Source organism: Staurois parvus, unplaced genomic scaffold (genome assembly GCF_062004578.1).
Source record: "Staurois parvus isolate SC_StPar_1 unplaced genomic scaffold, SC_StPar_1.0 ptg000287l, whole genome shotgun sequence".
NCBI classification, from domain to species: Eukaryota; Metazoa; Chordata; class Amphibia; order Anura; family Ranidae; genus Staurois; species Staurois parvus.
In genome coordinates, this window is record NW_028318083.1 from 3,299,532 (window position 1) to 3,443,710 (window position 144,179).

The window sequence follows — 144,179 nt, forward strand, 5'->3', positions numbered from 1 at the left end:
CTAAGCACGCCCTTCTGCCTGCAAGCCTGAGCTAGGGGCAGATGGATTCCAGGAAGTAAATTAATCACTACATTAATCATCTGCTCTTACTCAAGATGGCCATGGTTAGAATTGCTAGGGGGTGTTTTTCAAAGTGATTGCTTAGCAAAATAAATCATGGAGACATGGATGGGTGAGTTTGCGTTGAATTTTAATAATTAAATGGCATTTTTGATTTGTGGTTCTCGGATGCAGTGAAGTTCCGTTTTAATACAACAGACTGTACTAAGGAGGTGGCAAATTACATACGGTGCAAATTCACTAAAAGTGATCTTGATGTTTTTCTTTTTATCTGCCTGTAGTTCAGCTTAAAAAGTCAAAACAAGATGCATTCTGTTACTTTATTTTTACTGTAAAACCCCTTATCAGTACGTCCTTTTGAAACTGCATATTTTTTTAGGGCTTGATGTCCCTAATTTTAGGAGAAAATAATTGCCCACGTGCCACCGTCTTGCTTTAACCACTTGCTGACCGCAGATAGCCGAATGACGGCTTCACTGCAGCCTGCCAGTTCTGGGAGGGTGTCTTATGAAGTCCTCCCAGAACGCGCTCTTCTGCGCTCCCCCGGGGATCTCCGTGATCGCTGTGTCCTATGGACACAGCTGATCACGTGATGTGGTACAAGGCTAATCACAGCGGCCTTTTACCACGTGATCAGCCGTGTCCAATGACACACTGATCACCGGTAAATGCAATTGCTGGTTATCGGCTGCAGTTTTCTCACGCTGTCACGGCAATTGTCAGGAGGGATCGGCATCGATCATCAGGACACTGACTGACTGACTATCAGTGCCACCCCATCAGTGCTGCCTATCAGTGCAGCCTCATCAACGCGCATCAGTGAAGGAGAAAAATTATCTTCTTACAAAATTTTTATAATAGAAACAGAGAAACTTTGCTCTTTTTTTTTTTTTTTTGTTTATAGCTCAAAAAATTAAACACCCAGTGGCGATTAAATACCGCCAAAAGAAAGCTCCATTTATGTGAAAAAAATAAAAATTTCATATGGGTACAGTGTTGCATGACCGCACAATTGTCGTCCAAACTGTGACAGTGCTGAAAATTGGCCTGGGCAGGAAGGGAGTAAAAGTGCCCGGTAGGCAAGTGGTTATTAGTGCCTTAAAGACTAATTACATGTTTACTGTGACTTTTTTAAATTATTTCCTGCACTACATGATGTGCTTGATGGGCGCGCTGTAAAAACTGTATATTGCATCAGCTACATACAGTACACAGCACTATGTTGCAGCAGTGGGATTTAAACTTCTCATCCCCATCTTGAAGCAAAATTGAGTCGGGCTGATCACTTCTCAGTTGTTCACAGGAAGCTTTTTATTCTATCGATGAATACGAAGCTTCCTATGATTGGTTGAGGCGAAGATGGTTACATTTTCTGCCTTAGCCAATCAGAGGAAGCTTTGTATTTATTCGTAGGATACAAAACTTCCTGTGACTGGCTGAGCAGCGCTCAGCCCAACCCCATTTTGTTCCGGGAGCAGGATGGGAAACTCCCATCCTGCTGCCAGAAGAGAATGCCGTGGACTGTATGTTGCTGATGCTACATACAGTTTATACAGTGTGCCTAGCAGGAAATAGTTCATTTGGGCAAGCTTGACCCAAACTAACTATTTAAAGTCACAGTAAACATGCAGTTGGGCATTAATGAGAAGTAAGGATGCACCCATTGGACTTGGATGGGTTTACTTAATGTGAACTCTCGGTATGAATTTTATTGCATGGTTGCAGTGGTCCAGCTTGGACCACACAGTAAGTATGCCATATGCATTAATAGCCAACTCTTTAAATGCCTTTACCACGAATGATGACTCAAAGATTATTCCTCTCATTCTTCCATGTGTGGTGATGCCCAACATGTTTTTTTAAATGGTTAATCACATGTGTTGGATCTGGTTTGTTAGAGCCATAATATCTCTCCTGCCCTCTGCTGAAGGTGATTGCACCGCATCTGCTTTTTACCTGGCTTTGCAGCAGGGATTTTGAACCCAGAAATGTTTAGAACTGTGCACTTATCTGGTTCACGCTCTGCAGTGGAAATCGGGAAATGGATTTTCCTTGATGTTCCCCTCATCAGGCAGCTCTACAACCTCCCAGATCACTTTTACTAAATAGCCAGGAGCCTGTTGCACAAAATAGAAACCCATACACCATGTTTTAACCCTTTAGGAAATGTCACTAGTGGTGAAAGGGTTAAAAATCAAAGCAGTGGAAGCTCCCAGATGTTTATCTTTTTGGGTTTGTTTTAAACGCTGCATTACTAAAAGGGAAACAGAGTCTAAATATATAAGCAATTATGACTGCTTCCACTTATATATAAATATCAAGCTATACATGGAGATGCTGTATTTCAAGCAATAACATTCCTATATATGATTTATTTATGTGTATATTTCTAACACATCTGTAAGACTGTATAGATTTCATTTATTGCATATGTTTAATATTTAACACTTTTTTTTTTTTTCTTTTTTTCTTTCTTGTAGCTTGCTAATGCTGGGTAGACTGGGATTTAAAATGTTGCAGAAACCACATGATCCTTGATGGAAACAGCCTAAGCACTTTAATATATATAAAGATATATATCGGACAAACCATTCACTCTTCATGTTCTTGTTTAATATGTCTCATTCTTAGTAAAACAATTACGTTTTTACTTAAAGTGTTATGTCATATTTTTTTAAAACCAGTCACAAATTACTTTAGGTATTCGAGGGAACAATGACACAACTAATGTTGCATTGTCATTGGGCTTGGTTGACCTGCTGTGTAATCATCAGTGGGGTGCGTTTAACTTATTGGTGTGTCATGTCTTCACCAGAGCTGCTGATATGAAGCTACAGCTACACTGATTATTTTAATATCTTGCTACTAAGAGATTTAATTATTTGTTACAGTCCTCTTAGTGTTCTAGAGCAAGGGTCTCCAAAATCTCTAAACAATGGGCCAGCTCACTGTCCTTTAAACTTTAGGTGGGACTGACTGTGGCCAGTGAGAAAAGAAAATGTCCTGGCGTCAGTGGGAGTAAACCTTACCCCATCATTGGTGTCAGTGGGGAGTAATGGTGCCCCATCATTGGTATCAATGGGAGGAATAATGCCCCATCATTGGTGTCCGTCCGAGTAATAGTGTCCCAGCACTGGTATGAATGGAAGGAATAGTGCTTATCATTGGTTTCAGTGGGAGGAATAGTGCCCCATTGTTGGTGTCAGTGGCAGGAACTATGCCACACTGTTGCCAACAATGGGAGGAATAATGCCCCCAGGGCTGGATAAAAGTAAGTACAGGGCCGCAGTTTGGAGTCCACTGTTCTAGAGCTACACAGGAGATTTTAAAAGTTTTCAGTTCTGCTACTAAAAAGTGCTAGCAATTTGATTGTTAGTTGTAGCAAATGATCACTAAACAAATGTCTCCATGTGGCGCATGTAGCAGTATTAGTCTCTCGTATACCATTCTAGACCATGCTGGGGGGGGGGGGGGGGGGGAAGGGGGGCTGGGTAGGGCTTTCACACGATTTTCTTAAAGTGGAACTACACTGCATCTGAGCACCACAAACCAAAACACTAGTTAATTGTGATATTCAAAGCAAGCTCACCCATCCATCCATGTCTTCATGGTTTTATATTTGCTGAGAAATCCCCTCTAGCATTTCTGGCTGTGACCATAAAAATAATATACCTTCCTATCTATTTACTAAGGCTAGCAGCTTAGGGATTAAAATAGTCAATGTTCTTTGAGAGAATGAAATTCCACTATAAGCCCCTGCAAATAGAGCAATGTCCTGTCAATTTAAAGGGCTGTGGGTAGAGCTAGATGTTGCTATCCACTGATATGGCTCTCAAGACTGTCAATATTTAACCACCTCCAGCCCGCCATATAGTCCAATGACGGGTGCAAGGTGCTTCTCTTGTTCTGAGAGGACGTCCTATGACGTCCTCCCATTCTCACCGCACATGCGCGGCTCAGGGAGCGCGCGGCGATCGGCGGTGCGCTGTGTCCCTCGGACACAGCGGATCACCGATCACGGAAAGAGCCGAAGATGTCGGCTCGGTCATGTGATCAGCTTTGTCCAATCACAGCTGATCACATGTAAACATGAAAATGCCGGTTATCGGCATTTCTCTCCTCTCGAGCTGTCACGCTGACAGCTCGAGAGGAGAGGAGAGCCGGTAATCTGCTTTCCGCGGAGGGGACATGTACACTGATGATCAGTGTAGCCCTAGCATTGCCACCTGTCAAAGTCCGTCAGTGCCAGCTCATACCAGTGCACATCAATGCCACATATCAGTGCCTATCTGAGCTGCCTTTCAGTGCCACCTATCAGTGCCAGTCAGTACCGCCTATCAGTGTCATATATCGGTGCCATGTATCAGTGCCACCTGTCAGTGTCCATCAGTGCAGCCTATCAGTGCCCATCACTACAGCCTCATTAGCGCACATCAGTGAAGGAGAAAAATCACTTATTTACAAAATTTTATAACAAAAACTAAAACTTTCAGTGGTTTTTGGTTTAAGAAAAAAACAAAAAAACCCAGAGGTGATTAAATACCACCAAAATAAAGCTCTATCTGTCACAAAAAAAAAAAAAGAATTTCATATGGGTACAGTGTTGCATGACCACGCAATTTTCATTCAAAGTGCGATAGAGCTGAAAGCTAAAAATTGGCCCGGGCAAGAAGGGGGTATAAGTGCCCAGTATGCTAGTGGTTAAGCAGCTACAGTGGCTGGCAAGCCATACAAGAAAATGCCAATCCAGTGGTTTTACTGACCTGATCAGATTTTTACGAAATGTTTCAGGGGGTATAATGAGGCCAGGTGTGGTATTGCAGCATGAGCACACTGCAGTGATAAGTTTAACAGATGGCAGTGATGAGCATGCACAATATAGCATGTCTATCCTTCCTATGCACTCCAGACGGGGGCAGGGAACTAGCCTGTGAACACAGTGAAGCTACAGATGGTTTGTTAGAACCATTTTTTATTTTCCCCAAATGAAAACTTGCCTGTAACACCCAACTATATTTCAGTTCTATTTTAAGATAAGTTCAAAAATGGTAAATAAATGCACTTTTTTTTTTTTTTTTTTGGGGGACCTGTAAAGCATTTCACCCACGAACAGCAGATTGTGGGTGTAATGGCATGGTCTGGCAGACTGTTCGTGTATTGGTCTGCCCCTACCTCCAATACAGGCAAGCAGTTGCACTCTGTCAGGAAGCTCAATGAACTGCCTAGAGTGATCGACAGCACCCACAAAGGCTGTGGGGACTTTTTTTTTTTTTTTCCCCAGTCACAGAACACTGTAAATGAATGATGCAGTCAGATAGCGGAAGATATCTTGCTAGACAGCAAAACAGAGATTCGGGGGGGGTGCACACAAGAGGTGAACTTATCCTTTAAGATAATGTGCTGAAGGTGGTTATCCTAACTTGGAATAAAATATACATAATTGTGTAACTTCATTCCATAGGCCTGCTTCTGTTCACGTGGGGCGATCAGAAAATGAATTGTCAGAGATTGATACACTGCAGCCAAAAATAATCAAAATCATTTTTATATCGACATTCTGGCAGTTGCAAAACACAGCATAATGTACTCGCCCGTGTGTATAAAGACCATCAACACATTTGACAGCTTAGTTGCAGTACAGTTTCATGATGGTGATGGCTTATTAGACCACAGCATCTTCCCTAAAATAAAAGGAAAGCTGGACTGAAAAGGATAAGTTCACCTTTTTTAAAAAAATAAATAAAAATACCTATCTTTTTGCAGGTAAAAACATGTACGTTTTTATTATGAATTTCTTTTTTATTAGTAGCCTGCAGAGCATTGCACCCACGATCAGCAGGGCTTCTGCCGACTGTCACTGTAAGCTGTTTACTTCTACCTCATACAGGCAGGCGGTTACATGACAGGAAGAATCAAATGAACTACCTATAGCACTCACCAGTGCCTTTTTAGTTTGAGAACTACAAGCCGTCAGCCACAAAGGCTGATGTTAGCTGTAGTTCTCCCATTCACAGAACTCTGTGAATCAATGATGCCGCCAGGTGAGCAAACCTGCATTTTTTTTTTTTCTTCTAATTTTGAATGTATGTTTGGTGAGAAGATCCCCAGCTTGCTGTCACAAGGAGGGGGGATCAGGGTTGAGAGCTGCATGAGCGGGCACATGTTGCATGTTCCCTAAGAAGAACTTATAATTGAAGAAATACGTAGGCTGCTGTTGCTGATTGCAAGAGTATGCAGATCAGGTTTAGTTTTACTTGTATGCATGTTCAAGTAAGTAACTAAAATGTATTAAGTCACTGGTGACTAGTAGAGATGAGGTTTGGTGTGCTGTAGGATTCAGTCCAAACTGGATGTTTGGTGAAATAAATTGGGTGTTTGCCCACCTGCTGAACCTCCAGCTGCAGTGGGAAGTCATACATTTAGCAGAGGTAATACTGTTGCTGCTAAATGTGGCAAATTCCTTCTTGGGGTTCCTTGTTACTTGGAAGTCGGCATCCTAGCAACCAGTGATACATAAAAAAAAACTACATGTCGTGCTCCCAATATCAATCAAATCAAAATAAACAAAAAAAATATCAAAAATAACTAAATAACACCTTGATTAAGTTATAACAATATTATAAAAAACGTGAATCTCAAAATAATCCCCAGAAAAAATGTTATAAAACAAAAACATCCCTTTTGATCATTCAAAAAATAGAAAATAAAAATTTTATATATATATATATATATATATATATATATATATATATATATATATATATAAAAAAAGTCCCAAAAAAAGTGATTGCGTGATCCAAAATGCAATAATTGTGACTTTTTGTGAATCCTTGTAATGGTAAAGTTGTACGCTCACCTCCTTACAAGCCTAACAGATGGGCTTATTGTGCTTTTTGTTCACATAAATGGAACCTGCTATGATTTGCTGCAGCATAACATAGATGTTGGGTGTCTCCTAAGTGCTCTGCAGCACTTGCCTCCTTGTCTGCTCGTTATCCCTGCAGGGATCTCTCACTCCTTCAGCTGCTATGGATCTCCTCCTTAATCCTCTCCTAGATATTCCTCGATGTCTAGAGCAAAGAAATATGGACGTAGTGCTTTATCGTTTATAAGTAAACCTTTATTAAGGTGCCCAAATATTGCACTCACATAGTATAAAAACAAACGGCACTTTGTAAAATCAATGTCTTTGTCTGTGTGAGCCTCACAGCGTGTGTACTTGCCGTTATCCTCTGGTGTCGTGACGTTTCAGCCCCTCCCCTACGTGTTGCTCCACAGGACACATGGCTTCATCAGGGGTATATAATTGGACAGTCACTTTATATATCCCTTCCATTTACCATTACAAGGATTCACAAAAAGTCACAGTAATTGCATTTTGGATCACGTGATCACTTTTTTTGTGACTTTTTATATATATAAAATTCTTTTATTTTTTGAATGATTAAAGGGATGTTTTTGCTTTATAACATATTTCTTTCTGGGGATTATTTTGAGATTCGCGTTTTTTATAATATTGTTATAATTTAATCAAGGTGTTATTATTTTGTTATTTTTGATATATTTGTTTATTTTGATTTGATTGATATTGGGAGTGTGACATGTAGAGTTTTTTTTATGTTTTATATACACAGTATGAGAATGTGATATTGTCAGTGATCCTTTTTCAACTCTTATTAGTGGCGCGCAAGTAATTAACATATTTTATTGGGTAACCAGTGATACATATCATCCCCATTCAGCTGCTGGCAGGGAGATTCCCAGTCAGCAGATGAATGTAAACTAAGGGGTGGGGATGCTGGATGACATCATTGATCAAATATGGCCATCCTGGAATTTTGAGCCAAGATGTCTAATTTTATACTGGCTGACCAGATAGAGGTCTCAGCAGGGAAGGCAAGCAAGCTAAGATCTCAAACATGGCTTGGGACCCTGAGTTGGGTCCATGTGTCCTCCATCTGCAATGTAGCACTGAAACTTCACTACATACAGTAGATACAATATGTTTGTGCCCATCCAAAATAAAGGCATGGGAACTTGACACCATCAGCAGTTCCTGAGGAAAGACAAGATCTTGGGTGAATCCCTGAAAAGCAAATAGAGGGCACAAGCCAATTCAAGTGTAAGAAGCAGTAAGTATAGAGCATGTTAGTCAAGAGGCTTGAGAATGGGGTACTGATGCCCTGAAACGTTACCATTCCCCCTTAAGTGATGTTACCTTACTCTGACCCTCTTCCTGTTCCACTGTCATACACACTGGATTCATGTTGTACCTGAGAGTTGCCAGAGGATTTGGGAATCGACTGACATGCTCTATACTTACCTTCACAATGTGATTGCAATTATTGCCTTTTTAATTCTTTGAGTAGTAAACTTTTACACTTGAATCGGCTTGTGCCCTCTTGTTCATTCTCATTCTGGATCTGAAGATTCTCAAGTTCCTTCAGAAAAAAAAATCCCATATAGAATCTGCCAAGTCAGCCAATGCTTTTATTTAGCTGGGGCCATTCTGGCCTCTGTGGACATCAAGGATGCATATTACAAATTCCCATCTCCCCCCCCCCCCCAATACTACATGTGTTTTGCTATGGGCATGCAAAATTGCACCAGTTTGTTGTCCTTCCCTCTGGACTATCAACAACAATTTTCACTAAGCTCCTGTTCTAGCTCTCAGCAACCTCCTCCTGATGGAACAGTCAGTCTGGGCCTTGTCAGGCAATGTTCATTGAAGAGTGCAGACCCTACAGAAGTTCGGATGGATCCCAAAACGCCAGACGTTATTCTGGATATGGCCCGGTCCAGGGTTTTCTCACTGGACAAGTTCCTGTGTCTCTGCTCAAATGTTCGGACCCTAAGGTCCAGGATATGCCCCACCATTCTCTTTTGCTGATGGTAGCCACCTTCGAGGCAGTACTGTAAGCCCAGTTTCACTCCAGACCATTGTAACTCAATATTCTGGTTGTGAGGGAGAAACAGACTCAATCTTTAGATTGTCTTATTTCTCTGGCCAGCAAAACCAGGCTTACCCTAGCATGGTGGATTTCCAGTTCAGCACTCAAAACGGCAAAATCCTTTCTACTGATGACTTGGAAGGTGCTCATGATGGAAGACAGCCTGTAGGGCTGGGGTATAGTCCTGGGTACCCCTCAGTACAGGGGACTTGGTTGTTGGCAGAAACGTGGCTTCCCATCAACATCCTAGAGTTCTCATCATTGACATCTGTCCCAGGGGCTGTTCCATCATCCTGCTTGCGGCTCACTGGTTTTATTAACATGGCTGTTGAAGCCCAGGTTCTGAGGGATAGGGACATACCATATTCCGTAATCTCTACACTCCTAAAAGCTAGGAAATTGAATTTTGTGTGGTCTGGATCAGCATTCGGCCCTAAGTACGAACAAAGTTCAAAGTTTGGCTTAAGACAATTTTTCTGATGCCAGTTTTGGGCTTAAGGTGCTTCAGGTGGAGTTTTTAAGCCCTGTATTTGCCCATTTGTTACACAGGCCTTTTGGCATTTGTTTTCTGTGAGCCCAACCTTTGGTTGCATTGCTTTTAGACACCCTATGGTCTAAGACAGGAGTGGGCAACTGTGGCCCTTCAGCTCTTGGTGAACTACAAGTCCCATCATGCATCTGCCTTTGGGAGTCATGCTTGTAACTGTCAGTTTTGCAATGCCTCATGGGACTTGTAGTTCTACAACAGCTGGAGGGCCACAGTTGCCCACCCCTGATCTAAGACTAAGATATTGTGCCCTGTAATGCACAATTAAAGGATATGATTTTTGACTTGCCTGTAAAATCCTTTACTTAGAGTACATTACAGAACACTGGTTCCCCCTTGTGTTTTTTATGAGTCACTCATTTGCTACTAAATTTAGGCTTGCTGGGAGTGGGATGGGTTATGCTAGGGCGGTCCTTACAGCTTTTTTTGCCAGTGTCCAATCACCTGAAGGTAGCTGCATAACTGATGGTCTAAAACCAAGATGCTGCGTCCTGTAATACAGTCCAAAAAAAGGATTTTACAGGCAAGTCAAAAATCCTGGAAATAACATATCAGATGCATTCCAGGATAGGTATTAAGAAACAATTTTATTAGTCTTCTGTGTACAATGCTGTTATGTACAAAATAAAATATACTATATGTGTTCATTAAACAATTTAAAGCCATTTGAATTCTAGGCTGGTAAGTACAATAAATACAGTTACATTTAAAAATATGCCTATGTGTATTTATTTTTACATTACATTAAACACACTATTGCCTGTTAAAATAGAACAAAAGTTAGATCGTGGTTTTGAGGTGATATTTATTTACCTTTTCATCAAGCAGGTCTATTCATGTAGACAATGCTCTGCTGAACCTGGACACTGGTCACTGCAACATTATGACACTTTCAACATCTGTTTCTGCTTATGGCTAGTTGTGACACAATAGCATATTTTAGACTATTATTTTTAGATGATCACATCAGGGTCCAGATGCTTATTATGTCATTTAGGCCACACAGCCCATGTCTTGCTTTTAATGCAAAAAGAGAAATGTCATAACCATTAAATAGCCTTTTATCCGTCAAGATAAATTCATCATATCATTTTTTTTTTCCCACTTGAAGTATCTTTGTCTTGAATCTGTTCTCTAGTAGCTGACACCTTGTATAGAATATAAAAGCTGCAACATTGATAAGTTTGCTATTTGCCTTTAGTTCTCAGTTGACCTATTCACATCTGTCAATTCCTGCAATTTGCAAAGTCTCCACTAGAGTGCGGTATTGTGTAACAGTAAACTGTACACTTTCTATCATCAGGCAGCTCTATGTTACTTTTCAAAAAAAAAAAAAAAAAAAGCTATGACCTTCTCCAGCAAAAGAATATACATTTCTCATGTGTTGTACTATTATCGTCCTAAGAACCTGCAAATTGCTTCTGAAGGTCTTCTATACTACAGCTATGTAGAAAAGTAAACAGAAATAAATGGCAGGCTTTATTTTCACAGTACTCCTATGTCTACATATAAATATGTAATTAGTAATTGTCGCTCTAGTAACTTCCACCTGCTGGCACTCCTAAAAACATATATTTGTTTAAAATGCGTCTGTCATGGAGACCTACTAGGAAGAGCCAGGGCTCCCATCTAATGCTAGATGTTGCCACTGACTACCAGTAGTGCTAGTTCTGGGACATCACTGTGTGCGATGATACAGAGGTTTGCTCAGCCCCAGAACTAGCACGGCCTCTGGGAAATAGTCAGTGGTAGCCATTAGCACTAAAAGGAAGCCTCGGTGATGCCAGGGAGGTGCTGATCTTAAAAATATAAAATGAGACCCAGTAAAGAAAACGAACATAAATGCTAAATCTCAAACCTTATTTACAGAATCCAGTATGTTGACTAAGAAAATTACATACAAAAAAAGTACTATAACACTTGGGAGGATATGGCTTGGTTTCAAATCATGATGTACAGTTGTAGACTACATACAACAGGTCAGGAAAATGCATGGAAAATGAGTTTAATGGTATCTCCATAAAATAAGTCCAATTGACCAGTTATCAAAGTTACCTATTAGAGCACTGACTGCTTGTTTTTTTAACATCAGTGACACGTAAACCAAAGTTACCTTTGGATCAGTACAAAAACCAGGCAAAGGGATATGAAGCCGTGGTGTGACCTGTGCCCAACAGGTAAGCCTACACGAAAATGAGTTTTCCTATGCAGGTAGACTATATGCCCTGTATACATTTCATGGGTTCATTTTCAATTATGACTGGTATGTGCCTTTTAAATCCATTTACATATCTATATTTAAAACTCCTTACCACATGTTTTCTATTTTTTTTTTTATCTATCACGTTAATAGATGTATTATCCAGCATGTTATATAGAGCAGTCTTTCTCAACCAGGGTGCCTTGGCAAAATGTCTAAAAATTGCCCAAAGCCAGCAGGTGGAACAAGCCTGCCTTTTAGTTACACAAAGCCACAAGTGTTTATTGTGCACCATTATGACCTTCTAGCTGCCAGCATCCTGACAACCAATGACATCATCAGTTGATAAGGAGGATGTTGGTTGCCTGCACAGCATCCTAGTTTGATCCTCCCCTGCCCCTCTCCATCAGTGCTGGGGTCACATTAGTGATGAGTGATGGCTAAAACTGAGGGAGAAGAGAAACACTGGAATACTAGTCAGTACCAGTGTGCATTGCTTTGGAAGAATAAATCACCTATAATGTTGGGTGTCCTACCTGTGTGGATGTTGCTGCATAATGTAAAACTATTAGAATAGTTTTTCACATTTTAGAATGGGGTGCCCTTATAAAACTATGGACAGTCTAGAGGCACTCCATTTTAGAATAGGGTGCCTCAAGGCTGTCCATAATGTTAAAGGGTGCCTTGGGACTGTTCATAACTTTAGAGGGTGCCTTGAATGAAAAAAGGTTGCGAAACACTGATATAGAAGACAGTTAAAGTTGAGTTAGGTTGGAATGGGGAAGGATTAGAATTTCCTACTAAATCTAACCAAATTATTGAAAAATGGACAGAGATTTTAACCCACCCCCACTTCAAACTTAATAAAAACAGTGCGGGTTTAACTGTACCATCAGATACAACATTTAAAGTAGAACTTTACCCAACAACTAATGCTAAAAAGCTCAAAATTACTCAGTAACTCATGTCATCTTTAAAGTGTTATTGAAAAAAGTAAGTTGTATTCATTCAAATGTCTTTTTGAGATTAGAATACATGATAAAGCATTGCAGTGTCATTAAATATGGCACCATAACTCTTCTGTGTTGAAGCTTGCTGCAATGCACAATCATGCTTTCTGTTCCTAAAAGAGGGTCAGATGCAGTGTCCTGTGTGTTGGCAGCCTATTCACAATGAATGGGCTACCTTAACACAATATATATTAGAACACCACACAGGCCTTACTGTTTGTAGGCTCTTTTGCTCCCCATCACTAGCACACAATCCAAGTATCAGGACGCAGAGAAGGGCTGCTGCTGATCTCTACTGTTTAAGAGCAGCAGCAATCCCCCCCAATTCCCCTTCCCACTGAGTCCACCACTACAGTGCTGCAATCAGGAATCAATCACTGCATCTCTCCTTCGTGCTGTAGTGGTGACGCAGCAGAGGGTGTGTTGGACCACTACACAGAGATTCTGCTTTTGCATTAATTAAGCTTTTTGTCTCTACTAACATTATTTTAACTTTGATAGGGCTTTAAATATATTTAATAAAATACCTTTAAAATGGACAGACCACATCCCTGGTATCTATGTGAATGTAAACTGCCACAATGACATAAATAGCAACTTCATAACTTGCAATAACGGGATTTTAGGAACATTTTGGGAGCAAAAGAAGTTTTCTGGTGCTTTAAACCTACATTTGTGATGCTGATCTGAGTACCTTCACATGTGACCTGCAGTTCACCACCTAAGTTGCCACAGGATGCTTTTGCATTCCCATTGATTTGTTTGAGAGAAACACAGTCCTAAATAAGAAAAAATATCCATGTACAAGGGTTCTAAACAGAACTTGGACAGGTTCATCCAATGCCCAGGCAAGGATGCAGAATTTCGCCCCCTCCTCCACTGTTAATGTATGCCATAGAATGGGTTTACTGTCCTGTTTCCATTCTCTGCTTTCTTGCTCTCCTGTACCCAGGGAAGCTGTCCTGCCCACCCCATATCCCAGCCCTGGTTCTAAAGCAGGGCACTCAGAGACAGGCAAAGCTGTTCAGCTTAGAAGTTGTGAAGAGGCAAAAAGGTAGTGGTCTGAAGGAAGATTGAGCAAAGCTACAGCAATGTATCAGTATGACAAGAGCAGGACACTGAGAACCTGATGAAAATAACCAATGAGTAGGCAAACAAAAGGTAAGGGTACACTGTTAGGGTCTGAAAATGGAAAGCAATCTACACATTGAATGGAGGACAGCGATGGCCGACACCACTATGACTGCACTTATAGGGCCATTTGACTTTTGGGTATAGGTTTTCATGGTAGTGAAGAAGCAGTATATGGTAACTTCATAGCTACCATTGCATCCTTTAAATAAATGCATGGAAATGCTACTAGGTTTTTATATGTTAGAGATCTGGCTTGTGTCATCTTTGAGTGTCCAATCAGGAAAAGGCTACTGGCCATAGATAGTGCTGACATTAATAGAGGGGGGAGTGAGGTTGGAAAGCATAAGCCAAGGAGGAGGTTTGTTTTATTTGCAAGTGGAATAATACTAATTAATATTTAACAAATCCCTTTTTTTTAAAATAATTTCTTTATGAGATTTTTTTTTTATTTGCTTCTCTCCAGCACTCTCCTCCTGGCAGCCATTAACTACCATAACCAGTACCACCAGAATCCAGTCACAGCTTCTGTTTTTTGGAAATACTAAAGTAAACTTATGTTGCTTATGCTCTGATAGTTTCAGTTATTAGGTGAGTGTTTATAAGTGTTTATAGGCATGAATTCTTTATAATACAAATATTAGCCATGATTCTTTACAAAATCAACTGCCTCAGTCTGTCAGTAGTTGAGTGTCAATGTCCATTGAAATATGGTAGAACTGTACAAATATATAGCGTATAGATGACACATTTCTCTATATATCATTTAAATGAATGTATTTGGAAATATAGTGTGCACAATTGTTTCGCTAGTACATTTTGGCAGATGATGTTTCTGGAGAAATTCTTGAGCAACAACAGTTTAGCTGGGGTTGTAAACTAAATGATCTTTGCGCACATCAACGATGACCACCATACTTGGCAATCCAGTCTGTCCTTCCATGCACTGGCTGAAGTGGATGAGGTCGGTTTAGCACAGCAAGATTTTTATTTGCCGGCTTGAAGGGAGGGCCTGCTAGCTGAGGCCGCACAGCTTTTGTTTTCCACATGTCAAAATCTAGAACAGACAGGAGAGATCAGTCATTAGACAGTAAGCTATGCACTGCACTTCTCAACTACCATGGTCCCTGCATTGTGGTAAGAAAGGATCGTAAGAGATTGGAAAACAGGAATGCTTAGTTCTGGGACCATACAAGGTATTGAACGAAGATTTCCTGTACATCTCTTATCCTACACATTAGTTATCAATCTTTTCAGCTACAGTTATATTATTCACATTAAAGAAGACATCTGCTAAGAAATGTTCACTTCTAAATTGATGGAATTTTACAAAAACATAAACTAATAAATCCTGTATAAACTAATAAATCCTGTATAAACGTTTTGCCTATAACAAGTAACCCAACTCTTTAAATCATTTTATGTGTCATTAGAAGAATTAGATAAAGGACCTGAAAAGCTGATAGGAGCAATACAGATATACAATATCTCCTTACATACATATGAGATTTAAAGGGGCAGCACAATGGCTAAATGGTTAGCACTTCTGCCTGGCAGTACTAGGGTTGTTGGTTCGAATCCCAACCACGGCACCACCTGCCTGGAGCTTGCATGTTCTCCCTGTACCTGCGTGGGTTTCCTTCCACACTCCAAAGACATGATGGTAGGTTAATTGGCTCCTGTCTAAATTGGCCCTAGTATGTGTATGTAAGAATGTAAGTTAGGGACCTTAGATTGTATGCCCCTTGAGGGTTAGGGACTGATGTAAATGTACAATATATGTAAAGCGCTGTGTAAATTGACGGCGCTATACAAGTACCTGAAATAAATAAATAAAAGCTGAATACTCTGTGCTGATGCTTGCTTCCCCCTGTGCGTACATACTCTTTATTTACGACTAGATGGCAAAGAAGGTGCAGAACCCACCCAACTTCAAGCCTGAGTGACTTACAATAAAACAAACTTCTCTAGTGATTGTCTATCAGACTGCACTTCACTGAAGTATAAGGATTGTGATATACAGTAAGAGAGGGATGGAAAACAAAATTCAGTTTGGACCTCTGTTGGAAGAAAAGTTTACTGGTCGGACCTCCGTGAAGTGTATGTCCAGCCAAAACTGTATGTCCATCTGTCATGTTTTACAACTCTCTGGAGTTCTGTTATGTAGAGTTCAGCTCACTTACTGTCCTGATTGCAGTGGTTTGACGAGACAAGCAGTGATGGTAAATCTGCAAAAGGGCCAGCATTAACAATCTGGTAGTGGTTCTAGCCTTTCTCTGTGTTGTTGGAGATTGTCTCTCACTTCCTCTATGGGGAAATTATTGCCAGAACACTAGGCAAGATAATAAATCTCTCTAATGGTGTTCCATAACGCAATAAAAATGTGATGGGGGGTTCTAATCCTTCCCTACTCCATCCAAAACTAAAAAAAAAAAGGTTTGGCTGGACATGCACATTTTAGGAGGTCGACATGCCTCCAGCAGTCAGGCATTTTGAAACAATTCTAAAACGAGGACCCGCTTGTGCATGTCACAGCTGAGCAGGTGTGAACCTGGAACCTGCTCGCATAATGCAATGGAAGTAGTGCCTTTTACAATGTATGTAAGCTGTGCTGTAATCACCATAATGGCTATATGCTCTCCTACTGCTAAAAAGAGAGGTTACATTTTTTTGTTATGTTAAGTGCTTTTAACAAGTCCTCATTATAATATAAAATCCAACTTTTTCACTAAACTTGTTTTTTTTTTTTAAGGAATTTTCCATATTAAGTGATAATGAAGAAAAAAACAGTCCTGTTTCTGAATCATTCCCGACGGGTGAACGTCTTTGAGTGTTTATAGGTATGAATTCTTTATAATACAAATATTAGCCATGATTCTTTACAAAATCAACTGCCTCAGTCTGTCAGTAGTTGAGTGTAGTTGGATTTTATAGACATCTATAGACGTCCTTGGCTTTCCCTGCTTATACCAGGATGATGCCTGCAGCTACAGTATCTTTTTTTTTTTTTCAGCCAGCGATTCCCTCTTTTGTAAAAGCCATCCTAGTGGCTGATAGGCGCTGGATTACTTTTACAGACAGCGGGAGGGGACATCCTCCCCCTCCCACTGCCCACCAGCGCCTCTCTGGGCTCTTGCATGTTATCAGAGAGCCTGGTATCTGATCCGGCGGTGCTGCCAGGTTACCAGATGGTCCTGGGAGGCCGGAAGCGACATCCTGATGTCACTTCCAGTTCTGGTAGATGTAAACACTGCCATTCTGGTTTTTTTTTATTGCTCTCATGCTTTCCAGGGTAGAGGAGATATCTGGGGTCTAATTAACCCCAGATGTCTCCATAAAGAGGATCTGTCATGCCTTCATTCTATAACAAGGGATCTTTAGATTTCTTGTGATAGGAATAAAAGTGATAAAAAAAAAAAACCCTAAAAAAGGTACAGTGTAAAAAAAAAAAAATCTTAAAGCTCCCCCGCCCCCCGTGTTCGCGCACAGAAGCTAATGCATATGTAGGTTGCGCCTACATATGTAAACAGAGTTCGCACAATCCATGAGGTATCACTACAAAGGTTATAGCGAGAGCAATAATTCTAGCGCTAGACCACCTCTGTAACTCTAAACTGGTAACCTGTAAAATGTTTAACGTGCCATACCACGAGTGTGCGCAGGTTTAAAGTGTGACATGTTAGGTATCCATTTACTTGGCGTAACATCATCTTTTACATTTTACAAAAAATTGGGTTATAGTTTGTGTTTCTTTGCATTAAAAACCATTAAAGTGTATCTTTTCCCAAAAAATGTGTTTGAAAAATTGCTGCGTAAATACTGTGTAGCATAAAAAATGTCAACACCCACCATTTTATTCTCTATGGCAGGCATCAGTAAATGGCGGACAGCGGTCCAGATGCGGACCTAGCCACTGTTTCACCCGGACGCAATCACGCCATTTAGGAGCTGCTTCTTTCCCCCCATCCTCCAACTCTTGTTATAACAGCAGAGTGGACAGCAGGAGAAAGAACATTTCTGGAGCGAGTGTGGAATGACAGTATAGTACTGTACAGAGTGTGGGAGCGGGAGCTGTCACAACATTTCTGGATCAGATGATGGAAGCATAGCACAGCATTGAACAGAGCGCGAGAGCTTCCAGGGTTAACTTTTTAATTTAACCAGCGGCTGATTGGAAGCAGGGAAGTGTTAGCAGCCAATCACCTGCTGGTTAATACAAAAAGTTAACCCCCACAGCTCCCGTGCTGTTTTCAATGCTGTGGTGTGCATCCTGCATCCGATCCAGAAATGTTATGACAGCTCCCACTCCAGCGCTCTGATCATTACTGTGCTGTTATTCCATACTCGCTCCAGAAATATTCTGTCTCCTGCTGTCTGCTCTGCTGTTATAACAGTGGCAGAGGATGGGGGGAAATAAGCAGCACTGTTCAATGATGTGCTGTGCTTCCCACACCCGATCCAGAAATGCTCCATCCCGCTCTCCGCTCTAAGGTAGGAGAGTGAAGGAGGGCCGGGTCACTACTCCGGCTGTGTGTGTGATATAAAGGGGGAAAATGTGAAGCGGTCAGTGCTGTGTGTCTATGGTGGTGGTGGTGGGGGGGGGTGATGTAAAGGGGGGCATTGCTGTGGAGGGGGAGATGTAAAGGGGAGGCAGTGTTGAGGTGGGGGGATGTGAAGGGGCAGAGGACAGTACTGTGGGGTAGGAATGTGAAGTGGGGGGTGGGGTTGATGTGAGGAGGGCAGAGTATACTATTGGGGTGAGGTGTGAAGGGGGTAGTGCTGTGTGTGGGGGAAGAGGGGGGGGGGGTTGATGTCAAAAGGGCAGGGAACACTATTGTTGGGGGGCGGGGGAATTTGTGATGTGAGGGGATGGGGCAGTGCTGTTGGGAGAGATGTAGGGGGGGCAATGCTACGGGAGGGAGATGTAAAGGGGGGCAGTGTTGTGGGGGGATGTGAAGGGGGCACAGTTCTGCTGGGGGTTATGTGAAGGGGAAGAGGACAGTAGTGCGGGGGAGAGATGTGAAGGGGGTTGAGGACAGTAGTGTGGGGCAGGGGTGATGATTTGAAGGGGGTCAAGGACTGTTGAAAATAATGGGGGTTTACTGTAAAGGGGTGGGTGGGGGTGATGTGCAGGGGGTCTGAGAACACTACTGTGAAGGTGTAACTGATGTGAAGTTGGGGACTGTGATGTATAGGGGGGGGGGGGGGACTGAGGACTCTGAAGTATAAGGATTGTGATATACAGTAAGAGAGGGCTGGAAAAAAAAATGCAATTTGGACCTCTGTTGGAAGAAAATTTTACTGGTTGGACCTCTGTGAGTTTAAATTTAGTACCCCTGCTCTAGGGCCGCTTCTAATAAGATCTCTTATAATATGTATATAATGTTCAGGGGTTCTGAGTAATTTTCTAACAAAATTATCATTTCTACATGTAGGGGAGAAATGTCAGAATAGCTTTTTTTTTTGGCTTTCATCAAGTAAAGACCCCAGTTGTACCCTTGTGTGTACCTCACCTTTGCCATGGAGTGAAAGTACTGTAAGTGCTAAGAGTTCTGGACCAGCTGCTCATCTACCGTGGAAAAGACAGAGTTTCCTTGCTGAAATGAAGGCCTTTAAATGGCAACAAATCTATTCACATTTGGATGGTACAGACAAATACCTCTCCATTCCAAGATGCTCCCCCCTGCTGCCACTCAAGCATCAGTTGCTGGAGGTGAAACCGAGCCATCCACGCTCATGAACTCAAAGGCAGGAATAAAAGACTACTGCACACAGATGGGATTACTGGAGTAATTCCTATAGGGTGAAACATGTTAGAGGGGGTTGTCCCAGGGCAGGGACTGTCACTGCTATGCTTGTGGTTGTTACATACAATAACATGGATTCCAATGACCAATTCCAATTCCATCAGTGTGCAGTAGTCTTTTATTCCTCCAACAAGTCTATTCTTTGATCGGGCATTCCTTCCAACAATGCTTGAATAATGGATTAAGCAAATAAAAAAATCTGGTCTATTCTGTAACTCTGTTATCTGTTGATGATGTCTATTATACAACAGGCAAGCCTAATCCATGTCCAGAATAGCAATCTAGCAATTCTGTCATTAGCCATAGGGTTTATTCAATTCTCTAGATTATTTGTAGACTCGCTTGAGTCCTTATAGGTTTCTCTGCCTAATTTCAGCATGGTTTTATAAGCATGAAAAAAAAAGTACATCTTACCTCAACTAGCAACAAGGTCAATACAAAGAGAATTCTTTTTCTTGACTTTAAAATATTTGATGTGGCACTTTGAGCCTGTCACCAGCCAATTCAAAAGAAGTATATGATGAAAAAATGCATAGGTGCTGTTCGATTCAGTTACATTTCAAACTAATGAATAAGAACAGTTGATGTTACTTGCAAACCTCAACTTTTTCCGTAATAAAAAAAAAAAAAAAAAAAAGAACTTGCCCTGCCCGTTGTGATTTTCTATTAGTCCATCTGTGTTATGGGCAGGCTCACTGTGCAAAAGGGAGCCCCTATTGGCAGGAGAGGGAAAGACAAAGCTTGACTTTACAGGAATAGTCAAGATTTGGATTCACGTTTCACTGCCTATGGATCACTGGATCTGCAGATCATTTTTCCATGCTGTTTTCACTGAAGGTAACCTTTGCTTAATAAGTTTTCATCTTTGTTTGAATTCCCCAGGTTTGCAATATTCTCACTCTAGCACTGACCGAATTGAAGCTCTTCTGTGTATTATTATTATTATACAGGATTTATATAGTGCCAACAGTTTACTCAGCACTTTACAATATAACAGGAGACAATACAACAACAATACAGTTCAATACAAGAGGGTTAGAAGGAGCTTACAATCTAAGAGTATGTACAGTATATTTATAATGTGACATCTCTGAAACTACAGGATGATTATCTAAACTAAAAAAAAGGTACATTTGTATAAAATCTTTCTGAAAATATCTAATGACAAGACCAGGACTGGGGAAAGAGGGGATTAGAATAGACAGAGTGCAGATTACCTGAGCTATTCTCAGTGACTGCCTTTGGGCAGCTGGGTTTAGGTTTGATAATTTTGGGTTTACCATTCACAGCATCATTGGGTAAAGCTAAAGATGAATTAAAAAGGACAGAAAAAAAACAAATAAAAGTTGAAGAAAGAACGAATAGTAGAAGTAGTAAGAAGACAAAGAAAAGTGCTGTGCAGTAAGTAGAACGATTTGAAAACATGTCTGAATATGCTGTCAATCAACAGTTTTCATACGTATAAAAACATAACCTAGAAATTGAAGTTTTTCTTAGCTTTTCCCACCATCAGCTGTACACACTTAAAAAGGTCCCCTAAAAGCAAGTAAACCAATGTACTTAAAATGCTGGAGACACCACATTCTATATTGCAGTAATGTACAATGGATTTTAAACTGTGCAAAGAAAATGCAAGACAATACAGCCTTGTGGCAGCACAGTGGCTAAATGGTTAGCACTTCCGCCTGGCAGTAATAGGGTCATTGGTTTGAATCCAAGCCACAGCACCTCCTGCCTGGAGTTTGCATGTTATCCCTGTGCCTGCGTGGGTTTCCTCCGGGTACTCCGGTTTCCTCCCACACTCCAAAGACATGCTGATAGGGGAATTGGCTCCGGTCTAAATTGGCCCTAGTATATGTATGTATGAATATAAGTTAGGGACCTTAGATTGTACGCCCCTTGAGGGTTAGGGACTGATGTGAATGTACAAAATATATGTAAAGCGCTGCGTAAATTGACAGCACTATATAAGTACCTGAAATAAATAAAATCCCAACAAACAGTTGTAGTACCATATATACTTAGGTTGCTTACACCATTCGATTACTTTTGACTTGTGCTGCACTTATGGCTCAGCAAGCACAACTAGGAGATAGGGTTACTACAAGGACCTCTGTTGATGGACTTTGGGTTGTGTCAATGATCTGGCTTTAGACAACAGTTTAAAGTGAAACTAAACGCTCCTATCATTTTTAGCCTAAGACGCTGCCACCTTAGCCTCTATTGGATCTTCAACTGCCATGATGCTATACATGTGATCAGTTATGACACCAGCCATTTGAAGATTTGACAGTTTGGTTGAGAGCCCAAGCAAATGTGACTGTTACATTCCGGGCACTGTTAAATTGATGGGTTACGTTCCGCTTTAATTTCTGATATCATTCAAAATTTGTTGACAGGTGCATTCAACCTGATATGACCTCATTTTAACCTGTTTCAAGCTGCTTTTGTTTTTCCATAGACTTCTATGGGGAATTAAACATTTATGACACAAACAAAACAACCTTCTTCTAGAATCTTTCAAAGGACTCTGTAGACACAGTGAAGTGTAATTTTATATCAGGATGTATCTCCTCCTACCACTTGTTTGGTACCTGACATGCTTTGAGAGCATGCGAGAGGAATAGTACTCCGAGGGCTGGATAGAGGCAAGCAAAGGGCCGCAGTTTGGAGACCACAGTACTACACCACTGCAACTATTTCTTTGCTGAATGTACAAGGACCCTTGATAAGTTGATGCAGCCTAAAGCACTTGTTTCCTAATAGGTTTTCCAGACAGCCGCACTGTCCAGAACAGGATCTGAGTGCGGCAAGATTGCTTTTCAAGACAGCTGGATTGGCTCTATTATCTGGAGCTCGCATGTACGAACCCTGACCCATACACCATACCTCCCTGTCCATTGCTTTCATGGAGATATTTTTCACATTCTTACTTGTAGTTGGTGCAATTGCTGCAAGCTGTATCCTCTGCCCTGCTGACCCAACCTCCTTCTTGTGAAAAGAAGGAATGTATCCTCCTGTGGTGTTGTATGTAGGACCAGCAAATCCTGCAAGTGTACCTGGAAAGAGGAATTAAACTGTCACATGGCAATACCTTCCAAGATATGTGTTTTAGTAACTACCATTTAATATATAGCAATGTGTTTGTTCACTTTTTCTTGACTAAATTGATATTATGAGAAAAGTAGGAAAAGCAAAATAATCAGCTTAAAATCCTTAGGTCAGCTAAGAACTTTGGGTCCTCATCAATCTCTAGCTGCTTTTTAAAATTAAATGTTCTATTGCCCAGTATTACCCTTTGTAATCTTCAGTATAGAGATCTATCACTTAGACAATTCCAGTTACACCTAAGCTGTCTTGGTGCTGACCTCCCACTGGTCTTGTTGCTACCCCTTGTTTTTGATGTCATCACATCTGCATTCTGCAATTACAGTTCAGGACCAATGTCCAAATTGTTGAATGGGATGTGGGCCCTGATAGAAGTACCTGACCACATTTTAGCCCTGAAGAGCAGAGGAAGTGTAAAATATATCTGTTGACCCTGCTAGTGAGCTGACAGCACAGTGCCTCTGTGTACTGAGATCCCAAACAAAGTTATCAGCCTTCATTTTCTGTGTGAATTACAGAAAACCAACCCTTCACCATAACAAAGTTACGGAGAGGAGTAGGTCTTCTGTAGTCCTGTCCTAGGGTGATAATGCGGTGTCTATTTTGTATACAGTACATTCAGATTCAGAATACTTTATTAATCCCAAAGGGAGCGTGCGTGAGCGTTGCCACCCTAGGACAGGAAGTGTGTGACTGACAGGATCGTCAGCTGAAAAAAAAAAGGGAAAAGGAAAGTAAAGCAGACACTACATCTATAGACCGGTAAGCTGCAATGTAATATACTGTTCTCTTTGGGGGTTTTTTTATATGCTTTAATCATAATTATTACCTGCATTGTTTCTGTTTAATGCAACTCCGCCATTAATTGGAGCAAGAGGTTTAGTGCTGCCCCAAGTGGAATGGTTAGCTTCCTTATTAGTAGATATCAGTGTCACATTTTTGGGATTCATACCTAAATTTAAAAAAAATAATACATTTATTTTATTTGTAAGCTGGTTTATTACAAATGTGCAAAGGACCCACACACACACAGCAGAAGAGTTCCGTTTCAGGAGAACCACAAAAAGGCCCAGATTATATTATGACACAGGCTGTATATAGTGCCTACAGTCTGCGCATTGCTTTACAATATAAAGAGAAACAGCACAGTTACAATACAATTCAAGTCAAAGTTGTTAGGAGGGCCCTGCTTGTAAGAGCTTACAATCTAAAAGAGAGAATCAAGTGATACAAAAGTCTCATTTTTAAAGGCTAATTTTTTTTTTATTAACATAATAACCATGTTATACTTACCTACTCTGTGCAATTATATTGCACAGAGCATCCCCGATCCTCCTCTTCTGGGATCCCTCTGCTGCCCCCATGGCAAGCTGTATGCTATGGCACGCCATGTGCATCCATAGACGCAAGAAGCGCAGCTCAGACCCGCCTCTCTGTTCCCTTTTCACAGGATTTGGCTGACAGCAACAGAAGCTAATGGCTCCCGCTACTTTCAGTGAAGCCTATGAATGCAGGAAGAGGGGAGTGAAGAGATGCAGCCAGGCACAGTGCTGGATCAATGCAGGACTCCGATAAGTGTTTAGGGAAGTGGAGGGAGGTGCACCAGCAAGTGGTAAAACATTTTTTATCTTAATGCAGGGAATGCATTAAGGTAAAAATGTTTTAGCTTGAGAACCACTTTAATATGTGTGTGGGAATGAGATGATGGAGAAAGTTAAAGTTCAGTTGTTAGTGAGAGGTGAGAAAGTTTCCCTAAAGTGATGCGTTTTCAGGGTTTGTCTAGAGGTGGACAAAGTAGGAGATGGCCAAACAGATTGAGGTACACAATTCCAGATAATGGAAGAAGCTTTGGAGAAGTCCTAAAAGTGAGCATGGGAGAAGGTGAGGAGGGGGATAGAGATCAGGAGGTCTTGGGTGAAGTGAAGACATATAAAGATCATAGCCTTCAATATTTAGAGATGGGAGGCAATGATTTAAATGAAAAGTGTACCTATACTCAGTACTTTTTCTTTCAAGTACACTTCTCCTCAGTTACCTTTCAGAGCTCCCTAGGTGCCCCCGAAGCAAGGGTGTGCTTACGTGCAAACAGCAAGTTCCATGAGGAGGTTGACACTTGGGCTTGGCCTCACCCTACCATGTCCTACAGGAATGGTCAGTAAAGCCACGTATTACACATGGGAGCATGGGAGAAGTGAAGGGGTAGGAAGATGTACTGTGGTTGTCTTCAGCACCAGATAATGTTTCTGGAGTATGACTCGTTACTTTAATTGATAAGCACACACACTTATATTGATGTTTCGTCTGTCATTTCTGTATGCAATGGGAGGCAGTCTGGTCCTGACAAATATGCAGAATACATTGGAAGTACAGTAGGTATTCTCATTTTAGTACATCGCAGTTATGAAGTAAGAAGTGCTTTGTGTTAATGGACTTTGGGCTTGTGTTGATGACTTCAGTTTGACATCAGTTTAAAATGCTTCGGAGATCATTCAGAAATCAGGTGCATCAGACCTGCGGCTGATCTGCTTCAAGCTTCAAAAAAGATATTAAAAAAACAGATGTAAAGCTGAGGCAGAAGAGTTAATAAATAGTTTAAAAAAATCATTAGTTTGCTGGGAGCTGAGAATGTACTGATCAATGCTGTCTCTGATATTAGTCCTGCTAGAAATATCTGCACTTTGTGGAAGAACTGATTTTTTTAAAGGGCCCATTGACACCTATGTGTCTGCAGTTCAGCTGCTTTTGTTTGCATGTTTCAATAATGTGTTATCATGATTCCATGCATTTACCAATCAGCATGGTAGGGCTAGCAGCATATCAAAACTCACAAATATATAATAATAATATATATGCAATGCCATAGACTTTTATGGACCTCACCACACTGTAAAACAGGAAAAAAAAATTGGACAGGTAACATTTTCCAAAAATGTAAATGCCATTTATTTATAACATTTAGGGCCGATTCACACTATAGATACACAGTCCAGATGCGTTCCGGATGCATTTTTTTACATGTTTTTGGTGAGTTTTAGTGCGTTTTTGATGCGTTTCGGTGCATTTTTTATGCATTTCAATTCATTTTTCCCCCTCTCTTTTTCTTCAATTTAAAAAGGGATATGTGCGTTCCAGTGCGTTTTACCACGTTCCAGTACAGTTCTGTGTAGAAAAAATGCAGTATGTTCTACTTTATATTTTCTGCATCCGAAATGCACTGGAACTGCAAGCACTGATGTGAGCTATGCCATTGACAACCTCATAACCTACTTTCTGTGCGTTTTGGATACAGAAAAAAACGCAAATGAAACGCATGTAGTGTGAACTGGCCCTAAGACTATATGCACCTGCACTGTAGTATGTCGCAGCAGCACAGTGTGAACAGGCCCCAACAATGAGGCGTCATTGCTACTGTGCATATGGCAGTTTGGCAGAACAGTCAATTGCATTTTATGACTACCAAGGTACATATACAGGCAGACATGGATATGGCATTCACCCCCTGTATACACAGACACTTCAGATGTCAAAGCAAGAAAACAGAAAATGGTTCATTCAGCCTCGCTCCATGTTTGACAAAGTGTGAAGTATCTACAGGCCATCCTCCATGCTGCACATGTTCCTAAGCAGAGCACACTGGCTTACAGTATGTAAAACAGCCAATAATGACAATTTCATAAATAATGGTTACCTGGTAGGTATCTTGCCTGTCTGAGGTAATGCTGTTTGGCGGACAATACCTTTCCAGAGTCTGTTCTTGCTGTACTTTTGTTTAAATCAGTAGAGTCTGTAAAGCTATAAATAAGCCATTATTTAATATACAATGCATTTGACTATTCACATTAAAGCTGAACTCCAGGAATACAGGTAAATACACAACGTATATACACATATATATGTATATATATATATACGGGGGCCATTTTACCTGCCAAAGAATACAGTATCTTGTTGTCCAGCTTATCCTGAGATTTACACAGCTCTGCCATAAAGTCAAGTTGGTGACTTGACTTTTCTCTACCCTAGTTAACCAATATAACTAGGTCACCGCTGCCTTTGACCTATAACTAGACAAGAAAAGAGCAGCAGCAGATGGATGGTCATCCCTCTTCTTCCATCAGCATGTTCATGTACTGACCCTCCCTCTCCAATTTAGAATGAAGCTGCTTAGGAGGATTACAGAAAGCTGATATTAAGAATTCATGTACAGTACTTACTTTAGCTGTTTTTTTAAATATCTTTTTATTAACTACATAAAAACAAAAAATTGTGGGGTTTTTTATATATAACTGCATCGCGTCCACCTTTACAGTATGTGAAAACACAAAATAAAGGCAAGTACTAAGTTATCTCGTACATTTGAAAACTTCTGTGTGAATAAGGCCTGGTTCACACCAGTGCGTTTTTTAGTGTTTTTTGCATAAATGCACTACAGTCCATTTAACATGGTTTCCTATGGAACACATTCACATCTATGCTTTTGTGAGCATTTTGGAGCTGCTGCATTTTTTGAAAGGACAAGGGTCTTTTTTAAAAGCAAAAAGCAGCATTTGTGGTCAAAATAGCTTAATGGAGATGCTGCTGAAACACATGTAGTGCGTTTTTACTGCATTTTGCATTTTTATTCTGCCCAGCAACAAAAACATTTCCCCTTTAACAAAAAAACAAATGCAAAACGCACTGCAAAAAGCAATGCAAACCAGATAAAATGTACACTGCATCGATGTGAACCAGGGTTTAAGGAATGCTGCTGACAAGACATAAAGAAAACCTGTTACCAATTTTCTCTTGTCTGATAACTGCTGTCATAAAGGACAGCATGATATTGCCCCTCTAATTATTACAACTATACTATTTTGGCAGAGGTACAAGCAAGGCTAGAATCCTCCCAATCCAACACTTCTGTATGTGTCAGAACCCACTGCTTTATGTTTCTTCCTTCCTTGGCCAATATGTCACTAGAAGTTCTCTAGAGCTCTTGGCACCAGGGGTGGACTGACAACTCATGGGGCCCCCGGGCAATAGGGGATCATGGGGCCCCTGTGTCCTTGCCCAAACTCAAAAAAGCCTATGAAAAAGGTACATGGGGCATCTCATGGGGCCCCCTACTGACCCCGGGCCCTCGGGCAGTGCCCGAGTTTCCAAATGGTCAGTCCGCCCCTGCTTGGCACACATGCTCTGTGCTGTCAACTGACATTGTGTAAGACTGTACTGGTAAGCTGCAGAGACACTTTAGTGACATAGCATTAGGGGAAGGGGGGACAGACACAGGGAAAAGACAACCAGTAGTGTCAAAATAGGATGATTGTAGAGGTACCTAATCCTTGAATCTGCAGTGCCAATCATTAAACACAGCTCTGTAATCTCCTCATACCATGTGTCAGGCTGGTAGGGTAGGAAACTATCAACACCCAGAGTGTAACGGAGTTGACAGAGACACTTTGGGGGAGATTTACTAAAACTGATGCACACAGAATCTGGTGCAGCTGTGCACAGTAACCAATCAGCTTCTAGGTGTTACTGTCAAAGCTTAATTGAACAAGCTGAAGTTAGAAGCTGATTGGTTACTATGCACAGCTACACCAGATTCTGTGTACACTAGTTTTACTAAATCTTTTTTTTTGGGGGGGGGGGGGGGAGCAGGCACTTGGTTTTGAAAAGTACCCGCTCCCACTTCCACCGGGATCGCCTAGATCAGTGTGTCTCAACCTTTTTCCAGTCAAGGTACCCTTTAAAATTATGGACAATCCCGAGGCACCCTTTAAAATTATGGACAGTCTTGAGGCACCCCATTCTAAAATGTGAAAAACTATTCTAATAGTTTTATATAACGCAGCAACATCCACACATGTAAGACACCCAACATTATAGGTGATTTATTCTTCCACAGCAAATACACTTTTGCACACTGGTACTGAGTAGTATTCCAAAGATTCTCTTCTCGTTCAGATATATCCATCACTGAGCTAAAATGACCCCAGCACTGGCGGAGAAGGACAGGAGAGGTTCAAACTAGGATGCTGTGCAGGCAGCCGACATCCTCCTTATCAACTGATGTCATTGGTTGTCAGGATGCCAGTGGCTAGAAGGTCATAATGGTGCACAATGAAAACCTTTGTGTAACTAAAAAGTCAGGCTTGTTCCCCCTCTGACTTGTATACAAGTTTTGGGAAATTTTTAGACATTTGCCAAGGCACCCCTGAAGAAACCTCAAGGCACCCTGGTTGAGAAAGGCTTGCCTAGATGATCTGAGCAGAAGTTCACACACCCCGCCTTCACCCACAGACTTCTGGGACACATCATAGGTCCCATAAGACTGTGGAGCCATTCATAAGGCACAACGTGGCTTGCACATGTGCAGTGGGAAGCCGGATGTGAAGCCCCAAGGCTTCACAGCTGTTTTCCCTTAGCTAAGATGCCAGTGCCTGGACTCGAAGCCCACTGAAGAATCGGCTCGGGTGAGGACAGCTCTGGATATCTGGACAGGTAAGTATCCTTTATATTAAAAGTTAACAACTTTAGACTGGAGCTCCTCTTTAAGGCTCAATTCACACTAGGGCATTTCAAATCGTGGGCGGAATTCCCGGAACCTTTTTTAGGCTTCACACATCCTGCGATTTTGTTTGCTCAATCGCAGCACATTTCTGTTGCGAAAAAACCTGCCACAATCGTGGCAAAAACACCCCGCGTTTTCAGGTGCCATTTAAAAACGTGGCACCTGAACGCCCTAGTGTGAATGGAGCCTAACTATCAGAATCTTTGTTTTATGTATATCTTTTGGAAATGCTACATGATTCAACTTTGTTATGCCACTTTACGAATAAACCTCAACTGTTAAAAAAAAAAAAAAAACTATCAGCAATTCTACTAATTTATCACAAACACAATTAGACATGAGACTTACTCCAAATCATCATTTTTGTTCTCTTTAACATTTGTCATGCTTGGCTTCTTTGAAAAAGAAATACCAAATTCTGTGTCAAACTCATCCCAGCTATCCTTCAGAACTGACTGCCCCCATCGTCGCCTTCCATGCTTTACGTTAACAGAACTGTTCTGTGGTCCACTGACTCCTGGTTTCTATGATGAGGGAAAAAGTTGAGATTTGTTAGATTTTCTTTTCTGCAGTCATACAAAATACAACCCTGTTGTAGCAACAAAATATTTTCCTGTCCAAGACTATCACTGGTGCACTACACCTCTCAACAGAAGCAGGCATCTGTGCCAAATCTTCATGGGGTTCTATGGCAAACTGGCTCATAGGAAATAACTAGTTTGTTACAATTTAAAAGTAGTAACAAGTTTTTAAAATAATAAATCGTCTATCACAAGTATCCTTAAAGCAGTCCACATTGTGATTTTTACCTACAAGTAAGCTTACAATAAAGCTTACCTGTAGGTAAAATGAATATCTCCTAAATGTTCAGCTTTTAGGAGAGCACTGTGCCATGGCCCGTGACTGCCGCGTGCATGCGTGGGAGTGAAGTCATCATGGCTCAGCCAGTCAGACAGCCAGAGCTCATGGACCCGGAAGGAAGACCAAGGGAAGATGGAAGCCCCATCAGCGGTGACAGTGCGCCACTGGAGGGCTTCGTTTTAAGGTAAGTACTTCATAATGTGCTAGTATGCAATGCAATGCATACTAGCACATTAGAACACTGCCTTGCAGGGGATTTTTTTTTAAACGGAGTTTACTACCACTTTAACGTCAGGGAAAATGAAAAAAAAAAATGCAGCACATCTCTGTAAGGCATGCACATTTTCCCATGTTATGTTGTTCGTGCACAAAAATACATAGTGATTCTGCCGGAAATCCGGTGACTAAAACTATAGATTTCATAATCTGGTGCAGCTGTGCATTATAGCCAATCAGCTTCTAACTTCAGCTTCTTCAATAAAGCCTTGTCAATAAAACCTGGAAGACGATTGGTTTCTATGCAGAGCAGCACCAGATTTTGCACCCTCCAGGTTTAGTAAATAACCCCTTATGACTCTGCTGCACTGAAATCCCAAGCAATATTATCAGCCGTGGCCAGATTCCCCTACTGAGCTATAAAACACCTTCCCTTCTCTAATCTCCATTTTCTGTAGTTTGAGGCTCTGTGCAGACTGGGCAGGAAAAAACGCTGATATAGAGCGTATAGAGATATTGTACACAGTTTGAGCAAGTTTAGGAAAGTTTAGCATTTTTTTTCTGCCAGAAAGCTCCAATCAAAAACGCAAGCCAGAAGAGGTTTTTTTTCTGCCTCTAGGACAATTAGAGGCATATTTTATATTTCAATATTTTTATTGAGAAATAAACATATTAAAACAAGATGGCTAACAATAAAAGAAAAGAAAAAAAAAAAGAAAGGGCCCACCAACAAAATGGAACCAGATTCAGAATCATAAACATAATACTGGTAGGTAAAAAAAAAAAAAAAAAAGAAATTTAGCAGATAATAGCATTACAATGCACATGAAAAAAGTCAAAGCCATCAAAATATACAAGTTTCAAAGATCAATAAACAACAATTATAGCAAAATAGACCAAAAATAACAAAGAAAAATAAAAATGTTTAACAAATAGTAGGAAAAGAGAAAAAAAGAGGAAAAATAGAGAAAGGGGGGGGGGGGGGGTCAGCTGCCAGACACTCACGATACAGTAATATAAGCAATCCAAGGATCCCAAGTCCTCTCAAATCTGGACACATCATCAGAGACGATACTCGTCAGTTTATCATTAACCATTATCCAGTTCAGTTTTTGTTTCACCCTATCCAGCGGGATCAAAGATTGCTTCCAACTCCTAGCTATAGTAATGCGAGCCGCCAATAAGATATATACAATTAGTTTAATCGATCTTTTGGGAACATCAGAGGGTAGTATATTAAACAAGGCTACTTCCGGCGATCTACGGATATTAATTCCTGTCACTGAGTAAAGAAAATTAAATATGCGGATCCAGAACCTACTCACGACTGGGCATTTCCACCAGACATGGAACATAGTACCCTCTTGACCACAGCGTCGGAAACAGGCAGAAGAAACGGAAGGATACATAATGGCTAGGCGAGCAGGGACCAAATACCACCGAAGTAGCGTCTTGTAATTAGATTCAACAAGATCAGTGTTAATCGAAATCTTCGATAAGGCATGGGCCGCCGTCCGCCAGGTATCCAAATCCAATGAACTATTTAAATCCCGTTCCCATAAAGTCATGTAAGACAATTTTGTTAGAGGATCAACCAACAAAGCATAAACAATGGACAAGCGACCCCGCATTACCCCACTCGCCCCACAGGAGACCTCGAGGGAAGTAAGCGCACAAGGTTCTGTGAGTAGTCTAAGTTTGCTATCAATAAAAGAGCGAAGTTGATGGTAACGAAATATCTCTCCACGAGGCATCCCACAAAAATTCACAAAATACTGACGAGACCGAGGGCGAACCCCATCTAAATAATCACCAATACGTAGCAAACCCTTATTAATCCACCATTGGAACCCCGCGAAAGACAAACCCGGAACAAACTCAGGATTACCAAACACCGGAGCCAACGGAGTATGCGGAGAGAAAAAAGGTTTACGAGCTCGCCATCTATCCCACACTGACAATGAATAAGATAGAGTAGGACACAAAATAGGAGGGCGCAATCTATTGGGAAGCCACATGAGAGTACCAATAGCATATGGACGGCACGAAAGAGCCTCAATCCCAACCCATTGGGGGACATATCCCCTGGCCGTAGTACAAGATAATTGTGCTATTTGGGCCGCCTGAAAATATGCGAAAAGATTAGGGAGTCCCAAACCACCATGCCTCTTCAAAGAAAACAAGGTAGATTTGTTCAGCCTAGGGCGCTTTCCCCTCCAAACAAATCTGGAGACTGCAGCCTGCAGGAAGACTAGTTCTCGTTTGGGAATCAAAATTGGTAACGTCCTAAAATAGTATAATAATCTAGGTAGGAAGGTCATTTTAATAGAATTAATTCTACCGAACCAGGAAAGAGAAAGATCCTGCCAGGCTAATAAGTCATTCTTAAGTCGCTTGAAAAGCGGGATATAGTTGGCCTGGTATAGCGTCGATACAGATTTCGTAAGAAGAATCCCCAGATAGGGGAGAGAACCAGGAGCCCACTGAAAAGCAAAGTTTTCCCGGCAGTAGCGAACCTCTGAATCGGGTAAAGAGATATTCAAAGCAACAGTTTTAGAGGAGTTGAGCGTAAGACCGGAGACCTCAGAAAAACGATGAAACAGATGGAAGAAACCAGGTAGAGACGTTCGAGGATCAGATATATACATAAGAACATCATCGGCAAATAGGGCACATTTATGAACCCTTTGACCACAGATAACACCCGATATAGAGGAATCAGCGCGAATAGCAATCGCAAGAGGTTCCATCGCCAATGCAAAGAGCAACGGAGAAAGAGGACATCCCTGTCTAGTTCCTCGCTCTATCGAAAAAGGAACTGATTTATGTCCACGAATGGATACCTGAGCTGACGGGGTAGAATAGAGGGCCCGCAACAACGTCGTAAAATAAGGGCCAAACCCAAACCTGTCCAACGTTTTAAACAAATAATCCCAGGACAGACTGTCGAATGCCTTCTGAATATCCAGTGACAGTAGAAAAACATCCCTTTGCGACGATCCATCCCAATTGGACTGCACAGCTGACAGCAAAGCTATAGTCCGCCTAATTTGGTCCGATGTTTGTCGACCACTTATGAATCCTGATTGGTCATCATGAATGTATAAGGCCAAGAAGTTATGGAGCCGTAAGGCCAGGATTTTAGTAAGAATCTTTAAATCACAATTAATTAAAGAAATAGGCCGGTAATTGGAGACCATAGTGGCATCCTTGAAAGGCTTGGGAATGACACTAATGAATGCCTTATTTTCCTCTGGGAGAACCACACCCCCCTCCCGCAAATAATTAAAGTACAGGGCCATATGGGGTATCAGAATGTCCGGGAAAGCTTTATAGTAAGTATTAGGAAGACCATCCGGTCCCGGGGCCTTGTGAGAGGCCAGGGATTTCACCGCATTCCCAACCTCTTCACAGGAGATAGGTTGTTCCATTAGCTCCCTATGTGCCTCCTGGAGGGGGGAAAAGGAGATAGACTCCAAAAAAGCCTCCAGAGAGGAAGAAGAACAGCCCCCCGTGGGCGAACTATAAAGCTGAGAGTAAAAAGACTGAAATTTGTGGAGGATCTTACCCGGGTCCTGGGATAACGAACCATTGTCCAGTCTGAGCTTGGGGAGGGCCGTCTGGGAGTGTCTAGGAGTCAGCTTGCGTGCCAACAAGGTGCCAGGTCTGTCCCTCCACGTAAAGAATTTATGATTAGACCAACGAAGTTGTTTATCCGCAGTGGTAGTAAGACATAAATTAAGTTCCAGTCGGGCCTGGTCAAGTTTAAGTAACAAATCAGAACTGGGATGATGTTTATGTTGAGCAACCAGGTCAATATATAACTGAGTTTTAGTAGCAAGTAGGTCAGTTCGGGCTTTTTTTAAACGAGAAGAGAGTTGAATAATATAGCCCCTGACTGAGGCCTTATGAGCTGCCCAATTAATCGCCGGGTTCGTGTCCTCTGCTTTATTAAAATCAAAAAACATTTGTAGGTGCGATGAAATTTCCCGACAATGAGATGGATTACCCAAAATAGAGTCATTAAGACGCCAATGAAAAGCCGTCTTACCAAGAGTCTCGGACGAAAAGGTGATAGAAACTGGGTCGTGGTCAGACCAGGGCGTGGAAAAGATTTTAGCAGTGACAAGTTTGGGGAGTGAATATGTATGAAGAAAAATATGGTCAATGCGAGAATAACTATCATGAGCCCTGGAGTAGTGGGAGTAGTCTCGGGAAGTAGGATTAGCCTCCCTCCATGCATCAATAAGATCATAGCGATATAAAAGTTGAGCCAATTTACGGCTCCGTCTAGAAGGAGGTTGAAGCGTGGCGGCTTGGGAACGATCCAGAGTCTGATCCAATGCTAAATTAGAGTCACCAGCTAGAATAACGTCACCCTCAAATTCTCCTACCAGAGTACTTAGCAAAGATTGGAAAAATTCAACCTGATTGGTATTGGGGGTATAATAAATTATAAAAGTGATAAGGTCGCCTCCCAAGTGGCCTTTCACCAAAAGATATCTCCCCTCCTTGTCCCGGATAATTTTAGAGTCAACAAAGGACACTCGACGAGAAAAGCAAAGGGCCACCCCCCGCTTTTTCTCTGTGGCATTAGCAAAAAAGCAGAGAGGGTAATTTTTATGAATATAACGTGGAGAGAAGGAGGGTGGAAAATGAGTCTCCTGTAAGGCAACTATATCCGCCCCAAGGGAGTAGTATGAGCTGAAAGCCTGTATACGTTTGGATGGGGAATTGAACCCCTGAACATTATGAGAAAGGAAGCGAATTTCTCCGCTAGTGGACCGTACGGAAGACATGACAAATAATTATGGAACTAAGCAGAATAAAGACCCCTCGTTCCTTAAAAGTAAGAAGATCCCTATAAGTCCCTAAATGTCGCCAGCTGACCCCCCAAAAAATCAGAAAACAACAAAAAGAAAAAAGACAGAAAAAAACAGAAAAAAGAAAAGAGAACATTCGGATCACAAAAGTCCAAATGCCAAGTGACCGCGGTACACAAAACAGTATCAGAAAATGAAGGAAACAATGTACCAGGAAATACAGAGCAATAGCCCTGCGGTGGAATAGGTCTGCCCAGAGAAACATTCCCGGGGAAGAGTCTTCCAATCAGGGAGAGCGCAAAGACACTCTCCGGCACTAACAGCAGTTACAACCCAATAACAATAAATCAAACGCACAGTGCATTAAACAAAAAAACAAAGCAATTAGAGCCACTGAAATGATATTCAGCAAACAAATGTAATTAACATCCTAAGTCCCACCCCCAGCCCATCCCCCCAAACCAATATAACAACAGCGGCCAATGCTCCGAAGAGCCACAGAAAGGCCGCCATCAACGAACATATTCCAGCGAAAAGTCCCCAAAAGAACACAAAAGTTCAAGAAGTCCACCCGGGCGGATTCCGGGACCCCTTCTTCTTAGACGATGGAGTAGTCCACAAAGGCTGGAGCGGCGGAGGTCGAGAAGCCGATCCCGTGGGAGAATGGGACGTCGGACTGCGAGATATAATACCCAGCTGAAGCAGCAACTCCTCGCCATCCTGGAATGTAGTAAACCCATAGGACTTTCCATTAAGAGTGAACTGCAGACGAAAAGGGTAGGCCCAACGATATTTAATGCCCTTTTGAACCAAGTGAGAAAGAAGTGGCTTGAGGGAGCGCCGCCTCTGGATAGTGGCCGACGAAACATCAGCAAAGATTTGTACCTTGTGCCCTGCAAGCTCTATATCCGGATTCTCCCTGCCAAACCGCATAACCGCTTCCTTAACCTGAAAAAAATGAGGCTTGACGATGATATCTCTAGGAGGCCCCCCTTGCCGGGGGGGGATCAATGCCCGGTGAATGCGATCAATCTCAAGATGAAGATCATCAATTGCAGGCATAGCGGACCGCATGAGGGTATGTGCGCAGCTAGTAAGCTCCTTAACCGACTCAGGAAGACCTCGAATGCGAAAATTGTATCGCCTAGCCCGATTCTCCAGGTCATCAATTTTAGAATACGCCTCCTCCAGGCGATCTTGCAAGTCGGTGATCATGTTAGAATTTTGGGAGATACTTTGGACTGTCGCATCAACTTTAGCCTCAATACAGTCTAAACGGTGGCCCAAGGCCTGAAAATCCTGCTTTAAATCCGCCGCCAATTTTGAGGTAGCTCTGTCTAATTCGCGTTGCAGCAAATCTGCGAATCGAGCTATCAAAGTCGCATCACAAGAGTATAGAGGCGGGTCAGGAGGAATCGTTGGCGAGGAAGCCGGGCTGTCATCAGCGGGATCTGGACCGCTATGCTGGCTTGAAAAAATGGCAGCTATGTCGCTGCTCAAGGGCGAGGATGCAGGGGAGTCACGGCTCAATGGACAGGCCGAAGCCTGGGACTCTAGTGGCACAGGGCTGGAGGATGACTGGGGGGGCTGCAGGAAGTCACTCACCCCACCTAGCGATGCTGCTGTAGTCCTCCCTGGCCCAGCGTGGGACGAGGAGCCCATCTTCTCTCTCCGAGGGAGAGGTGCTGCTGTAGGAGAGGCAGAGGAGACCCCATGAGCCGCGGGCGCCGATCCGGCCGCCATCTTGGTCCTCCCAGTCCCCGCAGGGAGCCGCAGCTGGGAGCCTCCACGGCTCTTAATCGCCGACTTGCCGGGCATATTGACAGGTGCCCGAGATCCGGAGATAGGCAGGGGGGGGCCCCGGGGGTGAAGCGGCACTATGCCCTTTTATGGGCTGCTGTCAGTGCCGGAGATGTGCGGAGCTAATGCCGGGACATCCTAGAGGCATATTTTAAACTCAACTCATTGCTTCTACAGGCAAAACTCCTGTAGATGCATTAATTACTAAGCCAGTGTGCATGGAGCCTAAGGGAACAACTGGGCAGGGCTGATGATACCACTGTTGGAGATTTCAGTACAGCAGTGACACTGTCAGCTGAAACAGAAAATAAGGAGCTCGCTGGTTTTTTTGGCAGATCAACATGTATCTTTCTATACTTGTAGCGATTTTAAAGGTGTAAAACATGGAGAAAAAAGCATGTACACTATAAGAGATGTACACTTTAAAATATTATACATGTGGGAATTGTAAAAAATTTTAATAGTAAAAATGACACAATAAAACGGCATATGCACAGTACCGTGTGCCTCATAACTTTATGGGTTACTTACCGGCGATATGGTTTTCCTGATGTTGGGAAGAGTCACCTGAGGATGTTTGGAAGGCAGCTGGTTGTCGGCTGTGCTTTGTGGAAGCTGTATTTGCTGGAGGGGCCTGTGTGGAGCAGGTGAGTCATTTGATGTTTTCTCTGGTGCATCAGGAGGAGAGGAAGATTGCTTTTTTATCTCAGAGAACGGCTGTGGCTCAATGGATTGTGCTGGCTTATTTACAGCCTTTTTCTGTTCTACAGCTTGTGTTGGAGGGCCCAGTGCTTGTCCAACTAGAAAATACGGGTACCTTAAAGCCTTCAAACAGTAAAAAAAAAAAAAAGAATCACTTTCTTCCCTTTTTATTGTTCCAAAGTCATGCAATTATCAATATGTGCATGTTCAGTTATATTTCAGAAAACATATACTATTATAAATGTAGTGCTTTTAAGAGTGGGTTTGATGTAAGTACCCCTATGTTACTAAAATGGGTTAACCAGAGTTAATGCATTCTTGCTGAACAGACCTAAAAAACATTTGAGTGTTGTGAAACCATAATATTTATTATACTGTGGCATCACGTCCACGCAGATACATTTAGGTGATCCAAAAGCAATTCTACTGAGGCATGGGCAACACAGCAAACAAATGCTAATAGGGCCCAAGAAAACTAAAGAAAACTAGAAGTTAAAGAGCCACCTAAAGGACCCTACACCTAAAGCTAGCTTAAGATGAGGACCCATCTAGAAGAGCTCTCACAGCCTAAACCACATCCAGACATTGAAAGGAAAATTTACTTTAGGTGAACTGGAGCCAAACAGAGGTATAGTAAAAAGATCCTTGTTGAGGTAAAAGGCAGAAACTACTGTAGGCAAGAAGGAAGTCCTGGGCCTCTATGTATAACCAAAAAGGGCTCCTTACAGGATAAGACCCCCAATTCAGACACTTGCCTCACAGAGGTGATGGCTATAAGCAACACCACCTTGTGTGTGAGAGTTGAGGGAAATATCTCTAGCAGGTTCAAACAATGGGAACTGTCATACAGGATGCAAAGAATGGGGGTAGCTACATGGGAGATCTACTGTACAACAGAGTAAGAGGCCAACAGTCTCTGAAACAGAATAGAAAGGGCAGAAACTCAATCCATATTAGTATTGAGAACCAGACATTGGACATCTAGACCATGCAGCAGGAAGAAGAGAATTCATTTAATGGAGAAACTCCTGGGGTGGAATCCCAAACCTCACACCAAGTGAAGTATGCCTTTCACGTCTAATGATAAATCTCCTGAGAAGTACATTTTCTAGCTTTTAGCATCATAGGAAGCACAGACCCAGAGGTGCTCCTGTTCCTCAGAGCCTGGGCTTCAACAACCATGTTGCTAAATCTAGCAAATGTGCAGCAGGAAAGCAAACCGGTCCTTGGAATAGAAGATTGTGATGATCTGGTAGAACCCACAAAATGTCTGCCTGGAGTCTTACTAGGTCATGCTAACACATCTGTCTGGCCCAGTCTGGAGCAATTGAAATCATTAGAATGCCCTCCATCTCAATCCTGCAAAGCAGACGAAGAAGATGTTTCAGGGGAGTAAAGGCAATGATGAGGATGCACTGGTACCTTGTAGCCACCAGAGCATCCACTGCTTCCACTACAGGATCCCTGTACCTGGAGACAAAACCTATCCAGTTTGTTGTTGAACCTGGAGGCCAGAAAGTTCACATCCGGCGTTCCCCAATCTGCAACACAAGTCCTGGAAAACCCGTGGTTGGCTGAGGAAATCTGCATGCAGTATGGAAATGTTTCAAACTGTGCCATTAATCCTTATTTTGTGGTCAGTGCTTTTACCCTATCTCACCACTTCTGTCTCCTTTTTAATAATTTACTTCAGTAAAAAGGTGAAAAGACAGTCTCCCACAAAGGGTAGTTATAGCAAAGCCTTCTTACAGTGTTGCTTAGCTTAACATCACTTACTCTATTCAAAACTAAAAAACAAAAAAAGCTTGTCTATAGTTCTACATTGAAGGCTAGAACATTATCCATAGGAGTGGTCAAAGGCTTGTTATAGTGAGATTACAGGTGGGTTGACTACAAGAAGAGTAGACCATTTTTGTCATTATCCTCCACAAATGGATAGGCACCAGGAACCACTTAAATGCAAAGAATTATATTTCTGTCCAGTCTTTGTAGATAACATCACCAAATAGGGGATAATGTGGAATTTCTTGATAGAATATTTAAGTCTATGAGAAGCAAGCCCAGAGACTGAGGTAGAGGAAAAAAATAGTAGAATCCTCTATATTAAATTAGCCTCAATTAGAAAAGAAATAGCTTCCTTCTGTTTAGTGAACGAACTGCTGGCTTAAATTCAGCTGGTGGGGTCTCCTCCTCTGACAACGAGTCCATTGGAGGCTAGCCAACAGAATATTAAAGTATAAGTAAAGATAATTTTTTTTGAGTTTTGAATACAGTAGAGGGGGATTAGAACCTCAGTCAGGTTTTTATTGCTGTCTCTGCCCCCTGTCCTGTTTATCATTATCCCTTAAAGTGAAAGAAATCCCAAATTTTGGGTTGTCTCCAGAACAAAAATAGAGGGAAAATCGTCCAATGGAGACATTGGTTTTAATGATCCAGGTCACAATTAGGGTTTCCTTCACTTTGAAGGGAATTCCTCTCATTTCCTATTTTCTCTGTGGGACAGGAAGTGAAGGGAAAATCTCCACAACGGGACACAGATGGCAAGAAAGTTGACAGGGGTTATCTCCCTCCGGTACTCTATCCAGATTGCAAAAAGGGGGGGAGGGGTTAAAAATAACTGCTATGAAAAGTGCAAAAGGCCCATTTGTTTCCTGTGCTAAGCTCACTCTGGTACATAGTTCAAATAAAATCCTGAATAGAAAATGTGCCTGCAGCTACAGGGTGAGGAACCTTCTCTTTGGTGTCAGACCTGCTGCTAAAAACCAAAAAGGTTGTTTACCATTGAGCTGCCAAAACCCCCAACTCTACCCCTGGACTTGACCCAGAGCTGTACTAGGAGTAAAACAACTCTGCCAGTGGTGCACTGGAATCACTGGTGTGGTAGGTGATGTCAAAAAGCTGTGCTCCAGAGAAGGCCTGTAGAACATAAAAATTGTAGCTGGTGACACCCCCTGTGAAGTGGAGAGACTCTGCTTGATGACTGTGTCATGTAGTTTTTTTGGACTTTCTACCATTTCCCCTCAGAAAAGAGTCACAGGATCAGAGGACAAAGCATGCATGCACATGTGATCTACTCCTGCACGCTGAGAGAACAAATGGCAGTTTGGGCATAGGCAGTGCTTGACCACCAAAGCATAAGAGAAAGTGCAGCCTGAGATTAAAATAAAGTGAAGGGCTTCATCATGTGGCCAGCTTGCAAGCTGCATCAAAGTCTAAGGAAAGCCCAGTTGTGAAAGGAGAATTTTACCCTTTGGCCAGTCAACTAAAGTTGCTTTTATAGTAATACCACACAAAGCCTCAGTACCAGAGGATAAACCTCAACACAGCATGAGGCCTGAGCAGTGAGTCCTTAGAGATGGGCAAAGGAAAACTGCTGCAGCTGTGGTCCTGGTAACTCCACAAGGAATCCCAGATATAAAGGCCTGATCCAAAGTAGAGACCTGTGTCAACTGGAAATGGATGGGAAGTCACTGCGGATTACAGTACTGTTGCAGAGAGAACACCAGTATATTAAATGTACTGGGAAAGTCTGTGCTTGCTGGCTACCTGGGGAAACTTCCAGTATTTCCACTATCCAGCCTAAATCCACCAGTAGCTGTTGATAGCAGCAAAAAATCTTACAATTCCAGCAAAGAGATAGCAAAATGGATAGAGACATCCCTGCTCTCAAACACACTAAGCAAAGCTGAGGAGGTGTGAGATGTTATAGCTTCTGGAGGGCTGTCCATTTCTTCTATAGGTGACAGTGGTCCACCTAGGTTGCTTATTATGGGACAACCATTTATCAGATGGAAAGTGAAGGAGTATCTCCAACAATGCCTCCAATGGCAATAAAGCATGACATGACTGCTAATTCTTCGTGTTCTAATGAAAACTACAAAAATGTTTGCATTTACAGTAGATATACAGCACTGGCCATAAGTTTTGAGAATGACACAAATATTAATTTTCACAAAGTCTGCTACTTTAGTGTTTTTAGATCTTTTTTGTCAGATGTTACTACGGAATACTGAAGTATAATTACAAGCATTTCATAAGTGTCAAAGGCTTTTATTGACAATTACATTACGTTTATGCAAAGAGTCAATATTTGAAGTGTTAACCCTTCTTTCTCAAGACCTCTGCAATTCGCCCTGCCATGCTGTCAGTCAACTTCTCGTCCACATCCTGACTGATGGCAGCCCATTCTTGCATAATCAATGCTTGGAGTTTAGCAGAACTTGTGGGTTTTTTTTTGTTCACCTGCCTCTTAAGGATTGACCACAAGTCCTCAATAGGATTAGGGTATGGAGAGTTTCCTGGCTATGGACCCAAAATTGAGCTGTTTTGTTCCCCAACACACTTAGTTATCACTTTTTCAGTATGGCAAGGTGCTCCATCATGCTGGAAAATTCATTGTTCATCACCAAACTGTTCTTGGATGCTTGGGAGAAGTTCCTCTCAGAGGATGTTTTTGTACCATTCTTTATTCATGGCATGGTGTTCTAAGACAAAATTGTGAGTGAGCCCACTCCCTTGGCTGAGAAGCAACCCCACAGGATGTTTTAAGAGAAAGGCCTGGTCTATGAGAATGTTTGACCATTCTTCCAGAAGCGCATTTGTGAGGTCAGGAATTGATGTGAAACAAGAAGGCCTGTTTCACCGTCGCCGCTCTAATTCATCCCTAAGGTGCGCAGTCATGTTGGAACAGGAAGGGGCCATCCCCAAACTGTTCCCACAAAGTTAGGAGCATCAAATTGTCCAAAATGTCTTGGTATGCTGACGCCTTAAGAGTTCCCTTCAATGGAACTAAGGGGCCAAGCCCAACCCCTGAAAAAGAACCCCACACTATAATCCTCCCTCTACTAAACTTTTCACTTGGCACAATGCAGTCAGGCAAGTACCGTTCTCCTAGCAACCACCAAACCCAGACACATCCATCGGATTGCCAGACAGAGAAGCATGATTCATCACTCCAGAGAACACGATTCCACTGCTCTAGAGTTCAGTGGTGGCATGCTTTACACTACTGCATTCAATGCTTTGCATTGCATTTGGTGATATAAGGTTTGGATGCAGTTGCTCGGCCATGGAAACCCATTACATGAAGTTCTCTACGCACTGTTGTTGTACTAATCTGAAGGCCACACAAAGTTTGGAGGTCTTTAGCTATTGACTCTGCAGACAGTTGGCAACTTCTGCGCACTGTGCGCTTCAGCACGCTCTGACCCCGCTCTGTCATTTCACATGGCCTACCACTTCATGGCTGAGTTGCTGTTGTTCCCAGTTGCTTCCACTTTGTTATAATACCACTAACAGTTGACCGTGGAATATTGAGCAGCAAGGAAATTTCACTGATGGATTTATTGCACAGGTGGAAACCTATCACAGTACCACGCTTGAATTCACTGAGCTACTGAGAGTGACCCATTCTTTCACAAATGTTTGTAGAAGCAGTCTGCATGCCTAGGTGCTTGATTTTATACACCTGTGGCCATGGAGGTGATTGGGACACCTGAATCCAATGATTTGAAAGGGTGTAAAAATACTTATGGCAATATAGTGTATCTTTTAACCACACTCATATGTTCATGCCCATTTTTCGGTTACCATGTCCACTCCTCACCAGAGCGTGCATAGCGCACCACATTCCATCCCTTTAAGTAGTGTCCCTCTTTGTGAAGTTCAAATGTTGTGAGACATGTGGTTTTGATTCCCCTTGTACAGCAACTAAACAACTGAAAAAATGTTAGAAAACTTGTCCAAGTCACTACTGTGCTGTCCTACTTCCCTCACTGAAAAAAATTTATTAATTTATCAGGAGAGTTGATAAGTGTGTGAAGCACTTTGAAATGCTCTTCTGACTTTATTCCTCAAAAGCATCTAGACTATGCTTGCACGTCTGACTGCCATCTAATATCTGTGGGCTTCTCTAAAGAGACCCTGTCACCATGTTGTACTTTCCCAGGTAAATGTACCATAGAATACAATATAGCATTCTCTTACTGGCCTGGTATTTTGTTTACAGAAAGAATTTAGGTTTTTTTTTTTAAATAACTAGGGAATTAAAAAAGCAGAAGTCAAATCCCTTGCATTCCTGATCTTTCTTACAGCTTCTCCCTCCCACTACGTCAGCTTCCTCTCCTGTGGCTCTGTCCCTGCTTTGTTTCTTTTATGACAAATATGCTTTAAAACATTTTTATGACAAATTCCTGATTCTTTATAAAATTAAGGTTGACAATATCAAATACCTGACTGGCTGTGGGGCGCTTCTTGGGGTCCCACTGCAGCATGTCTCTCATTAGAGTTAATGCCTCTTCACTGGCATTGGGTATCAGAGTTTTCAGGTTTATAGGGACACACTGTGGAAAGCGGAAATTCATAGCTGATGCAAGCTGATATCCTTCAGGCCAGTCACTCTGCAAAGTAAATGTAATGGTTGTGTTTGCTTAACATAGGTGATACTTACATGGAATTGTTGACATGTTTCACAGCTAATCTGTCATGTTCATCATTTGACTTATCAAGTAGGATTAAAAATAACTTACTTTTTTTGGTGTACCCAAAACTTGGCAGATTTTAAAGATCTCGTCAACCTCACTTGTTCCAGGAAAGAGGGGTCTAAGGGTATATAATTCAGCCATAATGCTCCCAACTGCCCATAGGTCTATGGGAGAGCTATATGTTAAAGATCTCAGCAACACTTCTGGAGCCCTGTACCTGCATAGGAACAACAAATCTACATAGTTGACATATTCCTGTGTAAATGTACAAAATCCACAGGTAATAGTGCACAGTGGCAGGTGCATTTTTCAGACATGTAAGATAACAGGGTTAAAGTCCACCCAAAGTGAATTACTCAGAAGTTTCCTCAATTCAAGGATATTGTAGGAGAGCTTTTCACATGAGATTCAGAAGCCCTGGCATACTTCACCTTTATGTGCGTCAGTGGTATTTCTTTACTTTCAGTTAGATCCTCTATAGGAATATATGGAGTAAGAGCAAAAAATGATGGTGCTGACAAAAAACTGATACAGCAGAAGATCGATATCTTAGGGCAGGGATTTCCTCAAAGTTATTACCAAGGTGATTCCAAATGGCAGGTGACTGAATCTGTCCTTGCAAAAATGAGTATCTAGTTTTGGGATTACATAACCTTTAACGTTAGCCTGTACTTTGTTCATACTAGGCAAAGTTAAAGGTTCCCTTTAAAGGAAGGACTGGAAGCATGCAGTACTTAAAGTGGTTGTAAACACTTCCATATACCCAGTGATGCGACTGACTTTAGATGATACACAGAGATAAAACTATTCCTCCTACATAAGTTGTTTCTGTCTATCTGCAGTCTTCTCTTCTGTACATCCATTCAAAGTGCTGTATTTTAAAGCTTGTCTGAAAGTTCAGAAAAAAGTGCGTGAGAGCTGAAGTTACACTCTGCAGAACTCTCTGAGAGCTGATTGGAGGGAAGAGACACCCACACTGCCCTCCACACAAATCACAGGATGGAGGTCCTTTCCCTGTCACCATTTTTCTCTTGGTGTCAGGAAAACTTATCAGAAGTGACTCATGCTGATAGCAGAGGAATGAGGAAGCAGACACTTAGTGCTCTTAAATGAGACAAATACACACTGTAGAGGGATATGCTTAGTTCATATGTCACGTCCGAGGTTTACAACCACTTTGGATGCACTCCACCGCCAGACTGCCAAGATTCCTGTTCACGCTTTAACGTTATAAGACATTTAATATTAGCACAAAGTGATGCACAGTGAATGTGCCATGTAACTCCATACTCAAAAATATTTATCCGATTGTCTGACGGTGGAGAAAAGTGGGGAAGGTGAGTACAGCATGCTTCTGCTAAGTACAAGTTCACAAGAATCAGCTAGTGATTACCCAAGTGCTAAGAAGCAGTTAAGGTAAACAGACCCATAGTGAAAATGAAAAGGTGTAATGCTTTGTAAGAAATACACTTTATTGTATTTTCAATATATATGTATATTACAAACCTTTTAGAAACACCTGTGTTATCAAGCTGACATTACATTATTAAACTGTATATACATTATTAGGTACTATAGGTAGCTTACCATCGGGTAGACACATAGTCTGTATAGGGCGGCTGAGATCGCAGTTCTCGCACTAACCCAAAGTCAGCTATTTTCACAAGCTCGGGGCCCATACATAAAAGATTTTCAGGCTTCATATCCCGATGAAAAAACCCTGATCCAGTGAAAGGAAAAAGGGAATGAGAACAGAGCATGCCCATGTTTAAAAATTAACAGAAAATATGAAATGAACGTATAGCAGTATAGAGATTTTGTGATTGATAAGTTCCCATACCCATAACTCCCCCACAAAAGCAGAACAGTATCTTAAGACAAAATCTTGACATGATAACTTAACCACTTCAAGTCCGGACAATTTTACCCCCTTCCTGTCCAGGCCAATTTACAGCTTTCAGTGCTATCACACTTTGAATGACAGTTGCGCAGTCATGCAACACTGTACCCATAGCATTTTTTAGCATTTTTTTGAGACAGATAAATCTTTATTTTGGTGGTATTTATTCACCACTGGGATTTTTTATTTTTTTGCTATGTAAATGAAAAAGTCCAAACATTTTGAAAAAAAAGTGTTTTTCTTATAAACGTTTGCACATAAATATTTCATCATAAATCTTGGCCAAAATTTATTCTGTTATCTTTTTAGTAAAAAACAAAATAACCCAAATTAGTTTATAACCAAAAAGTATAATTTTTAAACTTTTTTTACATTTTTATATTATTATTTGTTTTTTATTTACATACTGTCACCCTACTACTTGTAGGGGGCGATGAAGATTTTTTTTTTTTTTTTTACAGTGATTGCTTTTACACCCATAAAGGCTGTAAAAGCAATCATTCCTCCTTCTCTGTGGCTGCATTCTTGCAGCCATTGAGAACTACTGTGTGAGCTGTGATTGGTCACGGCTTGTCACATGGCATAAGGCTGTTGAGAATAGCCTTGTACCATGTAACCTCTGTGATCATTCACAGATTTTACACGTGATCACATGATCGGGACCTCGCACAGAGGTCCCGTACGACGATCGGTGTTCCACTGTGTCCGGAGGACACAGCGGGCACCGGATCGTGGTGCTGCGTGCTCCCAGGGAGCGCGCACAAGCAGGGGGTGGGGAGGCCGTTTATAAATGGCTACCCAACCCTGCCTTGGCACCGTCTGGCCCTTTATATACAACGGACAGACGGGAGGTGGTTAAAGCACTATTAAATCCAAAAGGAAACCTTTAATATATTGCAGCTCACTAATTCTTAGATGTGGTGACTGCATTAGTTTTCTTTTTTAGGCTCTCTTTCCCTTTTGTCACCTGATGATCCTGCAAGTAAATCTGTTTTTCAAAAGAACAAGCAGTCCTGCTGATGTAGTAGTTACAAACCATTTAAAACGGACAGGGTTGCTTAGAAAGATCAGCTTTTATTTATTTATGTCAAACCTTTATTCCAAAAGGGAAAACAAACTTACTATAACTGCTTAAATTGTGTTAGCTGGATTTCAGCATCAATTTGTTAGTGTATCTATATCTGTTATGTAAATGTGCATCTATCACTCTCCACCCCCCCCAAACTGAAAATGCTGATGTCCAAAGGTGCCCCTGTGCTCCTTCATCCAGAGAGTAGGCAATCTAATTTGGGAAGTGTGTTACTGGCCAGATCTCCAAATGAAGACAGAGGGGAAAAAGCCTAAAAAAAGAAAAATGATTGCAGCCACCACATCTAAGTATTGGTAAACTGCAATATATTACATTTTTGGTTTTGGATTTCATACCACTTTAAGCTAAGGAATGGATCAATCCCCTATTACCAGCTACTGACAGGGTGCTGTTCTACATAAATCTACTGTACATCATAGAAAATGACTAATGCATGTATATTTCATCAAATAATATACTACAAAATATAAAGCAACAATAAATAGGGATAGTATATACTAGAGTATATAATAACTAAAAAGTGAAACTTCACTAACACATAGCAGGTTGCATATGAAAAATGGCATTCTAAATGCTTACCATGCTTGTGTATAAAGGCTAAGCCGGAAAGCACCTGAAACATAATGTTCCTTATTTCATTCTCAGTGAACATCTTATTCTCTCTGCCAAGACGGTGATGTAGGAAAGCAGTAGCAGAAGAAAAAATAAATAGTAATGAAAAGAAAATGAAAATCACAAGGCCTCTTGATACCATTTAGAAGTCTCATCAAAAGACATAAAACAGTCTGCGGTATATTTGTATCTCTTGTTTCAATGCCAATTTTATTCTCTGCCAAGTTAAATGTTTCCACACATTGTGTAAAAGAGCCTATACAGCAATCTGATGTGTCCAATCAGCTGAATGCACGTTATCATCTACCCTTTATTCATCCAAATGGTATCAATGGTCCTTTCTGAAAGCTGAAGCAAGAAAAAGAACAGTGTAGGTAAAGGATGTATATTTCAAAACCACAGGCTTCTGTTGTTAAAATAGAAATATATATCTGTAGATTGAGACCTGCTTCATATGTCCGTTTAGCTTCATCCACTGGATTCCAACAAAACAAACCCAGCAGATTCTTGCTGTAGGAATCACAGGTGCATGCGGATAGTAGCGGCCGCTCAGTCTATATCTGGGGTGTCAAACCGGTGGCCCTCCAGCTGTTGGGAAACTACAAGTCCCATCACGCCTCTGCCTTTGGGAGTCATGCTTGTAACTGTCAATCTTGCAATGCCTCATGGGACTTGTAGTTTGGCAACACCTGGAGGGCTGCCAGTTTGACACCTGTGGTCTATATAAACTAATCACAGGCTGACAGCTGCTGCCACTGTTCACATGTAGCTACATGCAAACCTGTGGTTAGGGACATAACATGCAACATTCGAACAGCAGGGGGTGCTGCCAACCTGTCATTGGTTTATATAGGCTGGGCGGCCAGTACTAACCCCAAGTACTTGTGATTCCAGCCGCAAGAATCCGCTGATTCTTGATGTTGGAATCCAGTAGATGCAGCTAAACGGCTATGTGAAGGAGGTCTAAACTGACTCTAATGCAGTGTTTCTCAACTCCAGACCTCATGGACCCCCAACAGGTCATGTTTTCAGGATTTCCATTATTTTGCACAGGTGATTTGATCAGTTTCACTGCCTTAGTAATTACCACAGCTGTTTCATCTGAGGGAAATCCTGAAAACATGACCTGTTGGGGGTCCATGAGGACTGGAGTTGAGAAACACTGCTCTAATGCCACAGCCAGGGGCAGACTGACAACTCATGGGGCCCCCGGGAAATAGGGGATCATGGGGCCCCTGTGTCCTTGCCCAAACTCAAAAAAGCCTATGAAAATGGTATCAGGGGCATCTCATGGGGCCCCCTACTGACCCCGGGCCCTCGGGCAGTGCCCGAGTTTCCAAATGGCCAGTCCACCCCTGGCAACAGCTTTACAATTTAAACTGATACTAAGCAATGGTTAGAAGAATTCCACCTAAACCATTGCTATCAATATAAATGCATCTGCCATCTACGCAGCAGGGTTGATTTTCTTAAGAAGTATAGACTGGCCACTGAGCTTAGTAAATAACGTGAATCTGTGTTCACGATGATCAACCAATCATGTACTAGCTTTGTTTCGCTGAATTTTACTCACACATGACTGGGTATTCAACGTTAACATACATAAGGGGGAGATTTACTAAAACTGGTGCGCACAGAGTCTGCTGCCGCTGTACATGGGAACCAATCAGCTTCTAATTACAGCTTGATCTATTTAGCTTTGACAATAAAACCTGGAAGCTGATTGGTTTCTATGCAGAGCTGCACCAGATTTTTCACTCTCCAGTTTTAGTAAAATCAACCCCATTGTATCACTTTATTTACTAACAATCCTTGGCAAAAGTGAATGCTCACATATGAAAGAGAATGCTCACATATGAAAGAGAATGCTCACTTGTCTAGGTAGATTTCTTGGCATATCAACCCCCTCTCGCAGTAATAGCAAGGAGCAGCACTCTTTCACCTGCATGCAATGGCTGCCTGTGTTGCAAGTGTAGTTGGCAGATACATTATAACCTGTCCATCTCTGTTTAAATCAGATATACTATCCGATGAAGGATATACATTACCAATAGAAAACATTGCAGAGGTTACACGTGGTTCTCACTTTCCAAACCTACCGTGCTTATGGACAAAGGCTAATCCTTGTAAAATCTGATACATTATGTTTCTGATGACTGACTCAGGAAACAATTTATTTCTGTGAAGAGACAAATTAAACACTTCAAGTACTGATACAAGGGAGCTAGTGTAAAGTCTAAGGGTACATAGTTTTACATTTACATTAGGGCAGCACAGTGGCTAAATGGTTAGCACTTCCGTCTGGCAGTACTAGGGTCGTTGGTTCAAATCCCAACCACGGCACCACCTGCCTGGAGTTTGCATGTTCTCCCTGTGCCTGTGTGGGTTTCCTCAAGGTACTCTGGTTTCCTCTCACACTCCAAACACATGCTGGTAGGTTAATTGGCTCCTGTCTAAATTGGCCCTAATATGTATATGTTTGAATGTGAGTTAGGGACCTTAGATTGTACACCCCTTGAGGGTTAGGGACTGATGTGAATGTACTATATATATGTAAAGCGCTGCATAAATTGATGGTATTATTACCTATAGTAATAATAACTTGTCATTGGGGACTGCACTGTGAAGTAGATTTTGACTACATTCTTTATAATCATTAATACTATCAAGGAATAACAGCACCAACATTGCTTCCTAAATGATTTAGGGAATTTTGCCCATGTTTTTGCCAAAGCAATTTGTATTTCATACTGTGCACTGATTGGAATTGCTATATGGCAACCAAAATTTGACATACATGTGCACATACCCTTAAAGCCAATTTTTTTTTTCTTAATCGGCACAAGGGACGATACGTACATTGAATGAGAAGTGTCCCTTGCGGACGGCTGCTCATTCACCAATTTAAATCTTCAGTCCTACCTCCCCCTTAATACCCCCCACAGTGGTACTCCTCTGGTGAGAGTTAATATGAACCACTGGACCTGTCTTAGGCACTCATCAAGACTGCCGACTATGCTTACCCTCTCCTCCTCCATTGGTGGCTGCTCAGTCACGAATTTAAATCTTCAGTCCTACCTCCCCCCCAACACCCCCCACAGTGGTACTCCTCTGGTGAGAGTTAATATGAACCATTGGACCTGTCTTAGGCACTCATCAAGACTGCCGACTATGCTTACCCTCTCCTCTTCCATTGGTGGCTGCTCACTCACTAATTTAACTCCTTAGTCCTAACCCACCCCCCCCAACAGCCCCCGCAGTGGTACTCCTCTGGTGAGAGTTAACACAAACCACTGGACCTGTATTAGGCACTCATCAAGATTTCTGACTATGCTTAGCCTCTCCTCCTCCACTGGTGGCTGCTCACTCACTAATTTAAATCCTTAGTCCTAACCCCCCCCCCCCAACAGCCCCCGCAGTGGTACTCCTCTGGTGAGAGTTAATACGAACCACTGGACCTGTCTTAGGCACTCATCAAGACTGCTGACTATGCTCACCTTCCCTTCCTCCATTCATAAAAACTGTACTATAGCTACAAGCAATGAAAAGTGCTCTATGAATGGAGAACAAGCAGATGAATGAAAGGATCACTTCATCCATTCATAGTGTGCTTTTCACTGTAGGAAGCTATAGTACGGCTTTTTAAGAATGGAGAAGGCAGAAAGGGTGGGGAGATCTCGCACTCTTAACGAGTTCTTGTGACAGGCCCAGTGGATTGTTTTAATCCCTACAGCACTAGAAAAGTACCACTGCGGGGTATGTTGGGGCCAGAGGACTGCAACTTTAAACAATGAGAGCAGCCACCATTATTCAAAAAAGGCTTTATATTAGCACTAACATTCAACAGCAGCCATATATGAAAACTATTGTTTTAATTGAAAAGGTTTTATTTACTTAACCTTTGTATTGTCATTTTCATTAGATCCTAGAGGTTCTTGTCCCCCAGAAGCAAGTTTGGTGTCATTGTTCCACCTCCTTTACCTAGGATCAAATTTACAGCACCACTTTGCATTTCTACCCTATTTAGCTCTCCCAATGTCTCTGGGTGTCTCATTTTTTCCAAATCCGCCACATCTACACATGTATGTTCCTTCCTACAAGCGTGTCTCGCTGATGGGCCCTTAATATTGCCAATGGAGCCTAATGACTTCTTACACAGACCAAAGATTTCAAATCAAAGAACATGGACACAGATTAACTTCTTTTTCTCTCTGTAGCAACCACCCAACATCATACCAAGCATATTACGTCACCTTACGGCACAATCTGTTAGACCATTAAAATAAAGATATGGCTTGCCATTATCAAGAGAGGACATATTTAAAATTTTCTATACAGTGTGTGGCATTGGGCCCACTTTTGACATGCTAAAGTGGTTCACTTATGATCACAGTATGATAAATAATTCTTCTTAGTTTTAAAACTAGTAAATTTACTGGTAAAAGCATCAAATCATGCAAGCAGTACTGAGACATTCAGGCAGGTGATTATTATTAGGGCCATTTCACACTACCCTGCTGCAGTGTGGATGCAGCGCAATATACCCACTTTTTTGTGCCGGTTACTCATGCCTTCCCAAAGACTTCTATTATGTCCTGCATTTTTGGTGCATTTTGAGCACACCAAAGATACAGCATACAGGACTTTTGGTGTGTTTTCAGAAAAAGCCAGTGAGCCAATGAGGAGAGCAAAGGGGCAGGGCCGAGCTGCAGCTCTGTGTGTTAATGGACATGCAGAGCAGCAGCTCAGGAGTAAGCCTGCTTGGGTGCCCCCATAGCGAGCTACTTGCTCTGGGGGCACTAGACAGCAGGGCTCGGGGAGGGGGGACTCAAGAAGAGGAGGATTGGGGCTGCTCTGTTCAAAGCCGCTATTTGTTATTTAAAAAACAAAAATGCCTTTAATATCACTTTAACCTTGCATTAATTTTATCAGGTAGAAAACACTGCATTGTTTATGCCAACACAGGCATAATTACTGACTAAAAGCAAAAAAAAAATCTATTTTTTTTTCCTTAGAGGGTTATTCACCCAAAAGTGATATACCAGCTTCTTAACCACCTAACAGCTTTTTATTCCTCTCTAAATGTTTAAGTCCATCCACTTTCTATAATGAAGATACCGTTATCTCACTGTTAGACTTCTCATTAATTTTACATTACAAAGAATGCATATGGGAAGAAGGATCAGAGCTAGGAACCTGGGCAGCACAAAACTGCTACTGCCACTGTCCTAAAGGGATAGAAGAAGTTGGAGGGTGAGGCAACTCAGACTAAGGTTGGCCATACAATGTTCATTTTTATCATTCAGCCTTCAGTCCTTGCTGAACTGGCCCACTTTTGACTAGTGAACAGCAAGCTTAAATCATCAAGTTTAAATAGCAGGGCTGTGCATGTATATCTATGATTATATAAAGAAAAATATGATCTGTAAAGATGATATATTCCTTTTTTTTCTTTTAAACAGTCAGTAATAAACAGGGACCTAAGTCATGTAGAGAGTTACAGTATCTGCATGAAAAGAAAGGAAAAACAACTAAAGCAATCTATTTGAAGGTAAGGTGGCTGGTCTGCTATCCGTTATTACACATTAAAGTTTTGCTATAAAGAGCAAATTATCATGTTTGTTATTTAGCAGGTCCCTCACTACTGGTGCTTACATTTCACTAGTGTCCCTGCTGACCAATTCACCCACAGGAGCCCCCTCTGAAATCTCTGCATTGGCAGGTCGTAGGTCGAAGCTTAGCATCTGCTTGCTGCCTCCACATCACCGTGCTCAGGCCTGACAATATGCCACTTGGGCACAAAGAGCTGCATGGTAGGAGGAAAGAGAGTCACAAGTTCCTCCATAATCAGAGGTATTGAAGGCAGGGGTGTATTTACCACAAGGCAAACAAGGCATTTGCCAAGGGCGGCATTTTTCAGGGGGGCAGCAACGCTCCCCGAAAGAAGGGACAGAATGTACACACGCAGCATGGGGACCAGGTGGGATCCGAGAGAGGCTGGGGGCTACTTGACGGTGTATGCAGGGCCTGACTCTCATTCCAGGGGATATCTAGAACTGTGAAGGTGAGTGTCTTTCTCTCGCTGGGGGTGGGTGGGGGGGAGTGGCCAGTGTATGGAGGGTGGCGGTAGTGGAAGGCTGTCTCGGGTGGGGGGCTGGCTCTCTCCACGAAGGGGGGAGGAAAGATTTTTGTGTTGCCTAGGGCAGCACAAAACCTAAATACACCACTGGTTGAAGGCATGCAAATTGGGTGGCAGGGGAGCAGGAGAAAGGTAAGAGCCAACAGTATAGGGAGCCTGCTATACCATGATCTATTTCCTTTGTCATGAATGAGCTAGGTGAAAGTTTACTTTGATACCATGACCTTGTTCCAATAGTATAGTGATAAAAAGATTGTTACCTGTCTTTCATTAGCTGATAAAGATTTTCCTTCATGTATTCAAATACGAAATAAAGTTGGTCATTCTCTCTGATTACCTCCTTTAACTTGACCACATTGACATGATTAAGTTTTTTCAGGGACTGTAAAAAAAAAAAAAAAAAAAAAAAGTATTCATTGATCTCTATCACTGAAATCTGAAATAATAAAGTACATAATAGTTGACAGGATTTCCTTGCTGATGAGGAATATAGAAAGGAAGATAACAGGAATATAGAAAGTGTTATTGCAACAGTCAACACACACACATGGGCAATCATATCAATTTATTACATAAGCAAGCTCTGCTTCCTGCTTTGCAATACTTCACAATGGTTGGTCCTTACGTCTCTTTCTCACCATGCAGGTGCAGAGGACATGCAACTTGTTAAAAACAATGCACTCCTCACCTGTGCAGTTATCTTGTGTAAGCAGTTAACAGTGCAGAGTGATTCCAAACTGAGTATTCACTCACTCTACTGGCTAATCTACAAATCACTACATTTATTCAATACCAAAATATGGAAACATGTTCATGGACAATTTTTAAATTCACATGAGTTTTTGCTGTAAAGTGAAACCTGTCTATGCATTGCAAAGCAATGGGTTAATTGTAAAGCCAGTCCTCACAGCAACTTATACTTTCCTTGCCATTGTGTTTGCTGCTAAGAGTGAGGAGAAGAAGTCCAGTGTAAGGTCCCAATCAATCCAATTGAAGCTTACAAAGATCTCCTTCAACCCCGATCTGACAGTGGTCAGTGTGAGCAGCTAAATGCCAAGCACTATCATGTGGAAGGAAGGGGACTGAGTCACATGACACCTATACTCAGAAGTACCCAGTATTACCTTTCTCTTCTGTGGGGCGAACAGATCAAAGGAACGGGAAAGGTAAATATATTTGGTCTCTGCAGGGATTTGCATTAAAGTGAACATGATGCTTTGTCCTTAAGGTAAACATGATAGGAACCAGCTTATTTAATTGTCCAGGTCAATTTGTGCTGTTGTTAACATAGTGGTGGTTGGAAGAGAGGAACTCTCTATAATTTTCTTTGGAACTATTTTGAATATAAACTTATAACATAAAAGTTATGTTCATAATATATTAGATCCCCACAGACAGGCATAGCATTTCCTGAAATAGCCCTACATCTGTGTGTAAGGAAATAAACAAAAAATCGCAGTAAAAGCACACTGCTTGACCAAAGATTGCTATATAATCAATGCTAGATAAACTAGTTAAAACACATACTATAAGCCCTGGTTCACATATATGCGGCCACAAGAGCCCATTCATTTGAATGGACTCCCATGCCCGTGACACGCATGGAAGAAGTCCCTGCACTTCTTCTGAAAACGCAGCCTGCACGGGAACCTCGGTTGCGGTTTCCAGTGCGAGCGGTGTGCCATTAGAACTCTGCGGGTGGTGCAGCTGCACAGATTTTTGCGCAGATCCACAGCGGCACCACGCGCACAGCTGTGAACCTAGCCTTAGTATCCCCAACTAAAATATAAAATATTACCTTCACTTCTCTTAAATTCATACATTCGTCCCAAGAATAGAATTTCCTTTTCATCCTGTATAAGAAAAAATCCAAATATTAAAGTTTTTTTTTTTCTAAAACAGAACCGCATTTTTGAAAGCCAAAGATAATGCTATACCTATTTTCAGCATTATAACCTGTGTCAAGGATACAATAATAAACACCCTAGAGACAGCAGATAACATTTTGCGCAGGTGCTTGCTCTCATTTCCAGCTATCATTAACAGAATAGGTCCCCACTGGTGATTGAGGACCAATCAGAGTGGTTTCTGACCACAAAATCACTATGTGTGATCACTATGGTTACCAATCATTATACTGATCGTCTGCAGGCTGGAAGTTTAATTGAAATGAAATTATCAATGTGTCAAAGTGTCCAAACATCTCAAGTGTTTGTAAACCAGAACAATGAACTTCTCCTATTTGCTCTCTTTAGGTCTTTTAAATATACCATTGAAAGTGGTTTGTTATATGTGTGAAATAAATGCAAAATAATACTTGTTGATCAAAACAAAAAAATCACAAAATATAAAAATTATATTGGACTATAGAATAATTAGTGTCGAATTGGAAGAGTGGGAGGGTTTGAGCAATTTAGTAAAAAGACAATTTTGACAAAGCTGACACCACTTAGTCTTCAAAAATGCTGCGTGTTATCAATCCAAAACAGGGCTTGGTACCTAAGCGCAATTCTGGCAGATCAACTGATATTTTACTTTACTTGCAGGGTCTTTAAAGGGATAAAACATTTGGAAATGTGCAGAAATTGCAGAAAATGTACTGTACAGCATGTTACAGTATACTTTACCATGACATACACTTCCAGCCTGTCGCTGCACACGTAAACCTTCAGGCTGTGGTGTTCATCTGCACTCCCATCAATTTAAAACAGAACTTCACCCAAAAGGGTAAATTCCGATTTTCTTCCTCCTTCCCCCTCCTCCTTCACATTTGGCACTTTATTTTTTTTTTTTGGGGGGGGGGCAGGTACATGATTTTGACTGGTGGAGTGGAAAGTCAGCTCCCTCTCGTTCCCCCACAGCCTTCTGGGACATCCCAGGTCCCAAAAGACTGTGGGACCCCTGCGTATGTGCAGTGGGCATAGCTCTGAAGCTGAAAGCAGTCACAGCTGGCTGCCCACAGTTAATATGCCGGCGCCGGGGGACAAAGCCCAGTGAAGAAACTGGGCGGGTGAGGACAGAGCTGGATCTTGGGACAGGTGAATGTCTTATTATTAAAAGTCAGCAGCTACAGTTTTTTTAACTGCTAACTTTTTTCAACACGCCTGAGGAACCACTTTAATAATGTGAACTTCAGGTATACTTACATTCATTATTAAATACAGTATATTCATTAAAAAAGAAAAAAATATTTGTAAATTTTAGAGCATTTGTCAGCCCCCCCAAAAAAGCAAGCTTTCTTTTTTATTACATTTTTTATTATCTTACCTGTAGAAGCAACCAATATTATCCTATGGGGTGATTTACTAAAACTGTAGAGTGCAAAATCTGATGCAGCTCTTCTCAGAAACCGATCAGCTTCTACTTTTTTTTTATCAAAGCTTAACTGAACAAGCTGAAGTTAGAAGGTGATTGACTACCATGCACAGCTGCACCGGATTTTGCTCTCTCCAGTTTTAGTAAATCATCCCCTATGTGTTTTTTAACATTAGATTTTTTATGCTCAGTTCACACTGATGAGATCCAGGAAACACACAGCAATCGCTGTGTTTCCCACATAGCACCACATAGCAATCACACTGCATTCATGCGATCTGCTGAGGGTGTCAGTTAAAAGTTAACAACACCCCAGAAGCAGGTCGCAGAGCGCAGTGTGTTTGCATGAATCGGATCGCATGGATATGAACACCCATGCAATCTGATTCCAGTGTGGCCAAAAAAAAGGTGCCTGTATCTTTTTCATGCAGATGCAGTGCAATTTGAACCATAAAAAATGATGGGTTCAAATCGCATTGCACAACAGAAATGCAGTACAATTCCTGTGCGCACCACATGTGATCTGATGAATTGCATCAGTGTGAATCCAGCCTTAGAGGCATATTTTAAGCTCAGCATTTGGAGGCAGAAAAAACCCTTCTGTTTTACGTTTTTGAGAACAGTTTTTGGGCCTAAACGCGAATACGGAAAACACTCAACATGAATGTTTTTTTCAACCAAGAGCATTGCACTTTTTTTACGCCAGTGTGTGTGGAATGTCATAAAGAAATTTAAAGGTATTTTACATGTGAAAATTAATCAACGCTGACCAACATATGCTAATGATGCTTTTTTTTGGCCTGGGCATCTAGGCCTTGAGAACCTCTGGTCAAAAAAGAAAAGGGTTCATGGGTAGCTGTATGTGGAACAGTTACTATTTATATGTCATCACCCCCCCTCCCCTTCCCAAGTCATACACTTACTCCAAGATCATCTGTGTGGCCTGCTTGATCTCGCAAAGCCTCTCCTCCAAAAGTCACTGGACCCTGCTTCTCTATTCCTATGGAAAGGGTGTCTATCAATTCTTCCAATGGTAGGTGAGCTTTTTTATAGGAATATATAAAGCTTGTGATGTGTGTACATTAGGAGCAGGTGCTGCCTTCATGTCTTTTGGGAAGCAGGCTGTCTAGCATCCTGGCAATCTGCAATACTGAAGATCTTCAACAGCAAATGTATGTTTATTAAAAATGCTTATCAATTTTGTTTAAAGTAGAACTATATTTTTTTAAACTTTTGGATAGAGAAAGGGAAGGTTATAACCTGTCAGATTTTTGTTCGCCATTTGTGTCCCATTGCAGAAATTTCACTTCCTGTCCCATAGCCAAACAGGAAGTGAGAAGAAATCCCTGTAAATTAACCACTTGGCTACCGGGCACTTTTACCCCCTTCCTGCCCAGGCCAATTTTCAGCTTTCAGCGCTGTTGCACTTTGAATGACAATTACGTGGTCATGCAACACTGTACCCATATGAAATTTGTAAAATTCTTTTCACACAAATAGAGCTTTCTTTTGGTGGAATTTAATCGCCACTGGGGTTTTTATTTTTGTACTATAAACAAAAAAAGCACAAAATTAAAAAAAACTAATTTTTATTTTTTTCTATTATAAAATTTTGCAAACAGGTAATTTTTCTCCTTCACTGATATGCGTTGATGAGGCTGCACTGATAGACAGCTCAACTGTATTTAGGTGTCCTTTTATCATGCAGTGATAAATGACCGCTGCTCAGTTCTCCAGCATTCTCAGAGGAGAGAATTCTCCTCTGAATGCCTTTTTATGAAGCGGTGTAGATCACTTCTCCGAATGAAGGGAGAAGTGATCTTCAAATGCTTTGAACGCTGGAAAACGGCTGCTGTTACTATAATCTCGCGAGGTTACAGTAAGAGATCAGTCAAACATCGTTTACTAAGCAGCAGTAAATTATCGCTGCTTCGTTTGCGGTTCCTCCGATTCTCCAGCTCTGGGCTGGAGAATCTGAAGGGTGAACACAGATCACCAGTGAAGGGCTGACATCACTCTGTGCTGTGTGCTGAGATGATCAGCGGAGAACATGTTCTCCGCTGATCATCTCTGTTCCTAAACCACTAATGATATGAGATCAGCAACAATCCTCAGGATCGCCACTGATCTCGGTTTCATAAAAGGATACCTTACTTTGTGATCTGCTGTGTCATTGGACATAGTTGATCATGAGGTAAAAAGTCGCTGTGATTGGCCTTTTACCTAGTCATGTGTGTCCTACGGACACAGCTGACACTGACAGCGCCGGGTGCGTACCTCTGGGTACGTGTTCTGGGAGGGCACCCTCCCAGAACTGGACAACCATGCTTTAGCCATCATTTGGCTATAGCACGGTTGTAAAATGGTTAAGAGACTTCCTTGGGTACCCCCAGGTCACCAGAACCAGTGTCCCTATTGGAAGATTTTCCCTCTGTTACCGTATTTTTCGCCGTATAAGACGCACTTTTTCTTCCCCAAAACTGGGGGGGAAATGTCAGTGCGTCTTATAAGGCGAATATGGAGCGGCTGGTCCGGTATTTCCACCACGGCCGTGTCAGAATACCGGGCCGGCCGCTCAGCTCTGCAGCGGGACCTTACCTGTTCCTCTATCCAGCGGCGTGCTGTCTTCCGGCTTCTGTAGTGTGGGCACTGGGCATGACAGCCGGGTGCCAAGTGCGCATGCGCAAGAAGCGGTGCTTTTTGTGAATGGTAAGGCGGTACCTGGGACACATGACAGATCCCAGAAGCCGCCGGACCAATCACAAAGCGCAAGTGCTTCTTGCTCATGCGCACTGGGCACCCGGCTGTCATGCCAAGCGCCATTACAGAAGCCGGGAAGACAGCGCGCGGCTGGATCGAGGAACAGGTAAGATCAAAGAACAACTCTGCGGAAGTAAGAGCGGGTACCTGTCAAATTCAGGTACCCGCTCCCCACCTCCCCAAAGGTCAGCAGTCATCTGTACTGTCCGCAGTCTCTGGTCATCCCTGTGCTGTCCGCAGTCTCTGGTCATCCCTGTGCTGTCCGCAGTCTCTGGTCATCCGTGTGCTGTCCGCAGTCTCTGGTCATCCCTGTGCTGTCCGCAGTCTCTGGTCATCTCCTGTACTATGTCTGCAGTCTCTGGTCATCCCTGTGCTGTCCGCAGTCTCTGGTCATCCCTGTGCTGTCCGCAGTCTCTGGTCATCCGTGCTGTCCGCAGTCTCTGGTCATCCCTGTGCTGTCCGCAGTCTCTGGTCATCCCTGTGCTGTCCGCAGTCTCTGGTCATCTCCTGTACTATGTCTGCAGTCTCTGGTCATCTCCTGTACTATGTCTGCAGTCTCTGGTCATCTCCTGTACTATGTCCGCAGTCTCTCGTCATCTCCTGTACTATGTCCGCAGTCTCTGGTCATCCCTGTGCTGTCCGCAGTCTCTGGTCATCCCTGTGCTGTCCGCAGTCTCTCGTCATCTCCTGTACTATGTCCGCAGTCTCTGGTCATCCCTGTGCTGTCCGCAGTCTCTGGTCATCCCTGTGCTGTCCGCAGTCTCTGGTCATCTCCTGTACTGTGTCTGCAGTCCATTAGTTCAGAATTTTTTTTTCCTGTTTTCTGCCTCTAAAACCTAGGTGCGTCTTATGGTCAGGTGCGTCTTATACGGCGAAAAATACGGTACTTTTCTGGGGACAACCCAAAATGTGGGATATTCTTTTACTTTTACTTTCAATGATAACGGTAAACAGGACAAATAGAGAAAGTGGATCTCCTTAATGGGGGCACAAACAGCATTAAAAACTGACAAGTGTTATAATCCCTCTGCACTCTATCCAAAACTAATAAAAAATGTTTTGCCCTTAGTTATACTTTAATTTAACCCCTTGGCTCTATTGTCACACAAATATGCCCCCTCACAGAACTGTGGGGGCCATGGCGCGCTCCCAGCACAAAGATCGGGGTGTAACTGAGAACTCTGAGGTCCCGTACTAACAATCGGGACCTGGAACGTCCAGTTCCAGGTCACTTGATCGCTGCGATAGCCTCTGATAGGGTATAACAGTGATCAGTCACTGTGAAGCCCACCCCTGTGTTTTCTTTCTCTCTGAATGCAGGAGAGAGATACATTGTATCTCTCTGTCTACTTGCAGAGAGAAAAAAATAACAGAGTGTAAAAAAATAAATAAATACATTTTAATGAATAATAAAAGAAAAAATAGAGAAAAAATACCTAGATCAAGGTTTGATCTAGGTCAGTACCAGGGTTAGTATTAGGGTCAATTGTCAGGATTTTCTTACATTTTTTAAAAAAATACTATCACAGGTTTTAGGTAGTTAAACAACAACAAAAAAAGCAAACGGTGCACTATTGTTTCTGGGTTGTACTACAGGTACAAACAAACAAATAACATACACATATGTGGTATCGCTGCGATCATCAGCAGCTGGAAAATTTATTTGGGGTGTTTTTTGGTGGTAAGTTATGGTAGTAACAAGAAACACACAGCCAAATTAAAAAAAAAAAATTTTTTTTTTCTATTTTGGGACGGTTTTTCTTTGATAATAAAAACAATATTCGGAAATAACAATTACCATTTACCACCAAATGAAAGCCTAATTTGTTCTGAAAAAATGTACTTCGGCATTAAGATTTGTTTTACTCTTAGGGGTTAAAGTAGCCACAAAATGACAACATTATCCACTGTGTTATCAATTACCAAAATTACGTGATGTCTTATTTATTAAAGTGCCTACAGTTACAATCAGAATAGAGGCCCCTTACTCCTACTGTTGTTTTCCACGGCAGGTTTGAATCTAATTGGTTGCTGTGAGGCAATAAAGACAGTTCATATGAAATTCACATTGATAAACGAGGCCTAGTGCTGCTTATAGATAGTGGAAAACAACAACCAACACAACACCACCTTTGCCACCTTCCTTCTCCAAAGTTTACTTACTTTTTGATGGCTACATATTCCCCAGATTCATTGCTTTTCCCCATCAGCACATTTCCATACGTGCCATCTCCAAGCTGTTTTAGTGTTGTGTACCGATTCATTTTGAATCTGCTATTTCAAATTCTTTGATGCTAAAGGTTTGTGGTTGAAAAACAGCCACTAATAACAGTCTGATAAATTAATCGGTGTCTGTTCATAAGAGCATTTTGTGTCACTGTTAGTGGTGAAGAGTTAAAATGACAAGATGGAGATGGAAACAAGGTAAAAGTCCAGTGACTCTGCCATTCCAAATGGTATCTGAAAGAGAGAAAAAAAAGTCAGTATGATTTCTCTTTGTTCGGGTTCCTACAAATATCAAAGACATTTTCACCTAGTCTGGCCATTTTTATTTGTATGTCTGTAGGCCTTTTTGACCATGGCAGAAATCCTTTATTACAGGAAAGAATATATGGCTGGATTGGATATGTACTAGACAGTTCATTATGTCCCAAGAGACACCCAAGGCACAGGAATCTTTAGTCCATGTGTAGAGTGCAATCCTTTGATGACGTCCTTCTGCTTGCAGTAGACCAATGACCTCCCAGATTGCACCTCCAAACTTCCCAAGACAGAAAAGAGGGACACCTTTATAGTATAACTAAAAGCAACACTCTTGTTTTAGTTTTGGATAGAATGGAGAGAGATTAGAATATCTGTCAGGTTCTCATTGCAGTCCATGGCCCATTAGGGAGATTCACTTTTTTGGCATGTTTACGATTTTTACTGATAGTGAAAGTGAAAGAAAATCCCAAATCCCTAAACCAGAAGAGGAACAGAGGGGAAAGCTTCTAATGATCTGATGGCAATGACAGGTTCCCTCACTTTGGAGGGATTACCTCTCACTTCTTGTTTTTTTCTGTGACACTAAATGAAGGGAAATCTCCCCAGTAGGGACAAAGTTTCTTATAACCCTCCCTTAGTCTATCAAAAATGAAAAAAAAGTTTTGACTTTAGTTTTAATTTAAGAAACCTTATGTAGGCAAAAGACACAGTCCTGCCATGCCCCCAGCTATGCCAACGATGAAAAAAAAAATGACTGCTTAAATAAGACCTTGCATGTAGTACAAGTTTATGCTTGCCCCTCCACCCCATGCTGAAACACTAGGATCAAGTTGAAAAAACTTGTAGAGGGGAGAAAAAAGATGTTATACTCACTTCACCTTTCCTCAAACGTCTGTGGTGCAAAGGATTACGCCATCATTCACCGGCAAGATTTTGGGTAATGCTGAGTGCTCCAAATTTTGCGAGAAGCCACTGTAGCTCAGTACTGGCAACGTCTTCTCAGCCAGATTTTGAGAATTCTACATTTGCAAGGCTCTCACCCGAAGAAGAATGACATCACCCTCACCTAGGCACTCAGGAGGAAGCCAGGGAAAGGCAAGTTTTTTTTACTTATACAGGAGTACCTCGGTTTACGAACGCCTCGGTTAACGTAATTTTCACTTTACGAATGACAATCCATTGAAAATAATGCCTCGGTTTATGAATTTTTTTCGCAATACGAACGGATTAATTGGTTTTCAATGCATTTACAAATTTTTTTTTAATCATGTCCCTGTACAGTACTATGCCTTTAAAGTGCACTTTATAAAGAGTTTTGAACAGATAAGACTTTTTTTTAACTTTTTCTGACCTCCGGAACGGATTAATTGGTTTTCAGTGCATTTACGAATCAATTTTTAATCATGTCCCTTTACAGTATTTATGGCTTTAAAGTGCACTATATAAAGAGTTTTGAACAGATAAAAGATTTTTTTTTTACTTTTTTGTGACCTCTGGAATGGATTAATTGGTTTTCAATGCATTCCTATGGGAAACCACGTTTCGGTTTATGAATTTTTCACAATACGAAAAGTCCTTTAGAACGAATTAATTTCGTAAACGGAATTACGCCTGCAGGTGTATTTTAATCCTTTTTCCAGTAGTTCAGCAAGGCAGAGGGGGGCAATCTTAAACAGTGCACTTTGCTTTTTAAGTGCAAGTATTCTTTTAAACCCATAAGTGTGTTTTTTTCAGGACTATTTTTCCTTTATGGCGAATTCACACAAGCACAGAGGCCCGTACTGCATGCAAAAGCCATTTGTTCCATGTTTCCCAAACATGGTGAAGTGCAGGCAGTCTGCGTTAACCAACAGAGACACAACGGCTGTATGGATTCACCTGCACATCCAATTTGACAAATTTAAAAATACAGTTGGCTGAAAGATTTTATTGCCTTGCTCCCCTGGTAGACTACGCTCTCCTCCTCCCTCCCATGCTCTGGGTTCAGGGTGAGTCCTTGACATTTTCACTTACAATGATGTCAGAGCTGCAACTGGTCCCCGGAGTGCCAAAGAGAAGAGGCTTCAAGGGAGGGAATGGAAGCATGAAAGGAGGAGCCTGTGGAAGTGATAAGTCTCGGTTCACACTATGAACCATATATGAATCGCACAGGAACCGCACTGCATTCTTGTGCAATTCACATGCGATTCAGTGCAGTGCAATTTAAAGTAGTCCTAAAGGCTCAAGGTTTTTTACCTTCATGCATTCTATTCATGAAGGTAAAAAACCTTCTCTGTGCACCAGCCCCTCCAGCCCCCTCAAATACTCACCTAAGCACCACTCGATCCAGCGATGTGCACTGGAATCTCGGCTATCTTAGGACTTCCTCTCCTCATTTGCTGAGACAGAAGCAGGAGCCATTGGCTCCCACTACTGTCAATCACAGCCAGTGAGACAATGAGGAGAGAGGGGGCGGAGACGAGACAGGGTTCCGTGCGTGAATGGACACACAGAGCAGCGTGTCCCCTATAGCAAGCCGCTTGCTGAGGGGGCACCCGACAAGAGGGAAGGGCCAGGAACGCTGGCGGGGAACCCAAGAAGGGAAGGATCTGGACTGCTCTGTGCAAAACTATTGTGCATAGCAGGCAAGCATGACATACTTGTTTGTTTGTTTTTTTTAAATAAGCCTTTAGATGCACTTTAAGCCCATTAATTTGAATGGGCTCAAATTGCACCGCATCGCACCAAAGTCGTGCATGCACCAATTTTGGAACTGCACTGCAACCGTATAATCAGCCTCCTATCCCAGAGGATGCCTATTAAGGAGAAATGCGCCGATTGGAGCTGAAATTGTGACATCATCAAGGTGGGTCCTGAAGCCCTGGATTATTACAACACATGTCTTCTTTCTTAAACGTGTAAGTGCAATAACCGTTTCGTTAAAAGTTTTTTTTTTTATAAATTACTACACTATGAGGCTTCTCCTTTTTTGCTTCTAACTGATGCCTGTGTTGGAGTGAGTATTGGTGGCTCCAGAGTTTGCCACATATTTCTGCTGTGGAGACACCATTGCTGTATCTTTTTAGTGGGGTCACAAACATCTCTGGAAGTCTGATGGTGAGAGCATCAGCCCTCCATTTGGAAAAAGTGCTTGTGTGATCATTCTGGACTGGTAAGAGTATAAACCTTCAGAATCATCACTTTGTACACTGGAACACGAGTTTGTTTACATTAGAGCTCTGAGCGCTCTTCATGGCACTTGGATGACCATATGTGGATTTGGACATTCACGTTTTATGAACTTGTACAGACTTTTCATGACACTTATACGATTATTTATATATATATATATATATATAAGTATATTTTATATTCAACATTATATATATTATTTATTGTTAACACATATCAGCTGTTATGGATCTAAAGGGACAGAGCACTTTTTTCTTTATATGGGTTGATGTAAGTCCGGTATTCAGGACTTTTTAAGTGCAGTCATTGAGAGCAAGCTTTCTTTCTTTCTGGTCATGTTGTGCTATGCGATCCACTGCAGGCAAACACACTGCGTTTGCAACCTGCTTTTGGCATGTTGTCAAGACTGCACTGACAGTAGCTGCAGATCACAAGGGCAGTGCGATATGAATGTGGCATGGGAAACGCCCATGGATTGGTAAATTACATTTTTTTTTTTACAGATACCCTAAGCATAACCAAGCATTAAACCCTTGCAGTGTGGGAAATGGGAGAGGGGCTTACTGCAAGGATAGATTTTTCATTCCTCCGGAGTTCCATTTTGACTTTAACCGCCTCCCGCCCACCATATAGGGAAATGATGGGCGGGCGGCGACTCTCTTGTTCTGGGAGGACGTCATATGATGTCCTCACACTCTAAACTGCGCATGCGTGCCCTCAGGGGCACGTGGCGATCGGTGGTGAGCTGTGTCTCTGGGACACAGCGAATCACCAGTCACAGTAAAGAGCCAATGACACAGGACAGGCGTGAGGAGAGGAGAGCCGGTAAGCGGCATTCCTCAGAAGGGACAACTACACCGATCATCAGGGCACTGATGATCAGTGCCCTGATAATCAGTGTAGCCCCATCAGTGCCACCTGTCAGTGCCCATCAATGCCATATACCAGTGCCCATCAATGCCACATACCAGTGCACATCAATGCCACATATCAGTGCCCATCAGAGCTGCCTTTCAGTGCCAACTATCAGTGCCAGTCAGTGCTGCCTATTAGTGCCAGTCAATGACACTTATCAGTGATGCCAGTGCCACCTATCAGTGCCAGTCAGTTCCAACTATCAGTGCCAGTCAGTGCCGCCTATCAGTGCCCATCTGTGCTGCCTAGCAGTTCCAATCAGTGCTAACAGTTCCAATCAGTACTAGTCAGTGCCGCTTATCAGTGCCATATATGAGTGCTGTCTTTCAGTGCCCACCAGTGATGCCTGTCAATGCCCATCAGTACCACCTACTAGTGCCTCCTCATCAGTGCCGCCTCTCATTACTTACAAAATTTTATAGCAGAAACTAAGAAAAAAACTTTTTTTAAACATTTTCAGTCTTTTTTAGTTTGTTTAGCAAAAAAATGAAAAACCCAGTGGTGATTAAATAAATACCACACAAGAAAGCTCTGTCTGTCTCAAAAAAAAGATAAAAAAGCTGAAAGCTGAAAATTGGCCTGGGTAGGAAGAGGGTAAAAGTCCCCGGTAGGCAAGTGGTTAAAATCGGGTCCCCTGCAATGCCAGATAGAGCTGTGCGTCAGAGCTGAGTAAATATCAGAAGTGAATGGAAAGAAATACAGGCAGGTAACACAGCTCCCTTGGTCTTGGTTCACTGATGAGGTGTGGAATTTGCAGCATTTTCAGTGCGAATTCCACACCGCATCAGAATTATTATTATTATTATACAGTATTTATAAAGCGCCAACAGTTTGCTCAGCGCTGTACATTACAATGGGAGACAATACATGCGACAGTACAAAAACAATACAATGCGATACACGAGCGGTTCGAGGGCCCTGCTCCTTGGAGCTTACAATCTAAGATGAATCACACCCTGTTCATACGAACCGATGCGGGTGTGTATGTTAACTTAACAACACCCCGACATCGGTCTGCAAAATACGGTGCGATGTGCAGAATTGGATTGCATAGGTGTGAATACCTATGCGATCGTATTCTAGTGCGGTCCAAAAAAGGGTCCTGCATGTTTTTGGTGTGGTGTGAATACCTATGCGATCAGATTCTAGTGCGGACCAAAAAAGGGTCCTGCATGTTTTTGGTGTGGTGTGAATACCTATGCGATTGGATTCTAGTGCGGACCAAAAAAGGGTTCTGCACGTTTTTGGTGCGGTGTGAATAGAGCCATACAAAATGTATAGCTCTAATCGCACCGCACACAAATCGCATGTGATTTGTATAGGAATGCGATGCAATTCCTGTGTGATTTACCGCACTGCTGTAGTGTGAACGTAGGTTTATAATTATTTGATCTGTATATTTGGAGAACTATAGCCCACTTATAGGAACCACTGATCTAACTGCTCTGCCATTAGGAAGTACAGTCTAGCAATACAAATAAACAACACGGGTGCTCAGATGACAATTGCCAAGCTACACTGAAAACAAATCACACCTAACCAAAAACACATTCCAGCCATTGTTTAAAAAGAAGTCTGTCACCAAAGGAGTGATGAAGTGTTTTTGTTTATTTACATTACCAATGGAAGAGATTTGTCAATCAATGCACAGGAAGATTCAGAATGGAAGAGAAGCTGTGTCTAATATTTGCTTTACTAGAGCTGGACACACACTAATCACATTTTCCTAAAGCAGGCCATGCATGGATTGAAGTTTGGCCAGTTCAGCAAGCAACGTTTGAAGTTCCATCCATGTGTGGGCACTGTAGTTGAACACAAGTCAATCTACCAGTCAAGTTCTGTTTGGCCAGCCTGTTGGAAAATTACTGCTTGGTCAGCACTGCAGGCTATAGCCGGCAGCACTGATCAGTGTGTTCTGATGGTGGGGAAGATACTGTCAAAAATACAAAGGCTCAGCGGGGAGGATTCCTCCATCCACTTCTCAAATGTATGGATGGGGGAATTGGGTCGTGTTTTTCACTCAACCGCCCCCCCCCCCCCCAATTGAGCGAAAAAACTGACTAATTTATAGCCAGCTTTAGACATGATCTGTGAGATCAGCAAAGTTTGCCAATAACTGTTTGGAGAAGGGGCCAATCAGGTAGGCTGTTACACTGCAGCCATACTCAGAGATCATAGCTGGATACATAATGTTAGGCCTCTATAGACATTAGAGGGCATGCAACCTGTCTGAGTGAAAATGCTGGATGCTTAGCTGTCTGGCCATAGTGCTTCCTAAGTCACTGACCTAGGAACACCCTGCAGCAGGGGCGGACTGACCATTTGGAAACTCAGGCACTGCCCGAGGGCCCGGGGTCAGTAGGGGGCCCCATGACATGCCCCTGGTACCTTTTTCATAGGATTTTTGAGTTTGGGCAAGGACACAGGGGCCCCATGATCCCCTACTGCCCGGGGGCCCCATGAGTTGTCAGTCCGCCCCTGCCCTGCAGGCAGCATAGTCAACGTATAGGCAGTACACCAGTCTGCCGATTTATGCAGCGCACTGGATGACACCACATGTCACTACACAGCAGCAACGTACCATGCTGCTGAGCAGTGATATGAATGAAGTGTCACATACTGACAAACAAAAGAAGAAAATAAGCAAGCAATGTGATGCACTGAAATGCACATCGCACTGCTCCCTGATGGTGCCAGCACAAGCCTGCTCAGTAAAATGCTACATTTTACTATGCAGGCTAGAGTGACCTAGCCTTAAAGTGGAAGTAAAACCACTTTTGTATCTTTTACCTACAGGTGAGCTTACCCAGAGGAATGCATTGAAGACCAATTAATCCATTCTGGAGGTCAGAAAAAAATAAACGCTACTAAAATACCGCATGAGTTATTTTATCTTGCAATATTTTAGAAGTGGCAACCATGTGTTAAGGTTTCAGCTGTCAGAGGGGTTCCCCACTGACAGCTGAATGTAAAAGAAAGAATTGCGAGCAATAAAAAAATAAATTAAAAAACAGCATGGGGTCCCCCCTCCCATCCATGCCAAGCCCTTCAGGTCTGGTATGAATTTTGAGGGGAACTCCCACGCCAAAATGTAAAAAACAAATGGCGTGGGCCCCCCCCCCCACAAAATTCATACTGGGAGCCAGCGTAGGGAGCGGAGCCTTTTTTTTTTTCTTTCGATTTGGCGGCGGACATCGTGATTGACGTTGGATCTACTGCGGGGAATATTCTTTTAGATTTTTCTTTTAATAAAGGACTTGTCAAAGACCGTGTCCTATCTTTTTTCACACTACACTTTTTGTTTTTTGTGAATTAGTAGTGGGACCATGTACCCCATACTCATTCACATGGGGGGGGCAGGATCTGGGGGCCCCCTTGTTAAAGGGGGCTTCCACATTCCGATAAGCCCCCTGCCCGCAGACCCCCACAACCACCAGCCAGGGTTGTGGGGAAGAGGCCTTTGTCCCCATCAACATGGGGACAAGGTGCTTTGGGGGGGGAGCCCTCCCTGCCCCAAAGCACCCCCCATGTTGAGGACATGTAGCCTGGTATGGTTCAGGGGGGGGGGGCGCTCGCTCGTTCCCCCCCTTTTCCTGACCTGCCGCGCTACATGCTCGAATAAAGGTCTGGTATGGGTCTTGGGGGGGACCCCCACACCATTGTTTTTTAATTTTGGCATGGGGGTTCCCCTGAAAACCCATACCAGACCCAAAGGGCTTGGTATGAATGGAGGAGGGACCTCACAACGTTGTTTTATTTATTATGGTGCCGATTTTTAAATGTAATTACCACTTTTTTTTTCTTCACTATAGCTCAGAAATTCAGCTGTCACTTTCTCCCCAGCTAAAAGAAAGAACGTTTCCTTTTAGTTTATTTACCTGAGTTAAAAGAAACAATGTTACCTTTAGTTTCTTAAAATAAACAAAGTTTCCATTAACTCCAGGGAAAATGACAGCTAATTTTGTGAGCTATAGCGAAGGAAAAAAAAGCTGGCAATTGCATTTAAAAATCGCAAAATTTGTAAACCAAGGCATTATTTTCAATGGATTTTCATTCATAAACCAAAAATTACGTTAACCGAGGTGTTTGTAATCTGAGGTACACCTGTACTTTCTAGGGATTTTTTTTTTCTTTTCTCAAGCTGCGGTTTACTACAGCTTTAAAGCTTCTGCATCAACATGACACCAAATCTACTGACATTTTCAGAATAAAAGAGGTAAACAGTGCTTGTCTCTCAACACAGGTTTTCCATAAAGTGTTAGTTCACTTTTACTGTCTTTTGCCAAACCATTCCCAAGCATTACAGTGTCCTCAGTACATTAACATGCAGTGCTTTGTTCTGTAAAAGGATGCTTACTTTTTCAACTGCTCATGTTATTGTCCTCCCATCTCCATCCTGCAGATGGTAGGATGTACCAAGAATTGGATTTGCCCTGGAGACTCACAAACAAGCACTTGGCTTTGTTCCATACCCACGCATGCACAGTCTGCTCTCTTTTACTATCGTAGAACATTGAGCTGTGAGAGAGAGTGGACTGCCATCTGTACAACAGAGCGGGGAGGGCAATGAAATGAGCAACAGAGAAGCAAGCATTCTTTTACAAAATGGAGCGCTGCATGTTAATGAACTGAAGATGCTGTAATGCGTAGGGATGTTTCTGGCAAGACTCAGTAAAGGTGAACTGTTTAAAGTGGAGCTCCACCCAAAAGGGGAAGTTCCGCTTTAAGGACTGCTCCCCCGCTCCCTATTAAGGAATGGCACCATTGGGGAGCGGGTACCCAAATTTGACAGGTACCCGCTCCCACTTCCGGTCCGATCGCCTAGGCCGGGTGTCGGCAACCTGCGGCTCCAGAGCCGCATGCGGCTCTTTTTCACCTTTGCTGCGGCTCCGGAGCACACTGCCCACCAGGTGACAGGCAATAGGGTTGCCGTAGCTCAGTGGTCGGCAACCCGCGGCTCTTTTAACCTCCCTGGCGGTTTTCCCGAGTGTAGCTCGTGGTAGAATTTCTATACCACGAGCTACACTCAGGCTTACCATGCGGCGCTGCTCTGGGGGTCCCTGCAGCACTTACCTTGTCCTTCGTTCCCGCGATGTGTCCCCTGCAGCGTCCCCGGCCATCTCCTCCGGCCGATGCCGGCATCCGGCTTCTGTGTTCCGGTCCCCGTGACGTCGGGACATACGGGCGCCGCCGCCGGCGGCGGGAAATTTAAAAAATTAAAAAAATGTCTTTTTTTTTTTTTTTCAATTTTCAATAGTAAAACATTGCTGTTTCATCCCATTTCACGTACATATTGTCCCTAGTGCTTTGTCCTGTGCCCTGCCTGCATTTTGTCTGTTCTTTCTGCCTGGAAACTTAGAAAAGTCCATGGCGTCCAAAAAGCGTCCCTTTAGGTCAAAAGCGGTTTTAGACCGGCTAGAGAACAGCGATAGTAAATCAGAACCACTTGCAGAATTGAGTGATAATGATTTGTGGGGAAATTTTCCTAAAAATTACAGCCTACAATAAAAAACTATTTCCATGCGAAAAAATGGTACCGCTTTCAGCACAAAAAATCGGAAGGAATCATACCGCCAGGGAGGTTAATGCAGCTCTTCTGTGTGCCGGGCGCCCGCTCCCCTCCCTCCTCTCGGGCGGCCGCCCCAAAAGTCAGGACTCTGCAGCTAGCCTAGCAATGGGCAAACTACGGCCCGGCGGACCTTATAATCCGGCCCGCGGAGCGTGGCAAACATTGGCTGTCAGGATGTAGGCGGGGCAGCGTGACGAACTCCTCTCCTCTCACAGTCCGCCCTGAAGACCAGAACTGCGCGGGAACACGGCGAGAGGAACGCGCGGAGTACAGGTAAGTGAATTGACACAATATGGGAATGAATTACTATAGGGGGGATGAATTACTATAGGGGGGATGAATTACTATATGGGGGATGAATTACTATAGGGGGGATGAATTACTATAGGGGGGATGAATTACTATATGGGGGATGAATTACTATAGGGGGGATGAATTACTATAGGGGGGATGAATTACTATAGGGGGGATGAATTACTATGGGGGATGAATTACTATATGGGGGATGTATTTTCAGTTTTAAAAATGTGGCTCTCAAAATAAATTTTAATCGTGGTTTTGGCGAGATTTGGCTCAGTTGAAAAAAAAGGTTGCCCACCACTGACCTAAGGCTATGATTGTGATTATGATGATATACTGTGGCCCTGATTAACCCTTTGCTTACTGGGCCCTTAAACCCCCTTCATGACCAGAGCGCTTTTTGCAATATATGCAGTGTCGGATTTGTTTTAAATGTTGCAATGGTTTTGCGGCTCCCAGTCTTTTTTTCCCTCTCGGAAACGGGTCCAAGTGGCTCTTTATGTCTTAAAGGTTGCAGACCCCTGGCCTAGGCGATCAGAAGCGGAAGGTGTCCTCCCTCCCTGTAGTCTTTTGGGACACGTGACAGGTCTAGGAAGACTACAGGACCATTCATGATGCGCAGTACTACTCGCGCATGTGCAGTGGGCACCCAGCTGTGAAGCCACAAGCTGTCACAGCCGGGTGCCCACACTGAAGATGCCGGCCTCCTGGAATACAGGACGGACGATGAAACGGACTGCAGGGGACACATCGCAGGACCGAGGGACAGGTAAGTGGCTGTTTTTAAAAAGTCAGCAGCTACAGTTTTTGTAGCTGCAGACTTTTATTTTTTGACAGGGTGAGTGGAACTCCGCTTTAAAGAAAACTTGTGGTCATGATTACTTATATAAACTGCCTGCAAGTATATACTGCAGATGCCTTAAGCTTCCTGACCCTCATTTTGCACCTCAGATGCTATTTCTCTAAGCAGGTTAAGGGCATCCCAACTCCAGAAAGTGCCCCCCCAACTGCTCCTTATGTACAGGCCAGGCGTACAGGGACGGGCAGTATTACTTACCTTACCCCCCGCCTGGGCACCAATCCTGCCCATTTCTGTCCGAATCTCCATCTGTGGGAAGTCCCTCTGTGGCATCATATACAATGCAGGGCTAGTAACCTTGTATTGTAAGTGTGTGTGTGTATGTGGGGGGGCATGTGTGCAACCACGGGCATGAGTAGCTCAGAGAGGAGGCTATGGGGACCGTTCATACCAATGGAGGGATCCAACTGAAGCACAGAATAAGGTATTTACTTTTTATTCTGGCATCCCTAGATATAACAAGCACTTAAAGTGTTATTAAACCCACAACAGTAAAATCAGTCTGTATATGCAATAAAGCATGCTTGTCATACTCATTGTGGAACCCAAGGGATTAATCCTCTACATTGTGTGAAAAGGCTGTTTGATCCTGTCTTTTCTAATCCTCCCCTTCTTCTACTGTCCGCAATCCATTTTCTGATAGAACAAAGCCTTGGGGGCAAGCTGCACATGCTCAGTTTGGTGTGTATTGCCAGAGAGTTTTTCTTTTCCTTGGAAACAGGACCAGTCACCACTGTCCAGACAGAGGGTCAGGGGTCCTGCAGCCTCATAGGACAATCAGAGGAGAATGAAAACTCCTTCTACAAGCATTAACCAGTGCTCTGCTGGGCACTGATAGAAGTCACATGACCGCTCTAACTGCTGATGAAAAAAGGTATTTAGCAGTTTATATTTACTAAAATAATTGCATTTCGATGTTATATCTGGGAGATCAGATATAGTGAATGCAGATTTCTGGGTTTAGTAACGCTTTAACTCTTGCAGTGTAAGGAGCCCCACTGCAAGGGTATTTTTTTTTTGTGCCAAGAGTTGGACACTGGTTCACACTGCTGCAACTTCAGTTGCAACATGCAATATACAAAACGCACCTGAAATCGCATCTAATGTATTTCTATGGCATTGCCTTATTAGGTGCAATTTCAAGTAGCATGATTTGAAAAACAGTTCCTGCATTACTTTTTCATCACTTCAGTGAGATTTGACTCTCATAGACTACAAGGCAAATGGCACTGACATTGCACCTGTATCTACTGTATATCAGCACTACTTTGAAGTTAAGCTTTAATGGGACCAAATCGCACCACTTTGAAACCTCATTCGGTGTGAACCAGGGCGTAAGAAGAATTGACAATTATCTTTTTTTTTTTAACATTAGTTAGTTCCTAATAGAACACAATACATGAAGCACTTTATCCTATCTCCAAAGGTGCCCTGTGACCCTAGCTGTGATGTCAAACAGGGCACCACCCCTCCAATCACCCGACATCACTGCTAGCAAATATATGGCTGCATTGCTAGTGAGGACCTGTCTCCAGCTCCCTGAACTTGCCCAAGGCAAGCACCAGAAAGAAGAATGCAAAGGAAGGTAATGAGGGTCAGCATCCTGTCCCTCTGCATTCCTCTTGCCGATGGTTATCTTGGCTGGACTAGCTTTTCAGGAATATGACATAAAGTTGCAGTCCACATTTAACAAAATGGAAACAATAACGGAGACAAAATATGCACAGCATCTTAAGGATTTTCAGGACTACAAGGACAACATAGTCTATAAATGGGGATGCTAGGGTATGCAACATCACACGTCTCCATGCCTGAGTCTTAAGAAGGCAAAAAAGTGTCAGTTTTGGCTCTCATGTTTCTATACCTCTATCAGATATTTCCAACAGTTCATTTGAATGTTTTTGATACGGTTTGGGATAAAAAGGTTTTATAAAAATATCAACATGAGAAAGCATTCTTCTCAGGGTTAACAAGAGAAAGACAAACTAGATCTTGATGTACAGTGAAGGAAATAAGTATTTGATCCCCTGCTGATTTTGAATGTTTGCCCACTCACAAAGAAATGATCAGTCTAAAAATTGAATGGTAGGTGTATTGTAACACTGAGAGACAGAAGAGCAACAAAAAATTCAAAAGAAATGCATGTCTAACAAATTATGCACTGATTTGCATGTTCATGAGGGAAATAAGTATTTGATCCCCTTCACAAAACATGACTTAGTACTTGGTGGCAAATCCCTTGTTGGCAATCACAAAAGTCAGATGTTTCCTGTAGTTGGCCACCAGGTTTGCACACATCTCAGGAGGGATTTTGGCCCACTCCTCTTGGCAGATCCTCTCCAAGTCATTAAGGTTTGGTGGCGGACGTTTGGCAACTCGAACTTTCAGCTCCCTCCACAGATTTTCAAACGGATTAAGGTCTGGAGACTGGCCAGGCCACTCCATGACCTTAATGTGCTTCTTCTTGAGCCACTCCTTTGTTGCCTTGGCCATGTGTTTTGGGTCATTGTCATGCTGAAACACCTATCCACGACCCATTTTCAATACCCTGGCTGAGGGAAGAAGGTTCTCACCCAGGATTTGACAGTACATTGCCCCATCCATCGTCCCTTTGATGCGGTGCAGTTGTCCTGTCCCCTTAGCAGAAAAACACCCCCAAAGTTTGACAGTTCGGATGGTGTTCTTGGGGTCAAGGCAGCATTCCTCCTCCTCATCATTTGCGAATGATTGCACCAACTGTTGTCACCTTCTCACCAAGCTGCTTGGCGAAAGCTTTGAGCCCAGTCCAGCCTTGTGTAGGTCTACAATCTTGACCCTAATATCCTTGGACAGCTCTTTGGTCCTTGCCATGGTGGAGAGTTTGGAATCTGATTGTTTGATTGCTCCTGTGGACAGGTGTCTTTTATACAGGTAACAAAATGAGATTAGCAGCACTTCCTTTAACAGACTTCTTCTAATCTCAGCTTGTTACCTGTATGAAAGACACCTGGTAGCCAGAAATCCTGCTGAATGATAGGGGATCAAATACTTATTTCCCTCATGAACATGCAAATCAGTGCATAATTTGTTAGACATGCATTTCTTTTGAATTTTGTTGTTGCTATTCTGTCTCTCAGTGTTACAATACACCTACCATTCGATTTTTAGACTGATCATTTCTTTGTGAGTGGGCAAACATTCAAAATCAGCAGGGGATCAATTACTTATTTCCTTCACTATATCTCTGAAATGTGATGATGGTCTAGGCTCTATGGCATGCAGTAATATTTACAATTTTAGGGAACTCTGTACACTTTTAGCCCTGAAACAGCTTCGCTCCGCATCTGCTGGGTACTCTAGTTCAGCCTATTTCAACCAGGGTGCCCAGGCACCAGGTATCTGCAAGAGTGCCTTGTCATAATGCCAAAAAATTGCCCAAAAACTGTATACAAGCCAGCGGGAGTTTTAAGACTGCTTTTAGTTACACAAAGCCACAGGTTTTCATTATGCACCATTCTAACTTTGTTGATATAAAAAAACATTGTTGATAAGAAGGACATTGGGCACCTACACAGGTACTTTGCTTGCCCCTCCCTTGCCCCTTTCTGTTAGCAATAGGGTCACATTGGCTGAGTGAGAGAGAAAAACAGAGGGATAAAATTTTGCAAACAGGTAATTTTTCTCCTTCACTGATGTGCGTTCATGAGGCTGCACTGATGGGCACAAATAGGCAGCACTGATGGGCACGGATAGGCTGCACTGATGAGGTGGCACAGATAGGCAGCACTGATGGGCACGGAACGGCTGCACTGATGAGGTGGCACTGGTGGGCATTGATGAGGAGGCACTGATGATGCTGCACTGATAGGCGGCACTGATGGGCACTGATAGGTGACACTAACAGGCGACACTGACTGACGGTACTGACTGGCAGCACTGACTGGCGGCCCTGCTGGGAACGGATGGGCAGGATTGATGGGCGCAACTGCTGGACAGCACTGATGAGTGGCACTGCTAGGGGGGAATGATGGGTGGCACTGCTGGGCACTGGTGGGAGACACTGCTGGGCACTGGTGGGTGGCACTGCTGGGCGGCACTGCAGGGCACTGATCATCAGTGCCGATCTGTTCTGTGACAGCTGCTGGTTATTGGCAGTACTTTCCTCACGCTGTGACAACCAGCAACTGTATTTACTCCGTGATCTGCTGTGTCATTGGACACAGCTGATCACGTGGTAAAAGGCAGCTGTGATTGGCCTTTTACCTCATCACGTAATCAGCTGTGTCCGTAGGGGTCAAGAACGCCTGGTGCGTGCCGCTGGGGGCACGCGGTAGGGCGCGTTCTGGGAGGACGTCATATGACGCCCTCCTAGAACTGGGTAACCGTGCTGCAGCCGTCATTCACCTATAGCCCAGTTACAAAGTGATTAAAGTGATATTAAGTGATATTAGGCATTTTAAAAAAACATTTCAAACTTACCTGCTCTGTGCAGTGGTTTTGCACAGAGCAGCCCCAATTCTTTTCTTCTCAGGTCCCCCACCGGTGTTCCTTGTCCCTCCCTCTTGCCTAGTGCCCCCAGAGTAAGCAGCTTGCTATGGGGGCACCCAAGCAAGCTTGCTTTCGTGCCACTTCTCTACATGTCCATTCATACACAAATCCGTGGCCCAGACCCACCCCATACCTCTCCTCATTGGCTCACTGGCTGTGATTAAAAGCAGTGGGAGCCAATAACTCCCACTGCTGTCTCACCCGATGGAGGACGCAGAGTCCGCAGAGCTGAGGCTCTCGCTCACATAGCTGGATTGCGATGGGTCTCAGGCAACTATTAGAGGGGTTGCGGGGGCTGCTCCACACAGGTTTTTTACCTTCGTGCATGGAATGCACGAAGGTAAAAAACCTTCAGGCATTACAACCACTTTCAGGTTAGATAGAAACCTATTGTTAAAGTGAGAATATTTAGTTTTCATCTTGTATCTACTGTTGTTGATCTCTCTTGTTGTACCTTTTTTTAAAATGTGATTTTGGATATCTATTTCGCTTTTGTGTGCACTTTTTTATATTGTTTGTCATGTGCCTGCTAAATAACTTAGATACACCTCCAATCAGAATTAGTGGACACTTTACCTCATAACCACCTATCTACCTAACCATTGACTTCTGTACAACCAACCTGTTGAGCTTTTCCCGATCGATCAGAGCCGCTGGCTTTTTTTTTTGTCTATGCCCTACTGTCTCCATTTGGATCCATAAAATTCAGCTCTAATGTTTTCCACATTTAATATACAAATAAATAGTTCAAAAATTATTATATACCTGGAGTAAGCATTACTGAATTTTTTATTGGCACTTTATTAAGTTTCTGCTAACTTTCTCTCAATAACCTGCCTTCCGCATTGCAGAATGTGAACTGTACTACGGGTCTGGACTAAAGTAATGGCTGTGCCCTAGTTGTGCTCACTCAAGTGTCAGCTAATGCACTTACACCAGCTGGACAGTTACATGATATGATGATATCTTTTCATTGCCGATATCCTAAGTAAGTTGGCATCCACATAATCTTTAATTATCCCTGTCATTATACGTTACACTTGGTTCTTGCAGCTGAACAATCCAAGTTGCACACACTGTTCTTTGGCCTCTGACATACTGATTCTTGTGATAAACATATAAGCAAGTTCTGTAGTTACAGAAAAAAGAAGAATCCTGTGCTCACTTCCATCTAAGGCACAAGAAAAGCACTTTTACTTATCCGATCCCCCCCAACAGACAGTCCTTCTTTATGCCCTGGCAGTGGACTTTCCCTTGGCATCCTCTCATCTAATGCAGGGCTATGGGCCCTGCATTGATCTTGATGACATCAGAGTACATTAGACTGCTGGAATGTAGGATAAAGAGTTCATGGAAAGCAGGAGATGGCAGCACAAGTCGCACATCAGAATAATGGTAATAATGCTGATTTTTTTTTTTTTTTACTTTTAATTTATGTGAAGTTGTGAATGACATCATATGCATTTCGGTATATAATAAAAAAAAGTGAAAATGTTTAAAAGTAAATTGCTGATAATTATCTAAAAATTATTTTTATTCAACAGTTTTGAGAGCTCTGTTCAGATTTGTCTGCTGCATGTTGGAGGGAGGGGGCTGTATAGTTACAATGGAGGCATCTGCTGTCAATGAAGTTGAGCATTGCTGGACAAGGTCATGTCAGCCAGAAACTACAAAACTACAGGCACTGTACAGTGTGCCTCAGCACTGCATCCTGTAGGTCTAATTAGAAATGAAATGGATGCAAACTAACCACGCTAGTACAGATCTGCTTCCATGCTTAGCATGCTCATATACCCACAACTACAAAGGGACTGGCAGGATCAGCAGTTATTTAGTGTGGAATCAATTTAAAATACCACTATTTCAATTATGAGGGACTGATCGATGCATTCCCAAAGTTTTACCAATAGGGAGAAGGAGAATAACTTTTGAAGTGATAATTTGAACTTTAATAAATCTGTTACTGGTTTAAAATCTTGAAGATTCAGACTCATATATCCGCTAAATAATTACTATAGTAAACATATACAATACCATCTATTAAATCAGCTAAAAAAATAAGACCAGTCAGCAAGATAAAAGAAATAAATGTGCGTAAACGTATATACGGTTTTGCTGATATCAGTTTCACTCACATAACATAACCTTTGTCATTGCCTTGCTGGAGGGGCAGTGACACAAGTTAGAGCAGGGAAATCTCATCTGTGAGGGTCATAAGAAACTAGAAGATGATTCAAGCCACTGGTGTTGACCGGAACTAAGACCAGACTTGGGGACAGCTGGTATATAATAGATTGTAGGTTTTCAGTAAAAGAACACACACATATACACTATATTGCCAAAAGTATCAGGACACCTGCCTTTACACGCACATGAACTTTAATGGCACCCCAGTCTTAGTCAGTAGGGTTCAATATTGAATTGGCCCACCCTTTGCAGCTATAACAGCTTCAACTCTTCTGGGAAGGCTGTCCACAAGGTGTGTTTGATCATTCTTCCAGAAGTGCATTTGTGAAGTCAGGCACTGATGTCGGACGAGAAGGCCTGGTTCACAATCTCCACTTTAATTCATCCCAAAGGTGTTCTATCAGGTTGAGGTCAGGACAGTCAAGTTCCTCCACCCCAAACTTACTCATGTGTCTTTATGGACCTTGCTTTGTGCACTGGTGTGCAGTCATGTTGGAACAGGAAGGGGCCATCCCCAAACTGTTCCCACAAAGTTGGGAGCTTGAAACTGTCCAAAATGTCTTGGTATGCTGACACCTTAAGAGGCACTTGGCACAATGCAGTCAGGCAAATACCGTTCTCCTGGCAACTGCCAAACCCAGACACGTCCTTCAGATTGACAGATAGAGAAGCATGATTCGTCAATCCAGAGAACATGTCTCCACTGCTCTAGAGTCCAGTGGCCGCAAGCTTTACACCACTGCATCCAATGCTTTGCATTGCACTTGGTGATGTAAGGCTTGAATGCAACTGCTTGGCCATGGAAACCCATTCCATGAAGTTCTCTATGCAGTGTTGTTGTGCTAATCTGTGCTCATCCACATCTTTATGCACCTTGCTTTGTGCACTGGTGCGCAGTCATGTTGGAACAGGAAGAGGCTATCCCCAAACTGTTCCCACAAAATCGGGAACATGAAATTGTCCAAAATGTCTTGGTATGCGGACGCCTTAAGAGTTCCCTTCACTGGAACAAAGGGGCCATGCCCAACCCCTGAAAAACAACCCCACACCATAATCCCCCCTCCACCAAACTTTACACTTGGCACAATGCAGTCAGGCAAGTACTGTTCCCCTGGCAACCACCAAACCCAGACAAGTCCATTGGATTGCCAGACAGAGAAGAGTGATTCTTCACTCCAGAGAACATGTCTCCACTGCTCTTGAGTCCAGTGGCGGCGTGCTTTACACCACTGCATCCGACGCTTTGCATTGCACTTGGTGATGTAAGGCTTGGATGCAGCTACTCGGCCATGGAAATCCATTCCATGAAGCACTGTTGTTGTGCTAATCTGAAGGCCACGCAAATTTTGGAGGTCTTTAGCTCTTGACTCTTCAAGCAGTTGGAGACTTCTGTACACTGTGCTCTTCAGCATGCACTGACCCCGCTCTGTCATATCTTACGTGGCCTACCACTTCATGGCTGAGTTGCTATTTTTCCCGGTTGCTTCCACTTTGTTATAATACCACATAGTGTATGTACATGAGGATGACAGTCACAGTGTAGTAACATACAGCTTCTTGCAGATGTAGGACATATCGCCATATTTATTATATCATTGCTTTAAATCTCAGAATATAACATGAATATCATTTGCGTGACACATTTCTAAAATCTCAGACTACCAACCATAGTGCATTCATTCTATCTAGAATATTGGGCTACTTTAGGAGCTGTGATGAGACGCAAATCTAATTGAGATCAGTCTGTCGTCAGTCTTAGTGGCACACTAAACACTAATCGCTTTACATAAGATTAGAGAAGAATTACCTAAAGGACAAATAGAGGACACTTTACCACATGTTCTTATTTATACACGCTATACAAAAAACATGCACTGTTAATATAGATGAAGAAGCAGCGGGCATGTAATCCACACAATTATACATTGCAAAGTCAGATAAATTATTGTAATCTTGTATCAATAGAAGACATATAGGTCATATCTAAACAATACTGTTCCTTTTCTTCTTATTAAAGTGACATTAAACCTTCAGCTTTTTTTTTTAAAATTAAAATAGCAAACATGTCATACCTACCGCAATCATTTTGCACAGGGCAGCCCTCATTCTCCTCTTCTGGGGTCCCCCACCGGCGCTCCAGGTTCCTCCTCTTTGGCGAGTGCCCCCATGGAAACCCGCTTTCCATGGAGACACCAACACGGGCTCACTCCCGAGTCATCCTGTCTGCGTCTATCAGCCCTGTCCCCCTTTTCCTCATCACAGCAATTGGCAATGGCTCTCACTACAATCAATCTGACTAGTGAGGAGAGAGCACATCACTGGATCTGGTGGGGCTCAGGTAAGTATAAAGGGGGAGGGGGCTGGTGGGATCCTGCAGCACAGAAGGTTTTTTACATTAATGCCTAGAATGCATTACGGTAAGAAACCTTAAAGCTTTAGAACTACTTTAAATTTGTTTCTAAAAAGAAAGTTGAGCCCTCTTATTAGGCTTTCTGGAAAACTATATTAATCCACAAAATAAGAGGTTGGTGTCTCAAAGCAATGGTGAGAGATGAGTGCCCTTTCTCTTACTCATTCAGGTCTCTGTTTAGTCCAAGGGTTCCCAAATTCTTCAGCTTATCGCCCCCATAATGACGTTTAAGATTTTTCATCACCCCTCCCAAACATTTATTGGGTGAAACTAATACAATACATATTGTACTGTGAATAAAAATAATATTCTTTTGAATACTATGGACACTTTTATCTTGGTATCAGCAGCTGCCATTATGGGGGTTGATTTACTAAGGCTAGGTTCACACCTATGCAGTTTACATTTGATCCGTTCCTGCAGTGCTTTTTGTGGTGCGTTTTTGCACATGCGTTTCTGACACATTTTTTATGCGTTTTGCGGTTGTTTTTTCCTACTTGTTGCTGGGCAGATTAAAACGCAAAATGCATCAAGAAACACACTACATGCATTTCTGCAGCGTATCCATTGAAGTCTATTGAACCAAAAACGCAATGTTTTGCGTTTAAAAAAGTCCCTGACCCTTTCAAAAAACACACCGCATGAAAACGTGAAGGTGTGAACCTGTCCCATAGGAAATGATGTTAAATGGACTGCTGTGCATTTCTGCAAAACGCAAAGGAGAACGCATAGGTGCGAACCTAGACTAACCTGAAGCAGTAAAATCTGTTGCAGCTCCGCTTAGAAACCAATCAGCTTCCGGGTTTTAATGTCAAAGCTTAATTGATCAAGCTGAAGTTAGAAGCTGATTGGCTACCATGCACAGCTGCACCAGATTTTGCACGCTCCAGTTTTAGTACATCAACCCCATGGCTGTTGCACAGCAGAATTGTTAGTAAATGCACATCTACCAGTTCCTTGGTACCTCTCCTATTGCTATGTGTGTACTCACTGGCTCTCCAACTCAGGTGTCCGTTTATGAACCAGCGGTAATAGATCGCTGATCAGTTCTCCAGCATTCTCGGAGAACACAGTTCTCCTGTGAATGCCTTTTATGAAGCAGTTCTCAGAACGAAGGGAGAACGGTCTCCAAACGCTGGAGAACGGTCTACAAATGCTGGAAAACGGCTGATTTTACTATAATCTCGCGAGATTACAGTAAAAGATCAGTTTACTAAACAGAGGTAAATTATCGCTGCTTAGTTTGCGGTCCCTCCGATTCTCCAGCTCTGGGCTGGAGAATCTGGAGGGAGAACACAGATCTCCAGTGAAGGGCTGAACATGTTCTCTGCTGATCTCCTGAGTGTCATAAACTGTGAATAACCAGAGAATAGCTGTGATCATCTGAATCGCAGATATTCTCTGTGTCATAAACGGACACCAAAGTTTGATATAAAGGGGGGTGCATGCTGAGTCTGGAAAGTGAACAAGTATGTATATTCTTCCTGGAAAGGTGGAAGGCCATGGACACACAATGCAAGGCACATTGGTAAATTAGGTCAGTAAAGCTGGCAATAAATGAGAAGAAAATTTATTCAAAAGTTTGTTTGAAACGCCCAATCATTCGGCTTTCTACATGAAAGTAGGCTTGAATTGATTCTCAAAATGCAAAGATTTATGACAAAAAAATGAACAGTCATGCTGCAATTCTTTAGTATGAGCAAACGATTTTCGAAGCATGAGAAGAGGAATCGATCGAGAATAACACGATAAATCATAGTGCGCATGAGCACAGAGTGTTTATTTTGTAATTGACTGACAAAAAATTTACCTCTTGTGTTGTTCAAGAACGATATTATGTCTTCAGGTGACCGGAAAAAAATTGTATCAATGATGGCGTTATCAAACACTTGTTCGAAAGATCTTTATCAAATGCGAACAAATTTTCAAATGCTTTTTTACTCATCTATGGTCAACTTAAGACATTGCTGAGAGAGACAAATTGAGGTCCTATCACTAACCATTCAACCATGATAGCTGGAAGTCCCTCACCTTCAAGGCTAAGGAAAAGTCTAGTGGTTGCTTATATAAAATCAGTGCCAAGCGGGGTTCCCATAATCAGCTGTGATAGGCAGCCCCATTGAAAGCAATGGGAGGCTGCCATCTGTGATAGGCAGCCCCATTGAAAGCAATGGGAGGCTGCCATCTGTGATAGGCAGCCCCATTGAAAGCAATGGGAGGCTGCCATCTCCTACAGCGAATTGTGCCCACTCGCATTTAATCGCTCATGCAGCGATCAATTGCGAGTGATTGGCCCTGGACGCAGACTGCCTGTTCTCCATAGAATTTATTTTCAGCCACTACACCATGAAACCAAAAGCGTCCTGGATTACATTACAATGATGGATAAAACGTATGCCCATATGATATCACCAAACGTCAGGTTTCCAGACTTTCAAACCACAGACAATTTCCATGTCTGACTCTTTAAACCAAACCCTGGCAGCCAGACTGAAGTCATGTTAAAAATAAACACGATAAGTGCTTAATACTACACAGTGCTGAACTTTTTGTCAACTTTATCATAGTAAATTAAAGTAGAACCTAATTCAAAAAGTGAAGATAGGGAACATCTAGGAATGTTAATTGTGCCTAAGCAGTACTCTGAAAAATGTAGCCATTGTCTGGAATTCCTTCTGAAAAATAGCAGTGCACTTTTCTGCAGATTTATAGGAGTCCTTAAAAGATAATGTCCCTTGGTCTCCTGTTTAACCCCTTTACCACAAGCGTACGTACATACGTGACCCCAGTGAAGTGGATCTTCTTCTATGATGCCACACATGGGCATACCTGTGTTTGTGCTGAGAGCTTGCTGCACAGCACACTCCCAGCACAGACACCGAGCTGTCACCAACAAAACAAAATAAAGATAAAATAGCTAGATCAGGGTTTGATCTAGATCAGTAGCAGGGTTAGGGTCAAGGATAGGATCAACGGTCATGGTCATAAGTCTAGGCCTATGTGTTTTAATTAGGAAAAAATATGCTTTTTTATTTCATGTCAGTTAGTGTCAGTGTGTTTTAGGTAGGATAAAAAAGCAAAATGCGCACTATGCACTATATATATGTTCCTGGGCCCTACTATGGGTACAAACAACAAATAACATACACATATGTGGCATTGCTGAGATGGTCAGACGTAGGAGAATTTGTTTTGTAAATTTCCAAAAATTATGCTTTATAATATTTTAGGCCAATTTTCCTTTGAATATAAAAAAAGTCCACTACTATTTACCACCAAATATCCATTACCACTCATCACCAAATAAAGGCCCAATCTGTCCTGAACATAATAGGTAGAATTCACCTGGATAGACTAAATTGCGATGATATGTAAAGTTTTACTAACACATGCTAATGTTGCAAAACTGGTTCCAGACATTAAGATCTGTTTTATTTTCCATCATGAAGGGGTCAAAAAGGCTCTTACTAAGCAAGTGACATCGCTATTATTATTGTGACACACTAGTGCTCTTTCACATTTTGAAGAGGCAGTCTGTGCACAGTTTAGCATGAAAGGAGTTTGTGACCAGGTTTGAGACTGGCTGGATGTAGTTTATGTCATCTATGTATTTCTCCCCTACACAGGAGAAAACAACAGCTTGGTAAGTTCTAGTCTGGGTCTTTGAGTCTGCAGGCTATGTAGAGTTTTGGGTAGGGCAGGCTGGCTGGTAAGTGAGCTGGGATTTTTTGTTGGTTTTTGAAGTGCATCGCCCTTTCATGTGCTCCTTGCTGGATAGGCCAGTTATAGGTTGAGGTGGTTGCCATTTGTTTGTACTGTTGGTAATTTAGGAGGGAATGCATTGCATACCTTTGCTGCCATTATGCTATAGCTGGGTGTCCAAGTGCATTCCTGTGCCTTTAACCACTTGCCTACAGGGCACTTATACCCCCTTCCTGCCCAGGCCAGTTTTCAGCTTTCAGCGCTGTCACACTTTGAATGACAATTGCGCGGTCATGCAACACTGTACCTATATAAAATTTTTAGCATTTTTTTGAGACAGATAGATCTTTCTTTTGGTGGTATTTAATCACCTCTGGGTTTTTTATTTGTTGCTAAGCAAACCAAAAACAACTGAAAATTTTGAAAAAAAAAAAACACGTTTTTTTCTTAGTTTTTGTTTTAAAATTTTGTAAATAAGTGATTTTTCTCCTTCACTGATGTGCGCTAATGAGGCTGCAGTGATGGGCACTGATAGGATGCACTGATGAGCACTGATAGGTGACACTGAAAGGCAGCTCAGATGGGCACTGATATCTTCAGCCATAACCCCGGTAAGCCATTTGAAAACCGCAATGTTTATATCTATTGCGATCATCAAGTGGTTAAGACATTTAGATCCAGCAAACGTCCTGGAATTGAAGTGGTGACATGATGCCTGCAGCTACAGGAATTATTCCAGTATCAACATTTTTAGCAGCCAATACTCTTTCATGTAGAAGTGATTCTAGTGGCTACACCGCCACTCGATCAACTCTACAGGAGGCAGAAGAGGGTGCCACCCCTCCTGCTGCCACCTTTCCCAGGCTCCCACATCAGATCAGGAACTGATGTTGTTCCTCCCTCTATGTGAGATCAGAAACCAGAAGCAACACTTCCAGTTTTGGACTTTTGTCTATCGGGCATTACCAGCTTTTACAAGCATCCGATCAAACTGATCTTGGTTTGATCAGATGCTTTAGTGCAGGGGTCTCCAAACTTTTCAAACAAAGGGCTAGTTTACTGTCCTTCAGAATTTAGGAGGGCCAGGTTGTGGCCAGTGGAGGTATAAATGTCCTGGGCCCAGCATCAGTGAAAATAAACATGGCCTCAGGCTTGATGGTTGTGAAGATTGTGTGCAATAGAGACATGGACGTTGTACGTGACAGCCATCTTGTTAGGTCTCAGTCATGTTGTCTCTCCTGTCCTCCCCTCCTCCCTCATGGTATGGAATTTATAGCTGTAAGTTGAACTGACATCAAAAGGGCCTCTTATCTTAAATAAAACACAGATAGATGAAGCTCCAGGGCTGTAAACCGCTAATTAGTCTGGTGCAGGAGGTCTGCTTTGAAAGCCACTTTCCTCTGTCCAATCGTAAAACAATAACTCAGTCAGTCAGGACCTGTTAGGCCAGTGGTGGGCAACCTTTTTTTTCAACTGAGCCAAATCTCGCCAAAACCACGATTGAAATTTATTTTGAGAGCCACATTTTTAAAACTGAAAATACATAGGATGGTACACTGTTTTTATAGTAATTCATCCCCCATATAGTAATTAATCCCCCATATAGTAATTCATCCCCCATATAGTAATTCATCCCCCATATAGTAATTCATCACCCATAGTAATTCATCCCCCATAGTAATTCATCCCCCATATAGTAATTCATCCCCCATAGTAATTCATCCCCCATAACAATTCATCCCCCATATAGTAATTCATCCCCCATATAGTAATTCATCCCCCATAGTAATTCATCCCCCATATAGTAATTCATCCCCCATATAGTAATTAATCCCCCATATAGTAATTCATCCCCCATAGTAATTCATCCCCCATATAGTAATTCATCCCCCATATAGTAATTCATCCCCTATAGTAATTCATCCCCCCTATAGTAATTCATCCCCCCTATAGTAATTCATCCCCCATAGTAATTCATCCCCCATATAGTAATTCATCCCCCCTATAGTAATTCATCCCCCATATTAATTCATCCCTCATATAGTAATTCATCCCCCATATAATAATTCATCCCCCATAGTAATTCATCCCCCATATAGTAATTCATCCCCCATATTAATTCATCCCTCATATAGTAGTAGTAAGTAAGTAGCAAGTAGTAAGCCAAGTCCCCCCTGTGTCAATTCACTTACCTTTGCTCCGCGCGTTCCTCTCGCCGTGTTCCCGCGCCGTTCCGGTCTTCAGGGCGGACTGTGAGAGGAGCCTAGCTCCTCTCACGTTCGTCACGCTGCCCCACCTACACACATCCTGACAGCCAATCACTGGCTATCAGGATGTGAGTGGCAGCGAGACTGGCCAATCATTGCATTTGTGTGCGCTGCCCTGGCTGTTTTTTTTTTGGATCACACTGCACAGTCCCTCCCGCCCGAGAGGAGGGAGGGGAGCGGGCGCCCGGCACACAAGAGCCGCATTAAAGCGTGTAAAGAGCCGCATGTGGCTCGCGGGCCGCGGCTTGCCGACCACTGTGTTAGGTCATTAGGGCTAGAGCGTGCCATAAAACATACATTCCACATGTAGACATTTTTCATACAAATACAATACAAGTTCAGCAGGAACTGGGCACATTAATATTAAGGATATATTTGGATAGATCATTTTAATATGAGTCAAACAAGGCCTTACATGACTATATTAGCACCTAGAAGAGAGAAGAAAGCAGTCTCTTCCCTCCTGGGTGAGAAGGGTACGCCGTGTTTGTTATCACTGGGTTTAATTCTGAATATTAATCTGCCAGTTGCTAGGGTGCTACCTGTACCTATTGCAGGTTATTAACCTTAGTATGAAATTGTAAGGCGACTTGGTCATAACCTTGGTTACCGCCTAGTACCCATTCCCAAACTGGATGATTGGTCATTTGACATCCCTTTAATATGATAGAAAAAGACTGACAGGCCTGGAGAAGACAGCTCTCTTTAACATCAATCAGGAAACATCTAACAGACTTGAGAGCCAAGGCAATCTTATTGTTCGGACAACTGGACTCTGCTAAAAGCAAGGACATTGCAAGTATTGTGCCTTGTGAACTTCTTTCTTTTATTTCTCTGTTGTTTTATTGTTCTCTTTCTATATTTGTAACATCTTTTTCTGTATATATTTTAATTGCACCATTTTGACCTTTTTAGTAATAAATCCTATTTTGAAAAGTGTTGAAACTGTCTCTAAAGCTTTTAATGCAAACTAAAGAATCCCTGTCTCTTGAAGAGTGCTACTGTATGTAATAATCCTTTGAACATGTCTGTCTGTGGTTACAGTGAGTATTACAGATGCTTATGCTAATATCCTAGTGTTACTGCTAAGATTTGTGAGTTTCCTCCTTCTCTGTAAAAAAGTGGTGGTGGCAGTGTGAAGGGTTAATTGCGTAATTAACCTGACCCAGTGACAATCGCTCTCAGGCTGCTGGCACATAGATTGTAGTCCAGCAAGCTGGAAATCTTTGTGCAGGGTGCAGATGACAGTGGCACTGTTATGCAAGTGACAGTGCGGTGCGAGATCGGCTGGTCCTTCGGTCACGTGTTGGTGAGAAGGGCAGAGGTCGGATGCCGCATATCGTCACAATGGTCAGTAGGAGGAAGAGTAGTGCCCCATCGTTGGTATCAGTGGGAAGAATAGTACCCCATTATTTGTATCAGTGGGAGAAATAGTGCCCCATCATTGGTGTCAGTGGGAAGAATAGTGCCCCGAAAGCTGGATAAAGGCTATTAAGGGGCCGCATCAGGATCTTGGGCCGTAGTTTGGAGACCCCTGCTTTAGAGGCCAAAAGGAGTGATCTGGGATCTAATAGACCATCAGATCTCTCCAAAAAGAGAACCTGTCATGACCCATGCTATCGCAAAGGATTTTGTTCATCCCTTGTGACAGCAATAAAGTTGATCATAAAATAGGAACAGTGTAAAATAAAATAATAAAATGGGGAAAAATTTAGAGAGCCCCTGTGACCCCGTGCTCATGTGCAAATGGGAACGCATTTGTAAGTTCCACATGCATATGTAAACGGTGATTGCACCACACATGTGAGGTATCACTGCGAACATTAGAGCGGAGGTAATCATTCTTGCACCAGACCGCCTGTGTAACTCTAAACTGGTAACCTGTAAGAGCTGTTAAAGCATCCCCTGTAGAGATTTTAAGTACCATAGTTTGATGCCATCTCATGAGCGTACGCAATTTTAAAGTGTTAAAAGTGTTAAATGTTAGGTATCTATTTACTCAGTGTAACATGATCTTTTATATTTTACAAAAAAATAAGTATAATATTGTGTGTGTGTACAATAAAATTAATTAAAATGTATTTTCTTAAAAAAAAATGTGCTTTTGAAAAACTGCTGCACAAATACCATGGGACATAAAAAATTGCAACACTCAGTGCAATCCAGTTAAAACAATGTGACAGCAAAAAAATAGTAAACTTCACAATCTAAAGCAGAACCAAAGTCTTCCAAAGTCCAGCAAGCAGGCTATTATTGCAGAAGAGATATGCCATGTCTCATCTGCAATAAAAAATAGCTGCAGTACCTGCCTGCTTATGTCCTATGGCATTTAAACTGAGCTGTACATGCGCAGTTCAGCTTACATCACCGTCGCTGTTCCTGTGCACCGGGATGACTGATTCCTGCACATGGAGATACCTGAACACTGGCACCTGGGGAGACAATGCCATTGCTGACGAGAGACCCAGACAGTTAGGGTATGGATGAGTTTAATAACTTTAGCACCAAATAAGCTCCTCTTGGTCAAGGTCACATGCTCACCATCAACATGTACAATACAGGCATGATAGTCTGTAATGGAGTTTTTTTTGGGGGGTGGGGGGAACATTGCTCAAGCAGGTAGCCAATTAAAGCAGAACTAATCCCATCAATTTAACAATATTAAAAAAAGTCACGCTGGGAATGCTAACTGTCACATTTGCTTGTGCTCTCAACCAAACTGTCAAACCATCAAATGGCTGGTGTCACAAGTGATCACATGTGCCGCATCATGGCAGTTGCAGATCAAATAGAGGCTAAGATGGCAGCTTCCTTGCCTGTAAAGGATAGGAGGATGTAGTTCCACTTTAAAGTGTTTCTAAACCCAGGACCCTGCATTCACTATATCTGGTCTCCCACAGTACACACAGCGTGGAAATGCAATTATTTTAGTAAATATAAACTGCTAAATACCTTTTCTCATAAGCAGTATATAACATTCTTGTGACTTCTATCAGTGCCTGGCTCAGCACTGGTTAAAGCTTGTAGGAGAAGTTTTCATTCTGCTCTGACTGTCCTATGAGGCTGCATAACCCCTGACCCTCTGTCTGGACAGTGCTGATTGGCCCTATCCTGATCACATGCACCCTTCCAAATAAAAAAAAAAAACACACTAAACTGAGCATGTGCAGAGTGACTCTTAGAGCTCTGTACTATCAGCAGATGGATTGGGGACAGTAGAAGAAGGGGAGGGTTAGAGAAGACAGGATCAAATAGCCTTTTTACACAACATAGTGGATTAACCACTTAGGTTCCACAGTGAGTATAACAAACATGCTTTACTGCATATACAGACTGATTTTACTTTTGTGGGTTTAGTAACACTTTAAGTCATGCAACCTCTTCCTATACCCCATAGACTTAATGAGCATTTAACGGTCTGCATGTGTGTGTGTGTGTGTGTGTGTGGAGAGAGATGGTTTGGGGGGCACTGCAAGGGCATTTTTTTGTTGTGCCAAGAGTTGAGCTTTAATACAAGTGAAATGATAACACATTGAGGGAAATGTATCAAAACTGGAGCAGACAGAATCTGCAGCAGTTGTACATGGCAATCAATCATCCAATCAGTTTCTATCTTTAATTTGTAAAGTTTAACTAAAAAAAACTGACGACAGAAGCTTTTCAGCTGAAGCTAGAAAGCTGAAAAAAGAAGCTGCTCCAGTTTTGATAAATTCTCTTTGTAGTATTATACAGTAAGTTTTATAAAGGAGTATATCAGCAGCTGTTTGCTAATAGACTCTCTCTCATTTAAAGCCAGATAGAGGGATAGGGTTTAAAACACTTCTCTGACTCATTTAGCTATGTGTGTAAATTGAACGTAAAATGACACTAAACTATATAAATATTCTCCAAAAATAATCTATAAATACCACTTAAAGGAGAAGTATGTCTAAAGCTTTTTTTGGCAATTCTTCTCCTGGGGATCACAGGATTACAGTTAGTTCTGCGCTCCTGTGACCTATTTTCAGTAGACAGAAGGCTAAAGCCTGCTGTTGGCTGATGTCATTGAGCCGGTCCAGGCTCAGGAAAGATCCCGCACTTCAAAGTCGAGATACACCCAGATGCCTGGACCAGCAGCTGAGCCAGCTTCTCCTGCCCAGCCTAGTGCTCCAAGCAGTACACATTATTTGGGATTAAACACACTTCTCTGTACACACTACAAATCTCATAACCCAGTCCCAACTGAGCACTGTAGCTTTACTGCTACGGTGCAGGCCAGCTGTGCACAATCACATATATATACATGATTCTGCTTTTCCAGGTAAGGGGAGCGTGTATCTGCCTACCCCCACTGGCTCCCTTACATGCCAATCATTGATGGAGCATGTGACAAGAGAAAGAAAGGTGTATGTAAACAGCACAGATCTATCCTGTCAGCCGTTTTTTTATCTCCCTGCAAAGCAGGTAATAAAAAACAGTGCACCCATAGTAAAACAGCACACAGTACCCCTAGTAAAACAGCACACAGTTAACCCTTTGATTGCCCCAGATGTTAACCCCTTCCTGCCCAGTGTCATTAGTACAGTGACAGCGCTATTTATTAAAAATAAGTAAATAAAACGTAAACATAGGACCCAAACAGCAGAGATCAATCTATATTACTATGTATGTATACATTTATCAGTGTTCCAGCTTCTAAATGAATGCACAGGAAAGTAAGATGAGGAATTGGTTATCACTGGCACAGTTGTATGAAAATGTAAGCGATTCTAAAAGGTTCTTTTTTTTTTGTAAAATAATACACATGTCTATACTTACCTACTGTGTGCAGTGGTTTTGCACAGAGCAGCCTGGATCCTCCTCTTCTTGGGTCCCACACAGGCTCTCCTGGGTCATCCTGTCTGTCGGGTGCCCCTGGAGCAAGCAGCTTGCTATGGGGGCACCCGCTGCTCCATGTGTCCATTCACACACGGAGCCGCAGCTTAGCCCCGCCAACTCTCTCTCCTCATTGGCTGACTGGCTGTGATTGACAGCAGCAGGATCCTAAGGCTCCAGCTTGCTGTCTCAGCCAATGAGGAGGCAGAGACCCGGGACAGCCGAGGCTGTCATTCACATCACTGGATTGCGAGGAGGCTCAGATAAGTATTGAGGGGGCTGGGGGCACTGCTGCACACAGAAGGTTTTTTACCTTCAAGCATAGAATGCATGAAGGTAAAAAAAACCCCTTTAGCCTTTACGATCACTTTAAAGCCTGGAGAGGGATGTGTACACCATACAATCACACACAGGTCCCCATCTCTATCAGTTCCTAGAAATTAAGGAGGACCTTGACAACCCCCCTCACCTGTTGCTCCTGGTCTTATATAAATTTAATTTGTGTACAGTGTTGCATGACCACGCAATTGTCTGTTAAAGTAGGGCAGTACGGTATTGCAAAAAAATGACCTGGTCATCAAGGAAGGTAATTCTTACGGAGGGGAGGTGGATAATCCAAAGTCCGAACTCCACAGCCCATCTCAGGAACAAACAAGAGAAGGGGGCTATGTTCCTATAAACATTGGGCCATGGAGAATGCACATAGCCAACCCTCTAACCGGAAGTCGGATTACAGCAGAAAGAAAAAGGAATTAGTAGCTTTGGAAGATGATAACAATAGAAGATACTTTTTGAATAAAGAATACATACTTGAATCTCTGACTCTATGGATCCACTAGCCATGGCTCCACCACGGGACCACTAGCTGCCATGTTCACTACCAGACAGAATACAGAGGGCCTATCTACATTTTTACAATGTATTAATGGGCGTTTTGTTATGCATTAACATGTGTTGAATTAAAACAGCCCATGGAAATGAATAGGCTGCCAATGTACCCTAATGTGCCAAAAATCAGACATGTGCCATTTTGGCACTGCAGCATACTGCACTGCAGTACTGGTGTGTTGCCTTAGTATGTTTGGGTGCCAATCAAAATTAATGACACCCCGATGCTTGTAAATGCCATACTAGCACATTATGAAAGACTTACCTAAAAAAGAAGCCCTCCAGCAGAGCACTGTCACCACTGACAGGGCTTCCAGCTTCACCCAGTCTTCCTTCCAAGCTCGCAGGCCATTTGAATGGCCGAGACATGATGACATCACTCCCACGCATGGGCATGGGAGTCATAGTCACAGCACAGAGCTCTGAAGGGACAGCAAGAGAGCCGGTAATCGGCATTACTCAGAGGGGACATGTACACTGATCATCAGGGCACACTGATCATCAGTGCCCTGATGATCAGTGTACATGTCCCCTCTGTGTAGCCGCAGCACTGCCACTTGTCAGTGCCCATCAGTGCCACCTGTCATAGCCCATCAATGCCACCTGCCAGTGTCCATCAGTGCCACATCAATGCCACATATAAGTGCCTCCCAGTGCACATCAATGCCACATATCAGTGCCCATCTGAGCTGCCTTTCAGTGCCACCTATCAGTGCCACCTATCAATGCCAGTCAGCGCCACCTATCAGTGCTGCCAGTCAGTGCCACCTATCAGTGCCAGTCAGTGCGGCTTAACAGTGCTCGTCAGTGCAGCCTATCAGTGCCGCCTAACTGTGCCAGTCAGCGCCGCCTAACTGTGCCAGTCAGTGCCACATATCAGTGCCATATATGAGTGCTGCCTTTCAGTGCCCATCAGTGATGCCTGTCAATGAACATCAGTGCCACCTACCAGTACCTCCTCATCAGTGCCCATCAGTGCCGCCTATCAGTGTCCATCAGTGCAGCCTCATTAGCGCACATCAGTAAGGGAGAAAAATCACTTATTTACAAAATTTTATAACAGAAAACTAAGAAAAAATTTTTTCAAAATTTTCAGTTGTTTTTGGTTTGCTTAGCAAAACATAAAAACCCAGAGGTGGCACCAAAAGAAAGCTCTATCTGTCGCAAAAAACATGATAAAAATGTCATATGGGTACAGTGTTGCATGACCGCGCAATTGTCATTCAAAGTGTGACAGCGCTGAAAGCTGAAAATTGGCCTGGACAGGAAGGGGGTATAAGTGCCCTGTAGGCTAGTGGTTAAAGGAGTCTTGGAAGTTGAGACTATTTTTACTTATTCAGGCACACACCAGTCTACTGCATGGGAGTCAACATTTTCTCCCTCACTTCCATTTGGAATACGCAGTACATGTTGATCAAGGGCACTGCTCTATGCACACTACAAATCTCACAGTCCTACGTACAGTGGGACCATGGAGAACGAACAGAGTCCTCCTCTAACAGGATCAGATCACTGCAGCAAAGGAACTTGGAGATTTGGAGAAGGATGAAGGATGAAAGCAATCACAAATATTTTTTTGACAATTCAACAAGAGAAAGAAGAGATGGGTTCATGCTTCTTGAACTACAGTGAGTCTTGTGACCATTCCCCTGCCCACACTCCTCCCTATACGTTATTGGTAAAATACAGCCACTCATGTCCAGAGGTGGGCAGGAGATTGGAAAAAAGGGGATTTTTTTTTAATGGTATTTATATTAGTGCTGCCTCCCCCAACTTGCTGCCCTAGGCGTCATCCCATTAGGGGTTTTTATGATACATACAGTCCTGCCAAGAGGGACACTATGAAGCTAAAGGAAAATAACCAGCAAACAAGATAATACACAACAAAGTCAACATGAGAGGGAGATCTATAATGGAAATATGGGAACTGAGATGGAAAACCAACAACCTCTTCTCAGATATAATATGGGGATCTCCAGGCTGCTGGAGGAGATCTTTAGTGACTCTAATGAACACTTGATGGGGAATTCCAATGAATTGATGGTGCTTCACCACTGACATATGATGACCTCATCATATTACATCCTGATGTCATAACTAGAGCAGGAGCTGAGTGCAGGAAGGACACCCCGATCAGGTAAAGCGGGGCTCATCCTACAACACCCTCCATGTCCATCAGGATCAGAAAAACGTGTTCAGTTAGGGACTTCTACAACAAGCAGAAAATAATACTCTGTTTTGTTATTGACCCTATTGGGAACGATTGACGGAAATGTATAAATATATTTTTCTATTATTATTATAATGATTTATCAAAATAATAACAGACAAATTTACCAGCTTCCTGACTGCCCTATAGCAGATATACTGAGCAGATATACTGCTACAGGGCAGCACGGGTGTGAAAAATCACATATATATATATATATTTGTGTTCTTGCATTTCCAGGTAGAAGGGGCATGCAAGGCGCGTGCACCCCTTACCCGCGCCACCATTCACGGCCACGCCTGTTAATTACTGGGTCCTGGCCGGTGACTGCGGAGCATCTTAGAAGGGGAGGAGAACTGTTTAAAAACTGTAAACGTCAGCTCAGGCACACAGCCATGCAAAGCACTGTGATTACAGTGAAGCACAAACACAAGGACACATAGTAAAACACACCCTACAAAAAAGTTAACCCTTTGATCGCCCCTCATGTTAACCCCTTCCTGCCCAGTGGCATTAGTACAGTGTCAGTGCTTTTTTTTTAGCACTGATCACTGTACTGGTGTCACTGGGGATGTCAGTGACACCAAGTCAGTTCCCCCCCAGTGTCAGAATGCCTGCCACAGTCCCGCTATAAGTCGCTGATCACTGCCATTATTAGTAAAAATTAAAAAAAAGAAAAGAAATTCCAGCATTTATACTGCCATTTAAAAACGCTATAACTTCTATGTAACCCAATTAATTTACACATATTGGGATTTTTTTTTAGCAAAGACATGTAGCAGAATACATTTTGGCCTAAACTTATGACGAAATTTGATTTTTAACATTTTTTAGTGGACATGTTTAATACCAAAATGTCAAAAAACATTGTTTTTATTCTCTCAATTATCAGTCTTTTTTTTTTATAGTGCAAAAAATAAAAAACACACATAGGGGATCAAATACCACAAAAGGAAGCTCAATTTGTGTGAAAAAAAGGACGCAAATTTCATTTGGGTGTAGCGTTGCATGACCGTGCAATTGTCAGTTAAAGTAATGCAGAGCCGTAACACAAAATATGGCCTGGTCAGGAAGGGAGGAAAATCCTCTGGAGGGCAAGTGGTTAAACACTTGCGGATCGCCCACCTGCCCACAATGTACTACAGACCAGTGGCCTGCACAGGCAAAGCAGTACACCCATACACTGCTGCCTGTTTCTGGGTTCCATGCGCGCACCCCCGCCCATCTACTCCCGCTGTGGTTGTACACAGGGAGCCTGTCAGCAAGTCCTGGCCAATGATTCAGGCCAGGACCTGCTGATTGGCAGTGTCCAATCACAGCCCTTAGCTCTGTGTTGACAATCAACACAGAGCTCTGTCCAGAGGGAACGCTCTCTCTGTTTCTCATCCCTGCAAAGCAGGGATGAGAAACTAGGAGATCTATTAGTAAAAAGCAGCACACTTTACACACATTACAAATAGTTAGGCACACATTTAACCCCTTGATCGCCCTAGATGTTAACCCGTTTCCAGCCATTAGTACAGTGACAGTGTATATTATCATTCCCAGTAACTGTATTAGGCTCCATTCACACTTGTGCGACTTCAAAATCGTGCGACTTTCATTATGACTTGATGAACTTTGGGTGAGTGCGACTTTTTTGCAATGTGTTATTTGTGCTGAACAAAGTTGCACACAAGTCGGCTGTACTTCAGGTGCGACTTTGATGTGACTTTGCAGGGTTTACACTGAAGTCTATGGCTCTAAAATCGCATGAAAGTTGGAACTACTTTCAAGTCACTGCGATTTGAAGTCGCACATATACGAATGGTACTCATTGGGAAACATGGGGTGCAACTGGTCACGCGACTTTGGACCCCAAAGTCGCATGACAAGTCGCACACGTGTGAATGGGCTCTTAATGTCACTGGTGATTTCCGTGACAGTTAGTCATTTTCCCCCAGCATCAGTTTATTTATTTTTATTTTATTTCAGGTACTTATATAGCGCTGTCAATTTACGCAGCACTTTACATATATATTGTACATTCACATCAGTCCCTAACCCTCAAGGGGCGTACAATCTAAGGTTCCTAACTTACATTCATACATACTAGGGCCAATTTAGACAGAATCCAATTAACCTACCAGCATGTCTCTGTAAGTTAGTGTCATATTGCCCGCTGCACTATCGCAGTCCCATTAGAAGTCGCTGATCACCGCCATTAGTAGTATAAAATAAAATGCCAATGTATATCTCATAGTTTGTAGACGCTATAACCATCACACAAACCAATCAATATACACTTTTATTGGATTTTTTTATCAAACACATGTAGCAAAATACATTTTGGCCCAAATGTATGAAGAAATTAGATTTTTTTTAATTGGATATGTTTTAGCAGAAAGTAAAAAATATTTTTATTTTTGAAAATGTTCTTTTTTTATCTTTATCGCAAAAAAAACAAAACCCAGTGTTGATCAAATACCACCCAAACAAAAGCTCTGTTTGTGTGAAAAAAAGATAGAAATTTAATTTATATATATATATATATATTTATATTTAGGTATGCATACATTTATCAGTGTTAATTTATATACAGCGTTACATGACCACCCAATTGCCTGTTAAAGTAGAACAGTGCAGAATAGCAAAAAAATGGCCTGGTCATAAAGGGGGTAAAGTCTTCCGGAGCTGAAGTGGGTAAACAAAAAGTAAATAAAGTAGAAAAAAAGTAAACATAAGACCCAATGAGCAGAGATCAATCTATATTATTAGGTATGCATACATTTATCAGTGTTAATTTGTATACAGCGTTGCATGACCACGCAATTGCCTGTTAAAGTAGCGCAGTGCAGAATAGCAAAAAAAAACCCGGCCTGGTCATGAAGGGGGTAAAGTCTTCTGGAACTGAAATGGGTAAACAAAAAGTAAACAGAAGCAAAAAAGAAGTAAACACAGGACCCAAGGAACAGAGACGATCTATATTATTAGGTATGCATACATTTCTCGGTGTTCCAGCTTCTGAATGAACACACAGGAAAGTCAGAGGAGGATTTGGTTATGACTGACAGTTGTATGAAGATTACAGCCCAGAGAGGGATCTGTACACCATACCAGCACACACACCGGATCCCATCTCTAGCAGTCCCTACAAATGAAAGAGAACCTCCATCCCCCCTCACCTGTTGCTCTTGGCCTTGATGGGGTGCTCCGCAGTCACGTGACTCCCTCCCCAGCTCCCCAGTGCCTCTCAATGTGTGACTCGTCTCCCTGGTAACATCACACAGCGCACGTGGGAGGAGCCGAGCTCGTAAGGCTCTTCGTGATGCCATTGGATCAATAGAGAAAAGGGGCGGAGTGAGCCGCTGGGGACTTGTGTTGACATTGCCCGCTGAGGTCATTGAAGGCTCAAGCAGTGACCATGGCGACGAGCGGGCTGGACATCTATGATTGGAGGGATGTCAAACTAAAACGGGACTTTTTTTGGTAACCCCATGGTAATGAGTGTGAGCCTGACCTTCCGGTGTGAAGGGGAGGAATAAATAATCCTGGCATGGAGTGCTGCTCCAGCATCAGCCAGTGTATGGAAGGATTAGCAGTGTGTATGTCGCCACCTAGGGTTAGATTCATGTATAGCATTATTCATTTCAAGTACTTATGCAGGCCATAGATGGAGAGAAAACCGGCCGATTTTTCTTTTAAAAAAACGAAAAATCGGTCGTTCAAGCGGCTGACGTTACCAGCAACGGTAAAAAAAAATCGGCCGATTTTCATCTCGTCTACAGCCGGCAAAAAGTGTCCCTGCAGAGAGCTCCGCTATTTCTTTGACAGTTCTTTGACATTTATAGAGGCTGCAACATTGTATCTATTTGTATCCATTTAGGATACAGATGTTTTTATTCGGAATCAAATAGATACAATGTTGCAACTGCTATAAATGTCAAGGAACTGTCAAAGAAATAGCGGAGCTCTCTGCAGGGACACTTTTTGCTGGACTGGAATTCCTCTTCTTCTTCATCCTCCTCTTCTTCTTCCTCTTCTTCTTCTTCCTCTTCTTCTTCTTCCTCTTCTTCATCATCCTCTTCTTCATCCTCTTCTTCTTCTTCCTCTTCTTCTTCATCCTCTTCTTTTTCTTCATCCTCTTCTTCTTCCTCTTCTTCTTCTTCATCCTCTTCATCTCCTTCTTCATCCTCTTCTTCTTCCTCTTCCTCTTCTTCTTCTTCTTCATCCTCTTCTTCTTTTCTTCTTTTTGTCTTCCTCTTGCAGGTCACTGCTCATGCGCAGATTTTTTTATTGGTAAAAAGATTGGCCGATTTGCCCATCATTTCCAACTTTACCAATGAAAAAAATCTGCCAAAATACCGAAAAACGGACAAACAATTAGCCCACTAACGATCCGGAAATCGGCCGATTTTATTTTCGGCTGAAAAATCGGCCGATTTTTGACCCATCTATGGCCTGCATTATATACCACCGTCAATTTACGCAGCGTTTTACTTATACAGTGCTCAGTGTAAGTGAGTACACCCCAGGGGCGGACTGACCATTCGAGCACTGCCCGAGGGACCGGGGTCAGTAGGGGCCCCATAAAATGCCCCTGGTACCAGGGGCGGACTGACAACTCATGGGGCCCCTGGGCAATAGGGGATCATGGGGCCCCTGTGTCCTTGCCCAAACTCAAAAAAGCCTATGAAAAAGGTACCAGGGGCATCTCATGGGGCCCCTACTGACCCCGGGCCCTCGGGCAGTGCCCGAGTTTCCAAATGGTTAGTCCGCCCCTGCCTGGTACCTTTTATAGGCTTTTTTGGGTGTGTTTTGAGTGTGGGTAAGGACACAAGGGCCCCATGATCCCCAATTGCCTGGGGGCCCCATGAGTTGTCAGTCCTCCCCTGGTACACCCCAGCAGATTTGTCAGAAAACTTTTACTTTCCTTTCAGAATCAACATTTTCTCTGGGACACTATACTACAAAATACTCCCACCAATGCGGGCCATTGATTGCAAACAAGATTTGTTCATTTGCACACACAAAGTATTTTCCCCAACAAATTCATTCAAGACCATGTTGCAAAAATGAACACACCCCAATGAAAGTCTTATGCAGGTTATAGACGGGCCGTTTATCTGCCGAATTGTCAGACGATAAACGAAAAATCGGTCGGTGCCATTGCCGATGCTGCCACCAATGCTCACGAAAGACTAGGACAAGAAACCAGTTTGACAGAAACAGGGGAGCACGCCATACAATGTGACAGCAATACAAATACATTATGTCTTTATGTGGATACAAATGGATACATTTGTTGCAACCGCAAGACTTTTTCATATAAAATATAATAGCGGACTGGACTTCCAGTTTGTAGGAAGGTTTCAGGTGTCTCCCATTCCTATGATCGATTCACTTTAGCAGAATAAAATTTCCTCTTCTAGATGTGACAGTCTGCAATATCAGAGAGATTGGGGTAAACGAATTAGCCTGACAACACTCTGAAACTAGATCTTTAGAATAAAGAACGGAGCCACCATTCAGTGACACCTGTACATTGCATAGTGCAGTACAGAGCAGTCACAGGGCAGGCAAAGGCCAGGACTGGGAATGGTGCACTGAATTGACTGCTTGTGAGCAGTAACAACTTCTTCTTCTTCTTCTACTTCTTCTTCCTACTCCTATAAACCTATCTTTGCTTTGAAAATAGAAAATTTTAAAGAACCTTTTTAGAACCTCATTACCTTTTGTAGTAATACAATTTAATTTTGGACTTTCAGAAACAAAAAAAAAAAATATATATATATATATATATATATACATGTGTGTGTGTGCATTTCCAGTAAAAAGAATGCTGCCAACCTTGCAGGTCACGGCTCATGTGCAGATTTTTATCAGTAAAACAATCGGCCAATTTGCCCATCATTGCTGGGAAAAACGGCCGATCGGCCGAATCGGCCACAAATTTTCCAACATGACCGATAAAAAAACTGTGCAAAAAAACAAAAAACTGTCTGACCAATTAACCCACTAACAGTGCGAAAATCGGCCGATTTTTTTTTCGGCCGAAAAATCAGCCAATTTTTGACCCATCTATGACCGGCATTAGGAGCAAAGCTACATTTTAGACAACATCCTAATGAACAAGAATTCAACTACAGGTGAGTCTAATTGTTCATTAAACGGGTGTCCAGCAGACAGTTGATTATAAAAGGGCGTTACTTAACAAAGAAAACCCCGTCTATTTCATGCTGTCAGCATTGCACCACATGGAAGAGAAATTTCACAAGGCCTGAGAAAGAAAGTAATTTCTTTACACAAGAAAGGTGAAGGCTACAAGAAGATCAGCAAAGCTTTACTTATCAGTCAGAATACTGTAAAATATACTGAAATATATATATATAATACTGAATAATATATAATACTGAATACTGAAAACTGTAAATACAAAAATTTAACAAAGATGGAACAGCAACCATCTCACAGAGATGTCCAGGCCGTCCACAGAAGTTAAAACTTCGACAGGAGCGTCTTCTGATGAGAAGGGTTGAATAAAATCACTTTGCAAGTTCACTGCAGTTAGCTAAAGAAGTAGAAAGCCAAACTGGAGAGATTGTTTCCCATGACACAATACAACGTACACTGCAGAGGAATGGCATGCATGGGTGTCATCCACAAAGGAAGAATTTCCTAAAACCCATGCACAAAAAAGTCTACCTAGAATTTGCCAGGGTCCATGCTGAAAAAGAAGAAGACTACTGTGACTCTGTACTTTGGAATGATGAAATCAAAATAAATGTTTTTGGAACTGATGGCTTCAAAACTGTAAGGCGTCGCAAAGGTGAGGCGTACAAAGAAAAATGCATGATGCCTACAGTGAAGCATGGTGGTGGCAGTGTCCTTCTGTGGGGTTGCATGAGTGCTGCTGGTGTCGGAGCTGCATTTCATTAATGGTATCGTGAATTCACAGATGTACTCTTCTATATTGAAAGAGAAGATGGTACCATCACTCCGTGCCCTTGGTCCTTGCGCACTTTTCCAACATGACAATTATCCAAACACACATCTAAGGCCACTGCTGCATTTCTAAAAAAAGGAGAACGAGTGAAAGTGATTCAGTGGCCAAATATGTCTCCTAATCTGAACCCAATATAACATCTATGGGGAATTCTGAAGAGACTCTTTTAATTTTTAAAAAAACAATTTTAAACTTTTTTTGTATCAGCCTCTGATTTTCGGGTCTCTCAAACCACGATAGACAGTGTCCTGAATATTTAACATCTTTCAAGATCCTGTGCGAGAATGGTGAATATGTACCTTAGACTGTACCATGCTGTACCCTATACTAATACTCCATTAGTGTGTGGTAGCGACGGAAGCCATCTTTAAGGCAGAGACCAGGTTGGCTAGGACAAGAGAGACAAAAAAAGTGGGTGTCGCGTTTTATTCCGTGTCTGCTACAGACACATCTTCTTTGGGATGACCTTTGTGTTGGGGTACCAGAAAGGACATCCCGGAAAATTCCTCTCATCCAGCCAGCTCGCTACATCTGGATTTGGGGATTGTGCCACAGCATCTTCTGGATACAAAAGGACCGTGATGATGTCTTCCTGAAATTTTAAGAAGGATCCACTTCGCCAGGTTGCTTTGTAAATTAGAAAAGCGTTATATATAGTCAATTGAAATAAATAGACAACTTTTTGAACCAGTGTAGAGCTTTCCAGGAAACTAGGTACAGATTCATCATTTGGTTGCTGAAGTCCACCCCTCCCATGTTAAGGTTATAGGTTAAGGTTATAGTTGTGGGGGTTTCTCAACAACAGCAGATACCGTGCTAATTTGGACTGTGGCGTCTGTGTGAATGGAAGACATGACAAAAACACCCGTTTGTCCTTCCACATCACTGCAAACAATTCATCATTTCTCAAGCTGGCTTTCTCCCCCTTTCTAAGTATTTAGTATGTAGATATTTACAAACTGTTGGGGGAATCCCTGGCAATTAGGTTGCACAGTACCACATGAGCTAATTCAAAGATTGTACAAATGTCTAAATAGTGGCACGCTTGTATAGAAATTTTCCACATATAAGTGGTACCCTTTATGAAACAAAGAGGGCACCAAGTCCCAAACTATCTTGCCATTGCTCCCCATGTAGTCTGGGCAGTCAGGGGGCTCTACCCTCATAAACCCTAAAATTATATGTATAGTCTGTGGCCCTCTCAAAGAGCATCTACAGTTTGACCCCAGATCTGGCACGCTTGCTGGGGAGGTACTGTTTGAATGCAAGGCGGCCAGTAAAGTGAACAAGGGACACAAATGTTTTGCTGGGATGTATACACATCTACAAATTTCTCAGTGAGATGGTTTATGAGGGGTCGAATTTTGTAGAGCCAGTCATGTTCAACAGAGTGTTTTATCACTGAAATGCATGAAGTGCATTATCGTCTCATATCTATGCCTGGCAATGGCATGGCATCATCATGAATACCACGGCAACTCATTCGTTTTTCTAATGCCCATGTTGAGCTTTAGGCCCAAAAAAGTTTTAAATTCGGAAACCGTAATAGGTTTCCATGCAAATTGTCTGTCAAGAATTTGGGTTGATGGCGATCTATTGCTGAGCATATAAATTGCTTTGGCCCACAATCAAATTGTCCAAAACGTCTGTGAAAAGCAGCTCCATAAAATCAAGGGGAGTAGATAAATTTGCTGTTTCCACCTGAATTCCAGGTTGTGCAGTGAACGGGGGAAGTACGGGTGCTACAGAACCTGTGGGATGCCAATCAGGATTTGCAAGTATGTATGTAAGGACACTAGGGGCTCTACAGGCTTGTGCATGAATTCTTGGTGGCTGCGGGATGCTGCTTGTGCTCGCCACCGCACCAGCTGGTACTGCACTTATGGAACTCACCATGTCACCAAGTGATACTGCAGTGCTAGTATGAAAAAGACCAGTATGTACTGGTGCACGCCATTCACCAAAAGGTAGTGCGGCACTAATACTGGCACTCTGCTGCTATGAGACAAGACATGCCTTCCTAGCACTTCAGGTTCATGGGGTCGGGTATGCCTGATCTTAACAAGGACCTCTTCTCCATCAACTACCTGACAGGGTGCCGCTACTTTCTACAGGTTCATATTCTGAGGCGTATTCTGTTGGAGAGGCTTCCCCTTCGCTCTCATCTGACATGCCCAGAATCCTGTAGGCCTCTTCACTAGTGTACCTTTTTTGGAACATTTTGGGCTCTAAATTTACAGGTACCTAGTGTGAGGGACTGCTTGAACTACTACTAATAAAATTCACCTGCTAGTGCTAGCAGAGATCAGTCCTGACTCTGCTAATGCTGTGTTTTTTTTGTGCAATGTGTCACAGGAGACAGTGAAAAGAAATTACACTGACACTGCACTTCTTGTTAGGGGTGTGTGTGTGTGGGGGGGGGGGGTGTATGGGCTAAACGCTGGCTGGCAGCAAATGGGGTTAAACCTGTTAACATTGCATTTTTGGGGACACTAATACTAGGGAGGCACTGGTATAGCTCTGTTTGTGATCAATATATTGATCTGTACAAAATTATACTGGTGACGGTGATCAGCTACCTATATCGTGAGTGCAATTTAATGCAAGCTGAACCTGGCTGGGAGGGGCACTAACAGATCCTGACACTATCTGACGTCGCTAGTGGCAGCAATAGCATGATCAGTGAAAAATACTGTATACTTATACTGTACTAATGGCACTGGCAGGGTGATGGGGCAATGAAAGGGTTAATGAGGCAATCAAGGGTTTAATGTCTCTATCTAAGGCTCCATGTACATGAGCCTACCCTGACTGCCGGCCATGGGAAATGCAAATCACGACAAAACAGATTTTGCTGCAGTTTTGCTGCTTTTTACCGCGGTCAGCTGTCAAAACATTCCTATCCTGAACGCGATTCTTCCTTATTCAGGAGAGGGAGGTTTAACCTCACCTAAAAGCGGCAGCTCCTAAACTCTGTGTCATGCACCGCCTGGTGGTGTCTCTAGCATCCCACAGCACGGGGTTCCTCAGGGCGCGGGGTCTAAGTCCCAATCTGCTAGTTCACCAGGGCCCCTGATGGTGGGTATGGACTTGGAGCAGACTGAGACCAGGTCGCGACCCCTGAGTACGTGCGGCAATGGTAGAGAGCACCGCCAGAGGTGTGCGGGAAATGGAGCCTGACTTGAAGAGGCTGGCAAGCCTGGTAACAGGGACAGATCCGTGCGGGATGGATGGATCGTCAGGGTAATGTAAGGCGTAGTCAGGCAGGCCAGGTCAGCAGAGGAGCAGGCAGAGAATGGTCAGGGTCACAAGCCGGGTTCAGCAACTAACGGACAGCGCGGTACAGAGGATCAGGCAGAAGGATGGTCAGGTAAGCCAGGGGTCAAGCAGGAGACAATCAGCAGGGTCAGGAACAATGCAGAGGTCGGCAACAGAAGCTTCACAGGATCAGATAACAGGAACAGAACAATAAAGACCAAACGGCAATTGACATACCTCCTGTCCCGTTTAAATAGCACGCCCTGCGCTGTCATTGGTACCAGGCGCATGTCCGCAATCACGAGTGTGCATGGGCGGCCATCGCGATCGCCCAGGTCCCACTGCTCACTGGCTAGAGTGTATCGGTGTTCTGCGCATGCGCCGCCCGGCGCATCGCGGCAGAGCCACCGATCCCTGACACTCTGCTAAAAGCCTATGTGTACATGTAGGACATATAGGCTTTTATGGAGTTGAGTTTAGGACCTTTGGCAAAAAAATGCCAAAAGCTCCTAAAGTCGAGTTTAGGAGCTGCTCATTTACATGGAGTCTAAGGTGTGTGAGTGCAATATGCTGCTTTTACTCACATGTGGTGTGTCATTCTTCTATCCCTGGAACAAACTGGTTCCAGGGAGAGAAGATCCAGCTAGATCCTGTGCCTGTAGTTACAAATACAGGAAAAGCTCTGCTTCTCTATTCACTGTAGGAGATTAGCAGAGTCCCAGCCAAAAATGACTGGCAGAGGCCTGCTGACATGCATCTCCTACAGCGAATGACAGTGGGGGGCACACGCATGCGCATTCTAAACCCGGAAGAGCGAAGTGACGTGCGTGTACGTCGCTTTGCCTGTAGCTACTGCCTGTCCACAGTACATTGCGGGCTGGTGGGCGGCAAGAGGTTAAATTAAAGCTTGTGTCCTAAAAGTAAACTCATCAACTTTTATTGCTATTTCAGGCAATGGTGGCTTTTTATAAGCACATATGCTTTCTTGTGACTCTCTTTGTCCCTTGTAAACAAATTCTTAGACTCAACGTATATACTGAAAGCCTTTTAAATTGAAAGTCCTTTACTAGCTTTGTTGTTGAAGAGGATGTTTTTATTCACATGCTTGAAACATGTTCTTTAGAAATTGCTGGCAAGATAGCTTTCCATTGTTATTCTTTTTTTTATTATTATGAATTGAATTGACCAGCACTTGTACAACAAACACTGTACAGCCTACCATAGTCTGTGTTCAATGAAATCATATCATCTTTGCTTTAAAAGAGTAGAAATGTTAAAAGGTGCATTAAAACACTACTTATTGGTTCTATTTTTTTTGTTTCTCCCTTGAGAATCAGCTATTTAGTCATTGTGTTATTCTTTCACACACTGACGGTACTTTGGTTGCCTTCAGTTTTTCAAAGTTCTGTTTGTATATATACCAGTGTGGCGCCATCCCTGAAAGAGGCGCTTGGTAACTTTGGGTTCTCTGTTCTGTGCCTCAACTCTAAGAACAACCTCGGCGCCTGACACACCTGGTTAACTAAAAATCACTAGAAGCATGGATAAATTCACTTGTGTAAAATACGTTTAACCTGGCTGTGGGTTACTACGAATAGACACACACCCGTGGTAGTGGTAAATGTCCTTAATCTATTGATACAGGTTAGAATAAATGGCAAATTGAACATAAGTGAGTACACAGCTGATAGATCATGACGTAGGCTGAAAGGCAGATTAATAACTATGTTAAATTGGCAAAAATTATATTTTATACTCCTAACTAGAATCAGGAGGGTAAGTTAGTGAATCAGCAATAAACAATCTTAGTAAAGGCTAAATGCAGTATAAATGATGATAAACACTGCACTAGGTTAGAGTTCACTCTAAGGGATTGGCTTGCATGCAGGATCTCTTAAGAGGTGCCCCTTTAATAGAAAAGAAAAACCAAGGCTTAACGGTAGCAACTGTTAGGGGCAGTCTTTAGCCCTGTCTTTTCAGCCGGTTACACGTTGGGGCCCATTGGCAGCATGTTAAGGCATTCAATAAGACCTGCAAGCAGTATTAAGGCTGTGGGGCAACTGGAAGGTAGTTCCTAATGGCTCAGTCACTAATGGTGGTAACAAGTAGCGGCCACAAGGCCCTCTCACCAAATCCAGCTACACAGCAGCAGTAGTCTCTCTTATTGGGTAGAAACTGGAACAGAGGGTCAAAGAGCAAGTGCTCAATAATTGGGATCACTTTTCACTGCCACTAATGTAACACTGTTCAAAGTGAAGTATATGAACCCAAGAAAACAGAGCTGTGAAAGTATAATAAAATCAATATTCACCTTTACCTTTATCGTTCCAATGTTAAACCTTTGGTATGATGACATGCCATGCAGTCTGTCCCAGGACCCTATGGTGCACGTCCAGGAATCTGCTTCCGCCCTCATCCTGGTCACAGTTGAGGTCACTGCCATCTTGTGGCACTCCATAATAGCAAGTGTTAATTATTATTTTCTGGTAGTAGTAGTAGATTTGAGCAGAATTAAAATGACTTTGTTTAATTTGCACAAGATAATTGTATTTCATTTTGGTATTGAATGGAAATATTAATTTTTGCATGGAGCAAAGTGAGTTTTTTGTAAGACTATTTACTTTATTCAAACTTTGTGTATGTCATAGATGTATGAGGCATCAGAATTTCAATAAAATAAAAAAATAACCACTGGGATAAACAAGGTACCCATCTAAATGTGAGTAATTTAGGAACATATTTTACACAGGATCGTCTGCTACCTCAGTCAACAGGAACCTGCGTTCCATGCAGAAGATACATCGTATGCCTGTATGAATGAGCCTTCATTGTGCACATTGTTCACAGTGCACATGCTCTAAATCAATAGGCAAAATAATCACTGTTCAGTTCTATACCCACATACTGTACTTCATAGGTATAATATGTTAATATTATATAATATGTGGAAGGAATGGAACCTCCATGCTTGGATTATAGCATACATGCTATGGACACCCACTGAGCCTTAAGCACCCTTTGTGGGTGATCTGGCCCTTTCAGAACTAAATTGGTAGATGGAATTTCATTGACCTTTTAAGTAATCATCAAAATCACCATGACCAGGTAGTCGAAAATACTAAGCATATCTTTGAATGTACGATTTTTCTTAAATACTGTAGCTATTTATTATATTTGTAGTTATTTTAACATTTTTGCCTTCTATTTTACCGTGAAAATAACCAGTTAATCCAGTCTTAAATCAAATGTCACTAGTATCATAGAATAAAAAGGAAAATACAAAGACAATGCAATGGTAAATATATAGTAAGAAACAAGATAAAATGATCTGAAAGCCATGTAAGTTGAAGGAATCCTTTCAGATATGTGGTCCTGCCGCACACCTGGAGTAACCATTTAGAAAAATTACTGGGATTCCAAAGCCTGGTCATCTATCTCTATTAACATCTCTACAATAAGTGATGGTTTGTGTTGTAGTGATGCAAAGCAGAGATGCAGAATCATCATGACTCCAGTCAAATAGATAGTAATTTCTGTCTTTGAAGTATCCACTCATCTTAGCAATTTACATTATTATTTAATTTTAGTTACTGGTAACTTATTGTGTTCCCTGCTTCTGGTTCATCTGTATGTGTATATTTTTTCACTTATAAAACATCATACTTATACATTAAGGTAGTGCAAGAGAAAATAATATGGTACAAAGTACATTAACCAATAGTAACCTAGCCAATTTACTACTTTTAGATCTAGTTTCACCAGTGAAAAATAATCATTACTGTTGATACAAAGTTCAAATTGTGTATGGGCTTTCAGTTAGTATAAACAGCCTGGCTTGTATGATTGCTCAGTTGTCTGTTGGGTTGCCTATCAGGTCTGTGCATGTCTCCTGCAATTAGCCATTCAGGTACCCAGAGCTGTATTGTGGGAGAAAGAGAAAAGAGTTACATGCTCCCCAATACCTGGAAGTACTTCCCAGTATGAGCAAAGCAAAGGTTCACATTAAGTGGTAAAAGATGAACTCTAGGCCTCAAAACAACCTTGTACTTGTGTAAGACTAGTAAAGGCTCTTTACTGGATAAGGCTACTAATTCATAGAGAGGTGATAGCAACAGGAAAGTCCACCTTGTGAGTGAGGTCAGAAAAAGGAATCCCCCAAACAGGTTTGAAGTGTGGCCTCTGAAGGACTGAAAGAACCAGGTTAAGGTCTCACAAAGCCACAGGGGAACATACAGGAAGGGAAATATGTGAGACAGACTGCACAAGGCTTTCACTAGGAAATAAGAGGCTGATCCAGACAAGACTGCAGGAAGAACAGGATGTGTCCCACTGAGTATTCCCTCAGATAATATTTCCTTGCCTTCGCAGCACACAAAATATTTTTTTCATATGCGATCATAAACTTTGAGAGAAGTAAACTTCCTAGCCCTCAAGAGGGTAGGGATGACCAAATCTGATATGTCTCTGTCTTTTAGAACCTGGGCTTCAACAGCCTTGGTGTTAAAGCCAGCAATTGAGAAACTCCATAGAGAACTGGCCCTTGGAACAGAAGGCCTGGATGATCTAAAAAGACCTACAAAGAGTCTACCAGGAGTCTGAGCATGTCCAAGTACCGTGTACTTCTGGGCCAGTTTGGTTCAATAAGAATCGTCAGAATGCTCTCCATCTCAATCCTACAGAGTAGGCAACAGAGAATCTTGAGAGGTGAAAAGGTGAAAAGTCACCAGATTATCCAATCTGCAGAACTGAGGGTCCTTGCATCTAGCGCCAAATCTATCCAGTTTGTCGTTGAATCTGGATACCATTGGATACTTGTCTAGCAATCCTACCTGCAGCAAAGGACTTGGAACACCTTTGGGTGGAGAGCCTATTCTCCCAAGTCCAGACCTGATGAGTGAGAAAATTGATCTGCCTATTTTCAGGGAAATAGGCAGGGTCAAAAGGGATAGTTCTTCCCAAAAAAGGATAAAGCCCACTTCCCTTTGAGTGGCACGATTTCTTTTGGCTTCTCAATGGTTCATAGCTTACAGGATGTTGATGGAAAGCTAGGCTTCCTCCAGTGACAAGTCTCCTGCACTAAGAGGGCTGGTCAGATGCATGAGGCTGTGCAAGGACTGAGTCTATTTGTCCCACATTGTTGGAATGTTCAGTTGCAATGGTATGGAGTAATACTGAGCATACAGCACTAACCTCAACAGAGGCTTCTATCAGGCCCAAGACAGATATGAATTTGAGTGCCAACCTTGGGACCAAATGCTTCAGATATGTCAGCAGAGGGACAGAACATTTTCCCACAGTAGAAAGATCATAGACAGAGCTGTATCCAATGTCAAACCCAAGTACTCCAATAGGTGAGTCAGTTCCAGCAACAACTTCCAACGTTTTAGGATCCAACTAAATCTACAGCAGCTGTACTGTTCGCTGGATATTGGCTGACAGCTATAGAGAAGGCTAATCCTTTATAAGGAGATCATTTAAGTAACCCACAACATGTATCCTCTGCGAATGGTGCAAAGCTAGGACTATGGCAAGCACCCTGGTGACAACAAACCAAAAGGGAAGGGTGATAATTGATGTGTACACAGCAAAAAACAGATGGCATTGATGAGGGGAAAAAATGGTAATGTGCATATAAGTATACCAGATGCTGACTGAGGCCTTCTGAAAGGAGGGGGGCAATGAATTACCTTGTCAATTCCATATGGAACTTTTGAACCCTCAGGAACAAGTTGAGAGTTTTCAGATCCAGAAGGGGCCAAACTTCTCTATTTGCCTTGGGAACTTTGCACAGGTTCGAGTAGAACCCTTAAATCATTCTTTATGTGTGACTGGCACAACAATTCCCTCCAAGAAGAGTTGATGAACAGCAGCCAAATGGTCCACTTGTCTTTGTGGGGAAGAAGGCAAATTTGAGAGCATGAAATGGAGAGGAGGCAAAGCCCCAAACTCCAATTTGTAGCTACTGGAAATATCACTCTGGACCCAAATCAGAGATCTCTTAGGACCAGAATGCAGAAAATGCTGACAGATGCCTCCCCACTCTGACAAATGGAAGTGTCTCATCTTTGAGGCTTGGAACTAGACTTGGCTGGCTTGGAGGTCCTTGTCTTTTTTTAGAAAAGTATGTTCCAGGCTTAGACTTGGAGCTGGAGGGAAACAAACTGAAATTTTCTAGTCTCAGGAAAAGAAGGTTTACCTGCAGGAGTGCAAACCTCTTTTTTGGTTAGGTAGAAGAGTACTCTTGCCTCTGCGATCTTTACAGTGAGGAACAGAAGTATTTGAACACCCTGCAATTTTGCAAGTTCTCCCACTTAGAAATCATGGAGGGGTCTGAAATTCACATTGTAGGTGCATTCCCACTCTGAGAGACAGAATTTAAAAAAAAAATTCAGGATATCACATTTTATGATTTTTAAATAATTTATTTGTCTTGCACTGCTGAACATAAGTATTTGAACACCTAAGAAACAGCAAGAATTCTGGCTCTCAAAGACCTGTTAATGTGCCTTTAAAAACCACTCTACTCCACTCATTAATATAACTTAGTAGCACCTGTCTGAGCTCTTTAAAGACACCTGTCCACCCCACAGTTAGTCAGACGGCAACTACTACCATGGGCAAGACCAAAGAGCTGTTAAAAGACACCAGAGACAAAATTGTGGACCTCCACAAGGCTGGAAAGGGCTACGGGGCAATTGCCAAGCAGCTTAGTGAAAATAGATCAACTGTTGGAGCAATTGTTAGAAAATGGAAGAGGCTAAAGACGACTGTCAGTCTCCCTCGGACTGGGGCTCCATGCAAGATCTCACCTCGTGGGGTATCACTGATGATAAGAAAGGTGAGGAATCAGCCCAGAACTATAAGGGAGGAGCTGGTCAATGACATGAAGAGAGCTGGGACCACAGTTTCAAAGGTCACTGTCGGTAGAACACTACGCCGTCATGGTTTCAAATCATGCATTGCACGGAAGGTTCCCCTGATCAAGTCATCAAATGTCCAGGCCCGTCTGAAGTTTGCCAATGACCATCTGGATGATCCAGAGGAGGCATGGGAGAAAGTCATGTGGTCAGATGAGACCAAAGTAGAACTGTTTGGTCTAAACTTCACTCGTCATGTTTGGAGGAAAAAGGATGAGTTGCATCCAGGGACGGACTGACAACTCATGGGGCCCCCGGGCAATAGGGGATCATGGGGCCCCTGTATCATTGCCCAAACTCAAAAAAGCCTATGAAAAAGGTACCAGGGGCATCTCATGGGGCCCCCTACTGACCCGGGGCCCTTGGGCAGTGCCCGAGTTTCCAAATGGTCAGTCTGCCCCTGGTTGCATCCCAAGAACACCATTCCTACTGTGAAGCATGGGGGTGGTAACATCATGCTTTGGGGGTGCTTTTCTGCAAAGGGGCAGGACGACTTTACTATATTAAGGAGAGGATGAATGGGGCCATTTATTGTGAGATTTTGTGCAACAACCTCCTTCCCTCAGTCAGAGCATTGAAGATGGGTCGTGGCTGGGTCTTCCAACATGAAAATGACCCGAAGCACACAGCCAGAATAACCAAGGAGTGGCTCCGTAAGAAGCACATCAAGGTTCTGGAGTGGCCTAGCCAGTCTCCAGACCTAAATCCAATAGAACATCTTTGGAGGAAGCTGAAACTCCATGTTGCTCAGCGATAGCCCCGAAACCTGACAGATCTAGAGGAGATCTGTGTGGAGGAGTGGGCCAAAATCCCTGTTGCAGTGTGTGCAAACCTTTTCAAGAACCACAGGAAACGTTTGACCTCTGTAATTGCAAACAAAGGCTTCTGTACCAAATATTAACACTGATTTTCTCAGGTGTTCAAATACTTATGTTCAGCAGTGCAAGACAAATAAATTCTTTAACAATAATACAATGTGATTTCCTGAATTTATTTTTAAAATTCTGTCTCCCAGAGTTGGAATGCACCTACAATGTGAATTTCAGACCCCTCCATGATTTCTAAGTGGGAGAACTTGCAAAATCTCAGGGTGCTCAAATACTTCTGTTCTTCACTGTATGTACTTGTCTAAGTAGGCATTCTTCCTTAATGGAGAGCTGCTAGAGATGCTTCTTGCACAGGAGATCTGCTGACCAGTGACTGAGCCAATTCATCTTCTGCATATGGACAATAAGGAAGCTCATCCTTGAAACCTAGAGAAGTGTATCAGCCAGAGGTGGAGGGGTCTGTTAGGATGGAGCTAGGGTATTGAACAATGTGTTTATTCCAGACAGCTAAAGTCTGGAAGATGGCAATGAAGACAACCATAAATTGCATGGTGGGGCCCTCAAAGAGAATTAGTGCCTAAAAAAGGGCCTCTATCCTTTTGCCCACTGGGTCCGTGAACACTGGATTATTCGTCACAGGGATTGCTAGTGTCTTGTGACATTACAGGCTGGCCTCATGTCCTTTCCAGGCAGGGTCTGGTTACAGTCCCCCAAGGTTTAGTTGAGGAGTCAACTGATCCAAAAGCTGCAGAAAGGAACTGCAGTGACTATGGTGCAATCAGGAATCTTGATAGAAGAATATTTAAGAGAGACAAACCTTCAAATAAAAGAGGTAAGTTTCTCTCAGTGGAGAAGGTGTTCATCACTTAAGAATGCTAGCAAAAAACTGAGGTGTCCAGTCAGCTGGCGATATCTGCATATAACCCATGGTAAAGACTAAAGATCCTGTGCACTGTACAACTAAGAAACCTCAGGTTTCTTTTGCACAACATATAAATTTGGGACTTGTAGTTCATTCATTCACAGATCTCTGTGAATGAATGATGTGACTGTGCAGCTGGAGCTCAGCACAGCCGTGCCAATTTCAAATTTGACAGCTACTGCAGTGGAGAAGAACCCCCAAACACTGTCATAGGGAGGTAAAACTTGGGGGATTTTTCTTAGCAATAAGTTACGTTACTCCATAAATACCGCTGTAATGTAACATGTTGCTAAAGGTGGAGTTAGCCTTTAATAAAGTGATTGGTATTTACCGTATTTGCCGGCGTATAAGACGACTTTTTACCCCTTGAAAATCTTCTCAAAAGTCGGGGGTCGTCTTATACGCCGGTATACGGCATACTGACACTTTTTAGGGGGGCGGCGTGTTGCCGCCGCCGCCCCCCCCCTTCCCCCAATGGAAGGGACACTAAGTACAGGGGTGGGCAGCGGCTGTTTCTTACCTGGTTCCGGTCCCACGACGATCCGGTCCAGGAAGCGCGGCTGCGCCTTCAGTTCGGCCACTGGATGTTCGTGCGGCTGCTCGGCTCCGCCTCCTCACCAGTGATTGGCCGCCAGAACTGTAGCACAGGAAAGGCACACAGGCGGCCAATCACCGGCGAGGGGGTGGAGCCGAGCGGCCCCGCGAAAATCGAGTGCAGGACCAGCAGGTAAGTGGTCAGTGTAGAGGTGCTGCTGCAACCACATATGCTGGCTGCAGCAGCACCATACGAGAACAGGGTCAGCAAGTGTCAGTGGGAGGAATAGTGCCCCATCATTGGTGTCACTGATACCAATGATGGAGCACTATTCCTCCCACTGATACCAATGATGGGGCACTATTCCTCCCACTGACACCAACGATGGGGCACTATTCCTCCCACTGACACCAACGATGGGGCACTATTCCTCCCCCCCACTGACACCAACGATGGGGCACTATTCCTCCCCCCCACTGACACCAACGATGGGGCACTATTCCTCCCCCCCACTGACATCAACGATGGGGCACTATTCCCCCCCCCCACTGACACCAATGATGGGGCACTATTCCACCCCCCACTGATACCAATGATGGGGCACTATTCCCCCCACTGATACTAATGATGGGGCACTATTCCTCCCACTGACACCAATGATAGGGCACTATTCCTCCCACTGACACCAATGATGGGGCACCATTCCTCCCACTGATACTAATGATGGGGCACTATTCCTGCCACTGATGCCAATGATGGGGCACTATTCCTGCCACTGATACCAATGATGGGGCACTATTCCTGCCACTGATACCAATGATGGGGCACTATTCCTCCCACTGATACCAATGATGGGGCACTATTCCTGCCACTGATGCCAATGATGGGGCACTATTCCTGCCACTGATACCAATGATGGGGCACTATTCCTGCCACTGGTGTGCATTGGAAGAGGGGTAGTCTTATACGGCGAGTATAGCTCAAACACTAAATTTTAGCAGGAAAAGTAGGGGGGTCGTCTTATACGCCCAGTCGTCTTATGTGTCGGCAAATACGGTAAGTACTGCATATTTTTGGATCTCCCGCACTTTCATTGTCCAATCACATGATTCAAACAGGAAGGTGATCTAGCTGTAATGCTTAAAGTGATACTAAGGCTTCCTTTTTAGTAAATTAAAAAAGAGGTTTATACTTACCTGCTTTGTGCAGCGATTGTGCACAAAGCGGCCCCTTACCTCTTCTTTAGTGGTCCCCTACCAGTGCTGCCACATCTTCTCCCTGTGAGGTGCCTCCATAGCAAGCTGTGTGCTGAGGGGGCACTCATGTGGGTGCGTTTGCCTGGGTGCTTAGTAAGAGTAGGAAGTGCAGAGAGAAGACCTGAATCTGGGCACAGTGCTGGATCGGTCTTAGGAGCCAGTTATGTGTTTTTGGGTGAAGGGAAAAAGGTAGCTAAAATGTTTTCACCTTAATGCAGGGAATTCATTAGAAGAAAACCATTTAGACTTTAGAACCACTTTAAGCTTTTCTTTATAGTTTTAGATAGGGAACAGTTTGAAACCCTGATCGTTTTCTTTGTTAAGTGGTTGTAAACCTCAGACATGGAATATGAACAAAGCATATCCCTCTATAGTGTGTACTTGTCTCAGTTAAGAGCACTAAGTATAATTTCTGTCTGCTGCTTCATTCCTCCGCTATTAGCACCAATTGCTTTCGACAAGTTTTTCTGACACCAACAGAAAAATAGTGACAGGGGAGAGACCTTCATCAGATTGACAGTCTCAGCTCTGTTCCTGTAAACTGTGTGTGTGTGTGTGTGGGTGGGGGTGTGTGTGTGTGTGGGTGGGGGTCTCTTTCCTCCAATCAGTTTTCAGAGCTCTCCTCACTTAGCTCTGCAGAGTGTAACTTCAGCTCTCTCTGCCCCCTTTTTTTCTGAACTCTCAGAAAAGCTTTATAAATCCAGCACTTTGAATTGATGTAGAGAAGAGAATATTGCAGATAAACAGGTAAAACCTGTGTAGGAGGATTTGTTTAATCTCTGTGTATAACCTGATTCCACTCACCTCACTGGGTATATGTAAGAGTTTACAACCACTTTAAGTCTGTGTAACATTGATAAATTTGCCATGGCTTGCTTTACTGAAGACAAAACAGAAAGTAAAAGAAAATATTTTTTAGTTTAGAGATTATCACCTCTTAGATAGTTGTTACTGCAACAGGTATCCCCACTGGAGGTTTTACTCCATATTCCTGTTCTGGTGACAACCATAAAATCTCTTTATATTCTGGGGACACAACAAGAATGGGAGGAAATCCCACCAATTGGTGCTGAGAAAGTTCTTCAACATTATAAGAACTTGTCCCATTTGAAAGCATGACTTTCTGCATTGCCCTGCATATTTCTTGCATTGCAAAAGAGTAATTGAACCCATTGACATCTGGTCTTCAGACTTACTGTCTTTTAAAATGCCTGCATGCCTGATATATGGATTTGCAGCTTTTTTTCTTTTTTTTCCCAGCTCTATTAATATCTAGTTATTTAGATTGGTTCCTTAATCCTATTACTGTAGAAGGATCCTGGCTTCCTTTTGGAATGCCTGTATTGTTTAAATCTTTTTCCGTTTTAAATACTGTCCCCTTAAGAAAACTTTATGCACTTTCGAAGAATTAATACAGGGAAGTTATTTTTCATGGATGAAGAGCAATGGCTCAATAATTGAGATGAAACTGACATTTGCTAACACTAGATGGAGCCATTGTACGCTTAATATGTATTGAGCTATGAGCAGACCATTTTTGGGAATTAGAGGCAGTGTCCACAGCTGAGAAACTCATACAAGTAATATTCAGTATAATGTATATGTGAAGAACAGTGAATTAAATTGAAAAACCCTTGTATAATTTCTAAGGTATCAAACAAAGATCAAGATCAAATCAAATGTTTAAATTTATTTGGCTGCTGCCAATCATTTTAAAGTAGATATAACTATAATTAAGATTTCACCTGCTGTACTAGGGAATGCCCTGTTCACCGAAGACGCATTTGATGCACATTTGGATGGGCTGAGGCACGGCATTGTGGCCTGCCTTCCGGGTTCTTGACCCACGTGTTGCCCCATTGAATGATCTGGCACGTATTGCATCCTAAGCTATATGACTATCTTTCTGGCTCGGCTTGTACAAAATGATGTGATCTATTTTATCCGCAATTACCCATTCTATATCCCCTTTACCACTTACCCATTCCCCCCCCCCTTTTTTTTTCTCTTTCTCATATCCCCCCCCCCCCCCCCCATTACCTCACTCTACATTTCCTTCTCTAACTATTCTCCTTTCTGACTTTATCTCACACCTCTCACACCTCACATCTTTATTGACTCTTTATCTCACACCTTTTATACGCCTTCACTATACATATATCCCCAATAAAATAGAGCATTTCATCTCTCATACAGGCGTGACTAATTTCACGTAGCTCACACGCTCCTGATATGGACACACAAATCATAACACACACACCATCTTGTGCTATCCTTACCCAACACTCCACACTCCCTTAACATAAGAGCTCACAAATACGTAGGTACAGGGGCAGACTGACAACTCATGGGACCCCCGGGCAATAGGGGATCATGGGGCCCCTGTGTCCTTGCCCAAACTCAAAAAAGCCTATGAAAAAGGTACCAAGGGCATCTCATGGGGCCCCCTACTGACCCCGGGCCCTCGGGCACTGCCCGAGTTTCCAAATGGTCAGTCCGCCCCTGCGTAGGTCAGTATTCAATATACCTACAGTATATCAACTTATCTATTATACTCTTTGTATCTACTGGTTTGCAATATACACTTGATATAATATTATATCCCACCTCGATTTGTATTGCAGTTTAAATCCATGGCCCGTCTGCGACACGGGAGGCTACATGTTGTGTCAATGTTCGGACTGTGATCCGTAATTATGTGTACTTTGTTATGCCTTTCTTCTTCTAATAAAAGTATTTTTGGAAAAAAAAAAAAGATTTTTCCTACTAATGTTAAAGGTAACAAGTTTAAGTCCCAAAGGGAAAACATATTATCTGCTTAGAACCTGGTGCATATGTCACCGCAAATCTATTATTGATGTTAACTCTATGTAATACCCGAGGACTATAGCGTAGTCTTTTGATTACTTTTAACAATGAATAAAAAGTACCCAAATGCAGTAAGCTCTTTACACCACATTAGGATGCTTTTCCTCTGATTTGTTTTTTAATATCTACAGTATATAGTCATAGCTTATTATTCTCTTGTTAAAGTGTATGTAAACCCAAAGAACGAACTTCTTGTATTTGTTCAATTTTGGCTGCTAAAGGATAAGTTCACCTTTAAAAATAATAATAAATGCACATCTTTTTGCAGGTAAAAAATATACATTTAATATTTTTTTTATTCAGCAGATCAGGGGGTCTAATCTCAGGCTCCTGCAGACTGGCATTGTAGCTGTCTTTCCATACATTGTATGGGCAGGAAGTTACTGAATGACAGGGAGGATTAATGAACTACCTATAGCACTCATCAGCACCCTAGTAGTCAATGGAGAACTACAAGCCATCAGTTGCAAGGGCTGATGGCAGTTGTAGTTCTCCCATTCACAGAACTCTATGAAAGAATGATGCAGCCGGGTGGGTGGAGCCCCAGCACAGCTACGTTTTTTTTAAAATTGTGATAGTGCATGTAGGGAGAATTTCCCAAGCCTGCTGTCACAACAGGGACTCAGGGGTTGCGGGAGGGGGGGGGGTTGGGGTGCTCAGTTAGTAACATGTTATATGTTACACCCTAGATATGCATGTAACATGTTTCTAAAGGTGAACTTATGCTTTAAATATACTATAGAAACATTTTTGTTATATCTGTTTTATAAGGGCAAAAAAATATTAGAGCTAATCCATGCCCTCTGTACACTGCCTGTGTTATTTTAGGAAGTCTACATAGCCCCTACCAGTTCTTATCTTTGGACTACAATTCACACAGTGCCAATGCTTAAAAATTAAGACAGAGGGATGGATTGAGTAGTTCAGCAAAAGGAAATTGGGCAAGGGTGACTTCACTAAATCATGAAAATTCTGTGTGTTATGTAGGGAATTAAGAACTAAGCACTTTTCTAGCAGATCAATAGGTATTTTTGTACTTGCAGGGTTTTTAAACAGATACAATGTGGGTAAATGTGTATGTATTGCAGAGATGTACTGCATATGTTTTTGTTTTGCTTTGACATTGGCTTTAGGGTATTAATTCAATTGTGCATTTTATACGTATACCTTAAATATCACTATCAATATCTATTGTAAGCTCCTTGAGGGCAGGGACTGATGTGAATGTACAATATGTGTAAAGCACTGCATAAATTGCTGGAGCTATATAAGTACCTGTAAATAAAAATAAATATCAATATCTTCAAAACCTTAAAAAAAAAAATTAATAAAAAAGAGCTAGCTTCACGTTGCTTTGAGAGCTAATTAAGTATATGTAATACATGTTGGCAGTTAAAAGGTTTCACACACCTGACTGAAAACTTTTGTCCTCATTCTATTTTATCCAGCTTTTATGAATGAGCCCCTTAGTGTTAGTTTACAACCATGTCCTGTGTGTGTGATACAACACCTGTGAACAATGAAAGCCCATCATTCAAAGATTTTCCTGAACAGTAACTGCACACACATTTTTTTTTTGGCACCATTGTTGGCTGACAAGTACCAATAGTATTATGTGTGTTTTTGCTGACTTAAAAAATAAAGTCACAGTCACAGTTGAGCGTTGAATCTGCCACTTGACTATCTCCCTCCAGCTCACTCCTTTCAAGCCAATTTGAAACTTAGTTCAAAATCAATGGAAGTTATAGTTGAGAAAGGAGAGGAGCTCCATGAAAACTCCTAACTTGACTCCTAACAGTTTAAGTGTGGCAAGGTATGAAATTTACAGATGTGATGGGACAAGAAAAGGATTAGAAGTTGAATAGTTATCATTGGTGTTAGTGTTGGTAGTTGTCTTATGGCAATAACTGTACTGGAAAAGGTGAAGGTTGGTAAGATGTGCTTCATGCCACAACTTGCTCTACTTATTATCATACACTGCTTATGCTGCTGCTCATGGTGACCAGATCTCTTCTATCAAAGGATTTTCAATCATCGATTCAGCTCTCATAATTAAAGCTGAACTCCAAAAAAAAAAAATGAATAGCCCAGTAATTGTAAATTTAAATTAAAAAAAAATTCTGAGGCCAGTGGAGAGTATTATTCAGAGAATTACTGCACTGAACAGCAAGCGCCATTCCGTTGAGGTCGACCCAAATACCACCACCTGAGACAAAGAGGAATATCCTGTGATGCCTTCAGACCAGCCGAAAGACCCTTGAAAAGAAAAAATAAATTGTATATATAAATACTGTGTATAATATATATATATATATATATATATATAGTATACACACAGTTAAGGAAATAAGTGTGTGATACCCTGATGATTTTGAATATTTGCCCACTCACAAAGAAATGATCAGTCTAAAAATCGAATGGTAGGTGTATTGTAACACTGAGAGACAGAAAAGCAACAAAAAATTCAAAAGGAATGCATGTCTAACAAATTATGCACTGATTTGCATGTTCATGAGGGAAATAAGTATTTGATCCCCTATCATTCAGCAGGATTTCTAGCTACCAGGTGTCTTTCATACAGGTAACAAACTGAGATTAGAAGCAAAACATATATAAAGGAATGCTCTAAATACCAAATCACATTGCTCTGGGAGCGATGATCTGTTGGAGTATCCAGGAGCGATAGACTGCAATCATCCAACCGACACCAGCAATATCAGCAATATTAGTCTCAAAAAGCTAAAGCAGGGACGAGCCTTCGCTCACTGCGATCACAGCCGACAGTCTCGAGGAGCGTCCTGACGTCACATCCACTAAGCCCCGCCCTATGCGTTTCATCATCCAACGTCTTCAAGGGGCCGCCTCTTGAAGATAGTGGATGACGAAATGCGTAGAGCCGGGCTTAGTGGATGTGACGTCAGGACGCTCCTCGAGACTGTCGGCTGTGATCGCGATGAGCGAGGCTCGTCCCTGCTTTAGCTTTTCGAGACTGGTATTGCTGATATTGCTGGTGTCGGTTGGACACCTTTCTTGTGAGTGCATATTTAAGGCTACAATAAAAATTATCTTTGTTTTAATATACTGCACCATGATACTCTTCTTTGATTCCCCGAGCATTTCCAAAGTTATGAAGGCATGATGACCACTTGCAGTTAAGGCTGTTCCATGTGTGCTGATTTGGCTGATTGCAGTCTATTGCTCCTGGATACTCCAACAGATCATCGCTCCCAGAGCAATTGCTATTTTTGCTGATTTATAATTTGATAAGCAAATAGCTCTGATGAGTTTACCCATTTCTTTCGGTGGTGGATTTTGCTACACGGTGTTTTTTCTTGTTTGAAGATTTTTTCAATCACTTATATTGGTGTTTGGACTTTTATATGAATTACGGACATTTATAGATATATTTTTTATTTTATTTATGTATTTATTTGCATTTTCATGTGATTTAGTATTTAGCTCATTCATTTATATATTTTTTGTCACTTACCTTTTCTTTGGTTAGGTTTGCAGCTTTATATATAATTTATTGGCGCTGTGTCTATATATCTACATTGAGATTAGAAGCAGTCTCTTAAAGGGAGTGCTGCTAATCTCATTTTGTTACTTTTATAAAAGACACCTGTCCACAGCAGCAATCAAACAATCAGATTCCAAACTCTCCACCATGGCAAAGACCAAAGAGCTGTCCAAGGATGTCAGGGACAAGATTGTAGACCTACACAAGGCTGGACTGGGCTACCAAACTATTGCCAAGCTGCTTGGTGAGAAGATGACAACAGTTGGTGCAATCATTCTCATGGCTCAAGAAGAAGTACATTAAGGTCCTGGAGTGGCCTAGCCAGTCTCCAGACCTTAATCCGATTGAAAATCTGGGAGCTGAAAGGTCGAGTTGCCAGATTTCAGCCACCAAACCTTAAACTTGAAGAGGGTCTACCAAGAGGAGTGGGCCGAAATCCCTCCTGGGATGTGTGCAAACCTGGTGGCCAGCTACAGGAAATGTTTGACCTCTGTGATTGCCAGCAAGGGATTTGCCACCAAGTACTAAGTCATGTATTGTGAAGGGAATCAAATACTTATTTCCCTCATAAACATGCAAAGCAGTGCATAATTTGTTAGACATGCATTTTGTTTGAATTTTTTGTTGCTACTCCATCTCTCAGTGTTACAATACACCCTACCATCCATTCGATTTTTAGACTGATCATTTCTTTGTGAGTTGGCAGCAAACATTCAAAATCAGCAGAGGATCAAAAACTTATTTCCTTCATTGTATATATATATATATATATATATATATATACACACACAGTTGTTCTCAAAAGTTTGCATACCCTGGCACAAATTGTGAAATTGAAAATATGACTGTTCATGCTAAGAAATGCTCTTTTATTGAAGGATGATTATCATATGAAGCCATTTATTATCAAATAGTTGTTTGGCTCCTTTTTAAATCATAATGATAACAGAAATCACCCAAATGGCCATGATCAAATGTTTACATACCCTGGAATGTTTGGCCTTGGTACAGACACACAAGGTGACACACACGTTAAATGCCAGTTGGAGGTTAATGTCCCACATCTGTGGCTTTTTAAATTGCAATTAGTGTCAGTGTATAAATAGTCAATGAGTTTGTGAATGCACTGACTAGGCTAGATACTAAGCCATGGGGATCAGAAAATAACTGTCAAAAGTCCTGCGTAATAAGGTATTGGAACTTTATAAAGATGAAAAGGACATAAAAAGATGTCCAAAGCCTTGAATATGCCAGTCATCACTTCAAGGGTCTGGTATGGAATTTGTGATGGACCCCACATGTTTGTTTGTTTTTTGTTACACTATCCATGCTGTTTCAGAATACAAACCTGTAGAAAGCAGCAGCACCTTGACAGGTTGCTCGGACGATGGGGAAGAGGACCCTGTTAAGATCAGGCATACCCAATCTCATGAAGCTGAAGTGCTAGGAACGCATGACTTATCTCATATGCAGCATAGTGCCGGTACTAGTGCCGCCTAGTATATCCTTGTCTTTTTATACCAGCACTGCATTATCCCTTGGTGACATGGGTAGACCCATAAGTGCACTATAGGCAAGTGAGTAATGTCCTGCAGCCACCAAGAATTCATACACAGGCCTGTAGAGCCTATAGTGTCCTTCGAGACGTGCTTGCAAATCCTGATTGGCAGACCACAGATTCTGCAGCACCCGTACTTCCCCCATTCACTGCCCATCTCAGAATTCAGGTGGAAGCAGCAAATTTAACTCCCCTTGATTTTATGGAGCTCTTTTTCACAGAAGTTTTGTATTATTTGATTGTGCCTCCTCGCGTACGCATTGACTCAACATGCATCTCAGCAAATAGCTTAGGGTGTCTACTCTCTGAAAAGGGATAATTTGGGGGGTGTTTGTACTGCCCTGGCATTTTAGCACCTCAAGAAATGTGATAGGCAGTCAGAAAGTAAAAGCTGCGTAAATTCCAATATATATATCATAGTTTGTAGACTCTATAACTTTCACACAAAGCAATGAATATACACTTATTGGGATTTTTTTTTTACGAAAGCCATGTAGCAGAATACATTTTGGCCTAAATTTATTACTAACTTTGAGTTTATTGGATATTTTTTATAACAGAAAGTAGAAAATGGGTTTTTTCAAAAATGTTGGTCTTTTTTCATTTATATCACAAAAAAATAAAAAGTCCAGTGGTGATTAAATACCACCAAAAGAAAGCTTTGTTTGTGTGAAAAAAAAAGATAGAAATTTCGATTGGGTACAGCGTTGCATGACCACACAATTACCAGTTGAGGTAGCGCAGTGCTGATAAGCAAAAAATGGCCTGGTCATTAAGGGGAGTAAATCTTACGGAGGGCAAGTGGTTAATATATTGTATGTATATGAAGTTAAAAGAATCAGATTCCTTAGGATCAGAACAACCTCTCACCAGCACCAAGTATCCTGGTATGGAATAGATGGGGCAGTCAGTCTTATCGGCAATTTTGAGCAGTTGATGACACTTGGACTTTCAGGTTCTTTTGGCACTCTGCACTACTATATTAGGAGTAGTATTATCATATTACTTTATTTGACTAGGACTCTGTTTGCTCTACAGCACAAATATGATTTTCATTAACATGCCACCTTAACTTTTAACTGTAAATATGCACCATGCTCATAAGAAGTTGTAAATTACTTTGAAAAAATGTAAATAACTTCAAATATTGCATTTCTTTCCACATTTTCCAAGGTCCTTTGTCATTTTGTGTCTTGACATGACAAATTAAGGTATATGTTGTCAAAAGAAAAAAATTCCAGCTTAACTTGTTTCAACATACTTTGTCTGCTTCTAGATCAGTTTTGGAGCAGCAGCGTGTTAATTATCGTTGTTTGGACATATTTTAGTCTGGCATTTTCATAAGCATATTGCAGAATTGTTAGGAGTTGTAGATGTTGAGGACATCTGAAATAATGCATTCTCCTGTCAAGTTCCCAACCCTGATCTTATCATTGAGTTTGAAGGCTGAAATGATTTGTTTACATGTTTTAAACTTTGGTAGAGTAAAGCAATGGGATATTTTGTCTTCCCAGCTCCAGTGTCTGTTGTGTGTGTATGTACATGCAAGCAATTTGTGATCTCATGAAAACAAAAATCCACTAGGCATAATGTGCACCTAAACTGGCCACATAACGTAATTCAATGCTATTTTGGAATTAAAAAAAAATCCTTCCTGTTTTTGGAGTACTCATGCCAATTTCAGACACAGGCACAAGCAGCATTCACGAGCTAGGTTAGTTCAATTGTGAATCTACAGCAAGTTGACAGGACAAATGCTATTTTATGTAAAATTAGGATTTTAGGCTAACATCCCCATTTACAGTTGGTTGAATATGCAGGTACAGTTGCAAGAAAAAGTATGTGAACCCCTTGGAATTACATGGAGGTCTTCTGAGACCATGGTTCACATCAGACAGTGCTTCTTGAAACCAGTAAACCCAAAACAGGTGTGTGTTTTTTAAGGGCAGGACAGCTGTCAGCAACACATCCAATATCATCACACTGATTGGAGTCAAGGTTGGCTCACTCCTGGCTCCAATTAGCTCTGGGAGAAGTCATTAAGCTAGGGCCTCACATACGTTTTCCTCCCTGCACTGTGAATGTTTACATGTTATGTGCAATTAAACCATGGCAACAGCTAATGTTTGTGTAGTATTATGTTCAGCAGACTGTATTCTTCTAGTGTTGTGACTTAGATGACGTTCAGAGCACATTTTATGCCCAATTCATGCAAAATTCCACGTAATCCCAAGGGGTTCACATACTTTTTCTTGCAACTGTAGATTGATCAATGACAAAACCAATGACTGTCCATTTTGAAATGCATTCAATGACAAGAAATGTTATAGCTGTCATATTATAAATACTACAAATGTTACTGAGACATCGGTTTGCCATTGATAAATGGGAAATCCATTTGTTGGGTAAACCTCAGTGAATGCCATGACAATTTTTTATTATTATTATTATTAGACAGGATTTATATAGCGCCAACAATTTGCACAGCGCTTTACAAAATGAAGGCAGACATTACAGTTACAATGCAATTTGGTACAAGAGGAAACAGAGGGCCCTGCTCGTTAGAGCTTGCAATCTATGACAATGAAAATAAATGAACAATTCGTTCATTTTATAAATTTGTACCTAAGTGTGGCTACTTTTTTTCCCTTAGTTGAACAAAGCTGAATAACTTTTAACCTGTTATCACATTCAGGTTCCTTTTTGCTATAGGAGTTTTCCCTACTCTGCCTAAATCTTAGTGGAAGTGGAAAACTGCACTGTACAATAACAAGCCTGCGAGTCCTACTAAGGCTCTGTTTTCCCTTGTTCTTTTTTTTTTTTTTTTGCAAAATAGCAGCTGGGTCTTATGCTGTAGCTACTCAGTAGCTGAGAACACAGACCTGTACTATTGTAGCCCCAGGCTCAATATTGGGATGCAAGCTGCTAGTTTTCCTGCTTTAGTAGGGAAGGTATTTTGGTACAGAAACTGTTAGCAAGAGATCAGCTGTTGGTGGTGCTGTAGTTTTTTTTTGATAGGCATGCCACAGAAATATAGGACACAAGGGTTTATTTACTAAAGCTGGAGAGTGCAAAATCAGGCTCACTTCTGGATAGAAACCAATCAGCTTCCAGGTTCTATTGCCAAAGCTTAATTGAACAAGCTGAGGTTAGAAGGGGATTGTTTTCTATTTAGAAGTGAACCTAATTTTGCACTCTCCAGCTTTAATAAATAAACCCCACAGTTCCTCCAACATATCTGGAGCAGGGTTATGCTCAGAGAGATTCCCTGGAGAGGGGCTCCCAAGAAAACCAAAATGCTATTTCTAAAATTAAAGTATTACCCTTAACCAGCTGACTCATAGAAAAGTATTTCCATCACCATTTCCCAAATCAGCATATGGTCCAGTCAACATGTGATCCAGACAGTGGGTAAACTTTTCAATTGGCGTTTCAGTTCATTGCCTTTCCAACTGATAGTGTAACAGAATAGGTAATTGACCACATGATCCATCAGAGAGTATCTATAACTTGCAATTTACTGAACAAGTGCAAATTTAGCCTCGATAATGCTAAACATGATCAGAATGGTGAAGAGCAAGCATACCTGGAAGAATAATACATAACAGATTATAAAATCTGCACAAACTGCCTAGCTGAGAATCACTGTTTTAGTAAACAGATCAGAACACAAACAGCTACTTGTGGTCACCTATGAGTCATTGTGGAACTTTATTCTACAGCAGAGTATACCATCCTTGAGGTCAAGATGAGACCATTCACTAAGCAGTTTCTTGGTTTCTGGTGATAGCTTCAATCTTTTGCTGGGACTGAGCCACAGCCATAACCACATTGCTTATATTGGGGGGCAACCACTGGATCCTCTCTCTGTGTCTCTGCCTATTTATATTTTTCTAGTTCATGGATGAGGCCTATTCTGAGGCCTCCTTACAGTCAAGTCAAGGATCTCTTATCATCTGTTCTAGCATAAATAAGTCTTCTTGGTGATGTAGAACTATGCTTTAATATCTCTTCTCTCCTGTGGGTATTGTATGTTCACTATCTGTGTGACAGCTTCTGACCATGTATTTACAGGTGACTTACTGCTTCTCACTGAGTGAGTGTCAGTTCCTCTGTAGTCAGTTTTTGAAGTGGTAGCATTTGTGCTCCTGCCCTCTCTTTGTTTGCCTTTCCAACCACTAAATAATATTCACTTCTGCCACATATCAATGACTATGCAACTCTCAGACTTCTATGTACCCCACCTCGATGGCAATCACATCAGCGATTAAGGCAGCTCCACCACTGCTGTCTCAGAGAGTAGGCAGAGTTTAAGAGTCTCGGTGTTGCAGATTCCAAATAGTGCCATACCTTGCCAAATCACTGGGAAGGTCCTGGCAACAAGTAGAGCCATTTCTGAGGGCAAAGGTTCTACATAGACAGTGACGCTGAGATTCATGGACAGTATAAGCTCCAAAGGGAGTTCCAAAGGGAACTCTGACAATACCAACTTTTTCTCACATGTTTACAGGGCATATGTTAGGGCCTTCCAATGCTTCTGGAAAGTGAAGCAGTTGCCTAATTTCCTAGGTAGTCCCAAGTAACCAGGGTACCCCTTCAGAGTCTCAGCCTGCAGTCCCTGGATGGCATTTATGCCATCCTGTCAGGGAAGGCCTGCCCATAGTGCAGGTGAAGTCCCGCGGCGTCCAAATAGACGCATGCGCAGAGTCCATACCAGTGAAACAGGTGTGCAGGTACTTGGACATCGGCGCGCTCACGTGCATGGGGGCGCGCGCCTGTCACTAATGCTGGCGCCAAAAGGGCTATTTAAATTGGCTTCAGTAGTTGTCTCATTTCCGTATGGTCTTTTCCCTGCTTGTGTTCCCTGATTCCTGTGATTGACTCCTGATACTGAACCAGCCTGTTCCTGATCTCCGCTTGATTGCTTCTTGCCCTGACCTCTGGCTTGTCTTGGATTATTCTTCTGTCTCCGCTCCTGTCTGATTGATCTTCTGTTGCTGACCTGGCCTGTAACCTGACTACTCTTTCTCTTGCCGCTGTAAGCCTGATCTGCCTGGTCGATACCGAACCCGGCTCGTCTGACCCTGCATCCACAGCACGCTGCGCTCAAGTATCCATCCCGCACAGCTACATCAGAACCCTGCTCCTTGCCTGCAACTCATCAGCTCACCTGCTATTACCGAACTAATCTCAGGCACTCATACCCCACCATGCCCCTGCGACCGCTGTCTCACCATCAGCAGTCCTTGAGCTGGAGTTGTACGGGAAGCCTACCTCTTCATGTCAGGTTCACTATCCAGGTACGTGACACATCCCCTCCAGATGGTACATATGATTACTACACTCTGGGCAAGGTCCTACCCCCACAGCTCCACTTCCATGTAGATAATCCTGACTATAGAGAGCTCATTGGCAGCTGTCTGTGAGATCCATGGTGTGTCCAAATTCATCTGGTGTTTAGTAAAGTGTCTCTGGCAGGGTAGTGACAAGTTGGTGTCGAAAAAGTACTAAATTGTTTGGCATTCACACTCAACAGGACAGTTGACTACCACATCTTTGGTTCTTGAATGGAGAGCCGTTTCAGTTTTCCACCCCACTGCTTGACTCCTGGGAGTGGGGTGTTCTGGTTTAACGGCTTCCTCTGTGTACAGTTAGGGCAGTACAGTTAGGGCAGTCTCTTTGACAAAGGCCCAACTCATGACAGCTCAAACATGGGGTTGATGACTTGGCTCTCCAATGCAGTCACAACTGAGGCTATGTTTACCTTTTTCATGAGGTGGTCTCTCCCCAATGCTCCTCAAAGAAGTATTCCTGTCTGTGCCAGCTCTGTCTAGAATAGAGCCTTCCTTTCTGTCAGTTTTTGGATGGTCACCTCCCTTGGAGCTGTCTATTCAGTTGCAGATAGATCTATCAGTTTTCCACCTATAACAGCCATAAATGTGTCCAAGCCTGTACATCTCTGCTCTTGATATGTTATTACCACTTCTAACAGTTCCTGGAACTTCAAATTTGTGTTGCTTCTGTCTTTCTTTTACAAGGTTTCTCTGACCTTGTCAGGCACTAGTTAACTTCAGATAGTTACTTCAGCTATTTGCCCACATCACTCCAGTCAGGCCACCCTACTCAACCCCTTTCTTATGGCGTAGTTTTGCTTCCATCTCTTGCAGTTCCAGTGCATATTACAGAAATTCAGAATGGAGTTTTGCAGTCTCTGGCTTCTGCCAAAGTGGGCCCCAAGGTCCCCTAATGTTGATGCTTGGCTATATACCACTTCTAAGTGGTTAACTCTTTTGTCAAGGGAATTCTAGTCTTCCACTGGAGATGCAGAATTTTTTTTGCTTTCCCCCGTAAGGCATTAATGGTTAGGTTTGCCTGCTGAACAGATGGGGTCCTATATAATTGAATCAGGCCCCACAATCTCTTGGTCCCATCACTCAGGTCTTGACTGTTCCTGTTTACCCAGGTTGTTGTGGCAGGAATCCTTTTCATTGTTGAAGTATTGCAGGGACAGTCCATGGCTTCTTTCTGGCGTAGTTTTACCGGGTGTCACTGTTGTTCCACTCCCATCACCATTGTTTGACATGGCCAAGCCTGTTCATGGATACCAAGCATGAATCATGTTAGCTTTTGTGCTATTGTCCCTCGCATACTGTACTGTGGAGTGTCTATGTGGATTTTGATACAATAAAGGTGATTTTATGGATGTGCGGCCAGCTGGACTCGTTTACATCATGATTTCTGCAACCAGCAGGGCCAGCACCTGCTAGCGTGCAGTGGAGTTGGGTTAGATTAAGACCAATCTTGAACGGTGTTTACTTTTTTCTTTGTAACAGGTTGGGTAAGCAGCCAATTGAATATTGCAAACAGAATGGCAAGGAACATGCATACACTGCAGAATAATACAAAACAGATTAAGAAAGCTGCACAAAAATGGTCTCTTTACAACAATACACACACACACACACAAATTTTACCTCCTAGCAGAAATCCCCTCACCCCCCCAAATTCTCCACCTTCTCAGTACTACTCTTCATCCCTCCCAATTTCTCCCTAGCATAACTCCCCCCCCAAAATCCCCTCTCCCAATCTAAAATCCTTCCCCCAAGCACCAATCCTCTCCTCCCCAAATCCTAATTCCCAGCAGAAATCATATTCCCCACCAAAATCCCTATCTTAGAAAAAATCCTCTCCTATCCCAAACCCCCCCCCCCCCCCCCGCACAAATTCCCTCATCTCCAAAACCTTCTCCCCGGCACAAAATCTCTCCCTCCACTCCCCTCTCCTCAGCACAAATTCTTCACCCAGCTCAAATCCTCTCCTTCCTATAAATCCCCTCAGCATTAATCCACTCCCCCTAATCCTTCTAGTACAATTCCTCTTATTCTCAAACCTTCTCTCCAGCACAAATATTCCCCCTAAACCCCCTTCCCAGCACAAATCATCACCCCCATTCCCCTTGTTATCACTAATCCTCTCTCCCACAAATTCCATATTCTAGCATGAATCCCCACCCACAAATTCCACCTTCCCAGTGCCAATCCTCTCCCCCCTATTCCCTTCTAGCATTAATCTTCTCTCACCCCAAACACAAACCCCCCAAAATAACTCTGTTCACCCCCCCCCCTCAGTACACCCCTGCACAAACCTCCCCCAATCCACTCCTTCCAACACAGATCACCTACAAATCCCCACCTAATCCCATTCCCAGCACCCCCCAAAAAAAATCCTCTCCCACCCTACAATTCCAATACCCCAACACAAACTATCCCCCCTTCCCCCTTATAGCAATAATCCCCTCACCCCCAGCAGCAATCTTGGTACCCCCCCAAACTCAGTCTGTCCCCGGCCCACCCCGAACTTACAGATCTCAGATACAGTGTAGCAAGGGAGATGTTCTTCCTCCCAAGCTCCCGCTCGTGTGTGTCATGTAACATGCAAGAGCCTAGGAGAAACTTCCCTCAGCTCTGAACTTACTTGCTCTGAAAGGCAGCTGAAGGGGAAAGATGCTGGCTATTGCAGTGGTTCAACAAACTCTCTATAGTTGTGTGCTATTAGACGCCTGCCCTATAGCTTTTCTTTTACCATGTGTATGCAATGTTTGGTTTACAAATAAATATACTATATATTACTGTTGAAGTTCAGAATCTTATAGTGGGTGCACATACCTTTGTTAGTTTTGTTCATTTTCAAATTGATCCAGTGAAGTCCTTTGGATCCTATGCTCAAGCTGTATATGAGGCCTTCTGCAAGTAGATATTAGGTCCACCACTTTCTGACACTAAGCCATGCTCCTGTCATTTCCTCTTACACTCCCACACAATTTTCAAATGCCAGAGGGCTGTAGTGGCTCTGGAAATGGATGACATTTATAGTGTTACTAAACCCACAACAGTAAAATCAATCTGTATATGCAGTAAAGCATGCTTGTTATACTCACGGTGGAACCTAAGGGGTTAATCCTCTGCATTGTGTAAAAAGGCTGTTTGATCCTGTTTTCTCTGCCCCTTCACTTGTTCAAATGTCTACCTGATAAGACAAACTGAACCCATAGCCACATGCACATGCTCAGTTTGGTGTGTATTGCTAGAGAGGTTTTTTTTTTTCTTGGGAGAGTGCATGTGATCAGCAAGGGGCCAATCAGCACTGTCCATACAGAGGGTCAGGGGTTTTGCATCCTTTCTCCTAGAGCAGATAGAAAACTCCTCCTACAAGTGCTCTGCTGAAGTCAGAAGGCTGCTGTAACTGCTAATGAGAAAAGATATTTACCAGTTTATATTTACTAAAATAATTGCATTTCCATGTTCTGTGTACTGTGGGAGACTAGATATAGTGAATGCAGATTCCTGGGTTTAGTAACGCTTTAACTCTTGCAGTGTAAGGAGCCCCACAGCAAGGGTATTTTTTTTTTGTGCCAAGAGTTGGACACTGGTTCACACTGCTGCAACTTCAGTTGCGACATGCAATATACAAATAGTGAATGCAGGGTCCTGGGTTTAGTAACACTTTAAGTCCTCATGCACACTGGACATTTTTACAGCAGCTGTTTTTGGCTTTTGACATTTTTTTCTACAGCCAGTAAACTCCCCAGCATGTTATCCTATGTGTCCATGCACAGATAGACTGTTTTCAGTGTTTTTTGGCAGGGACGTTTTTTGGCTGGAAAAAAAACCCAGAACTAGTGGGTTTCTAGAGGAGTTTGTTAGCTGTAAAAACTCTAATGCTGAAAAACGCGGCAAAACATGGTAAAATGTGGTGAACCATGGCAAACCAGCATTTTTGGACTTTTTTTAGCTAAAAAATGCAAACGTTAAAAAACGCGGCAAAACTCTCTTAAACTCTAATGCAAAAAAGATAGAAAATGCTGAAAACTCACATTTTTTACGTGACTTTACACAGATATCGTTATCAACGTTATTAAAACGCCCCGTGTGCATGGAGCTTTGCTGTCAGGGACAGGGGCTTAACCTCAGGGGGATGTGGCCTAATCTCTATTTGTAAAGAAGTTGAGGTTCCTTGTACAGCTTGATTGTGGTATAGCAATCAGTAATCCAATTAGTCAGGTGTATTTCCAAGATACATGGTGCTTCTGATATGCAGCCAACTTTATGGGGAAGAACAATTCATAAATCATTTGTATGAAAATACAATTAAAATTTCTCAAACTCTCTTTCTTAGTCCAGCATTGTTCTATTTAATCACAAATATTTCTTTAAGATGACAATAAGCCATTCTCATTACACTTGCAGAGCATCGTCATATGATAACTGTATTCATGCATGGCGGGGATTTTGACATGTAGCATTCTTGCACTCAAGGGAATGTTCAAGTCATTTGTCTAAGAAAATAAAATCTTTGCAATTTGTCACAACATTACTGTAATGTCTCTTTGTACAGGACTAAAAAATGTCCTTTATGGGATTAACTAGATTAGGTTAGTTACAAAGTAGTCAAACACTGTGCTTGGTCTATCAAAGCGTACCTACTGTGTGCAAACATAGAGGGAACATGAAAGAGTCATAATATATATACAGTACGTAACTCGATCAATTGACTCCACTTCTTTGAAATAAACAACTGAATGAAAGATATTGAAGTAAAATGCATGTAATTTTTTTGGAGTAAATTGGCTGGCAAGGATGCGCCTCTATGAAGCTGGCACCAGGAGGTAGAGAGATTCTGTTGCAGAGACCTAGGGTAAAGTCTAATGGAATTATGTGTGTTTTAGATTAGAAGTTATTTAATAGCTAATCTGTTTTCTCTATAGTATTTATCTACAAACGTTTCCATTGGAAGCATGTAAAATTGTCAAAGTGGCATAGAAAATTACTTTAAGGTAAACCCTGCAATAATAACTTCAAATATGTGCCATTAAAAAATATACTGTAGTTTCCTTTTAAACTTCAAGGTCTAATTGTGACCAATCATGCCCCCATAGAAGTAATACAATTCCTTAAGCATTATTGTCTAGTTGCATTATATGCTTCAGTACAAGCTAGAATCCTTCCATCCATATGAATCTCAAATCCTCTTCACTCTCTATCATAAGAACCTAGAACCCTGTACCCAAAGGACACCATCCTACTCAGAGCCAGATCATCCACAAGGTAACCTAGGCAGGAACCTAGATCTCAGTGGACATCCAGGGGACCCAGCTACAGCTTTTATATTTATGCTGTAAACTTGGGAGGTAGTACAATCAGTCAAAGCTGTACACCTGTCTGTCACTTCACAAGGGTGATGAACGTGTAGGCAGTTGGTGTCTGATTGAGTAATCCCAGTACAGATAATTAAAAAAAGACAACTTCTCTGAGCCCATAGAAATCCTTATCTATGTCAGTCTGAGGAATGGAGAGGGGTAGATGTTATCTTACCTAGGTCCCCATTCTCACTTATTCTGTCTCTGATCCTGCATAGTAACATAAGACCCCATAAGTCTCTCTTATGGTATGTGTAAATAGGCTATGGACTCCCAACACAGGTCACATGGAGCCACAAGTGCCACCCACGCTGACAAGGTCTATGGTGATGTTTTCACAGGCAAACACATCTACCAAATATGAAGTACAGAAAAATTATCTTTCTCCCATTCCTGATCATCAAGGTGCAATCAGGCTGACATTGAAATCATCATGGAAGACTTAAGACAAGATGTGTATTCAATTATATACAGTATAATAAATGGTGAAACATAATCATTTACTTTCTTCTTGACTCCATTTTGTTTTTAATCACTGTAATTATTATTTAAATGTATTATGGATTTACAATGAAAGTTTAAAGTGACTCTGACCTCTCCTGCTGTCCACATAGAAGAGAATTTGTCAACTGAACATCCCACAGGATCACACAAATCATCTAGTAGTATCAATTTCCTGGTCCCCCACTGTGCTAAGTAGTTTAATCTGCTGGCCCCTACATCACCACTGTATCCTGTAGTTATGTAGCGCTCAATGGGAAGAACCATAGTATAGGGGGAGTGGCAGGAAATTGACACTCATGGAAGTGTCAGACACTGCAGGATCTTCAGTAGGTGTTTTTTCTTCACCAGTGCAGGAGTCAATGTATTGGGTAGTAGATGTGGTGAGTATTTCATATCTTCTTAGATATGACATAGTTGTTTAAAAAAAAAAAAATCCATGCATTTTCTTATTAATTTACTGTGACACCCTTAGGGTCAGCCTATTCTCTAGAACAGGGCGGCACAATGGCTTAGTGGTTAGCACTTCTGCCTTGCAGTAATTGGGTCATGGGTTTGATTCCCGACCATGGTGCCTCCTGCATGGAGTTTGTATGTTGTTTATGTGCGTTTCCTCACACACTCCAAAAGACATACTGGTAGGTTAATTGGCTTCTGTCTAAAATTGTTCTAGTTTCATCCCTGGCCATGCGGGATCTCTTGCATGGTAGGGGTTGGGGAAAGACCTGGCAACCAACCCTATAAAAATAATTGCTAAGAGAATTTATGGAAAAAGTTGCTTACGAGTGACGGCCCATGCAATCGCCAAGGGTCGGATATGACTGAATGGATAGATAGATAGATTCTCTAGAACAGCCTTTTTCAATCTGTTCAACACAGAGGAACCCTTGAAATCATTTTCCGGTCTCAAGGAACCCCTCCTAAAAATTACTATATCTACAACTCATGATACATTAGTGTAACGGTCATTGGGAAGAATGCTGCTTACACTTGTGGTCATTGGGAAGAATCCCCCTTTTACAGATAGCCAAAAAGATCAATGGTGTCAGTGGGAAGTTATCTGAGATGAAGAAATTGCTCATTGCTCAAGGAACAGCTAAGAACCTCTGGAGGAACCCTTGGCTTCCATGGAACCATGGTTGAGAAACCCTACTCTAAAATAAAGCGAAAAATATAAACTTGTTGTGTTGTAGCAAATTGGTGGTGTGGCCAAAATGTGTATGGTGAAAGGCATAGTGCAACAAACTATGTATCTCTAGCAACTGTTTTAACAGTCAAGCTCCTTTTTCCCAGAGGGTCAGACTCTGTTAAACATTAATTCCAAATTCACAATTCGGCATTAATAGGAATTATATTATAATTATGGTAAGCTTGCAAAATATTTGGTTTTTATGATTAATCATAATTAATATTAAAATGTGTGATTGGCCTTGAACAAGTGATAGTGTTGAATTCTTCAGTTATAGCTGAGACAGAAACATTTATTTGGAGCTAAGCTAACTAGCTGGAAGCTGAGTATTCTATAGAAGGGCATAGCTGGTTAAAAAGGTCGCTGGTATAGGATGTCATGGGAGTTAGAAATTAACCAAAATAGAATTAGTATGAATTTATATATATATATATTCTAATACAGGGGCGGACTGACAACTCATGGGGCCCCTGTGTCCTTGCCCAAACTCAAAAAAGCCTATGAAAAAGGTACCAGGGGCATCTCATGGGACCCCCTACTGACCCCAAGCCCTCGGGCAGTGCCCGAGTTTCCAAATGGTCAGTCCGCCCCTGGTCTAATAGTATCTGTGTGTAGTATTTAGTTTGTTTTATAAGTTGGTAATATGTGTTATATAAGTAGATTTTTGGTCATACAACATTATTGAGATATTATGTTGTAAAGATAGATTCAGTAACTTGGCACATGAGTTGGCTGATGCAACATTGTCAGCTTATGAAGCCACTACATATGGGCTTGTCAATCAAAAGACCATATATGCAATATCCCGTCTCTTCAATGAAATTGCTCTACTAAGCAGTATTGTTTGCCATACAAGGTTCTAAGATCACGAATTATGACGTCTACATGTAACATAAAAAGACATCCTAAGAGATGCGAAGCGCGCTTTACACAACACACAACACATACATACATACATCCATGCACACACACAAGCATGGCATGAAGACACTATGGTTATTCACAGACTGACAGACTGAAACGGGTGCATTCTATAAGAGACCTAAGAACACGTCACTTCCTTCTTCTTGCTAAAAGTCAAGCTGCATTGAAAAGACAAGAACCACATGGAAGAACAGCCATAAAAATAAGGGTGACATATCTTTATAACGTCTGTATTGATATTTCTGCTTTACCTACACTGAGCTGCTATTCATGATACGTTTTTCATTATTATTTTAAGCCATTGTGTGATAAAATAAAATCACATTTTATTTTTTATTTCGCCGGCTCTTTTAATTATCCAAAATTGCCTTTAGACACTAAAGAATTATTATGTGTGTCTCAGAAAATTTTACAGACTCATTGCCATATTTTCAGTCCTTTCACTGGCAACAATTTTCCAGCTACATAAAAAAGCCAGCTCACTAAAAAGTGCAGTGAAATTACTCACTAATTTGCACAGGTCGCTCCCTTGCTGACAGAAAAGCGCTGCTCAACGTGGTTCTCCTGCCAGAGGGCGACTCCTTGCTCATCCAGCCGGAGAGGGAGTGTGCAGATGGGTAAGTGCCGTGATTCTGTTGATAGAGAGCTGTAGTCAGTGACAGGATTGCAAATAAGAAAAGTACAATAAAGAGGTAAGTCTTTTTTTAGGTCATTCTTCACAATGATAATATTTAAGCAATTAATATTAAGAACTATTTGAAAAGACGCACTGATAATATGTTCTCTTTAAGTTTTAATATAGAATATAAAATGTCTGCTTGCATATTGTTTCATCCTTCCTTTACTGTTGCTTATTTTACCTTTACAGAAAAACATTCTAGAGATGCAGATATGAATGCCAGGTAAGTGAATTATTTTGACTAAGGTGCTACATTCATGTAATAGTTACATAGATGCTTTTATCATTAGTAGAAATAGTCTCAGCAGTGAAATATGCAGATAAGAGGGAGAACCATTTGTAGATAGAGAACACAGCAAGCCAAGCTGAAAGGTGAACAGTCGGGCACATCAGGAATACACCTGTGCAGACATATCAGAGACGCCAGGACAGAAGCCAGTTTATAAACATTTTCTGTGCGCATCCTGTAACCTGTTCACCTGAAAGTATATTTAAATTGTGTTGACAGATAAATTGATTCCATATTAAGTCAACCATGAAAATATTAGGCCAAGTTGTTTCTTCCCTGGAATTCACAAGACAAGTTCTTCAAAGTGACCAATACTGCATTTCTTTGAAATATGTACAGCCTTATATTTTCTTTTCTTTTCCTTTTCACTAGCTGACAGTTGGAAAGCATTTTCAGCCTCAGGTAATAATAGGTTCACAAAAAAAGTACAAATTAGTCAGGGATTGTTGCACCATTAATATACATAAAACAGAGAATAATAAGTGAGCACTTTCAATGTACAAGCAGCTAAGGCACACAGGATAACCAAAATAATCCTCACATGAAAATAAAATAAAAGTGCAGAGCTAGAAAATATATAAATGTGACACAATATATAAAAGTGATCAAAGAAAGTCCCAACAACGGTGACCTAGGGTAACAATGCACACTAACCAGAAGTGCACATTAAAAATGCAATGTAGAAAAGATGGAGTTCATAGAGTAGTCATCAGCATGAAAAGGGTAGATGCATTCCCTTGGTCAGTGAAGGTCCTCACGATGTTACAGAGCTGGGCAGAGGAAATTCACTAGATGGTAGAGAATGATCGCTGCTCCTCCACTGGCGTTGGGCCAGTTCACACCACATACAGTCCAGTGAGGTTTTTTTCTCCTCCAGTCCCGGCTCAGCCCTTCCTCAGCCGTTCTGTCCCAGGTGGCCACCTGGGACAGAACGGCTGAGGAAGGGCTGAGTCGGGACTGGAGGAGAAAAAAACCACACTGGACTGTATGTGGTGTGAACTGGCCCAATGGCAGGACTATTGTCGACAACTAACCAGACACTGACCTTTTGTGTTCCCAGTGCATTATGGGAGGATGAGAAATCTGTCACGTTGCTCCGGCCATCTCTTAGATACCTGTGCTCACAAAGCTCTTCTCTGCAGCCTAGGGAGCACCTTTTCTCCCAGATATCGTTTGTGCACAGTGGAGGAGCAGTGTTTTTTTTGGTGGAGCAGCGATCGTTTTCTACCATCTAGTGGATTTCCTCTGCCCAGCTCTGTAACACTACTCTATGAACTCCATCTTTTCTACATTGCATTTTTAATGTGCACTTCTGGTTAGTGTGCATTGTTACCCTAGGTCACCGTTGTTGGGACTTTCTTTGATCACTTTTATATATTGTGTCACATTTATATATTTTCTAGCGCTGCACTTTTATTTTATTACCATTAATATACACTTTCTTGATTTTTTTTTAATTTATAACCCTTTGCACAAATTTAAAGATCACTGCTTTGTATCTTTAAACCTATCCTTATTTATTTAAGTGGTTCTAATGCTCCAAGGTATTTTTTATATCTTAATGTATTCTCTGCATTAAGGCAAAAAAACCCTCCTGCAAGCAACCCTCCCCCCCATACTTACCTGAGCCCGATCTCGATCCAGGGATGTGTCTGAGACAGGGACGGACTGACCATTTGGAGACTAGGGCACTGCCCGAGGGCCTGGGGTCAGTAGGGGGCCCCATGAGATGCCCCTGGTACCTTTTTCATAGGCTTTTTTGAGTTTGGGCAAAAACACAGGGGCCAAATGATCCCCTATTGCCCAGTGGCCCCATGGTGTTGTCAGTCCGCCCCTGGTATGAGAGCAGTGGCTTTCCCGCCATTCTCTTTCCCCATTGAACAGAGAGGCGGGGGCCATTGGCTTCTGCTACTATCAATCACAGCCAGGGAGGGAGTGGGGGGGTGGGTTAAAGCCCCAGTTCAGGGGCGAGTACATGAAAGTCTTTTGCTATGGGGGCACACAGCAGGGGGAGGTGCCAGGAGAACCGGCAAGGGACCTGAGAAGATGATTGGGGCTACTCTGTACAAAACCAGTGCACAGAGCAGGTATGTATAACGTGTGTTATTATTATTATTATTTTTTGCCTTTAGAATCACTTTAAAGTGATTCAAAAAGTTTGTCTGCTCTGTGCATTGGTTTTGCACAGAGCAACCCTGATCCCCGGGAGCTCCTGGCTGCTTCACCAATAGCAAGCCAGTAGCTAGGGGGACACTGGTGAGTGATTGCTCCCAAGCCTGGTTTTATGCATCCAAAAGAAATATGGAGCTACGGCTTGATCCTGCCCCCCGCTGGCTCACTGATTGTGACTGACACCAGTGGGAGCCAATGGCTCCTGCTGCTGTGTCTCATCCAATGAGGTGAGAAAGACCTGAGACAGCCGAGGCTCCTGTACACATCACTTGATTGAGAGGGGGCTCAGGTGAGTATAAGGGAGGGGCTGTGGTGGAGCAGCACACAGAAGGTTTTTTCTATGGATGAAGTTAAAAAAACCTTCAGCCTTTACAACACCTTTAATTTCTCTGACCAAAAAATTAATTGCACAGAAGGAAATATAATAGTGGCGATTAGTAATGATGAATTGTCTGTGACAAAATTTGAGCTTCACAACCCCCTTGAAGCCCCTCCCCAGATGTATAGGTCTAATAAGGTCACAGAATCTTTATCCTCTTCCATGGCAGCAGTGGTGGACACTCCTTCCTCCTAAACTGAGTTGTGTTCATGTATTGAAATGTGAGTGTTCAGTCCAGCAGCACTGTGAGCCTAGGCATTCCCCCAGGGGAGTCTGTCATTGACACCCTAGGTTAACAGAAAATGGGTTAGATAATGTTGAGTGTCACTTGAAAAGGAGCAGCAGCTGGGATTGGAAGCAGCGAGTCTATGGGGGAGAGTACCTGGAAGAAGCTGAGTATTTCAGCAAAAACTGCTTTATATTCAACAGGTGGAAAACTAAATATTGGGTTTCATGTTAAAGTACTGTATTTGTAAAGCGATTTTGTTATTTTGGATACAGTACAGAATAGATATAACCCCAGCTTTTTTGCCATTTGTGTTCCATTCAAGAGATTTCCCCTTTACTTCTGTCCTGTATACACATCAGGAAATGTGAAGAAACATACCTAAACTAAGGCAAATCCCCAGATAGACAGTTGTCCTCAGAACAAGTATCCTCAAAAATTTCCCTAGCATTTTCTTTTAAGCCTGTCATACACTAGTAGAATTTCATTAAAAATTTTGTATTTTCAGAATGTTCATGGGAACATTATACTAGTGTATGGCCAGCTTTACTTTTTGTCCCAGTAACAGTGGTAACCAGTACAAACGGAGAGATTGAATGTCACTCTGAGAGATTCATACAGCAATAAAAACCTGTCCCACCCCACCACCATCACAATAACCTACTTTTTTTTAAAAAAAAGGGCTTTTAGATACCTTTGGGTTTCCACTAGCCATCATGTAATTGTCATAAGGAACAGATTGGCAATATGTTAATTTTGAAATCTTAGAATACTTGTAGGCTGGTGTTAACCTCAGGACTTAGCTGCCCAAAGTGAATTTGTCACATTAACAAAATAATATTCTGACAGGCTCAAAATAGTATAAGAGAAGGAGAAGAAGCGCCTCTACGTGCAGCATAACACTTTAATAAGGATCAAAAGTAGGAACGCTCACATTTATGAGGTAAAAGTAATGCATAATAACGTGGTTTGGTGTGACATCGGACAGTATACTGATAACCCACACCTGTCCGATGTTACACCAAACCATGTTCTTATCAGGGGAGGACTGACAACTCATGGGGCCCCCGGGCAATAGGGGATCATGGGGCCACTGTGTCCTTGCCCAAACTCAAAAAAGCCTATGAAAAAGGTACCAGGGGCATCTCATGGGGCCCCCTACTGACCCCGGGCCCTCGGGCAGTGCCTGAGTTTTCAAATGGTCAGTCCGCCCCTGGTTCTTATACATTACTTTTACCTCATAAATGTGAGTGTTCCTACTTAAAAGTGTTACGCTGCACTTAGAGGCGCTTCTTTTCCTTCTCTCATCCTAACAGAGTCTGCTACATTACTTTTGGGAGCTTTGCCCTTAGTGCCATACGGGCCCCCCCATTTCAGTCATCCTCATCAACATTATTACCATCACCCACCACCAGGATAACCCAAGACTTTGAGTTATTTTTGCGCTGATTACCTCTCTTCATTAAAATAGTATACACTGGTGGCAGAGAACATTTTGGATTTTGCAAGGGAGGCAGCGTAGTAGAATTTTTTTTTTTTTAAATCTATTCTTTTTTTATATAAAGGGGGCAGGCAGGGGATGTGACTCACTACTCATTCAGTTGAAGTTGAAATCTGAGCTTCATTTATTAACCTCTGTAGATAGCAGATTTTTTCAACAAAGTAGTTTAGATTACAAAGTTACAAAGTTTTACGCTAGTAAGAATGATTCACAGAATACATGGTGTTGTGTAAAAGAAAACTAAGGTTGCACAAGCCTTGTGCATTAACCAAGGGCTCTGATGAGGAGGGGACACCCTTGAAATGCATTAGTGTCTGTAGGACTACGTGACATCTTCCTAGACCAACTGGAGGCCTACACATCGGTTCTAGCTGTTTTTTGGAAGATTGGTGATGAGCATGTTGCCCTCTACAATTTATGAGTACATTACCTACAGTATTTTTATCTTTAGAAATAAGTTGTGTCTTGGTTAATGCACAAGGCTGGTGTGCTCTTTTTTGTTATTTTACATATAGTGTCTGGATTCCCAAGTCTTAGGAGGGCAGCAAGGCCAAGTGGAACCTAGTGG

General features: G+C 42.3%; 2 protein-coding genes across 4 annotated transcripts in view; one reads left to right on the forward strand and one right to left on the reverse strand.

The window, feature by feature from the left end:
* The window catches only part of TMEM14C (transmembrane protein 14C), a 12,801-nt gene extending 10,091 nt beyond the window's left edge, over positions 1–2,710 (forward strand). The window contains exon 6 of the mRNA XM_089682183.1: positions 2,541–2,710. Within this exon, the coding sequence (XP_089538309.1) occupies positions 2,541–2,598 (58 nt within the window). The 3' untranslated portion in view covers positions 2,599–2,710. The remainder of the gene's footprint in view (positions 1–2,540) is intronic.
* Positions 2,711–10,126: 7,416 nt separating this feature from the next.
* Positions 10,127–99,951, reverse strand: MAK (male germ cell associated kinase). 3 transcript variants are annotated; one of them, XM_089682184.1, is made up of 15 exons: positions 99,574–99,951; positions 62,231–62,527; positions 55,791–55,845; positions 54,253–54,374; positions 47,821–47,903; positions 45,839–45,971; positions 44,297–44,468; positions 44,000–44,167; positions 37,599–37,892; positions 29,716–29,891; positions 26,503–26,606; positions 23,644–23,766; positions 22,640–22,765; positions 20,924–21,010; positions 10,127–14,956 (listed from the first exon to the last, which is right to left on the reverse strand). In XM_089682184.1, exons 2-15 carry the CDS (start codon positions 62,329–62,331, stop codon positions 14,799–14,801), a joined length of 1,902 nt encoding a protein of 633 aa, XP_089538310.1. In that variant the 5' UTR covers positions 62,332–62,527; positions 99,574–99,951; the 3' UTR covers positions 10,127–14,798. The 3 variants fall into 3 exon arrangements, with proteins under 3 accessions (XP_089538310.1, XP_089538311.1, XP_089538312.1); XM_089682185.1 differs by lacking the exon at positions 47,821–47,903 and adding an exon at positions 49,953–50,032 and having other exon boundaries at positions 99,574–99,950; XM_089682186.1 differs by lacking the exon at positions 20,924–21,010 and having other exon boundaries at positions 99,574–99,948.
* Between the last annotated feature and the right edge of the window lie 44,228 nt (positions 99,952–144,179).

Bases quoted from the DNA above. Each gene is read 5' to 3' on its own strand.
- MAK (XM_089682184.1), bottom strand. From the start codon at position 62,331: ATGAATCGGTACACAACACTAAAACAGCTTGGAGATGGCACGTATGGA. The intron at 44,168-44,296 runs GTAAGTTATTTT...TTTACTTTGCAG, and splicing joins TTTTGGGTACACCAAAAAAA to AGTGACTGGCCTGAAGGATA. The intron at 23,767-26,502 runs GTAACCATTATT...TTTTAAATTTAG, and splicing joins ACAGGCAAGATACCTACCAG to GTATGAATCCCAAAAATGTG.